This window comes from Oryx dammah, unplaced genomic scaffold (assembly GCF_014754425.2).
Source record: "Oryx dammah isolate SB20612 unplaced genomic scaffold, SCBI_Odam_1.1 HiC_scaffold_2, whole genome shotgun sequence".
In the NCBI taxonomy this organism is placed as follows: Eukaryota; Metazoa; Chordata; class Mammalia; order Artiodactyla; family Bovidae; genus Oryx; species Oryx dammah.
This window is the reverse complement of record NW_024070186.1, coordinates 173,906,146-174,028,041: the sequence shown is the minus strand read 5'-3', so window position 1 is coordinate 174,028,041 and position 121,896 is coordinate 173,906,146. Positions and strand designations below refer to the sequence as shown.

At 44.2% G+C, this 121,896-nt stretch overlaps 3 protein-coding genes across 5 annotated transcripts in view; all 3 read left to right on the top strand.

Annotated features, from left to right (window-relative positions):
- The first annotated feature begins 799 nt into the window (after positions 1–799).
- On the top strand, positions 800–55,963 carry TMC7 (transmembrane channel like 7). Its single transcript, XM_040257083.1, has 16 exons — positions 800–1,109; positions 18,586–18,829; positions 19,671–19,819; positions 23,953–24,120; positions 27,738–27,820; positions 33,926–34,071; positions 37,312–37,459; positions 38,699–38,872; positions 39,974–40,131; positions 42,307–42,424; positions 42,727–42,824; positions 44,459–44,645; positions 46,842–46,972; positions 50,229–50,384; positions 52,990–53,068; positions 53,902–55,963. Exons 1-16 carry the CDS (start codon positions 929–931, stop codon positions 53,974–53,976), a joined length of 2,295 nt encoding a protein of 764 aa, XP_040113017.1. The 5' UTR covers positions 800–928; the 3' UTR covers positions 53,977–55,963.
- Positions 55,964–67,160: 11,197 nt separating this feature from the next.
- On the top strand, positions 67,161–80,922 carry COQ7 (coenzyme Q7, hydroxylase). 3 transcript variants are annotated; one of them, XM_040257060.1, is made up of 6 exons: positions 67,161–67,317; positions 74,278–74,456; positions 75,587–75,701; positions 76,530–76,669; positions 77,329–77,397; positions 80,699–80,922. In XM_040257060.1, exons 1-6 carry the CDS (start codon positions 67,245–67,247, stop codon positions 80,774–80,776), a joined length of 654 nt encoding a protein of 217 aa, XP_040112994.1. In that variant the 5' UTR covers positions 67,161–67,244; the 3' UTR covers positions 80,777–80,922. The 3 variants fall into 3 exon arrangements, with proteins under 3 accessions (XP_040112994.1, XP_040113004.1, XP_040112996.1); XM_040257070.1 differs by lacking the exon at positions 67,161–67,317 and adding an exon at positions 67,443–67,605; XM_040257062.1 differs by lacking the exon at positions 67,161–67,317 and adding an exon at positions 67,461–67,767.
- A 34,441-nt stretch (positions 80,923–115,363) lies between these two features.
- Positions 115,364–121,896, top strand: part of ITPRIPL2 (ITPRIP like 2) — a 6,728-nt gene continuing 195 nt past the window's right edge. Inside the window, exon 1 of the mRNA XM_040257055.1 lies at positions 115,364–121,896. This exon is cut by the window's right edge and continues 195 nt beyond it. Coding sequence (XP_040112989.1) covers positions 115,854–117,452 — 1,599 coding nt within the window. The 5' untranslated portion in view covers positions 115,364–115,853 and the 3' untranslated portion in view covers positions 117,453–121,896.

Sequence of the window (121,896 nt, the reverse complement as noted above, 5' to 3'; positions counted from 1 at the left end):
TTTTAGGATTTGAAATAGCTCAACTGGAATTCCATCACCTCCACTAGCTTTGTTGGAAATGACGCTGCCTAAAGCCCACTTGACTTCACTTTCCAGGATGTCTGGCTCTAGGTGAGTGATCACACCATGGTAGTTATCTGGATCATGAAGATCTTTTTTGTATAGTTCTGTGTATTTTTGCCACCTCTTCTTAATATCTTCTGCTTCTGTTAGGTCCATACCACTTCTGTCCTTTACTGTGCGCATGTTTGCATGAAATATTCTCTTGGTATCTCTAATTTTCTTGAAGTGATCTTTAGTCTTTCCCATTCTATTGTTTTCCTCTATTTCTTCGCATTGATTACTGAGGAAGGCTTTTTAAATCTCTCCTTGCTATTCTTTGGAACTCTGCATATACGATTACATTTCTTTATTTGGCATTTATATTTGGTAATTCGTTTTCATTTTATCTTTTAAACTGTACACGGAGAGAGGCAGAGAGGAAAAATGGATAAGGTTCAAAGACAAACGAGATAAAACTGAAAAATCCTTCCTTGAACCTTTCTCACCCAGCCTCCCAGCTCCCCACTCGAGAGTCATCTTATGTGTTTATAAATATATACAAAGATATTCCTTCTTCTTCTTCGTTGTTGTTCTTGTTGTTGTTTGTACCCAAACAGTTACTTACTAGATACACTCGTTCTGAGTCCTGGTTACTTTTATTACCCTTTTAAAAATCCGGGAGTTAGCCCTTTATCGCGGCCGCTGGATGGAGCCCGTTCCCGGTCCCTCTGGCTCTCCACCCGCGTCTCCCATTCCAGGTCCTGGACGCAGCGGGGCTGCCCCCTCCGTCGGATCCTGGCCGGTACCTCGCGACCCGGCTCGGCGCGGCTCGGGGGGTCCCGCGCGGCGGGCGTGGGAAGGGCGCCGGCGCCCCGCCCCCGCCTCTATGACGTCGGCGCCGGAACCTGGAATCCCGGCTCCGGGAGGGAAGGCCGGGCGGCGGCGGAGGCTGCTGCCGGAGCGGGTCTCTGGAGGTCTCTCGAGGGCGCGGGGCGCAGTCATGAGCGAGTCCGGTATCAGTGCGCTCCCGCCCGGCAGGCCCAGCAGGCAGCCCTTCATCCACCAAGGTAGGGCGGCGGGGACTGGGCTCCAGGAGGCGGGAGGGCACGCGGGCACCCGGGCGCGCGGTGCTGGGAGCTCGGCGCGGCCCGAGCCCCCTTCCCACCTCCTGGCTTGCGGGAAAGCGGATCTTTCTTATTCCTGCTCTCGCTCCTCCAACCCATCCTCACTCCATTTAGAGACCTCTCTACCAAAAGGAGCACTGGAGTGGGAGTCCCGATCGCTGTGAGTTTGTCTTCCCAGAGCTGGTCGAGGAGTCCCCGGCTAGCCTCAAAATCATCCTATACGTTAAATGAAAAGATGAGAGCCCAGCTAGTCCTCACATTGTAATAAGAGGTGACTGCCTCCCAAACACATGAGGATTTACCATTAGATGGGCTTAGAACTGAATTCTGCCTGGGCTGTTGATCGCTGTGTGATCTTTGGTAAGTGACTTACCCTCTCTGAACCTCAGCTTCTTCAGTAAAATGGGAATAAACTGTTGGTAGGATTAGTTGAGAGAAAAATGTGTGAAGTGCCTAGCGCAGTGCCTGATACAAGAAAGACACTATCAATGGTAGCCAGGCAAGTATTATATGCTTTTCCCTTTTCCCTTGGGTAAAAGTTAAGGTGTATAGCTCTGTGAATTTTTACATAAATGTGCAGAACTGCTACTCAGTCAAGACAGGGACGTTTTCAGCACCGAGCAGGCTTCCTTCCAGCATTTGTATTTTATATTTGCCCTTAACAAAATGCAAGACCCCACTGTGAAGTTTTATCTACAGCGTTTTTTTCTCTTTTAGTTTGAGAACAGAGATTTTGTCACAAGGATTTACAGTAAAATATACATGTAGATTTGGGCATTGGACCCTTCTAATTGGATTGATCTCAACATTTAGAAGATAAAAAAGAGAAAAACACGTCGAGAGATCCAAACTCTGGGAGCTTACGCAGGGATCAGAATAAAGAAGTCAGCCTGGGATTGATGTTAATAATTTTCTAATGCATTATAACGACTTCCCTGTAGCTCAAATGGTTAAGAATCTGCTTGAAATGAAGGAGATCAATGTTCGATCCCTGGGTTGGGAAGATCCTTTGGAGAAGGGAACAGTAATCCACTCCAATATTCTTGCCTGGAGAATCCCTGGACAGAGAAGCCTGGCGGGCTACAGTCCATGGGGTCGCAAAGAGTCGGACACAACTGAGGCATATATTTATAACATAATGCATTAATAGTGTTGTTAGCCATGAAATTAAAAGACGCTTACTCCTTGGAAGAAAAATTATGACCAACCTAGACAGCATATTCAAAAGCAGAGACATTACTTTGCCAACAAACGTCCATCTAGTCAAGGCTATGGTTTTTCCAATGGTCAGGTATGGATGTGAGATTTGGACTGTGAAGAAAGCTGAGCACCGAAGAATTGATGCTTTTGAACTGTGGTGTTGGAGAAGACTCTTGAAAGTCCCTTGGACTGCAAGGAGATCCAACCAGTCCATTCTGAAGGAGATCAGCCCTTGGATTTCTTTGGAAGGAATGATGCTAAAGCTGAAACTCCAGTACTTTGGCCACCTCATGCGAAGAGTTGACTCATTGGAAAAGACTCTGATGCTGGGAAGGATTGGGGGCAGGAGGAGAAGGGGACGACAGAGGATGAGATGGCTGAATGACATCACTGACTCAATGGACGTGAGTCTGAGTGAACTCTGGGAGTTAGTGATGGACAGGGAGGCCTGGCATGTTGTGATTCATGGGTTCGCAAGGAGTCGGACATGACTGAGCGACTGAACTGAACTGAACTGATCAGCTCAATTTCAGCATTTCAGTAACAGCTATTCAAGTACTTTCCACGTGATTTTTTTGTTGCTCTTATTTTGTCACAATTCATCACATTTAAGATGCCAACACTGGTTTCCCATACAGAAGGCATGAGATTCATCTTTTTTAGATCTTTGCTGGGTGTTCACGGGGATCTTTAAGCATCTTTTCATGAGTATTATAACTAGCACCTCTAATTAAAAGGTCCCTCTCTCTGCCTGCAATGCAGGAGACTGTGGTTCGATTCCTGGATTGGGAAGATCCCCTGGAGAAGGGAACAGCTACCCACTCCAGTGTTCTGGCCTGGAGAATCCCATGGACTGTGTAGTCCAAGATTCCCCGGGGGAAGGGAAAGGCTACCTACTCCAGTATTCTGGCCTAGAGAATTCCATGGACTGTATAGTCCAAGGGGTCGCAAAGAGTCAAACAAGACTGAGCAAATTTCACTTTGGCTTCCCTTAGACAGATGATATTTTATGACCTTGTAGGCACAAGCATGAGTGGGGGACTCAGAAAGGACTGTGTTTATAACTTTGTTGCACTTTGTAAAGCATGAGGCACTATATGAGCATCATGGGAGTACAGCTGGAGGGAGGCAGGAGACAAAGGGACATCTGGTTTATAGAAATGGGAAATGTGTATCCTTCTTAATGATAAAACATCACAATGCTTGCCTTATTTTTTTCTCATGGTTTATTACATTGAATATAGTTTCCTGCACTATACAGTAGGATCCTGTTGTTTTATCCATTCTGTATGTAATAGTTTGCATCTGCTAATCCCAAACTCCCAATCCATCCTTCCCCCAACCTCTTTCCCTTTGGCAGCCCCAAGCCTGTTCTCAGTATCCGTGAATCTGTTTCTGTTTCGTAGGTAAGTTCATTTGTGTCGTATTTTAGATTCTACATATAAGTTATACTGTATGGTATTTGTCTTTCTTTTTCTGACTTACCTCACTTAGTCTGATAATCTCTAGGTCCATATGTGTTGCACAAATGGCATTCTTTCTTTCTTTCTTATAGTTGAATAAACAATATACTTGCTCGGCTCAGTGGTAAAGAATTCTCCTGCCAGTGCATGAGACCAGGGTTTGATCCCTGGGTCTCGAAGATCCCCTGGAGAAGGGAATGGCAACTCACTCCAGTATTCCTGCCTGGGAAATCCCATGGACAGAGGAGCCTGTTGGGCTACAGTCCATGGGGTCGCAAAAGAGTTGGATGCGACTTGGTGGCTAAACAGGGCTTCCCTAGTGGCTCGGTCAGTAAAGAATCTGCCTGCAATGCAGGAGACCCAGTTTTGATCCCTGGGTCTGGAAGATCCCCTGGAGAAGGGAATGGCTACCAGTATTCTTGTCTGGAAAATTCCATGGGCAGAGGAGCTTGATGGGCTACTGTCCATGGGGCCGCAGAATCAGACATGACTGAGCAACTAACACTTTCACTTAACTTTCACTTAGTGACTAAACAACAATACTTCCTTTCTTAATTGAAACTTTACAGTGGCTTCCCACTGCTCTGAGAATCAACTTAGGGCCTCCAGCAAGGACCCCAGCCCACCTCTGCAGGCTCTCATCACCTCCAGCCTTACCCTTAGCCCATCTTGCTCCAGTTACGCTGACTGCCTTGTCATTCCTCCAGCATATCAATGTCATTCCTGCCTCAGGACCTTTACTTCTGCTGCTCTTTGCTTGGAGTACATTTCTTTTTGATTTTCATATGGCGCCTCTTTCTGCTTCCTGTCAGGTCTCTGCTCACTTGTCACATCAGAGAGACAGACCTCTGGAGTTTTGTTGTCTGCAGAAGTGGCCCCATCTTTCTTACCCTGACCTTGCTTATGCCTTCAAAAGCACTTAGTACCATCTGAAGTCATCTGGTTTGAACATTTCCTCATTTATTTAGCTCTTTTCCTTTCTAGACTGGGTGACATGAAAAGCAGAGGCTTTTTCTTGTTCCTCTGGGATGTAGAACAGCGTCTGGCACATGGTACCTGCTAAACATTCATTGAATAAATGAATGATGGACTGTACCTGATTTCTCTGAGGCAGCAGTGAGTGGTAGCATGAAGCAAGATTTTAATTCTCTGCCCAGGAATTGAACCTGGGTAGCAGACGGAGGAGCCTGGTAGGCTGCAGTCCATGGGATCGCTGAGGGTTGGACACGACTAAGCGACTTCACCTTCACTTTTCACTTTCATGCATTGGAGAAGGAAATGGCAGCCCACTCCAGTGTTCTTGCCTGGAGAATCCCAGGGATGGGGGAGTCTGGTGGGCTGCCATCTAATGGGGTCACACAGAGTCAGACACAGCTGAAGTGACTTAGCAGCGGTAGCAGCAGCAGCCTGGATGAACACCAGGAATCCTAGCCGCCACCAGACCTGCAAGGGCTAGAGGCTAAAAGCTGTTTTTCCCTGGATCTTTGCCCTCAAGGGAAATTCTTTTCTCACAGAGGCAAAAACTGTAAATGCAGGTACAATGTTTAATATTAGAGATACAGCACAACTACAAGAGGGAGAAAAGAGAGAGAAATGGTTTAGTTAAGATGGAAGAAAAGCACAGATGCACACCCATAGATAAAGGGTTTGAACATCCCCCCTAGTGAGGAGGAATGCAGAAAAGAGGTGGTTAAGTCATTTATATAGACCTCCCCTATGTGCAACTTTTTTCCAAGATGGATTTCAGCCCAGAGGCCTATGTGACACCCTTAGCATCACATTTTATGGGGTGATGTCTCCTCCTTTTTGACTCCCAATGTCTTCCTTGCCCCAGGGATGGGAAATATATGACCCTTTAAAGGGTTTAATCTCACTCTGTCCCTGCCATAAAAATGACTAATGTCTGGTTATTAACCCTATTCCAGTTGCTGCTTTCTATATCAAGGTATAGATCTCGGAATATAGACAGGAGTCCGGTCATAAATAGGTAGTCCTGGAGCCTGATGTCTCTTGCTTTGGGAGGTATAAACAGGGGGCTGGAGCTCATCTTCTCATGCCAGGAGGCTGAACAGGAGGCCAGTTGTAAATGCCTAGCCTAGGGGCCATCTCCTGCCTCATACCTGCTGCCACAATGGGAGCTGTAGTGTAGTTGGTTTCGAGTCTAGACTCTGGACTCCCAGATGACCATCCTCTTTTTCCCATTAACTGGTTTTGTCCTTGAGAAAGGGACGTAAGTGCTTGGTGCCTCAGTTTCCTTATGGATTAAATAATGATAAAACCTACTTCAGGGGTCATTTCAAGGATTCAGATAATTTACATAAATAAGTGCTTATATCAGTTATCTACACTGTGTAACAAATTATCCCCACGTTTAGAAGCTTAGAACAATAATAATCACGTATCTCCCAGTTTCTGTGGGTCAGGAATTGGGAAATGACCTGTCTCAGCTTTCCTGGCCCAAGTCTCTTGTGAAGTTGCATTCGTGGGGTCGGCCAACGTAGCCATGCAGTCATCCGAACGCTTGCCTGGAGCTGGCGGATCCCTTCCAAGGTGACTTGCTCACATGGATGGGCAGACACTGGCTGTTGAGAGGAAGCCTCAGTTCCTCTCCATGTGGACCTCACAGAGGGCTGTCTAAGTGTCCTCGAGACACAGTGGCTGGCTTCTTCCAGAGCAGATGATCCAAGAGAGAGCAAGGCGGAAGCTGTGGTGTCTTGTATGAGCTGGTCTTAGAAATCACTCTGTTACTTGTTTTGTTCCCATGGGTCAGCCCTGTTCAGTGTGAGTGGGGCCTGTTTAAAGGCATGAATATTGGGAGGAGAATATTGTACTCCTCCTGGGGGGAGGGAGTGCATCCTGGGGACTACTGCTGTGGACCATGTAAGCATTAACTGTTGCTATGATGTCTCTCTTCCCCTGTGTTCAGTCGCTCAGTTGTGTGACTCTTTGCAGCCCCATGGATTGTAACCTGCCAGGCTCCTCTGTCCGTGGCATTTCCCAGGCAAGAATACTGGTCTGGGTTGCCATTTCCTCCTCCAGAGGATCTTCCCAGCTCAGGGATCAAACCCACATCTCCTGCATTGCAGGTAGATTCTTTACCACTAGGGTCACCTGAGAAGTCCCTTTGTGTTGATGACAAACATCCCCAGAGTCTTCACATTTTGCATCCTTGCTGGTAGTCAGTTGTATGTATAGTGCTTTGTTTGGGCGTCCCTTATTTTAGAGGACACTATGATTCTGGGATAATCGAAACGAAAAAGGATGGTTGGCCTGGAGAGTCTTAGGCAATGTTATGAAATTCCCTCTGTTCCATGAAGTTTAGACAGTGTCCCATAAAGTCTATCTCAAAAGCTTTTCCCAAATATTTTAGACCCTCTAAAATTATAATAACCCGTAAAGGCTCCTTCCCCCTTCCTCTGGCATGACTCAGAATTACCCTGACTACATGGGCCCAGAAACAGTGTTCCAGCCCTTCAGAACTTCATACCAGCCCGTAAATGAGGTGTGCAGTATGTCTAAGGTAACTACATGCTTGTTCCAGTCAGGAGTCCTGCAGCTAGCATGCACGCAGTGCCTTTTTTAGAGGAGGATCGAGGTATAATTCACATAACAAAATCACCCATTTTGAAGTGTGCAATTCAGCACCTTGTAGTGCATTCAAAATATGAAACAAGCATCACCTCTAATTCGAAAATATCTTCATACCTTGGTCTGCTAGTGTCACTGAAAGGATTTAATGCAATAAGCTTGTCAAATGGGGTTGAATGGTAGCTCTTGGTTTGATTATTAGCATGTTATCATTATGCTTATTAGGGCCTTTTCTAGCCCAGTATTGTAAGGTTTGATGGCTGCAGGTGTTCTAGCATTACCTGATAGACACTTATGTAGTTTAACAGCTATTTTGTGGGCTAATTTAGTCTGACGGATTGTATGAAATTTGAAGACAAGTAACCATTTGACCTGTACCGTTTTTTTTCTGGTTTTATGTTTTTACTGTATCTGCTAGGTCCATTCATCCAGGTCACTCCTCAAAGGTGTCCTGGGTGGGAGGACTCTTGTTCAGGTCTGGACACAGACTGAAGTGGTTCTCCAGTGAGCCAGCCATCTGACCTGAGTGATTTTTTTCCCTCTCTGTCTAAAAAGAGGCCGGGAGCTCCGTCTGCCCAGCAGCTCAGGCCCAGATTAGGCCCAAAGGCCCTCAGTGGCTTTTTTTTTGGTTTGTTTTTTTCAGGAAGTAAAGAATTTAAGATATAAAAGGGGGAAATGACTTTTCAGTGCTGTAAACTTTGTTGCAGTCTGGCTGCTTTTAAAAGGAGCATTGTTTGGCTGTAGGACCACCCAGTCCTTCTGTGGGGTTGCCCCCACCCTCCTCCAGTCAGGCCAGACACTGACTCTGAGCCAAAAGCATGTACCAGGCATGGGCCCAATGATGAAAGAAGCAGGCTAGGGACGTGCTTTCATGAAGCTTCTAATCTAACAGGGGAGGCAGAGGGAAATAGGGTCAGAGACAGCTAAGCATAGCTGCTGAGAAGGAGATAAACAGGTGATGGTATAGAGAGGAGAGCAGCTGCCTGCTGGCTCTCCAGGAGGGACCAGTGAGCTGAGGCCCAGGGATGCGGAGGAGCCAGTGCAGCTGAGTGGGAAGATCAGGTGGCAAGAGCATTCAAGAGGGGCGGTGAGGGGAGCAGAGGGCAGAGGTGGGGAGGACCTGTGTGCATCTGAGGAGGCCTCGGGCTGGAGCTTGGAGAGGAGACGGGATGAGCGCAACAAGCTGGAGCTGGTTCCTGAAGGTCTGACAGACTCCTTCATTTTTTTAATTTTTATTTTTTTAATTTATTTATTTTTGGTGGATTCATGTCAATGTATGGCAAAAGCAATACAGAATTGTAAAGTAAAATGACAGACTCCTTTAGCAGGTGAATTTGGGACTCGCATGTATAACTTTCTGGAATTCCTTACAGCCACTCAATGTAGGTGGTATTCAGTTTCAGTTGAGTCGCTCAATCGTGTCCGACTCTTTGCAACCCCATGGACTTCAGCACGCCAGGCCTTCCTGTCCATCACCAACTCCCAGAGCTTGCTCAAACATCCATCAAGCTGGTCATGCCATTGAGTCAGTGATGCCATCGAGTAGGTGGTATTACTTGCCCATTTTACTTCCCTGGAAACTGAGCCCTGAGAAGTTACTTGGCAAGCTACTGAAGCAGAAGGAAGTTAGTGTTGCAAATCTAGAGCAACTGTATCTGTGTATCTGTGACAAGTTTTTTTAGCAACTGTTATGTGCCAACCCCACAATAATCACCAGGGGTATAAGGGTGAGTAAGACATGCTGAGGTCTTTGCCCTCATGGTTCAGATCTTAAGTCAGCCTTGGACAAAGCTCTTGTCTTCTCTGAACTTTCTGTATTGCAAAATGAGAGCAAAATGTAAGAAAAGCCCATCCTGAGGGTCACAGGAGATAACTATGTAAAGGGTTTGACATAATCATGGCACATAGTAAATGCTCAGTAAAGGCGAATATGGTTATTATCACTTCCAGGAATGTTGGAAATCATTTTTGGAGAGGTCCTAGTCAAGGAAGATAAATTCCATCTAGGGAATCCTTAGCAAGACCTCCTTCCCCCACTGCAGACTACATTAAATTCATCAGTAAATAACCAGAGTCCTGGCTTCAAGTACATAGCACAGTATGCTGGGCACTGCTTTCAGCTCGGGGTCTGCAAACTACTGTTGTTGTGTTGTTTAGTTGCTAAGTCATTTCTGACTCTTTGCGACCGCATGAACTGTAGCCTGTCGACGTCCTCTGTCCATGGGATTTCCCAGGCAAGAACACTGGAGTAGGTTGCCATTTCCATCTCTAGAGGGTCTTTCTGACCCAGGAATTGAACCTGAGTCTCCTATAACCCATGGGCCTAGTCTGAACCACCACCTGTTTTTATGAAGTTTCATTAGAAGACAGTCATGCACACTCATTTATGGATTATGGCTGCTGCAGGGGCAGGTTCAATAGTTGTGGCAGAGACTGCGTGGTGAATAGTATTTATTATCTGGTTTTTCACAGAAAAGGTTTGCTGTCCTCTTTTCTAAGCACTTGACATACAGTAGCCATTTAATCCTTAAGATGGCTATGTGAGATGGGAACTGCTGCCCCTATTTTACAGGTGGGAAAACTGAAGCATAGCATGGTCAAGAAACTTGCCAGGTCACACAGGTAGCAAGTGGAGCTGGGGTTAGAATCCAGGCAGCAGGCTGTGGAGCCAGTGCACTTAACCACCGGCTGGTCTTGTCACCTCCTTAGACAGACAGGATCACAGTCACTGCTCTGTGGACAGCCCACTGGGTGCTCTACCGGCTTGGAGACCAGGAGACCTGGGTTCTGGGGCCTGCATGACTCTGATTGCCCTGAACAGTTAGTCACTGCTCCTGAAGGCTGTTTGCTTGTCTGGTCATAAAGCCTTGGACCCAGTCATTCCCCCAGGTGCCCCACCCAGGTGCCCAGTGGTGTGACTCACGCAGGTCCTCCCTGCCCTGCGGTTCTCAAGTCTGGCAGACGGAGGAAGCTCTCAAGGCCCTGGCTCCTCCTCTCTCAGACTAGACACTGGGCTCCTAGGAACGAGGCCCCTTTGTGTTGTCCAATATGGTAGCTACTAGCTATGAAGTGAAGTGAAGTGAAAGTCACTCAGTCATGTTCGACTCTTTGCAACCCCGTGGACTGTACAGTTGATGAAATTCTCCAGGCCAGAATACTGGAGTGGGTTGGCCTTTCCCTTCTCCAGGGGATCTTCCCAGCCCAGGGATTGAACCCAGGTCTTCCACATTGAGGGTGGATTCTTTACCAGCTGAGCCACAAGGGAAGCCCAGATACTAGCTATACGTGGCTGTAAAGTGTAAATCGAATACAGTCTGATAAAAATTCATTTTCTTAGTCTTACCAGCCACATTTCAGTTACACAGTGGCCACTCATGGTTACCATATCAAACGGTACAATTATAGAACATTTCCATCACTGCAGGACGATGTGATCTGATACGTGATGTTCTGCCATGGGGTACAGCCAGACTGGCCTGTGTAGCTCAAGGACAAAAATAGCCACAGGGCTGCCCAGAGAGATCCTGTTAAATCTGAGGCAGATGATGTCATTCTTCTGCTCAGAATCCCCCTCAGTTCCCACCTTAACTCAAGTATTGTAACACCATTCCCCATAGGCCCTATGTGGCCAAGCTTGTTTTTCCCCAACCTGCTACCCCATTCCTCTGTTTTTGCTGACCTTCCTTCAGCTACCTTGGCCTCCTTTCTTGTTCCTTGAAGTTACTAGCCACAGTCCTGCCCCAGGGCCTTTGTAAACTTTTTTTCTTTTTTTAACGTTTATATATTTATTTGGCTGTGCTGGGTACTCTTGCCTGGAAAATCCCATGGACAGAGGAGCCTGGTGGGCTGCAGTCCATGGGGTTGCTAAGAGTGGGACACGACTGAGCGACTTCACTTTCAATTTTCACTTTCATGCATTGGACAAGGAAATGGCAACCCACTCCGGTATTCTTGCCTGGAGAATCCCAGGGACGGGGGAGCCTGGTGGGCTGCCGTCTATGGGGTCGCACAGAGTCGGACACAACTGAAGTGACTTAGCAGCAGCAGCAGCTGGGTCTTAGTTGCAGCATACAGGATCTTCATTGCAGCACACAGACTTGGTTGCCCAATGGCATGTGAGATCTTAGTTCCCCAACCAGGATCGAACTCATGTCCACTTGCATTGAAAGGCGGATTCCTAACCACTGGACCAGCAGGGGAGTTCCAGGGCCTTTGTACTTGCTCTTCTCTATCTCTACCTTGCCCATCTTTATTTTTCTCCATGCATCTATCACCATTTGAAATGCACTTAATAAATTTTATTGTCTGTTTCCTCCAGGGGCAGGGAGAGTTTTTAAAGTCATCTTCAAGTGTGCGTCCTAGTCCTCGAACAGTGCATGGCACATAGCAATTGCTCAGTAAATCTTTTTGAGTGAGTGAGTGAGTGACTGAATGGATGGATGGGTGGGTGGGTGGGTGGCCTTGCCAGAAGTAGGGCCATGATGAGTCCCTGGCCTTGGAGGTTTTTGAGCACTTGGTGGAGATGTCATAGCTGCTTTGATCAGACCCCCTGGACCGTGAGCCCCTGCATTAAGAACCTTTGGCAGCTGGCCAGTTGTTGGGCAGATTATCCAGATGCCTAGCTCCAGTTAGCATCCAAAATAAAAACAATGTCACACACATAGACATGAGTGGAAATAAGTCTAAGAAACCGTGAAATTGTTGTCTGCATTGTCTTATTGGTAACATCAAACCGAGAGTATATGCACGTGTCTAATAGGCTGGCTTATGTAAAGTACCTGAAATAGAAAAGGATGTAATATATGGTCAGGGGCTCCCCAGGTGGGTCAGTGGTAAAGAATCTGCCTGCCCAGTGCAGGAGACGCAGGTTTGATCACTGGCTAACCCACTCCAGTATTCTTGCCTGGGAAATCTCATGGACAGAGAAGCCAGGTGGGTTACAGTCCACAGGGTTGCAAAGAGTCAGACATGACTTAGTGATTAAACAGCAGCAGCCAGCGGTGTGTGGTCAACATCTCAATACTTTTTGCTAGCTTTTTCATCTCTAACAAAAATAATATTAAATCCTTAAATTCCTTAGATCTTTTTCTCAATTTTGGTGCCCCTGTGTTGGTGGTGTGCTAAATATTTACTTTGATCTGCTGGTGGGTGAGCCAGTGTTGCCTGTATCCTCAGCACCAAATTCATTTATTCACAATTGATGCTTGTGTTCATTAATTTAACAGATTTTTATTAAGCATCCACTGTGAGTCAGGCTCTGTGCTAGAACCTGGGGAGTCAGTGGTGAAGGAGAGAAATGAGGTCCCTTTGCTCCTGGAGGTCACAGTCTAATGGTGGAGGGGAAGGGTCAGAGACGATGTAGGTCAACCCTTAGGGAGGAGGACGGATGTAGTAGGCTGGACACTTAGGAGACACGTGCCGGTTGGAGGAGGGAGGGAAAGCTCTTCCAGGCAGGAAGGAAACAAGTCAGCAAACCTTCATCGTCTCCAGAGCCCCGGGCCCCAGCCCAGGGTCCCACCCAGAGAGGGACCCCATACAAGGTATCAAACAGAGCTGATTCCCACAGCAACTGGCAGGTTGCCTGGACCAGATGACCCAAAAGGTCCCTTCTTCCCCAGAGTTCCCATGATTCTTTGAGGGAAGGAAAACCCTGCAGGGAAGCCAGCACCCGTCCGGTTGGGCTAGGTTTTTGGCAAGCTCGTGAGGGAGGTGGTGGTGGTTTTAGTGCCATTTGGCCTGGGCCCACATTCTGGGCATGTTTGTGCCCTTTGGTAGGAGTTGGTGTCCTATGAAAAGAGCTGCCAGGGAAGTTGGGACCTGAAGATGCTCTCTAGATGTGCCTGCCTCTGCCCATTCATTCATTCATTCTTCAGATGGAGGGCTTTCTGTGAGCACGACACTGCTCTAAGCTTCAAAGAGACTAACTTGTTCTTAAGGACAGCATTGTTATGCCTGCCCCTGCCTCCACATCGCCTGTAATTATCTGACCGTCCTCCCACCTAAGTAACCACCTACTTGCTGAAATCTGGCTCCAGCAGCCAACAGATTCTAGACCTTCCTAGATGGGGGCACCCAGTATCTGAGACATGCCCCCGCCTCCCAGGCAAATGGTCATCAAGGAGCCCACACACCACAGGCTTAAACAATCAACTCAAGAGAACATCTGACATGAATGAGACATTCTTGTCCTCTCAAACGAGAAATCCAAGGCTAGGAGAAGTGATGCTACCTGCGTTTCTAAGAAGCGGTAGAACCAGGAGTCTGTCTTGGCAGCAAAGCCTTGGGCAAGCTGCCATCTCTCTGGGCCTCAGGTCCCTGAAGAAAGCCAGGGCACCTCCCCCAGGCTGGCATAAGAAATTCAGTGACATCATGCTGTACAAAGTGTGTGGTCCTGGATGCATAGGATTGGAAGCGGATCAGCTACAAAAATGATACCTGTGTCCAAAGGTTGTGAAACTTTTTTTTTTTACTTGAAGATAGAGAACGTCCAGGGATGTCTGAAAAGAAAAAAGCATTCCTCTTCAATGATGGCCGTTTTGGATTTTTTGGCGGGGGAGGGTCACATTGTGGCATGTGGGATCTTAGTTACCTATCCAGGGATCAAACTTGTGTCCCCCGCAGTAGAAGCTCGGAGTCCTACTCCAAGGACCACCAGGGAACCAGTGGCCATTTGGAAAATAGAATTTTCCACAAGAGACTGTTGTTGGGAAATGTGAACAGGATGTATCCTTCCTGCAGTGTGGATGAAAGAATAATCCAATAGTTAATTTGTATGGCATTGTAGTGTCTATGAAGTATTTTCAAATTATAGTAAAGCTTATAGCTTTGCCACGTGATAAGTTCCTAGTTTCAGCACTTCCAGCTGTGTGAGTGGCAAAACACCTAGCCTTCTGAGCCTCAGTTTCTTCATCTGTAAAATAGGACAATTCTGTTCAAAGAGTAGCTCAGAGAATTGAGTGTGGTGATGCATGTTGTATACTTCAAATAGTTCAAATATTCCGAGCCAGTATTATTTATGCTGTTGGTAAATGTGTCCTCATGATCACGTTGATGAGATCATGGTATTATATCCCCTGTTCCTGAGATGACTCAGAGATGGTCTTTGTCTCCACTGGGGTGCCAGCTTCCAGCTCCAGCCCTGGCTCCCTGACCTCGTGGTCACTGAATATTCAGTGACTATGCCCCTCCAGATGCAAAGACCTTTGTTCTGGTTAATAACAGCCCTTTGTTGCTGGCCAGAGGGAGAAGCAGCCTCCAGCTGGGCTTGGACTCCATAGCTGTCAGCCCACTCCCACCGCGCCCTTCATGTTTGCTTAGGGATCACATTACCAATGGAAGTTTATGGAAGTCTGTCATATCCTCAGGGAGCACGGGGGCCTGGGAGCGAAAGGTTGAGTGGGATTCGCAGGCTTATACTTGGCGACTGGCAGGGCTCCAGACTCGTGTCTGTGACATCATCAGTGGGTCAGCTGCTCTACTCTGTGAACATGCCCATCAGAGAGGTGACGATTGCAGCTCTACACCGTCAGACTCCAGCTTGGATCAAGGCCTTGGCCGGTCCCCGCCCCCCCCAGTACCCTGTTATCTATAAGTACAATTATGGAGCCTGCTGCATGCCGGGCTGTGCTCAGTGTTTCTATCTGCATGATCGCCTTTGACTCTCCTAAGCTGGCGCTCCTGTGATGGGTCTCGTCCTTAGCCTCAAAGCCTACAGAGTGCCCCTTTGAAATGCGGTCAGATCACAACATGCTTTGGCCCAGAACCCTGGGTGACTGCCCATCTGCCACATCGAAAGGTCATAGTCCAGCCCACAGAGTCTGACCTGGTCTGGCCCGGCCGCCTCTGACCCCTGCTTTCTACTCTTTCTGTCCCAGCTCCCTATTGTTGCTTAATAGATTGCGCCACATGTGATAGCTTAAGCTATTGTAATCTTTCTGCTGATCCTGTGCATCCGGAACTGAACAGGCTACAGAGGAGACAGTTTGCTCAGCTGTGTGTCATGTCTGCTGGGCCTGAGCATCCAGTGGCCTTTTCATGCCCATGGCGGGGATGACCTGGAGGGCTGGGGACCCCGGCTCACTGGGTTCATAAGCCAGGACCTTGGTTCTCACTGTCGTCCAGTTCCTTGGCTGTCTTCCTTGGAGGCTTGCGATTTCTTTCTCTCCACGTGGTTGTGCCCGCAGCACAGGTGAAATTCTTACACAGCAGCCCCAGGCTCCCAACAGCACAAGTGAAAATGTTAGCTGCTCAGTCATGTCCAATTCTTTGTGACCCCATGGTCTATAGCTCACCAGGCTTCTCTGTCCTTGGGATTCTCCAGGCAAGAATACTGGAGTGGGTAGCCATTCCCTTCTCCAGGGGATCTTCCTGATCCAAGGATCGAACAGGCATTGCAGGCAGATTCTTTACCATCTGAGCCAGCAGAGAAAGGTAGAAAGAAGCCTCCAGGCCTTTTAAGGCTTGAGTCTGGAACTGGCAGAGTGTCACCTCTGTTGCAACTTTTGGTGAAACCAAGTCACAGATCCAGCCCAGATTCAAGGGGAGGGGACCCCAGAGGGCTGGTGTGGCTCTTTGGGGGCCACCAACGAAAGACCCTGGAGAAGTTATGAGGCTCCCATTCATTCACTCTTCCCCAGCTACCCAGGCCTCTGTCCTCTTCTTCAAACACATCGCGCACACCCCTGCCTCAGGGCTTTTGCACTTGTTTCCCTCTCCCAGAATTCCCTTCACCCAATATCCACAGGGTATACATACCACCCCTCCATTTAGCCTCAGCTTAAATGCTACCTTAGTAGAGAAGCCATAGCTGACTTGATCTTATCAAAAACAATGTACCCTGCCTGTTACCTCTGTGCCCTTACCCGACTCTTTTTTTTTTTTCCACTCATGACGTCCTGGCATGGGCTTTCCAGCTGGCACTAGTGGTAAAGAACCTGCCTGCCAATGTAGGAAGCACAAGAGACGCAGGTTCTATCCCTGAGTCAGGAAGATCCCCTGGAGGAGGAAATGACTACCCACTCCAATATTCTTGCCTGGTAAATCCCATGGACAGAGGAGCCTAGTGGGCTGTACAGTCCATGGGGTTGCAAAGAGTCAGACACAGCTGAGTGACTGAGCATGCACACACTTCCTAGCATATTTATTGCCTGTGTCTTGTCTGATCTTGCTATGCCCCTCCTTAGAAAGTAAGTGCTGTGTGCGTCAGATGTTTCCTTTGTTCGCTTCAGTATCCCTTGCTCCACATCTGACACATGATAGGTATACTTGGTGAATGAATTCATTTTTGAGGTGAGGCAACTGAAGCAGAGTTGACTCATTGGAGAACACTCTGATGCTCGGGGGGATTGGGGGCAGGAGGAGAAGGGGACGACAGAGGATGAGATGACTGGATGGCCTCACTGACTCGATGGACATGAGTCTGAGTGAACTCCGGGAGTTGGTGATGGACAGGGAGGCCTGGCGTGCTGTGATTCATGGGGTCACAAAGAGTCAGACACGACTGAGCAACTGAACTGAACTGAAGCTCAGAGAGTTTTAAGTAACTTTCCCAGAGACGCAGCTGGTAATTGACAGAGCCTGGATTCAAATCCAAGGAAGTTTTGCTGCCTGTCGGGGGAATTGCTTATTATTACAGCTGCCTCCTGCCTCCTCCTTCCATGTCCTGTCTCCATTCAGGATGGTCTTCTCCAGTTAGGATCAGATCAGGCATAAAATCCACCCTGATGGTGGTGTTCATTCCTCACCTCCAAAAGGAAAGCTCTCCCTCCGTGGACTGCTGTACAGGGCGCAGTGAAACTTGGCCTCCAGCCATGACCTGATGGAGCAGCATGAATAGAGAGTCTTGAGTAGGCAGACCTGGCTCTGTTTGCAGCCCCGCTCCCCACCAACACACTTTCTAAGCATAAGCAAACTACAGATGTCATCCTCTCATCCGTCCATCAGTGAGTGTTTGTTGAACTGCTCTGAGCCAAGTATTTTATTGAACTACTACGCTGGGTCCTGGGTCGTAATGGTGAGGAAATCATCACGGTTCCTGCCCTCTAAGAACTTAGAGTCCACAGGGCAAGATGGACGTGCCCACATAGCCATACAAATAAATACAAGGTTATAGATTGTGGTAAGTGCTGTCAAGGGCTTGCTGTGTATGGGAAAATATGTAACAGTAGAAGTACAGTGAGACAGGGATGGTTTCCTCGAGGAAGAGACTTTCAAGTAGGAGCTAAGAGGTGGAGCAGATTCCGTCCAGGCAGAGGGAACAGCATGTGCAAAGGCCCTGAGGAGGAGGGATCAGGCCCATTTTAGTGTATGAAGGATCCTAAGAAATGTAGTTTGGAAGGCAGAGGGGCCTGAGGAGCTGGACATGCAGGCAGGAGTCAGATCGTGCAGGGCTTTGAGGGCTTGGGCAAGGGGTTGGGGATCTATGAGTGACTTTGTTTTCTCATCTGTAAAATGGGGATGATAATAGTACCTGCCTCCCTATGTGTGAGGGATCGGTGGTCAGTTGAGCAACTGTAGGCTGTAGGCTGGACTGGAGCAATCATCCCCTTGCTGCCTGGTCTCCACCTCCAGCAGGTTAGCTCCGGCTTGTTCACAACGCAGCAGTTGGTCCAGAGAGCAGCTGAAGCCGGCAAGGCCTCCTGAGGCTGGACTTAGAACTGACACAGCATCACTTTTTTTGCATTCTGTTGGTCCAGGCAGATCATAAGGCCAGTCCACATCCCATGAGTGCGTGTGAATCTCTTAACACAGTGCCTGGTGCATAGGAAATGCTCCATAAACCCTATTATTATTATTGTTGTCGTTGACGATGATGTTCTTATCACTATGCATCCCATTTGACAAATGAAAAACAGGTTGGGTTACTCCAAACCTCACGCCTAGCAAGTGGCTGCAGCCAAACACTAGAACGCAAGTATCATGTAATGTAAAGCATGTTTGCAAACGCGTCTGCTTAAAATGAACCCTTTTGCAGACAATTTTGTTGTCCTGAGCGTGAGTACCATCCTGGTAAATAAAATAATTAAGAAGTCTTTTGGTCAGCTACCTAGGCTCCTGACTGTCTATGAGGTTTAGTTAGGGTCTCTGAGATCCGAGTGTCCTACGTAAGTTTTGGTTTTCGGCTCCCAGGTTCACTGGGGAGAATGATGGTTTTCTTCTTTCTTACCCAGAGAGCCTCTCTTTGGACTCCAGTTGCTTTTCTTCTCCACCTGTGAATTTCCTTCAAGAATTGCCAAGTTATCGCTCCATTGCTCGTAAGAGGACCACCATCCTTTCCCGGGACAAACAAACTGGCACTTTGCTGAAGCCAACAGACTCTTACAATTTCCAGCTGGAGGGAGAAATCACGGAAGACCTTGATAACCAATCCATCCGAAAATATGCACTGAACATTTCTGAGAAGCGGAGACTAAGGTTTGTCCAGTTGCCATCTGGAGGGCATATGATGTATGTTTTGGAAAGGGGGGCTTTTTAGGCATAATGCATTTCCTGACGAGTTCACATAATTAAGTTTATTACCTGGGATAAGCTAAGCTGCTATGACAAAGATACCCACACACATAAAATCTAAATGTACTAGAAATTTATTTCTTGCTCACATAAATGGGCTGAGGTTAAGGGGAGACTTTGCAGTCACTCAGGGACCCAGGTTCTTTCTGTCTTACAGCTCTACAGCCTCCAAAGCCGCATTGCTTTCTGTTCCCCCTAACCCCCAGCCCCTGCCAACCATTATTCTACTCTCTATCTCTGTAGATTTGCCATTCTGGATATTTCATGTAGATGGAATCATATAATACAGGACCTTTTGTGTCTGACTTCTTTCACTTAACTGCATGTTGTTAAGGTTCCTCAAAGTTGTAGCATGTATCAGCACTTCCTTTTTATGACTGAATAATATTCTGTTGTGTGGCTATATCAGTTTGCTTATTCATTTATCCTTTGATAGAGATTTGGGTTGTTGGCATCTTTTGGCTACTGTGATCAGTGCTGCACTGAATATTTCTGTACAAGTTTTTGTTTGAGACCTTGTTTTCAATTCTTCTGGAGTATCTACCTGGGAGTGGAATTGCTGGGTCATATGGCGGCTCTTGGTTTAACTTTTTAGGGAGCTGCCAAACTTGTGCCCTGTGGTCGCACTCTTTTGCATTCCCACCAGCAGTGTAGGAGGGCTCCAGGTTTTCCACATCCTCTCGGTTGGGGCTTTATCTGATGGTGAAGCTGGGGACTCTGCCATTGTCCTGCTTTATTAATGCAGGGACATTCAGGAGACCCAAATGAAGTACCTGTCTGAGTGGGACCAGTGGAAACGGTATAGCAGCAAGTCTTGGAAGAGATTCATAGAGAAGGCTCGCGAGATGACGACCCACCTGGAGCTGTGGCGGGACGACATTCGCAGCATAGAAGGTACCGCAGCCCACGCTGCCCGTGCTCCTCTGCAGAAGTAGCCTGCCCTTAGAGAAAGTACAGCTTTGTTCTCACCCACCTCCAGCTGAAATGTCATCTTTCCTTCCATGGGGAATGTGAGCAGCACACCACAGTTAGGGTTAATAGAGCCTGTGTCTTCATCACCGGGAAAATCACCAGGTGTCTTCCCGTCCCTTCTCCGTGTTGCAGTTGTCCGGGAATAGCACGTGTGCTCGTCTTGACTTTGAAATTACAGCAGTGATTAGATCTCCCACTAGGTCTTGTTTTTGAATACTAATGAAGATGTTCATGTATTAATCTATCGCCAATTTAGTTTGTAATATTGTGATATCATATGGACAAATAACCATTTGTATTTTGTGCATTTAAGAGTACTATTGCAAGATGGGGTTCAGTAGGACTTATCCGATTGCAGAGGCAACCATGGCCCTGAACACACTTACTTCCCCATAATGGTGAGAATTGGGATGAAGTACAGACAGACCAGGCTTTGCCAGTAGCTCAGTTGGTGAAGAATCTGCCTGCAGTGCAGGAGACCCAGGTTTGATCCCTGGGTCAAGAAGATCCCTGGAGAAGGAAATGGCAACACACTCCAGTATTCTTTCCTGGAGAATCCCCTGGACAGAGGAGCCTGGCGGGCTGCAGTCCATGGAGTCACAAAGAGTTGGACATGACTGAGCAACTAAGCACAGCGCAGCACAGGCAGGCCTAGGAGTCATTGCAGATTTGGTTCCAGACTACCTCAATAAAGTGAATGTGATAATAAAGTGAGTCACACAATTTGTCGGTTTCCCAGTGCATATAAAGGTTGTGATTACACTCTACTGTAGTCTGTTATGGTATAATAGCACTGTATCTAAAAAATAATTTATATACCTTAATTAACAAGTACTGTCAGCATTTATCATCTGTGTGTCCCAGGTTAAGATACTTGCCCTAGTTCATTCTCTAAGATAACGCAAATCCAGAATTTGAGCCCAGGCAATGAAGCTTCAGAGCCCAAGGTTTTAGCCACCATGCCCAGCTTCCTCTCCTGTTAAGAGGCCACCTTTCTGGAGATTTTCATCATATATAATGGTGAAATGAAGTGAACATGAAAGTTGCTCAGTCGTGTCCAACTCTTTGCAACCCCATGAACTATACAGTCCATGGAATTCTCCAGGCCAGAATACTGGAGTAGGTAGCCTTTCCCTTCTCCAGGGGATCTGCCCAACCCAGGGATCGAACCCAGGTCTCCCGCATTGCAGGCGGATTCTTTACCAGCTGAACCACAAGGAAAGCCCAAGAATACTGGAATGGGTAGCCTATCCCTTCTCCAGGGGATCTTCCCTACCCAGGAATTGAACCAGGGTCTCCTGCATTGCGGGCAGATTCTTTACCAGCTGAGCTATGAATGGTGAAATATTGAAAGCTTTTCTCTTAAGATTGAGAATGAGGAACAGGTTGATAATTATCACAGATTCTATTCATCATCATCTCAGAAGTCCTTGCCAATATACAATGATTGGGGGAAAAATTAAAAAGGCACAATGACCAGAAAGGAGGAAATAAGTTGTCTCTTTTTTTTTCCCAGATGACATGGTTTATTTGTAGAAAACAAAAAAGACAAATTATTAGCACTGATGTGAATTTAGCAACATTGCTAGTTGTAACAGCTGTTATATAAAACTAATTGTATTTCTATATACCAGCATGTGTACTTGGTCACTAAGTCATGTGCGACTCTTTGTGACCCCATGGATTGTAGTCCATCAGGCTCTTCTGTCCATGGGATTCTCCAGGCAAGAATACTGGAGTGGGTTGCCATTTCCTCCTCCAGAGGATCTTCCCAACCCATTGGCAGGTGGATTCTTTACCACTGAGCCACCAGGGCTTCCCTATATACAGCAACAAACATTTAAAAAATAAGTTACACAATAGTATCATTATACCTAGGAATACATCTGAAGAACTATGTGAAATAATTGTGCACAGAAAACTGCCGGGGTCCAGCCCCGGTGGATCCAGGGAATTCGAAGCGTGGATGGAGTCGGCAAGGAAAGACTTATTTATTTATTAATATAAGATTAGATTAGGAAGAAATAGTGTGGTAGGAAGATTAAGTGGAGAGAAGAGGCTGATTAACTTGGGTTACGTAGAAAACCAATAAAGCTCCAGACAAGGAGCTTGCACCATCTACATTAGGCTGCCGGCGCCCGTTTGAATATCGGAGAGTGCCCTGCCTTGGGCTCTCTCTCTTACAGATCTTAGAAGCCGGGACAAGTAAGTAGACACAGTGAGCCTCCACGTTCCAAGGGATCAGCCTGAAAAGGAGAGGGAGGGAGCAAGAGAAAGAATCGACACGGGGGAGGCCAGGCTTGTGCAAAAACCCCCTCCAACTTTATTATTTAAAAGGTGTTTATATACCCTAAATTTTACATAATGGAAGATACAGAGTCACGCAGGGGCAGCAGTCCTGACCCTTTCTGTATATCTTTTTTGTATACAAAAGGTCTCAGGTGATTTACATTATCTTCTGGCCAGGAGGCTTGCTAACACTTTTTTGGCTCTCTTTCTTAATGAATGTTAATCTCGTTTCCCCTGAAGTGTTTTTCTTTAATCTGCATCTCCTTAAAGCATTAAAGTTACATCTCCATAGAACAGAGGTGCAGTGGGTTATAACAAAGAAGGTGCTTAACTCAAAGATCTAATAAAAGATTGCTAATACCAGGTCTACTACTTGTTTTTGTATATACCAACTATATCTAAAAATAGAGGATATGAAAATTTGGCAGCAAGTATTGGCTCAACAAAAACTTTTAATCAGTCCTGTTCTAATGCTGTTGACTCCTCGGAAGCCCCTACATTCCTAGGATGTTTTAAGCTTCCTGTGCCTCCTGCGGTCAGGAGGCCTCAAACAATCACATGCGCAGCTGTAGGAGTCCTGCAGGCAGGCTAGAAAGCCATCAGAGGGGTTTTTAGATTGAAACACTCTTTCAAATGCAGAAGACTAAAGCCCTGAATTGACTTTTTCCAGAGAATGTCAGAAGAGTGGAAAAGCAGGCAGATTCTTATTTTTGGGGGGTGTGGATGCTCAGGAAATTCCAGGGGGAAAACCTGAGGTCTGATTAGCCTTGCCATCAGAGCTCTGCCGCATGACCTTGTCACGGGTGGAATTCCTCACGCTGGCTCCCGGCATCAAACTATAAAATGTTGTTGAGAGAAATTAACCTATATATATACCATGTTCATGCCTCAAAGGCTCAATATTATAAAGATGTCACTTGTTCTCAAACTGACCTATGTATTCCATGTAATCTCAGTCAGAATCTCAGCACATTTTGCACACATATGTATGTGTGCAAAACAAATATGCTGATTTTTAATATTTATATAGAAATGCAGAGAACCAAGGATGCCTGAGGAAGAAGAGAGCTTTAAGACTTAGAGCACCATATATCAAATATTATTTTAAGTCTGCAGTGACTAGACAGTCTGGTGTTGGTCCTAGGATAGACAAACAGACCAACTGAACAGAAGAGAGAATTTAGAAACAGGTCCATGAATATATTTGTTGTTATTTAGTCACTAATTCATGTCTGACTCTTTTGCGACCCCATTACTGTAGCCCACCAGGCTCCTCTGTCCATAGATTTCCCAGGCAAGATTACTGGAGTGGGTTACTATTTCCTTCTCCAGGGGATCTTCCCAAACCAGGGATCGAACCCATGTCATCTGCTTGACAGGTAGATTCTTTATCACTGAGCCGCTTGGGAAGCCTTCATAAGTATATAGTCAATTACAGAAGTACTGCTGCAGTTCACTAGGGAAAAGTTCACCTTTTCAATAAATGGTGCTGAATTAATTAGATATTCTTATGAGAAAATGTAAATATTGACCCCTCCCTCACACCATTTCAAATTATTAATTTATAATTGATTATAGATTTACATGTGAAAGTTTAAATCACTAGGAAATAGAGCCTTGAAGCCAACAATGGAGAATATAAAATGATTCTTCCTCCCCCCACCAAGATCCTCCAATTTCAGTTCAGTCCTCTGTGGCTGACTGAACCTGCAGTGGATACTGGGTCAATACTCCTGGTCAGTGATTTCTGAATTTCTTTTTTCCAGGGAAATTTGGCACTGGGATTCAGTCCTACTTCTCCTTCTTACGATTTCTGGTGTTGCTGAATTTGGTGATATTTCTGATCATCTTTTTGGTGGTTTTGCTCCCAGTCTTGCTCACCAGATACAAGATCACCAACAGCAGCTTTATTCTCATTCCATCTCAAGACGTGGGTGAGTATAAGAGGCCTGGCTTGCTATGAAGAGTGTTCTTTTCATTGTGTACCTAGTTACAGTGCTTCTTTCTCTGCTGCTGCTGCTGCTAAGTCGCTTCCATAGACTGCAGCACACTAGGCTCCCCTGTCCCTGGGATTCTCCAGGCAAGAACACTGGAGTGGGTTGCCATTTTCTCCTCCAATGCATGAAAGTGAAAAGTGAAAGTAAAGTCGCTCAGTCGTGCCTGACTCTTAGTGACCCCATGGACTGCAGCCTACCAGGCTCCTCCGTCCATGGGATTTTCCAGGCAAGAGTACTGGAGTGGGGTGCCATTGCCTTCTCCGGCTTCTTTCTCTAGCAGTCTTTATAATCTAAGTCTTGGGTGACTGTATTAGGATAGGCTAGGCTGTTTGCGGAAACAAATGACCCTATAGCATAGTGTCTAATAACCACAAAGTTTCTTTCTTATTCACACTGTGTGTCCATCATGGTTTGGTGGTGCCTTTGTTCCACATTGTCTTCTCTCTGGAGCCCAAGCTGATGGACTGGCAGTCACGATGTCCAGAGGAAAAAAAGTCGTGGCAAACATGTGCTGGCTCCTAATGCTTCTGCCTGGAGATGACACACATCCTTTTTACTGCATCTTATTAGCCAGTGCAAGTCACTTGCCACTCCTGGATTCAGCAAGGCATTTGTGAGAAGCAGTGAAGGGTGGAAAGTGGAATATTTAGTAAACATAATACAGTCTACTTCAGTGACTTTATTTCAGGCTTTTATTTCAAGGCTTTTGTCTCCCAGAATGGTGATGCTCAGGCTGCCATTCATTAAACACTAGTAATTTGCCAGACTCTGTGGCAATAATGGGGCTGTGTTTTCTTACTGAATGCTCGACATGTTTTGCTTCCATCACATGACTCCTTCCCCAGAAGAACTCTCTCTAAAGTCACTTCTGTGGCCTTCAGCATTCCTCTTCATCACATTTGTTTTTGTTTTAATTCTATGACACTTAAAAATCGAATGAGAATAACGTGGAAATCCTGACTCTGAGTGCCTACTGTATGCCCCATGCTGAATTCTCATTTCCTAATATGTCCATTTTGCAGATAAATATCACCTGCTGCTGTGGGAAGACCCTGGGTTCAGTTTCAAGGCCCACCTCTGCTAGTTGGTTACACTGTCTAAGCCTCATTTTCCTTATTTGTAGAAAGTGATGATATAAATAGTGAGACAGTTGTTTCATTATTCAGATAATACTACACTATTTAATACTTGGGTCATTAAAAATGTTTACTATTTAGATTATAAATAATTTAAAACAATATAAAGTATATTATTTAATATGGAAAAATTTTTAAGTAGAAGTAATGATTATTTATGCCATACTCATAATTTTTAAATGAGTATTAAATAAGATAATACAGTGCTTTGCCCATGGAAAGTGCTTAGTAAATGGCAGCTGTTATTTATTTATTTAGTAGTATTTCTTTCTAGAAGAACTGAAAACCATTCTGTCTCACTGGGCACCACTGCCTGTTCAGTGGTCCCTTCAGCTGTGAGCAGGGCCTTGGGCAGAGGGAGGCCATCCTCTTGGAGGAAATGGAGCTGAACTCTGAGCGTGGATGCCAGGAGTCTCTGCTTTCTCATTATTTCCTTTGACTACATCCTCCTCCCATGCATGCCTTTTTTTTTTTTTACTTACCTACTAGACTTTGTGCCTTCAGGAAAGAATCAGAAATCCCTCTCTTCCTTTTCTTGCCTTCCTTCCCTTTTTCATTCTTTCAGTGTTTATTGAGTGCCTGCTGTGTGCCAGCCCCTAATTCAGGTCCTAGCAGGAGCTACCACACCTGAGTCCATGTAGTGCCCTCTAGCAAAGGAGGGGGGTTAGGAAGGGATCGCATGAACAGGCATATGAAGGATGAATTTGCCTGTGGGGAGAGGAAAGGATAGGGTACTGAGAGGCTGGACACCAGGACACGGGGGGTCCCCTGAGCCCTCTGTGAAGATAGGTGAGCCCAGCAGGACAAGGGGAAGGCTGCCACTGGAGAACTTGGGGAAGCATCTTCATGCAGACAAACAGCAGCTGCAACGGTTCAGAGATGAGAATAACTCAGCATATTGGAGCCATGAGAAGCCTAGTGTGACTGGTGGGCACACTTCCTGGGAAGGGCCAGATAGGCAGTATTTCAGGATTGGTAGGCCATACGGTCTCTGTTGCAGCTACTCAGTGCTGCCATGATGGCACAAAAATGACCATGGATAGATGTCCTGAATGAGCTCGGCTGTGTTCTGATAACACAGTACTGACAAAAAGAGGCAGCTGGCGAAATTTGGCCCTCGGGCCACAGTTTGCTGATGTCTAGGCTTGAGGACAGGGTGACAGCAGAGAAGCAGCCGTCTCATTCCATCTTCCTGACTCTGCTCCCAAACAGAGTGACTATCTCCCTCCTCTTTACCTCTAATACTGTGTTCATAAAGCATTTGAGCACCTTACATATACCTGACTCCTACTTGCCTTTTCTCCCACTAGATGGTAAGCTTTTCAAAGGCAGTAACTTCTACTTACCCATCATTTTATCTCCAACATCTACCTGATGCATAGTAACTAAGAAGTGTTTGTTGAATGAATAAATAAGCACTCACATTAGAATTATAAAATAGAAAAGCTGGGATTGGCCTTGGAGAAACTGGTTCAACTCTCTTATTTTAACAAAGGGGAAACTAAGGCCCAGAGAGGGGGTAGTAGATTGGATTATTTTCCCCAGTTTTTCACTCTCCTGTAATTGTGACTTGCAGAGCCTCCCACTATGGGCCGAGAATACTTTCTGACCCCATTGATATTGCACGTGGCTATGTGACTTGTTTTGTCCAGTGGCATTTTAGGTTGAAATGGATTTATGTGGTTGGCCTGCCTTATAAGAAGAGTCATGAAAAGAGCACCCCCCAGATAGCCACTGCATCTCCAGTCTGTCCCCTGAGTGGAGTCATTCAGAGAAGTCCTCCATGTAACTGGGAGCCTGGTATCCATCCTGGCTTATCCTGAATGAGCTTCATGTTCTCAAACTGCAGACCATGAAAGAGAAATAAATTTTTGGAGGTTAAGTCATTGAGACTTGGGGCTATGTTATTGCACAACAATAGCTGACTGATACAAAACAAGTGAATTAGTTGATCAAGCACAATGTAGTGTCCCTAAAATTGGTGTTCAAAAAATTTCTTGATCAGTTTTACATAGGTAAATATGTGTTTTTTTAAGAGTGAAACAGCTTGTTAATTTAGAGATCTTTTAAAATTGGATATGGTTAAAATGCAATAATAATTATATCAGCCACATCTTCTAAAACATGTGCCAACATGAACTCCAAAACATAAAATACCAATATAGTCAGAAAACTTGTACTGTAGTAGACCCTTATGCAAAATGTATAGAGAAACGTATATCCCTAGATACTTCGAATAGTGAAAGGGGAAAATGGTACTGTACTTGGTGCACTGGGGTTTGCGCTGCAAATAGATTCATAAACACAGCTATACATAACTGTATATGACTACATATACATGCATATATACACAAATTATGATAAGGTTCTAAAGACTGAGGCTGTTTCCACTGATGTTCTTGTTTTTGTTTTTTACAGATATTCAATGCACAGTGTATCCAATAAGTAGTTCTGGACTCATTTACTTTTACAGTTATATCATAGACTTACTTTCTGGCACTGTAAGTATTTAACATAATTCTGGATTTGGATCCTCAGTACTGAAATAGGTTTCTGAATGTCTGCAGTGAGAGTCAAACATGAGTGTTGATACAAGTATTGGTTACAAAAACAGTATTTGTAGTGACCTTATCGGCAAGGATGAAGTTCATCCACCCCTGCTCAGATATACAGGAAAAGTGCTTTGTCACTTTCAGCCCTTGGCTTTTGCCTAATGCCTGCCGTCTTCTTATTGACCTGTGACAAAATCTGAGATCCCCCATAGACAGAAGCTTCAGTGAATATAAACCCAGATAGAATGTGTTTAACTTCTCTGACATTGAAAAACCTTAACATTTTGTAGTCCTAGACCACCTGGATGAAAGCTATGACTCTTGTCCCCAGAAATTACACACACAAGCATGTGTGGCGCACACATGCACATCATACACGCACACGCACACACAACTGTGCACACACAGACACGTCCCATGAAATCTCTTAAAAGACTATTGTGATGTGTGCTTAGTCGCTCAGTTGTGTCTGACTCTTTGTGACCCATGGATTGTAGCCCGCCAGGCTTCTCTGTCTATGGGGATTCTCCAGGCAAGAGTACTGGAGTGTCTTGCCATCCCCTCCTCCAGGGAATCTTCCCAACCCAGGGATCAAACCCAGGTCTCCTGCATTACAGGCAGATTCTTTACCAGCTGAACTACTAGGGAAGCCCTGAAAGACTATGAATCCCATGTTAACTCTGACGCTTTGAAATGGAATTAATGTCATCCTTCCTATGATAGTTCCAAAGGTTTTCTTTTCTTTTTATTCTTGACTCTAAAAAATGATTTTTTGTGTGTGCTTTCATTTTTTTAATCCCACTTTTTTTTCAGCAAATAAGAGTGCCCATGAAAAGGGACTGTCTCTGCCTTCTGGACTAGGGTTACTCAGCCTTGGACCTGATACTCCTGTATTACAGGCCTGTCCTGTGCCCTGGGGGGCATTACAGCATCCTGCCTTCCCTCCATTCAGTGCCGGTAGCAGCCCCACAGCTGTGACAACCAAACATGTCTCCAGACATTCCCAGATGTTTCCTGGGGCACGGAATTGCCCCAGGTTGAGAACCGCTCCTTTACGTGTTTTTAAAAACTGTTGTTTAGTCACTAAGTGGACAATATATAATGGTCGTTATCTTTTGCGACCCCATGGAAAACACAACTGTATTAAAATATCTTTCTGAAGGTTACTGGTATTAAAATGCCATGTCATCGAACATTTCTAAATTAACAAATAGAAAGCTTCAAATTTGCCCACTGCGTTCAATTTTGAAAAAGTGGTTCTTACATCTCTGCTTTCATGTTCTCCTTAGAACAACTGAGAGGAATTGTCAGGTGGGTGTTAAAATGTCCACTGTGCAAATTGGAACACTCAAACTTGCAAACTATACAAGGAGAGAGGCAAGTCAGTGACTCACCCGAGGTAAATGCTGGTGAGATCACATCCCAGAACTGCGGTTAGCCCCATTTGGTTTGGTCATATCCCACAAGTGAAGTTTCTCCTTGTGGAGCTCCGCACACCATGATCATCTTCATCATAGAAAAGATTTTATAGGAGGCTTAGATGCACTTGATCATAAATGTTCAGTAAATTACACATGTTAAAAAAATAGCCCTGCCCCAAAGAATGAAGTTTCTATAGTGATGAGAATGTTCTGAATCTATGCTGTGAAATTCGTCAGCCACTAACTCTTAAGTACTTGAGTTATGTGGCTACTGTGACCAAGAAATTTAATTTTAATTTTATTGTTCATTTCAGTTTCAATTTATTTATTTTCAATAGGTGTTTTAAAAACCATTCGACATACATTACAGAATGGCCACCACGTACATTCCCTGTGATGTCACGGTTCTCAACTATGCAAGCAAGTTGCAGACTTACACATAGTTTTCATGTGTTTTTAACACTTCTGTTCATGTTTATGGAATGAGCAGAGCACCCACTCACGCTACAGGATTTTCTATGTAGTAAGCAAATGCTACTTGAACATATTTCTTACAAGTGTTTTTTTAACATTTCTATATGTGTTACAAAACGACAGTCACATCCACTTGTGGAAATACTGGGATTCATTTCTCCATGTGTGTTGCAAGTCTGTAGCAGTCTTACAAACTTCTCTCACACTGACTTTTAAGAACTTTTCTACACGCATTACAGAACTGACGTCCCATGCATTGACTAAAATAAAAGTATTCTGAACATATTGAGCGTGTAGCACTTAGACAACCATCTTTTGTCCTGTGGTTTTAAAATCTTCACTAATGTAGTAGAGTATGCCCGTCACATTTAGTCACTAAAAAACACAGTTTTCAACACAGCAAGTAAGTAGCATTCTTACATCTTTTGTGTGTGTTTTTTAAAAATTGAGATCTGATTGACATATAGTGTTAAATACACTTGAGAATGTACAACCTTTTGATACATTTATGTATTTTAATATGATGACTACAGTAGTTTTGGCTAATAACCTTTATCATGTCACATGTAAATTTGAATTTAAATAGGCCCAGGAGGGAGCTGGCCACAGAGATTAAGCCGTGGCTTGTCTTTGCTGAAAACAATTGAGCCAAGCTCATGATCACACCAGAGAAATTGTTTTCTGGGCCCAGTGGACCTTTGTCCTGTTATGCTACTTGATTGAGGACAGTCCTGATACCAACCCAGGGCAATAAAGACAGGCTTTGTGTGGTTGGGCAAGTTTTATCGCCTGTGTGCCCCAGTTATAAAAAAAAAATATGGAGTCTTGTGTTTCTACATCTTTTATTTTCCTATTAAAAATTTACTTAATGATTCAGTATAAGAATAGTTAAGAAGAAATAGTTAAGAAAACCATAAGAATGGTTTTCATAAGAAATATAAGACTTAATGAGTGAAAAATAAAATTCCTTCTTCCCAGAGACCACTAATCCCTTCACACCATGGTTCATCGCTTTCTCCACCTTTCTTATGCACTTATATGGGCTTCTTAATATTCTACAATATGGATTTTTCATGATCTAGCCAGTCCCTGATTGATGACCATTCAGATTGTTCCCATTTTCCCCTTTCTAAACAATACTGTAGTGAACATCTAGTTGCTATATATACTATTTCTCTTCTCTGTATATTTCCTTCTTCACTCTCCTAGAATGTTCTATCCTTGCTATTCAAGGAGGAGTCTGAGGTGAACTCATTTATTCCCACCGTAAGAGTCATGAACTTTTCTCTGCTCTATTTCCTCATAGGGTTCCTTTGGGCTTGGAGGGGGGCGGGTGGTGGTGTTTTATTTTTCTCTGATAACAGCTTTATTGAGGTACAAGTCACATATTGTACAATTCACCCATTTAAAGTGTACAATTCAGTGGTTTTTGGTATATTCATAGAGTTATGCAGCCATTACCACAATCAATTTTAGAATATTTTTAGCACCTCAAAAAGAAACCTGTACCCATTATCACCTACCAATTCCGCTAATCAGTGCTAAGCAAACATTAATCTACTTTCTGTCTCTATGAAGTGCTTATTCAGGACATTTCTTGTAAGTGGAATCGTATAATACAAGATCTTTTGTCTCTAACTTCTTGGCATATTTTTAAAGTTCACGCACGTTGGAGCTTCTGTCGGTCTTTGATTCCTTGTTGTGGCCAAGTAAGAGTACATCATGTGGAAATACTGCATTTTGTTTATACAGTCATAATGGACATCAGGATGGTTTTCACCTTTTGTCTATTATGAATAATGATGCTAAAAATATTCATGTTCAAATTTTGTGTGCACATATCTTTTCACTTCTTTGAGGAGTGGAAATCACCGGGTCAGATGTTTAACTTTTTGAGGGACTACCAAACTTTTCCACAGTGGCTGTATGCTTCCCATCCTCACTAGCACTGAATAAGTCTGATGTGTCTCCTATATCCTTGCCAGCACTCGCTGTTACCTGGCCTTTTGATTATAGTCACCCTAGTTTGTGTGTGGTGGAATTTCTTTGTGGTTTGATTTGCATTTCTCTAATGAATAATGTTGATCATCTTTTCATGTGCTTATTGGTCTTTTGTGTATCTTCTTAGAATAAATGTCTGTTTGGGTTCTTTTTTTAGTTTTAATTGGATTATCTATGTTTTTATTGTTGAGTTATGAGTTTTTTTACTAACTAACTAATGAATAATGTTGATCATCTTTTCATGTGCTTATTGGTCTTTTGTGTATCTTCTTAGGATAAATGTCTGTTTGGGTTCTTTTTTTAGTTTTAATTGGATTATCTATGTTTTTATTGTTGAGTTATAAGAGTTTTTTTTTCAATATTCTAGATGTGCTGTTCTCAGTCACTCAGTCGTGGCTGACTCTTTGCCACTCCATGGACTGTAGCCCTCCAGGCTCCTCTGTCCATAGAATTTTCCAGGCAAGAATACTGGAGTGGGTTGCCCTTTCCTTCTCCAAATATTATAGATACAAATACTTTATCATGTATATGATTTATAAATATTTTCTCTCCTTCTCTGGATTGTCTTCTCACTTTCTTGATAGTGTCCTTAGAAGCACAAAAGTTTTTTTATTTTTTATGAAGTCCAGTTTCTTTTCTCTGTTATTGCTTGGGCTTTTGGTGTCGTATCTAATAATCCGTTGCCAGATTCAAAATCATGCAGATTTAACTCTCTATCCTCTTCTAAGAGTTTTATAGCTTTAGTTTTTACATTTAGGCCTTTGGTCTATTTTAGGTTAAAATTTATAGATAGGGTAAGGTAGGGGCTCCGCTCTATTTTATTTTTTGCATGTGGCTATCCAGAGAGGAGCCTGGCAGATCGCAAAGAGTTGGACACAACTGAGCAACCGAGCGTGCGTGCATACCCTATTGTCTCAGCAGTGTCTCTTTTTCCCCTTATCAAAAATCAGCTGACCACGGGTGTATGGGTTTCATTTTTGGACTCAGTTCTATTCCGTTTACCTATACATCTATTCTTACCCTAGTATCACATTGTTTTGGTTAGTGTTGTTTTGTTGTAAATTTTGAAATTGGGATAGGTTAGTCTTACAACTCTATTTTTCTTATTCAAGATTATTTTGGCTATTCTGAGACCCCTGCAATTCTATATGAATTTTAGGATTATCTTAGCAGTTTCTCATAGAAGTCAGCTGAGATTCCAATAGCGATGTGTTGATTCTGTAGACCAGTTTGGGGAGTGTTGCCATGGATCTCATGATCCATGAACAAGGGATGTTTTCCCATTTACTTAGTTCTTGTTTAATTTTTAAAACAATATTTTATGGTTTTAAGAATATAAGGTTTATACTTGATTTGTTAAATCTGTTCTTAAGGATGTTATTTTTTTCGCTGTTATTGCACATGGGATTATTTCCTTAATTTCATTTTTGGATTGTACCCCTATATATTTTTAATGCTCAGACTTTATCTGTGCTTTATTTCCCAAACCCTAATTGAGCAGCTATATACTTCTGGAATTTTTTTTAATTGGTCTAAATTTTAAAATTAATTTTAAAAAATTGAAATATTAGTTGATTTACAGTGTTGTTAATTACTGTTGTGCAGCAAAGTGATTCAGTTATATGTGTATTTGTATATATGTATATATATATATATATCTTTTTTATCGCATTGTATGGCATGTGAGATCTTAGTTCCCTGACCAGGGATTGAACCCATGCCTCCTGTGTTGACAGTGCGGAGTTTTAAGAACTGGACCACCAGGGAAGTCCAGTACATTATTTTTTTTATAATATCCTCCTACTGTACAGCACAGAGCTTGTTTATCCATTATTTATATAAAAGCTTACATATGCTAACTCCCAACGTCCTCATCTTTGACTACCAGTTTGTTCTCTATATTCATGATTCTATTTGTGTCATATTTTAAGACTCCCACATATAAGTGATATCATGTGGTATTTGACTTTCTGACTTCACTTAGTTTGATAATCTCTAGTTGTATCCATGTTGCTACAGATCTGGAATTTGTCCAGTCTCTGGGAATTCAGGGATGAACAATGACACTGGAATGTGAATTCCTTGAGGTGGAGACTGGTTTCCTGGTTTCCTGCAATCAGTTCACCAACCTGACCTCATGCCCTTGGCTTTATTTCAGGGTTTCCTGGAGGATACCTACCTCTTTTATGGACATTACACCATTGATGGCGTGAAATTTCAGAATTTCACCTATGATCTGCCTCTGGCTTATTTGTTAAGCACAATTGCCTACCTGGCTCTGAGCCTTGTTTGGATAGTGAAAAGGTACAGTTTATTTTGTCATTGTGTTCTTTTTGAATTACTCTTGATGGTTGGAGTCTCTTGGAGATCTGTGGACTCTGGGAGCCATTGCCCAAAGGATGAGAAGAATCCAAGGGTGGGCTTTATGGGAAAAAAGATTTGTGAATGTGCTGGAGGCTGTGGAGACCTGGAAGAAATGGAGGCAGCATTTGGGAGCTGGAGTAGCAGCTTGGAATTTTCAGTCAATCACTATTGAATACATTCCCCCAGCATTATCTTTGATCTGGTGTGTATGCTAACAGGTCTCTATTGGGTTGCAAGTAGCAGAATCCCAACTCTGACTAACTGGGATAAAGGGGTAGTGAGTGGCTGAGAGAACCAAGGAAGAGAGGAAACTCCAGATTACAAGAAGGACAAGGATGGATTCAAAACAATTCAAAGCACGGGCTCCTGCATCTCTGATTCTGTTGGTGGCAGCTTCCTTGTGTGGAGTCCCAGGGTCACAAGCTCAGAAATCCTCTGAAGGAACTCATTGGCTCTGCTTCATTCAGGCACCCAATCCTGACCCTTCAGTTGTGGCCAATGGGTTAGGGTCATATGTGATTGTGGCATTTCCCATGGTGGACAGATATTTTAGTGGGAGATGTCAATTTCAAGAAAAATGAGGAATATTAATTATTTTAAGTTACTTTAACAAACAACTGTCCCCGGAAGTACAGTGGCCCAACACGATGAAAGTTACACGTAAACTTCTTTACGTGACGTTCTTAGTGGGCGCAGGTTAGTGTAGAAGACTCCTTCTCAGTCCTGCCAGAGCTCAGGCTGACTGAAGCTTAGCCATCGTCTGCACGGGTGGCTTTCCTGTTCCTCTGGAGGGCTGGGAGGGAAAACGACCTTGGAGGAGAATCACAGGGAAGGCGTTTCTGGGCTCAGCCTGAGAGTGATGGACTTCACTCACATTCCATCAGTATAGCTTAGTCACATGATCACAGCTCACTGCAGGGAAGGCTGAGAAATGTTGTCCTTGCCTGGCAGCCACTTCCCAACACTTGTGCTATGCTATGGAAGGAGAGCCACACATTCCTGATGGGCAGCTTACTGTCTCCAACGCAAGTGGGAAGCTTGGATGAACACCTCTCCTACCCACTTCATTGTCCCTATAAAGCCAGGCAGTGCTATACGCCATGGGGCTGTGAAGCTCCTTATTACAGATGTAAAAGAGACCAGGCTGGTAAAGTCTGAGTTTGTCCCCCATGGAGACCAGGCTTCGCCACCACAGAGAAAACCCCAGAGCCCAGCTAGGTACTTGTGTCCTGAGTCAGAATCTATGGGATGAAAATGAACTGATGTGTGTCTATCCCCCACCAGACAGTGCACTGACAGGAAAGAGCAGTCATTCCGCTCATCGTGAGGGCGGAAAGATGCTTGGTAAAGAAATGTTGGTTGACTGGGGCTCTGGCTTTGCTGTTTGTGCTCGTGGTAGGGGCAGACCCAAGTTTTATGGACCTTCTGTGTAGACAATATGGAGGGAACCTCTGTAAGACAAAGGGCATGGGAATATCTTTTGCATGTTATAAAAAATAAAAACAAGACCTCATGAACGTGTTGCTAGAGGTGCTTCTGGGGCCTTGGAAGGGGCCCTGAAGAAGAAGCTTTATTAGCTGAACAGTGAATCCACCTGCGGGTCTTAATTGAGCTCTTTCACCTAATGGCCTTGATTGTTTCATGGTAAGGCCTGCAGAGAGGGTGCCTGTGATGTAATGGGGAGCGGCCTCCCCAGTGAGGAGGAAGTGCTATAGGGTAGCAAAGAGAGTGGACTTGGGGTCCAGAGACCAAGGATCAAATGTCACTCCACCTCTTTGGACCTCATTTTCTTCGTCTGTGAAATGCACAGACCTAGAAGGGTTGTTGGGAGGATTAACTGAAACAGGGCAGGTAAAGAACTTAGCACTGGGCTTGGCACCTTGTAGACATTTATTAAATTAAAATCATTATCACCATCATCATCACCACTCAACTAGCCCCAGTTCTGCCTCTAGCCCTCTGGACCTAGGAAATAATTTTTCCCTTCTCTAGATCTTAGTTTTCTCATCTGTAAAATATAGGTTTGGTCTAAATCAGACCATTCAACTGGAGTGGGACCTCAGAATCACCATGGAGCTTTATAAGTAGCATAATTCTGGATGCACCCTCCCCCACCATGAGACATACTGAATTAAAAATCTCAGGATATGGAATCACCTGGTAGTCTACATTTTGGAAAAGCAGCCCAGCTGGTTCTGACATAAATGCCTTGCTATGAACTTCTGGCAGAATGACTGATTGCTATAATTCCTTCCACTTCTACTTGTGTTCACAACTCAGTAGCGAATCCTAAAAATACCCTGGTTTGTCTACAGAGTGTGTGGCATTTGATGTTTTTATCGCTATGTCAAGGGCCAGAGTATGTTTTCCAGAAAAGCATTTGCATGAGTATTGATTATGAACTTGTGCAACAGAGTTGTGTCTAACTTAAGCAGGTGCTCACTAAATATTTGGTTATTTTTCTGTTTAAGTCATTTTTTCATGTATTTATTCATCAGATGGATAGTGGCTATATTTATATCCAGGCCCTCTGGATATAAACGTAGCAGGACAGCCAGGGTACTTGTCATCAAGGAATTTAAAATTTAGTCAGGATGAGGACTTACAAACACAGTGAACACGTTACATAACATGATTGTAGGTTAGGTTATTGCTGTCAGGGAAAGTAACGAGACTGACTTGAAGTCGGAAACCACAACTTTAGATGAGATGGTGGGGGAATCTATGGAAGAAAGGGATATTTGAGTGAAACCCCAGGGAATAAGAAGACAGCCATAGGAAGAGGGGAGGGCAGAGAGAACTGCAAATGCAAAGGCCCTGAGGCTGCAGGAGAGGTTTGGGTGTTTATGGAAAAGAAAAAAGCTATTGTCATTATAGCAGAGTGACTCTCTGGGAGGAAAGATGGTGCCATGCAGGATCCTGTAGGACTCAAGGGTGTGTTGAGTTCGGATTATATTCCATCTGTGGAAAAAGGTCATTGAATGGATAAAGGGACCGATTTTCAACACTGAGATGCCTGGTTGTCTGCTCCATGTTTAGAATGGTCCAGAGCTGGGCCGTGCATGTCAAAATCGGTGGAAGGTGCAGTCACGTGTATAGCCTTGTAATTTTAGACAAAGCCAATCCACAGGCCTGTGTTTTGTTGTTGTCATAAAATGGATAATCATGTTTTGGGGTCAGGTCGGTGGAAGGGTTCAAAATCAACCTGATCCGGAGTGAGGAGCACTTCCAGAGTTACTGCAACAAGATCTTTGCCGGCTGGGACTTCTGCATCACCAACCGCAGCATGGCGGACCTGAAGCACAGCAGCCTGCGCTATGAGCTCCGGGTGAGTGCTGCTCGGCTTTCTCTTGGCGGGAGCTGGGTTTGCAGCCTGCAGAGGAGCGAGTGAGGGCCGGGCTGTCCTGCTTAGGTACCTTCCCCTGTGAGGTTTTCAAGAGCTTTTTGAAGAACTACTTCCTGAGGTTGATCACTTTAGCTCCAAGCATAAAGCTGGTGAACTGGAGCTGGGCAAAGAGGTGGTATCTTCCCTTCTCAGAATTTTTTTTTTTTTTAATTTAGGAAACTTATTTTAATCCTAGTTGAAGAAAACTGATTCTTTTTTAAAAAATGTTGTTGGAGTATAGTTGATTTACAAAGTTGTGTTAGTTTCAGATGTACAGCAATATGATTCAGTTATTACATATACATATGTTCCTTCTCTTTTAGATTATTTTCTAATATAGATTATCACAGAATACTGAGTAGAGTTCCATGTGTTATACAGTAGGTCCTTGTTGGTTTGCACTGTTATTTTTCTGCTTGATGAGAACTTGTCATAAACCAGGAGAAACAGAACGTAAAACAGGACAAATAGAAATATGAATGCTGTGATGATAAGGTGGATGCAGAGAATATGAAAATACAGAAGTTCCAAATTAATCAGGATAAAAGGAGTAACAAACATCATCTTTGTCAAACTTGCCCCAAAAGGAGGAGAGACAGATGATATCAAAAGATTAACAACGTGAGATGGAAGGAATCAAACCAGGTGTATTCTTTGTTTAAAGAAATAATGCCTGCTGTGCTGTTTAGTCACTCAATTGTGTCTGACTCCATGTGACCCCATGACCTGAAGCCCACCAGGCTTCTCTGTCCATGGGGATATTCCAGACAAGAATACTGGGGTGAGTTGCCATGCTCTCCTCTAGGGGATCCTCCTGACTCAAGAATTGAACCAAGGTTTCCTGCATTGCAAGTGAATTCTTTACCAGCTGAGCTACCAGGGAAGCTCCACAATGCCTACTGCATAATTACTATATTAGATAATGTCCTGAATGGGTTATAGTTCAGTTTTCACATATATTGCAAAATCTAATTGCAATCTTAATAGGAGGTTCTGCCTTCACTTAAGCTTTTAGTAGACTTGGAAACTGGTTGGGCTTGGTCTGAGAGGGTATCCTGGGGGAGATGAGTATTTAAGGAAACTGTAGAGATCGAGAGGGAGGGTATGCCGATGAGTCACAGTTTCCACCCCTAAATATCCCTTCATCCCAGTGCTCACAAATGAGTTTTCTTTGGTTCTCAGGCAGATCTGGAGGAGGAAAGAATACGGCAAAAAATAGCAGAAAGGACCCCAGAAGAAACGATACGAATTTACTCTTTGAGACTATTTTTGAACTGTATTGTGCTGGCCGTTTTAGCAGCATGCTTTTATGCAATCTACAAAGCAACTATATTCTCTCAAGAACACATGAAAAAAGTAAGTGCTCCGTGCAAGTCAATTTAACTTTTACTCCGGTAGGGCGTGATGTATGCTAAGTGTATTGCAAACGTGCAAGGGAGATAACTATCATCATTCTGTTTTACATACGGGAATATACATTTGGCTGATATGACAAAAAACCTAAAATCAGACTGACCAATTTTTTATTTTCAATAGGGAAAAAAAGCATCCAAAATTGTGTGTTTGGGATACCTACTCCTCCTGGGATTTACAGTATTCAAGTCTAGGCTGGACTGCCTGGATTTAAGCCCCAACTGTACTACTTTAGTAAGTAGGTAAAGGGGCCTCAGTTTACCTAAAATAACAGTGGTTTTAAAAATCCTAGTTGGTCTAGTGGCTCTGCTTCATGAAATCAGCCGTCAGGGCCCCAGGTTCCTTCCATCTTGTAGCCCTGCCTTCCTTAGGACGTGGCCTTCTCCTGTATGGCACAGGGTAGCCCACCAGCCAGTGGGGAGGAAGTGAAGGAGATCGGGGGCAGCACATGGAGGTTGCATTGAAAACTTCTACTTATGTCCCGTTGGCCACGATTTAGTCAGATAGACAGCCATTTACCTAGGGAGATAGATTGTGTATCAGTGGGTAATTTACAGCATGTTCAAGGCTGTAGTGCTAATTGACCTGGAATAGCCATTCTCTCCTTTCGTAATAATAGAATTTTGGTGACATATATGGCTATCTGAGATAAAAATAAAATTACAGCCTTGAAAATGCTGTAAATCACCCATTGATCCAGAATGCATGGGTTTTTTAATATTTCACCTTAATAAATCCAGTAGAGCTTGTTTTTCTTTCAGTATGGTACTAGATCATGGTTCCTCTGTTTGAACACCCAAGGAAGAAGATTGCTTAGTTTTTAGGTGCCATGTTGAATGAAAAAATGTTTTGTTTCATTTGCTAAATGTATTTGGGTGTTTTTCCCTCTTAACAGTTTAATGAGATATAATTAACATTCAACAACTGTGTAAGTTTAAGGTGTTGAGCATAATGATTTGACACATGTATGGTTGTGTTCTCTTAAGGTCAATTCATTTGTGATGCAATTTATTATACTCCTGACCAGTTTTGTTATCTTCATAGGAAATTGACAAGATGGTTTTTGGAGAGAACCTCTTGATTCTGTACCTGCCTTCCATTGTGATCACGCTGGCTAATTTTATCACTCCGATAATCTTTGCCAAGATCATCCACTATGAGGATTATTCCCCAGGCTTTGAGATCCGGCTGACAATCCTTAGGTAATACCTAGGCATGCCAAACAGGTCACCACTTGTCACCTCCCCTGCCCACAGCAGACAGTGCTAATCAACTGTGGTACCTTTTTCCCTGCTGGGTCAAAAATCCTCTTCAGCCTTCAGATAGTCTCCACAAATGACTCAGAGTTTTCACATGCAGAGAAATCTCTTTGACTTAAGCGTCTACTCAGCTGTAGTGTATTTTTGGTTCATCTATTAGCACACTGACAGCTGAGGGCATAGGGTGGGTCCTTGGAGGAATGTTGCTCTGAAAATGTTAGAATGACCAGCAGGAGAGTTAGGAAGTGGGAGAGAAGGGAAGGCAGTTTAATAAAGGGTATGCTGTTTGGGAAGTTATAACTGGGGCTCGCTTCTGCAGTACAGCTCAGGGAGTTTGCATGGAAAATATCTTTAGGGTTTTCCTACTCAGTAGAATGTTTGTCCTTCAACAAATGTTCACCCTCCCCTGCCTAAGGGTGGCTGAGTCCCAAGGGCATTAACTCCCCCACAACTTCTATCCCACGGCCCCAGCGCGTGGGCCGTGAGAAGAGAGTTACACTAGAAACCTGCTGTAGGAACCTGAGACTTTTGCTGGAGTGAATGCTGAGAAAAAAGTGGCCCAGACACCAACTGTGTGTGCTCCTGTTGCCCTTTGGTAATTTGTTGTAATATCTCTTCTCATACTAAAAAATATTCGGTTTTGTTTAAAAAAATAATAAATGCCCAGTGTAAAGCTGGACCCAGGGAGTTAACACACATGAGTTTAGGAGGACCAGGTGGGAACTGTGTGAAACTGGAACGTTCTCTTTCTGCTTCTCAAATGCCTCAGATGGTATTTGCATTTTAAAAGAAAACTTTTTATCTTGGAAATTTTCAAATAGGGCAGTATCATGACCCCCTATGTGTGTCCATCACTTAGTTCCAACTGTTTACCAACATTTTGCTAGTCTTCTCTCATGCGGTTCCCCCACTCTGCTGGAATATTTTAAGCGAATCTCAGGCAACATGTTTCACCTGTAAAAGCTTCAGTGTATCTCTAAAGTGACAAGGACTTTTCTTTTTAAACAGAGCCGTCATCACGCCTCATAGAATTGTCAGGTCCCTGATGGAGCTGCAGAGGACTTTCTGTGATTGGTTGGTCTTGGTTTATTCAAATCAAGATCCAGAGAAAGGCCCCCTGCTGTGTTGGGTTGTTAATGTTTCTTAAATCCCTTTTGTCCTTTCAAAAATCCCCCTGCCCTTGTGTTATGCCATTGGTTTGTGAGAGAAGCTGGGGCATTTGTCTTATATAATGTTCTTTCTTTGGGGTTTAGATCATTGTTGCTGTATGTGTCTTTCGTTTTTCTATATCCGCTCATCATAATGACTGTGGATTCAGACTTTTTAATTAGATTCCAAATGAGTTTTGAGTTATGGAAGCATCCCTGGCAATGCTGGGTACTCACACCTCCCAGGAGGACAGAATATCAGATGGATGGTATAGGTTTGCTCCCCAACTCACACGCTTTTTAATGTTTCTATTTCATTTAATTTTTTAAAAATTATAAACCAAACAATAAGTGAACCATCTTTAAAGAAAACGAGCCCTCTGCCCTCCTGTCTTGATTCCACTTCTCCCCAGCAGCCCTTATCTTCATGGTTCCTGTTGTTCATGCCCACATTCACACGTTTTGTTTTCTTTTAAAAATAGGATTGTGTCTACCTGAGACTCTGCAGTATACTTTTTTCCCCACTTCTCAATATATCCTAAGCCATCTCTCCAAACGGACACTTAGAAAATTCGGTTAGTTCTTTTCAGGAGTTGTTCTGAGCAGGCTACATCATCATGGACTCAGGACTTGCCAGCTTTCTGATTTTTTTTTTTCTTTTGCATTTAAAAAAATGTGATTTTATATACACACACACACATATATATATATATAAAAAAAAACATGAAAGTTACCATCTTAGCCACTTGTAAATGTGTAATTCAGTGACACAAAGTACATGCTCAGTGTTGTGCCATCATCACTACCATCATTTCCAGAACTTGCTTATCATCTGAAACTGAAGCCCGGTGCCCATTTGTGGGTTTGCTGTTAAGAAAGGCAACTTCTCTGCACCCAGCCCTGTTCCGAGGGGCCAGCTTGCCCAAGCCCTTCTCATCCCATGGTCCCCACCTTCCCCTCTTCCCTGCAGGTGTGTCTTCATGCGGCTGGCCACCATCTGTGTGCTGGTGTTCACCCTGGGCTCCAAGATTACATCCTGTGACAACTACTTGTGTGAGCTCTGTGGCTACAACCAGAAACTCTACCCGGTGAGGCTGGGGGGAGGGGCGTCCTTCGAGGTGGGTCATTTGTGGGGGGCGGTCAGTAGCATTAAGGTCGAGAGAACAGCCCATGGAGCCAAGGGTGTGAATCCAGGTGATCCTCTTTCTTGCTCTGTAGCTGAGTCTGAAACACCAGGAACTCCTAAGGGTTTGAAAACCCTAGTCGTGCTGGAGCTCAGGGGAGTGTTGGCTGGTGGCCTCCAGGGGCACAGGATCGGGGGCTGGAAATGACCTCGGTAGAACCTGGCTTTTTCTGCTCCAAGTCAGGCTTGTTTCTCTCTTGGTTTCAGTGCTGGGAGACCCAAGTTGGGCAGGAAATGTACAAGCTGATGATCTTTGACCTCATCATCATCCTGGCTGTGACACTTTTTGTGGATTTTCCTAGAAAGTAAGTGTGAGGGGCACCCCTCCTATCTCCCCCCACCCCTCTTCCCCCACAACAGGCTCCCATCACAGCTGCTCTTCACAAAGTGCTGGATGATTCCACATCCTGGAAACCACTTGACAACCACTGGCGCCTTTCAGACAGCTCTAGGCAGTCACCCTGAGTCCATTATGCGCCCCATTGAAAGGCAGCACAAAGAGCAGAAATGAGGCTGCTTTCCGGTGGACGCCCTCAGGGTGACTTCTTGCCATGTCACAGCCGCGGGCCCTGTTAGTGGAGATTCTCCAGGCTGCAGTGGACACTGCATTTCCTAATCTGTGTTCAAGCCCAGCACTGCCCGTTTTCCTCATCACGTGACTTGGGGCAAGTTACTTTAAGTTCTGTGCCTGTTTTCCTACCTGTGAAATGGGAATACTGGCAGTATCCATCTCATACCCCTTTCGTGAAGATTAAATGACAAAACGCAGATAAAAGTACTAAGAACACTCCATGCCACAAAACTCTACAAAACATTAACTGTCACCATCAGGATTATCATTACTATGCCTTCATTAAAAAAAATTTTTTTTTTCTCAGCATCTTCTTGAGCCTTTAGTGAAACTGTTCACTTAATCACATGTACAAATGCTCCTGGCCTATGCCAGAAGTTCAATAAACCCATAAATGTAAACATTGAAAAAGAAATTGTCCTTTTAAAAAAATTACACAAATATGATATGAATGTTTATATTATAATTTTTAATATTTAAATAAATATAGAAATTCTGAGAGTAGTGTTACCTTACCCCTAATTCCCCAGACCCATCCCACCCCTCAGAGGTGGCCGATGTTAACACCTGCGGGTAGATCCAGCCATCCTTAAAAAGAAGACAAAAGCATATTTGCATAAATACACATGTAAGTAAACACACAGTCTTGCTGAAAGTGTCCTTTTCTCGCCCACAAATGGGATCATGTTACATCTATGTGCGTCAACAGCTTGCTTTTCCCCCACACAAGCAACATACCATGACTTTCCATGTCAGGACACATATATTTTCCTCATATGTTTTAAAGACTGTGTAATAGTCTGCTGTACACATTGCTTCTAATTTGATGATGAAGCCCCTGCTGATGGGCACTTAGGTTGTTACCCAGTATTTTTGCTAATATGTGGTAATGGTACAGTGAATAGCTGTGTGTATTTATCTCAGGCCCCTGGTCCTAGGGTTTCTGTAGGAAGTTTCTAGGATTCCAGAGGTGGCATACAGGGCGATAGGTTCCTCGTAAGCCATTATCTGTGTGGATGAACAATAGCGCTGTACTTTTTGAATTGAGTGGCACGCCAGCACACAGAGACTGCCCAGGTCATTTACTGTCAATACAGTGCAGTGCAGTAGGCTGTGTTATAATCCTCCTACATTTCAGATGAGAAAAATGAGCCTTGTCTAATGTTACTTGGCTGGTAAACTATAGATCTGAGACTTGTACCCTAGTCTTAATGACTCCAGAGTTCACTGTACTTTGCATCTTCTAGACATGTGACTAACAGTTTGCATGAGAAGTATGCATGGAAACAGCCCTAATTGTGTGCATGTGCTTCTCTGCCTTGGCCGATGCTGGTAGTCCAGGTGGTAAGCTGTCCTGTTTGTTTGCAGGATCCTGGTGACCTACTGTTCCTCCTGGAAGCTTTTTCAGTGCTGGGGAGAGCAGGAGTTTGCCATCCCTGATAATGTTCTGGGGATTGTTTACGGGCAAACCATTTGCTGGATCGGAGCCTTTTTCTCACCCCTTCTTCCTGCAATTGCAACCTTAAAGTTCATTATCATCTTTTACGTGAAAGAGGTAAGGAGAGGTGGGGTTGAGGGGTCGATAACCCGGACCATTCTTGATCTTGCAGGACATTCAGCACACACATGCCTGGAGCCCACCCAGATCCCATCAGATGTATCAGAATTGTGTCCCTTATTTGATATATATATATTTTTTATTGTGGAAAAAAGAACTTTGAATGGATTTTCACATTTTTATCATTTTGAGAGTTGAAGAATGGTCTTGCTCCTATGGTTTAAATGTTTTTGTATATAGCTAAGAGTTGAGTTGGCAAAGTAATATCTCTGCTTTTCAATATGCTATCTAGGTTGGTCATAACTTTCCTTCCAAGGAGTAAGCGTCTACAGTGGTTCATTTGGTGATATTTAAGAAAAGGTTTATTATTTAAAATTATTTAATTTTCTGCTTGACTTTTGGAGCTGGTGCATTTATTTTCAGTTCTCAATTATTTATGTAGCTCCTCAAACAGCTCACAGATTGTAGGCATTATACCTGAACTAAGGACTCAGTGGGTGAAGTGGCCCTACAGATGACTAATTTATCTTGGCTTGTTAATCAAACTTTTTAAAATTATAGATGTAATATATGCTCACTGTTAAACATTTAAACAGTGCAGGTATGTATTCCATCCTTCTTCTAGAGGTACCCTCTGTTAATAAGCCCAACATAATTGAGCACCTAGTATACCAGGCCCTAGGAATTAAAAAATGGAAGTAATAGTAGTAGTATTAATAAGTACAACAGTACTAACAGGTGATGATAATACTGTGTCCTCCCACTCTGCTGAACCACGATATAGATGATCACGTAATACTTTAAAGTAGGTACTGTAGTAACCATATTTTATAAATTAGGAAGCTGAAGTTCAGAGAGGTTAAGTAACTGATCCAAGATCACACAGCTTATCAGTGACTCCTGAGATGTGAACCCAGTTTACCTCACTCCAGAGCCTATGCTCTTAATCCAGTAGGCCGGGCCTTTCACTGGGTCAGACTTTCTACCCAGCTGTTTTGGTCTTTGAAGAATGTTCCAGTGCTTTCCTTTGAAAACTCAGTTGGCTGAAGTCACCACGGGAGGAGTGGATGCCAGGAAGCTCGTAGGAACTTTTTCTTCTTCCAGAAAGTATCAGTTAGGCAGTGGCTTCCCAGCGTGTAGCAAAGTAAAGACAGCGCAGGGGTAAGAGAATGGGTCACAGGCACTGGACTGCGTTCTGACACCCCAGCTTGACGGGCCAGCTGCCCCCAGACACCCTGACCAGACGCCAGGGTCCCTCGGCTCACAAGATGCTCTGACTGCCGCCGTCACAGGAGCTTGATGCTCCTGAGACAGTAGCTTTCTGCAATACTCAGGAGGAAGTATATGCCTCTTTCTCTCCCCCTCCCCACCTAATCTCCCCTTCAAGTCTTTCCCTCATTGGAAATATTTATTTTTAATATATAGGAAAGGAACTTAAGCACTGGGGGTCCAGTGCAGAGGGTGACGTTTCAGTCCCCAGTCAGAGAGCCTGAAATCCCACATATCATAGCCAAAAAAACCAAAAACATAAAAACAGAAACAGTACTGGAACAAATTCAGTAAAGACTTAATATATAGGAAAAATCCATGTTCACGTAAAAATGCAAGCAAAGTATCTCCTATTCTGGTATGTGTATATTTAATACATATTTAAACCCCTAAGGAGAATACTTTTTGAATCCTTTCAAATCGTCATGCTGTATACTGTAAATATATCACGTTGTATACTCTACCTTATAATTTTATTTGTCAATTATACCTCAGTAAAGCTGAGAAAAGAAATTTATGGTAAAATGTTTAAAAATACATTAAAAAAAAAAAACAAGTGAGATCATACAGTACAAAGTTTTGACATCACGACTTTTCATTTGACAGTGCCTTATACGATGTAAAGCGCTCTTGTTTTTTCTAAGGGCTAGGTGGTTTTCCATTGTATGGGTCACTTTGACCTTTAAGGAACCACAGTGATAGCTGCTTTGGTTGCTTTCAGTTATTCCCTGTTATCAACAACTGTAGCAGTAAATACCATATACATGTGTTTTGGCGATTTTTTTCATTTTGGTCTATATTGCTGATTACCCTCTAGAAAGGTTATAGCCAATTTATATTCCCACTGTAATGCATGACTGTGCTCATTTATCCTCAGAAAAGCAGTGCTCTTCATTTTTCCTCTTTCTTCCTTTCTCTCCTTAGATAAGTCTTCTTTATACCTGCAGACCCTCTCCGAGGCAGTTCAGAGCATCCAATTCTAATTTCTTTTTCCTGTTGGTGTTGCTGATTGGACTGTGCTTGGCAATTATACCTCTGACAATCAGCATGGCACGGTAAATATGACTTTCTTTCTAGAACATTCCCTCCTTGACTTGCCCCTCTTTTGGGTTAAAGCCTTCTTTGCATTCTTTATTGGCACCAGCAGAGGTCAGTAAGTCACTCCTGGCCGTCAGGTCCACCTTTGTTTTGGAATCACACTCTGGACGCTAAAATATCTTGGTTCACTTCTGAACTTGGACTTGGAGGTTTCCCATTGGTTTTGAGAGTGTTGTTTGGGTCTGTTCCACCCGATCCCTTTTCCTAGGACCTCTCTTCTGGTTGCCTTTGGGGTTGTTTGCTTCTGATTGTAAAGATAATGCGTGGTCACTGAGAAGATTTGGAGTGTCTTCTATGTACCAGGCACTGTTCTAGGTGCTGGGGGTATAAAGACAACTCAGACATGGCACACGGAGTGTATCATCTAGAGCGGAATTTGGAAAGGGGAAATGCTCAGTCCTGAGGATGAGAAATTGAGGGTTCCAGACCCAGTGATGCCACTTCTTCTGTTATAACCATTTATACCAGACCCTGGAAAGAGAGTAAACGACTTAGCCTTTGCAAGCTATATGGTTCCTATAGCACTTATTGGGCTCAACTGATTACGTATCATCTATGTTGCAACCTATGCAGCCTACGTTTCATCTATGTATATAAGCCAGCAGGCAAGACTATGTTCCAGTAAAACTTTATAAAAAATAGACTGTGGACCAGGTTTGGTCTGTGGGCTGTAGTTGCCACTCCTTGTCTTAGTCTCATGGAATTTCGTTTCTTTATTTTATATATCTTATTTTGTCCCATTTCTTCTTCTTCTTTTTTTTTCTTATACTGGAGTGGATTGCCATTTCCTACTCCTCCAGGGGATCTTCCCAGCCCAGGGATCAAACCCACGTATCTTGCACCTCCTGCCTTGGCACGTGGATTCTTTACCACTGCGCCACATTTCTTCATCTTTAATTGAAAACCCTAGAGCTTTGAATTCCTCTCTCAGGTTTTATTATTTTTAAACTGAGTCTGTGTCAGTTCAGTTCAGTTGCTCAGTCGTGTCCGACTCCTTGTGACCCCATGGACTGCAGCACGGATTCCCTGTCCATCACCAACTCCCAGAGCTTGCTCAAACTCACGTCCATCGAGTTGGTGATGCCATCCAACCATCTCATCCTCTGTTGTCCCCTTCTCCTCCTGCCTTCAATCTTTCCCAGCATCAGGGTCTTTTCCAATGAGTCAGTTCTTCGCATCAGGTGACCGAAGTCTATAAATGTTTCTTGTAATGGTAGTATGTTATACATTGAAAAATTCAAGTAGTACAGAAAAGAGTATAAATTAAAGAGATTTATTATGAAAAATGTATTTTTTAATGCATATGGAATAATACTGTTTGGCAACTTAATTTGTTTCACTTTTATATTATGTCCTTTTCCAGGCCAGCACATACAGAACTCTTGTTCTTTTAATTTTTTAACTTTGACTTTTTAAAATAAGAAATGCATTCACATGGCATAGAATTGGAAAAGTATAGACGAGTATGTGGTGGAAATTCATCCTCCAATTTTGTTTCCGGCTACTTAGTTTCTATCTAAGACAGTCATATCTATATGTGTGTGTGTCCCTCTCGGTGGTTCTTTATTCCATTGTATGAACGAATCATAAATTGCTCATCTGTTTTCTTAAACAACATTTAGGTTGTTTCCAGGAATCTATTTTTATCCCTAAAATAGGGCTACAGTAGAAAATTTCCTACACAGAACTTTGTGATGTGACTATAGGCAATTCTTGAAAGCCTTAATTTTTTTTTTCCCATTGTAAGTCTATTTTTCCCTTTTTATTTAAACAATTTTCAAATCTATAGAAAAGTTGAAAAAAATAGCAGCAGCAACAGCTTATATACCCTTTACCTGGATGTCCCAATTTTTGCATCCTGCTACATTTGTCTTCTCTTCTCTCGATGCATATCTTTTGTGTGTGTGCAGATGAACCACACCATGGCTGTAGGCATCATAACATTTCATTCCTAAATAGCTAAACCTTCACTTCCTAAAAGTAAGGACATTCTTCCTATATATCCACAAAAACATTATCACACCTAAGAAAATTAATGCCAATACCATATTCCTGCCATTGCTGAGTTTCTCCAGTTGTCCCCAAATAGTCTTTTAGAGCTTTATTTTGTAAATGAGGCTCTTTTTCGGGTTTTACTCATTACTTTTGGTTACCATGTTTCCTTAGTCTTTTTTAACCTTTAATTCTTCAAAAAGTCGAGGCGAGTTTCCTCACCTCTAAATTAACAGGCTGAAGAGTAGTCTCCCCACATTCTAGAGCTGTCTGTTTTCTCAGTGTCATTTATCTTGATCTTTTTTTAAAATTTCTGATGCTCAATTTATTGCTGTTCTAGACTATCACCAGAGTATCTATCTTCAAGTAACAGGTTCTTTTTTTTTTTTAACTGAAGTATAGTTGATTTTCAATGTTGTGTTAGTTTCAGGTGTACAGCAAAGTGATTTAGTTATATAAATATATTCTTTTTCAGATTCTTTTCTTTTATAGGTTATTATAAAATACTGAATATAGTTCTCTGTGCTCTACAGTAGGTCCTTGTTGATTATCTGTTTTATATGTATGTAGTGGGTATATGTTAATCCCAAACTTCTAATTTATCCCTACCCATTCTTCACCTTCTCCTTTGGTAACCATAAGTTTGTTTTCTATGTCTGTGGGTCTATTTCTGTTTTGTAAAAAAGTTCATTAATTTTTTTTTAGATGACACATACCATTTCTCTGTTTGGCTTACTCCACTTAATATGATAATCTTTAGGTCCATCTATTTGCAGCAAATCGTATTATTTCATTCTTTTTTCTGGCTGAGTAATACTCCATTGTGTGTGTATGTGTGTGTGTGTGTGTACCACATCTTCCTATTCATTCATCTCTTGATGGATACTTGGGTTGCTTCCATGCAGTGAACATTGGGGTTCGTGTATCTATTCAAATTAGAGTTTTCTCTGGAAATATGCCCAGGAGTAAAACTGCAGGATCATATATGGTAACTGTTTTTTAACTTGACCTTCTGTCTTCAATTTCTTGTAAACTGGAAATCAAGTCTAGGGACTTGAGACTTCAGGGTAAAGCATTTTTGACTGGGATATTCCAGAAAGCCCGTAAGGTGAGGCAGTTCCTTGTGGGCCACTGTTAATGCAGCTTTGTGGGTGTGCAGAGGAGGGCTGCCCAGCCTGTGCTGCAGGCCTGGCCTGAGCCCCGTGCTTTGTGTCCTGGCAGCATCCCTTCCTCCAAAGCCTGTGGGCCGTTCACCAACTTCAACACCACCTGGGAAGTGGTCCCCAAGACAGTGAGCACCTTCCCCAACTCGCTGCAGGCGCTGGTTTATGGCATCACTTCGGAAGCCTTCGCAGTGCCTTTTTTCATGATCATCTGGTAAGTGAGAACTACCTGGGCTCTGCAGGTGTTTTCCATTGAGACTGTTGGGCTGCTCTCCACTGGGAAATGGAGCTCACCTGAGACACTGGTGTGATACTGAACCTCTCTGGGCTGTACTTTACCTAATCCCTAAAATGTTGTAATAATAGTAATTCTTTCAGGATATCATTGAACAGGTTCAGTGTTCAATGAACACTTATGATCTCTTATATTTGGAGATCCCAAATATAAGGCACTTAGCCAGATGGCTGACTTATAAAATATAACCCAATAAACACTGCATATTATTAGTATTACTGCATATTATTAGTATCACAAAATTAGTTGCTCTTCAGAAAAGGAATTGATAACTGGGCTGAGAGAAGAGTACCAGTGTAGGAGCATGCCCTTGAATCCTGGCTGTACCATTTACAAGCTGTGTTGGCCTCAGGTCATCACATTTCCTCTCTGAGTCTTGATTTCCTCACCTGGAAAATGGGAATAAAAATGGCGCATACCTTGTAGGGCTGTGAGAAGAAGGACACATGGTTACACATGTGAAGTGTTTAGCAGAGGACCTGGCCCTTAGTGAAGGCTCAGTAAATGACAAGGGTTGGGTGCAGAGGCAATGGGGGCTTTCGTGCAGTGATTCATTTTGCATGTTAAAGTAATTCTAATCACAAATGTGTGTTGAGGGCTTACTTTGTACTAGGCATGTTCTAATTACTGTCCATTCTCATTATTCATAAATTCCATATTTTTTATGTATTATAAAAATGCTTACTAGCTAAAATACTTTTGTAACCAAAAAAATCAATACCAGTGATGCTTTTTTGTGGTTATTTATGGAGTGCGTTACTCATGCATTGAGTAACAAACACTGAGTTGCTTCGATATATAGTGTCTCAGTGCATGTATTATTCCACTGCTGTAGTGGAATATCATAGACTGGGTCGCTAAATATTATTTCTCATGGTTCTGGAGCCTGGAAGTCTGGGATCAAGATGCCAATATGGTCAGGTGAAGATCCTCTTCCAGCTTACAGACTTTTTGTATTCTGTAATGGCAGAAGGGGCTAGGGAACTCTCTGATGTCTTTTTAATAGGGGCACTAATCCCATTTATGAAGGCTTCATCCTCATGACCTAATCACCTCCCACAGGCCTACTTTCTAATACCATCACCTTGGGATTAGGACTTATATGAACTTTGGCAGGACACAGGATTCAAACCACAGCTCAGACTGTAACTAAGTATCCTAAATTTTTATGATCTGTTTATAGTGCCGTGTTTCTTGCATTTCATGCTTTTGGTGGTGGGTGATTTCGCTGTTCATGCAGACATGAAGTGTTGTCTAGGGTTTTCTAAGTGTACGAAGTCTGGGATGTGTTTTATGCAGAGACTGCTTGTTAGATAAGCGTCATTCGGGCACACATCATGGTGCCATTGGCTGTGAGTTCAGTGATATTAAATAAGGTGTCTTTAAATAGAAAGTTATTATGTATTAATAGCTTTCTTTCTCAAGAAACAGAAAAGAAAGTATTGATCAGCTGACAAAAATGTTGTGACCAGAGGCGCAAAGGAACCTGTTCTGTATTTCCTTTGGGACCATTGTTTCAGAATTCACTGGTTCAGTGTTCCTGGAAACTATAGTACCGCAAGTCTCTGAGCTGAGTGTAGCTTACCTGTACTAACTCCTGCAGTCACCATTTATCCTATGACGTAGATATTACTACAGTAAAATCCCACGATGATGCAAGAAAAGGGTTAAAAAAATTTATTTGTTAAAGGTAAGATACCTTTGATATTAATACAATGATGTGAGAGTTGTAGCCCATTAGCCTGGACCCCGCGGATCCTGGAATCCAGCCATCCTTGTTGGTTCACTCCAGCTGTGGTTTGGCTGCCGCCATCTGGTGGTGGTTGCCTGATCTGGCTTCCATATCTTTGGGGATCATTCTCGACTTTGGCCATGGGGACTTCCAGAAGAGAAGACTGACATCCCTGATTCCAGTGGCCCTCATTTCCTCAGCCTTCTCTGGGGAGATTGAACAGGCAGCCACCTCCCCTTCGTGGATGATGTTGCCTGCTGTTTACCTGGGCACTTGCCCTGCACTTCACTTGTCTGTCTTCTCAAAGATAATAACTTCAACCACCCACAATTGAGGTCTGGGGCTGTGCAGAAAACAGGAGCAATTGCCAGTTGCTTTTATTCAGAATTGTATTGTGTTAGGCTTGTTATCACTGGCTTTTACTGTTATCCCTTTTACAGATGATGGGGCTGAGGCCAGAGAGGCTCCACAGCGATCATCCAGTCACTTTATTCTGTGTTGAGCTGAGCTTCTGGCCTGTCTCCTCCTCTCTCCCCTCTCGTGTGCACCAGCGGAGATTCAAGAGCTTTAGTATTAACTTGGAAAGCAAGGCAGGGATCGGTCTCTGCTGCCATTGCCAGATAAAACCTCTCTGGCTCTTTCTGATGCTCTCTGCTTGGGAGAGGTGTGGGTTTTCTTTTTTTCTTCTGTTCAAACAAAAGTACAACTGTTCCAGGCCAAGTGGGGCGGGTCGTTTTGCAGTGGCCTTCAGATGGTACAAACTCCCTAGTGACCTCTCGCCTTATGTCGCAGCCTCATTATGTTTTACTTCATCGCCCTAGCCGGAGCGCACAAGCGGGTGGTCGTCCAGCTCCGAGAGCAGCTGAACCTGGTAAGAAAGCTCTGATCCCGGGGGTCAGGGCCGGGGACATTTATGGCAGGACACGGAAAGGAGACATGGGGAGCTTCTCCCGGGGAGAGAGAGGGACGCTTCCATCACCACTCCCCCAGAACTCTGCCTTCAGGCCTGGACTCCTGAAGCTCTGTGTTCAGGTCCTGGAGTCATCCGTGCCTTCAACACGTGCATCCTCATACTGTGCTGGGATGCAGAGGGGAAGAAGGGAGACAGGACTGCTCGGTGGCTAAAGGAAAAAGATACATTCTGATTGCAATCACTGCTGTAAAGATGGTATAGATGAGCTAGTTAGAAAGGCCTGGTGGACTATCGGCTGCTGAGATAGCAGCCATCTCAGCTGGAAGTGACGATACAGCCGAGACCTGAATGATGAGAAGGAGCCAGATATGGGAAGTCTTGGGTATGAGAGTAACAGGCAGAGACAACAGTGAGGTCTGGGCCCAGGAGGAAGGGCAGTCTGCACAGAGGATGCAAAATGATGGGAAAGGCAAGGCGAGCTTGAGTCACAGCACCACCTGAGGGTGCTGGTGAGAAGTCTGGGTTTAATTCTGAGTGTGATAAGAAGCCACTGGAGGGTATTGTCCAAGTCTGATGTTTATTTTTAAAAGAACATTTTTACAAGGCTGCTTTGTGGACCGGGGACTGGGGTGGGGGGCCGCCCGAAGGACAAGAGTGAGACAGTTTGGAGGTCACTGGAGGCCCAGTAGTTTGGATCCTTGGCCTTGAATCTGATAGGTAATTTCTTGGGTTGAAATAATATTTGTTTCCAAATATATTGACTGTGCTGTTGAACCTATCTCTGTTTTTAGGAAAGTCGTGACAAGCGTTATCTAATCCAGAAACTCACAGAAGCCCAGAGGGATCTGAGGAACCGGCTAGACTGACGGGGAGATGCTGCCGCCTGTGGCTTACAGGCTGGCCTGGTGACCTGCTAGCCTATGATATCCGTCGGGGATTTTAACGGAAATTTTACAATATATTTTTCTGGAGTTTGGGCCTTTCCTGAAAGTGGCTCCGTACATGCAGCTCCAGTGGCTGTGTTTACATTACCAGATCCCTGTTTAGGGAATTAGTAACTTAGAAAAGCAGGTTCAAAACCACGTCTTTTGCCTGTAACCCAGCAGCTCAGGGGCAACTTGACCAAAACACTGACTCTGAAGCTTTTCAACCGAAATTAGGAGAGACCACTCATGTTTTTACAAGCTTTCTTGTATCGTCTTTTAAAGTTAACTGTGAAGGTCATCAGTCCATGAGCCTGGGTTTGTTCTTTTGAACCAGGTTCTGGGAGTTTAGGCTGAGAGGTGTTCCCTTAAGAAGCAGTGACTCTTGTGAATGGTTCTGTAGACTTAAAATGCAGAAACCCTGGAATCATGTTTGAAACAGATGGTGGAGCATGGAGAGGATGGTTATGTAATTTCAGTTACGTGGTAGTATGTAATATGAGAGTAATACTGTATGACAGAGAAAAGCCCTTCCTGCCATGTGAATAAGGAAGGCCCCGAGGGCCTTGGATTGAGCCCCTGATCGGGGAGCAGCCGCAGCTTGGCAGGCTGGATTTCGTTGCTACAGCCTCATTACTCAGGGGAAGCTGCTTTAAGGGCCTGGATAGTCACAACCTTCCATTCCCTTCTAGTCCTGGGTTTGGAGACTTGGTAGAGGGTTCTGTGCCATCAAGATTAAGAGGCAGAGTGTGTCTCACTCTGCCAAAGGCCACGTCCTTTCCTGCATTGAGATCTCTGAATGGCACTTCACGGTTCGGAGCCAGGCTGGAAGGGGCTGTTGAGTATTTGAGTGTTGGGGGCACGTGGGCTGCAGCATCAGGCCAGCCTTTGGCAGTGTACCCAACTAGACTGAATGCTGGAGCTTTTAAATGTAGGTATTCATAGTTTTAAGGGCTCTTGTTTTTCTTGTGCTTAAAATTTTTAATTTCATTTTACAAAACATGTAGATATCTCTTAAGACTTCTGTTACCATAAAAACCTTATGCAATAAATACCTCAGCATAAGCTTACCTGAAATTGATAGCTTTAAACCTTTTCACATAAGCCTTGATTACAGTTTAATGAGTTTTCATTCCAATACCTTCAGAATCTTTTCCAAAGTACTGTAGTGTTGTAATGGGCTGTCTGTGCCCTCCTTCTCGTGTTTTCCTTCCTTTCACTGGCTCATTAAACCTTTCCTTGGGATAGCCTGCCATTTAAAGGTGGGTGCAGCTTTTAGAAAGCTGCTGTTACGAAGACTATTTCCCACCCCCAGGACTCTCTCATTACTCAAAAATGATGGATTCCTTGTTCTTAGAAACAAAGCAAGCTCACCATAGTTAACACAAGGCTATCTACTTGAACCTTTGCCAGACTTTTTTTTTTTTTTTTGCTCTTCTACAGTTAGTATTAACACAGGGTATTTTTAAAAACTATGAAACTGATGAGCTTTTCAAGCTTTTCATACCTTTTTAAGGTTTATGAATATTTAAGTCTAATAACTAGTATGGAATTTTGAACAAATGAAAGTTCATTCCATCCTCACTTTAAAAATTCTAAATTATTGGCATTTTTGCCTAAAGAATTTATATGTAGCACATTCTTGCCTTCAGCATGCTTCTGAGAACAGTCAAGTATTCTGTGCAGTGTGTGTGCGTGTGTGTGCGTGTGTGTGTGTTGGAAGCTCTGTTTTCTTTCCCTGTTATACTGAAATATGCTAATATATTCATCTTAGGTAAATGCTGCTAATTTGCATACTTCTTGAATATTTTAATATATTTTGATAATTTTAATACCTGCAGGAGATATCTGTATAATTGCTAAAGTGCAGCTCTCTCTAACAAATGTGCATTAAAACTACTGATTAAACTTTATCTTGAAAGTTTTAAAATGTGATTGCGTGTGATGGGAGGGGTCTTGTCAGCAATCTAATGACCATAGACAACTATAACAGTTTGTAAGGCTGCTGCTGGAAATTGAAAGAGGAGAGCGAAAAAGTTGACTTAAAGCTCAACATTCAGAAAACAAAGATCATAGCATCTGGTCCCATCACCTCATGGGAAATAGATGGGGAAACAGTGGAAACAGTGTCAGACTTTATTTTTGGGGGGCTCCAAAATCACTGCAAGTGGTGACTGTAGCCATGAAATTAAAAGACGCTTACTCCTCGGAAGGAAAGTTATGACCAACCTAGACAGTGTATTAAGTAGCAGAGACATTACTTTGCCAACAAAGGTCCATCTAGTCAAGGCTATGGTATTTCCAGTGGTCATGTATGGATGTGAGAGTTGGACTATGAAGAAAGCTGAGCACCAAAGAATTGATGCTTTTGAACTGTGGTGTTGGAGAAGACTCTTGAGAGTCCCTTGGACTGCAAGGAGATCCAACCAATCCATTCTAAAGGAGATCAGTCCTGGGTGTTCTTTGGAAGGACTGATGCTGAAGCTGAAACTCCAGTACTTTGGCCACCACATGTGAAGAGTTGACTCATTGGAAAAGACTCTGATGCTTGGAGGGATTGGGGGCAGGAGGAGAAGGGGACAACAGAGGATGAGATGGCTGGATGGCATCACCGACTCGATGGACATGAGTCTGAGTGAACTCCGGGAGTTGGTGATGGACAGGGAAGCCTGGCATGCTACGATTCACAGGGTCACAAAGTGTCAGACACGACTGAGCAACTGAACTGAACTGAACTGAAGCCTTTTCATTATGAAATTTTGTCTTTTCAATACAAAAATACTTGTTTATTATAGCAATTTGAAAGCTATAGAGAAAAAAGAAGTGAATCATGTACAAGCAACATTTATGGACATCCACTGTTAATCTTGGCAAAATGCCTCGTAAGGTAGAAAGAACAGAGTGAGGGATGGAGGACAACAAGAACAAAAGGAAGATAAATAAAAATCCTCATTTCTTTTTCATAAGTGTTTTTTCACTTTATCCAGAGTTCTTTATAAGCATTTCAGTGGGCTACATAACATCATACGGATGGATCACAACTTTTTTTTTAACATTCCCTTGCAGCTCAACATTCATTTTGTTTCCAAATGTCCCTGATAACAAATAATGAAGACACAGAAATCTTTGTCAACATTTTTTCCTTTTTTTTTTTGAGACAGAGACCTGGAAATGGGATTATAGCCAAGGTTTAGAACATTGCAAGGCTTTTGAGAGCAAGGTTTACATTCAGGAGCTTTACGTGAGAATGGTACACACCTTCACTTTCACCAAGTATTAGGAATTAAAAAGCCGGACTATCCTGGTGGTCCAGTGGTTAAGTCTGCCTGCCAATGCAGGGGATTCAGGTTCAATCCCTATTCTGGGAGGATCCCACATGAGCAACTAAGCCCATGCACCACAGTTACTGAGCCTGTGCTCCACAACAGAAGCCACTGCAGCCGGAGAATAGCCCCCTCTTGCTGCAACTAGAGAAAGCGCATGAGCAGCAACGAAGACCCAGTCCAGTCAGAAGTAGTTATATAACAATTACAATGTTAAATCATTGCAGTGTTGTTACGGAAATTACAATGGAGGAAGTTTTGTTCAGGCTTCAGAAGCAGGAGAGCAGGCCTCTGACCTGCTTCTGACCTGCCTGGACACTGCCCAGATTCTGTGCCTGCCTGCAAGCATAGCAAGTCAGGCAGCACTTTAGATAAAAAAAGGAGTGGGTCTTGGAATTCTTGAGTCACCGGAGGTCTGGCCAACCCCTCAGGGTCTAACAAAATCCTATGGCTCATAGGGTGAAACAAACAGTATTGTAAAAAGGTGAAAAAGTAAAACCAGAGCTGCATTTTTGCATGCAAACAGATAATGATACCTATTTGCGGCCTGGGATTATAAACAGGAGCCACTGAAACTGCAGTCTGAAGCCTCACCCTTGGGATGGATGCACAGCCTGGTATCATTTCCCAATCGAGACTCCAGATTGCTGTTAACATGAAACTTCCCAGCACTGTTCAAGTCTGGATGTAGGCTGGCCCAATTTGATGATGTATGCTCTGTTACTTCTCTCTATTGTTTCTATTTTTTTTCTTTTAATGACTGTATATTGAAATTAAGTCAAATAATCTATTAAAAATTGAAATTGTTTATGTGTGTAACAAGTGGTTTCTTATGTAAATGAATCCTTCAAAACTAAGATGAAAGTAAAACTTTCAGCAAAACATAAGTTGGTGCTGTGAGCAGGATTCATGAAACAAAATGCCACTCAAGAAAGAGGTTAAACTAATCAAGTGTTTATTTCGGGATGGGAAGATTTGCCTTATTACTCGTTAGCTACTGAATGGAGCATCTGCTCTGGATTGTGTGAGAAATAGGACCTAAAATTAAAGCGAGCTGAACCTTTAGTAGTTACTGAACATTTGTGCCTCGTGATAACTGAGACAGGACAAGAATATACCACGCTGGTAGGAGAGGCTGAATCCTTCTCTCTGCCTACCATAAGGTGCATGAAGCGAAATTAAAATTAGTGAAGAGAAATTAAAATTGGAGAAAGAGTTATGTAATTTGCAAGGACGATTATCCATGTTACAATGTCAAAATTACATGTTAGCTGACCAAGTCTCCACTTTAAAGTCAGTAGCCAAAAAAGTCACTGTAAAGTTTGCACAAGCTAAATATTGAAATTGGTACAGCCAGGTTAACAAAAAGAGTTTATCTGGCAATAGCGAAAATAGCAGTAGCCTGGGACCTCAGTGCTTGAGATGGAAGATTAATCCCTCCAAAATTCAGGGACCTGCCCAGACTCTAAACTTTTGGGGAATACAATGAGCTAAAGGACATAAAGAGATTTTACCTAAGGCTAAACAAAAGGTAATGGAATTTAAACTTCTAAGACAAAAAGAAGGCACAAAAATGCATATGGATATTTGGCTTCTGGTGACAGCGTATTCCACATTTGGTCCAGATACTGAGTCCACTTTACAGAGTAACCTGATGTGGAGAAACTTTTAAGGAAAGAAAATGCAAATGAGGTAAGAGCTTTTAGGTAAACTCTATTAGGAATAATTATGCTCGGGCAATGTGTACCTAAAATAGTTTCTCCAGATTTGGTAACTTGAATTTCTAGGCTTGTGCTAAATCACGTTAAATGATGGAAGTTTATTAAATAATTAGGCCATTTCCAAATAAAATAAGATGCTAAAATAATTACTAAACACTGCTTTCTATTTATAGAAAATAGGTTTAGAACTATTAGTGAATACGTTTGGTACCATCCTGAGATGTTCTCTATAAGAAAGCAAGTATTTTTAGAAATTATCACTGGTATTTAGGTTCACCAATGTACAGAATGCTAATCTAAAGAAGAGTTCATGGTTGCTTAAGGAAAGTAGAATGGTGTTTTTAGTAAAGTATGAGGAATGGAATTGCAGTTAAGGGAAAGGAAAGGTCTGACTTACAGGTATCTGTTTCTGAATAGGAAAATAAAGTTATGGATACAGAAAATATTCAAAGGTAAATATAGAACAGATCACTTAAAGGGTAAATAAACTTAAAAGTCTATTATCAAAGGCACTTCAGCATCCCAGGGAAACTTCTACCATGCATAAAACTCTTTCCTCAGGGTCCACTTTCCACAAAGCTTTCTTATCATAAAAATCTGTATATCCGGGTAAAATGTTATCAGTCATAATTCTAGTTATTGTATTAAAGAGTTGCATGTCACAGCAGTGACCAAGTTACTTTGTCAACTGCAGTATAATCAGATTTTAAAGTTTCCTTCTTAAGCCATTTTGTCATATGGATAGCTCATGCTTCCACTCTGATGCCTTTGTGAAAAAAAGATACTATCACCTGGTCAAGATTTACAGAAAGGACCTAAGAGTACGTTAAAATTAACTAGATAACCAATTTTGTTATTAACAGTAAGCTTTTATCCGACTAGGAATTGGCTTTCTCTCTCTGTTAAGATAACAAAGTTTTCTTGGAATGTGGCTTCTGATAACAGAGTATGTGAATGTCTTTGCCTTTAAGTGATTTATATTTGTTTTTAAAGGGTTTTGTTACTTTGGTAAAGTAAATAAATATTATTTCACAGTCATCTGTGAAGATTGTGGCACACATAAATAAAACTCGTTCTGCTTCTACAAAAAATTAACCCCTCATTGTCAGACTTTTGCTATCCTGATGTCCTTAGGACAAAGCACAGTCTACTTCTCAATCAAGGAATGTAAAATAGCTATAAATCAAACAGTCTAGGCTAAGGGAAATCCAAGATGGCCACTTGGCTTTTCCCAGTCCCCTTACAAACCTCATTTTTTATTTGATGGGATAAAGTCTTCCCTGGCTGCAGGGTTAATATCCTTACACACACAAACACATACAGACAAATTTTATGTTTCACTGAATATTAAATTCTGGTTTTGTTCATTGAGATGTTGACCAAGACTAACATATATGCAGAGTATTTCATGAGAAACACTGGGCTGGATGAAGCACAAGCTGGAATCAAGATTGCCGAGAGAAATATCAATAACCTCAGATACGCAGATGACACCACCCTTATGGCAGAAAGTGAAGAGGAACTAAAAAGCCTCTTGATGAAAGTGAAAGAGGAGAGTGAAAAAGTTGGCTTAAAGCTCAACATTCAGAAAACTAAGATCATGGCATCCGGTCCCATCACTTCATGGGAAATAGATGGGGTAACAGTAGAAACAGTGGCAGATTTTATTTTAGGGGGCTCCAAAATCACTGCAGATGATGACTGTAGCCATGAAATTAAAAGACGCTTACTCCTTGGAAGAAAAGTTATGACCAACCTAGACAGCGTATTAAAAAGCAGAGATGTTACTTTGCCAACAAAGGTCCATCTAGTCAAAGCTATGGTTTTTCCAGTAGTCATGTATGGATGTGAGAGTTGGACTATAAAGAAAGCTGAGTGCCAAAGAATTGATGCTTTTGAACTGTGGTGTTGGAGAAGACTCTTGAGAGTCTCTTGGACTGCAAAGAGATCCAACCAGTCCATCCTAAAGGAAATCAGTCCTGAATATTCATTGGAAGGACTGATACTGAAGCTCAAACTCCAATACTTGGCCACCTGATGCGAAGAGGTGACTCCTTTGAAAAGACTCTGATGCTGGGAAAGATTGAGGGTGGGAGGAGAAGGGGATGACAGAGGATGAGATGATGGATGGCATCACTGACTTAATGGGCATGAGTTTGAGTAAACTCTGGGAGTTGGTGATGGACAGGGAGGCCTGGCATGCTGCAGTCCATGGGGTCACAAAGAGTCAGACATGAGTCAGCAACTGAACTGAACTGAACTGAACTTCCCAGATAGTTCCTTGCTATTATGTTTATTGCTATAAGTTAACTAAATTATTCTAAAGCTTATTTCAGTAATCTATGTTTGGATAGAGATTAGATACCCCATTTAGTTACAACCAGGGATCATAAAATTACATGTATCTATCAATGAACTGTATGGTAATTGGAGTTTATGGCAAAAACAACAAAACAAAACAGTAACCTTGGGTTTCTGGAATAGGAAATTTCCACAGGATGGAAAGAATTAGAGTAATCAATTTGCTGAATTATATGCAGTGTGTGTGTGTGTGTTAGTCACTCATTAATGCCCAACTCTTTGCAACCCCATGGACTGTAGCCCACCAGGCTCCTCTGCCCATAGAATTCTCCAGGCAAGAATACTGGAGTGGATTGCCATTTCCTTCTCCATATATGCAATATAATTGGCTCTAAAACAAGAAAATTTAACTGAATGCCATATATATACAGATTCTTGGTTGGAAACCAATAGATTGGCCACTTGGCGTCCCCTGTGGATAAAGAATAACTGGCAAATTCACTCCAAAGAGTTATGGGGAAAGGAATTATGTTCTGACATTTGGGAAACTGTTCAAACTACTAATGTTTCAATCTTTCATGTAGAAGCTCACAGTGTTTTAAATCCTGTGGAATAATGGTATAACTATTATGTATTCGCTGAGTCGCTCAGTTGTGCCCAACTCTTTGCGACCCCATGGACTATAGCCCACCAGGCTCCTCTGTTCATGGAAGTTTCCAGGCAAGAATAATGGAGTGGCTTGCCATTTTTTACTCCAGGGTATCTTCCCGACCCAGGGATCAGACGCATGTCTCTTATGACTGCTGCATTGGCAGGTGGGTTCTTTATCACTGTGCCACCTATTAGAAATGAACAAACACAAATCCAAGCAGAAGTCGATCCAGACTCCTGTGACATAAAATGTTTGACTTTGTGGGTACACGATAAAGTTAGCCACCTGGGAGGAAAAGCAAAGTACAAGTGGGCTCGGGATTGAGCTATTTCCTTAACTATGGATGTCATTAAAATTGTTATTTTAGTGTCCAACTTGTCAACATATTAAGCATAGAAGCTTGCCATGTCTGACACTTTGTGACCCCATGGACTATACAGTCCATGTAATTCTCCAGGCCAGAATACTGGAGTGGTAGCCTTTCCCTTCTCCAGGGGATCTTCCCAACCCAGGGATCGAACCCAGGTCTCCCGCATTGCAGGCAGATTCTTTACCAGCTGAACCGCAAGGGAAACCCAGAAATACTGGCGTGGGTAGCCTATCCCTTCTCCAGCAGATCTTCCCAATCCAGGAGTCAGCCAGGGTCTCCTGCATTGCAGGTGGATTCTTTACCAACTGAGCTATCAAGGAAGCCCAGAAGCTTGCCACAGCTAGTCAAAGGACAATTGGCATGTGGCAAGCTGCCTAGGAAAATATGGCAAGTTGATTATATTCATCCATTTAATTTGAAACAAAGGATGCCAATATGTGTGTACTGCTGTGGACACCTATTCTGGATACTTAGTGGCCATTCCCTTCAGGAAAGCCAATCAGACTAATACTATTAAAACATTGGAGATAACTAATATTATGATGTTCCACTTCAAAGTCCGAGTGACAATGGGTCACATTTTAAAGCTAAGTTAATACAAGACTTTACCCCAGAACATAACGTACAATGGACCTTTCACATTCTTTATCTCAAGCTGTTTGATTGAGAGAATGAATGGTCTGCTTAAACAGCAATTAACAACTTGGAGAGGACTCTCTTAAAAACTAGAGAACTAACTTAAATACAGTCCTCAGTATTTCAAATAACAGACCTACAAGAGAATCAGAAACTCCTTTGATGAGAATAACTATACCAGATTTACAAATTCATAACATCAACTTCTACCTTCAAACAATTGAATATTGAGAAATTAGCCCAGGAGCACTAGCTCCTTTCAGAGCTCCTCCTGAGGCTGCTGGACTGAATTTGTACTCTGTATCTGAACCCAGACTTACTAATAGATTGATATGTACTGTTTCAACTGGTATTGGAATTAAAATGCCTCCTGGACACTTTGGATTAATCAAAGAACACTCCAGTTTAGCATTAAAAGGGATCTGTGTTTGTGGGGGAGTGATAGACCGAGACTACCAAGGAGAAATCAACTAATTCTACAAAATGAAGGAAATGATAATTATTTATTAATAAACATGATTGAATTGCCAAATTGCTGATTCATCCATGTGTAATTGACAAAGTACAAAAAGGAGAACCTCCCACCTAATTAACGGATAGAGGTGATGGAGGGTTTGGATCCACAAATGAAATACATGCAGTTGGAGCTAAAGTCTGGGTGAAGGAGGCTAAGGGTCCTCCCATACCTGCTGATGTCACTGTGCAGGGGAAGGATGATACCATATTAGCGATGATCCCCAGACAGGAAAAACGGAAATACGTGCCATTAACCCACTGTCATTCTTGCGCATAGATTTTTCTTGGAAGTTTGACCATAATGTGGATTGTCATCCATGCCTCAACCCCTGGCCATTGTGCCGAGATAACATAGAGGAAATCATCAGAGAGCCTTCAGCTAGAGAAACATGAACCAGATCTGAGCTTAAGATAATTTCACCTGCCCTGCAAACAAGTTCTGGCCTTTCTTAACTTTGGCTTTCTATGGATAAAATTTATCTGTCTGCTAGATTATACCAGCTTCGTGTGTTACCCATTGTATTTGGGGAAGAGTATTGATTACCACATTTTACTAGAAATTATTTGGACTTTAATAATCATACCCACTTACTGACATGACTGTGGAAAGGCTATCAAAGGACTGCTGTGTGGACCAGCATCTGGCATTTGGGAATCCTGCTTATTGGAGAACTCTATTAACTATTGTGAAAGGACTATCTTCCCTAAATCCTGTAGTATGTTTTTCAGAGTGCCCCTCAGTTTGTATGTAGTATAACCAATTATGTAGAAACAGTTTCCTTGTATCAGTTAGGAACTCCTTTTTCCAGATGCCTAACACATGTTAATCATTTATATTGGAAGGGGACCACCTATTACTTTCCCCCATGAGAACTCAGGTATTGTGGACTTGAAGGTTATTCCCTATTCTGATTTTGCAAGGAACCAAAGAGTTACAAGGGCTTCCCTTGCGGCTCAGCTGGCAAAGGATCCGCCTGCAATGTGGGAGACCTGGGTTCGATCCCTGGGTTGGGAAGATCTCCTGGAGAAGGGGAAAGCTACCCACTCCAGTATTCTGGCCCAGAGAATTCCATGGACTGTATATATAGTCCATGAGGTTTCAGCCATGAAATTAAAAGATGCTTGCTCCTTGGAAGAAAAGTTATGACCAACCTAGACAGCATATTAAAAAGCAGAGACATTACTTTGCCAACAAAGGTCCATCTAGTCAAAGCTATGGTTTTTCCAGTAGTCATGTATGGATGTGAGAGTTGGACTATAAAGAAAGCTGAGCGCCAAAGAATTGACACTTTTGAACTGTGGTGTTAGAGAAGACTCTTGAGAGTTCCCTGGACTGCAAGGAGATCCAACAAGTGCATCCTAAAGGAAATCAGTCCTGAATATTCATTGGAAGGACTGATACTGAAGCTCAAACTCCAATACTTTGGCCACCTGATGCGAAGAGCTGACTCCTTTGAAAAGACCCTGATGCTGGGAAAGATTGAAGGCAGGAGGAGAAGGGGATGACAGAGGATGAGATGGTTGGATGGCATCATCAACTCAATGGACATAAGTTTGAGTAAACTCCAGGAACTGGCGATGGACAGGGAGGCCTGGCATGCTGCAGTTCATGGGATCACAAAGAGTTGGACACGACTGAGTCACTGAACTGAACTGAAAGAGTTACAAAATTTCATAGATACAGGTAATCAGACCTTGATAGAACATTTGGTTGTTACTACTATTGCTACCAATAAGTTAATGGATGGAGGAGTTGATGTACCAAAATATACTTCTCATTCATGGTGGAACTTTTTCTTTACTAAGTCCCCTACTGCTCAAAAAGTGTTTCTTGCATTGCTTAACCCATTACTAGTTTCTCTGATCACTTTATTTCTATTGACTATCTGGAATTGTTGTGTGACTTATAGAATGAAGAAGCCTACTTGTGTTATCTTGCCTTATTCCCATGCACTTCAGCCTAAACAATCCCGAGCCCAACTTTTAGGGAAAGTAAAATGAAGGAAGTCTTGTTCAGGCTTCAGAAGCAGGAGAGCAGGCCTCTGATCTGCTTTGGACCAGCCTTGACACTACCCAGACTCCATGTGTGCAAGCACAGCAAGTCAGGCAGCACTTTAGATAAGAAAAGGAGTGGATCTTAGAATTCTTGAGCCCCTGGAGATCTGGCCAACCCTGCAGGGCCAATGAAATCCTATGGCTCACAAGGTGAAACAAACAGCATTGTTAAAAAGGTAAAAGTAAAAACAGAGCTGCATTTCTGCATGCAAACTGTTAATGATACCAGTCTGCAGTCTAGGATTATAAGCAAGATCCCCTGAAACTGCAATATGAAGTCTCACCCTTGGGGTGGATACACAGCCCAGGACCCTTTCCCAGTAGAGACTCCAGATTGCTGTTAACAAGCGACTTCCAGCCTGTTCAAGTCTAGATGTAGGTTGGCCCAGTTTGGTGGTATATGTGTTGTTAATTCTCTCTATTGTTTCTATTTCTCTTCTTTTAATTACTGTATGTTGAAATTGTCAATCATCCATAAAAATTTGAAATTGTTTATGTATGTAATACCATGTGGTTTCTTGTGTTAATGAGTCCTTCCAACCTGAGAGGAAAGTAAAATTTTCAGCAAAAAAAGTGTGTTAAATTTTAAAACAATTAGCAACATTATTTTACAATAGCATTCTATCTTAAATATTTTATAGTGATGGATAAAAGATATATAATCCAAGAATGTAAAGTAGAAAATGAAAGTCACCTTCTCACAACTTCAACTCTGAAGTTACCATTATTAAACATGCCTCCACACATACACAGCCTCCCGACCAGCGATTTGTTACAATTAATGAGTCTACCCTGACAGACTGGATACAGACTCAAAAGTATGAAATATGTTGCTAAATCTACTCATCCCAACCTTCCCCTCAAGAAACCAATTTGCACCAATTTCCTGGTGACTCCGATGGTAAAGAATCTGTCTGCAGTGCAGGAGACCCAAATTGGATCCCTGGGTGGGGAAGATCCCCTGGAGAAGTGAATCGCTATCCACTCCAATATTCCTGCCTGGAGAATTCTATGGACAGAGGAGCCTGGCACACTATAGCCCATGCGGGTCACAAAGTGTCCTGCACGACTGAGGGACTAACACACGCTCTCACTAACAGTAAAGGAGAAATAAGGATAGCAATAATAAATGTTCTTTGTAGAAAATCTAAAAATACAGAAAAGGAGTAGGAAGAAATTTAGTTTGTCAACCCCAATACCTAGAGTCAACACTATTTGCACGTGGTGAATTGAATTTCACACTGTAATTTCTACTATTTTAAAGAGGCTACAGATAGAAATTTCCTGTATTGGCAAAGCACAAATTACAATGGCTATGCTGGTAAACAATTCCCTCATGGTCCTTTTCTTCAGGAATTGAGGTGAGTAATCTTTTACCTGTTTGGATTTTTGAAAGAGCGGGTTAGCATTCTCATCTCCATGGCAACTCTTTACGTAGTGATTGATAGCGAACGCATCCACTAGAGTCTTTTCATTTGACATTTCCAACCAATCGAGTGGAAGCGAGGGATTAGGGGCGTTTCCACCGGTGCGAGAGCCAACCGCATCTGCCTTACGTCTGCCGTGCGTCATCAGCCTGCGCCAAGGGCACGGTTGGCCCCCTCCGTTCAAGGAGTAGTAGTGCTGCTTCCGCGGCAATGAGTTGTGCCCGGGCGGCGGCGGCTTGCTGCCTGTGGCGGCTGCGCACAGGCGCCCTGCAGCCCCTCTCAGGTAAAGGGGAAGCCTGAGCGCGACTGCGCGCGGGGCTGAGGAGCCCAGAAATTTTATCCTTAGGCGTAGGTCGGAGAGGTCACGGGGGGTAGACGTTCATACGTCACAGGGCTGCGACGGAGGGCGACTGCGCGGCTGGAAAGGCGGCGCCAGGCCTGTAGTCTGCTGCGGAGCCCGCCGGAAGGAAAGGGGGTGGGTTTTCCTCAGTGACGGTCTGGCGAGCCCATTAGGCGTCCGTGGTTTTGAGGGATGACGCAACTTCGCGCCTGTATTGTGACGTCACGGCAGGCGTGGTAGGCATTCCGGACTGAGGAGAGTTGGCAACCTTGAAAGTTTAGTGTCCTGGGGCGGGGGTGAGTGTCCTCGTAGCTTTCGCTTATGGCCTTGTAGGTGGCCCTACCGACCGGCAGCGTGGGTTTCCTCCCATAAGCCCGCCCCACTCCGGAGCCTGTTAGAAGCGCAGATTGTCAGATCTCTCCCTTAACCTACCGGATCTTAAGCCCTTGGAATGACTCGTGTGTATTTGCAAGTTAGAGAAGCACCGGAATGTTGGAAGGAGCATCGAATTGGAGTAGGGAGACTTGGGCTTGGATTTTTTGTTGTTGTTATTAGAATCTAATTAGGTTTTTTTTTTTTTTTTTTTTAGTTTATTTTGCTTTACAATACTGTATTGGTTTTGCCATACATTGACATGAATCAGCCACGGGTGTACATGAGTTCCCAATCCTGAAGCCCCTGGGCTTGGATTCTGACTCGTCTTTTCCTCACTTATCCGAGCTGCCTCTGAAAATTGTGAGGTCATTTTCTCAAATACCACCTTCAGAATTTTTGCTTTATAACAATACCACTGATATTTTACCACTGATGTTACTAGAGTTTTTTTTTTTTTTAATTTCCCTAGACCGTATTCCTTTTTAAAATCAGAACATTGAAAACTAGATCTCTAGGTAAACGCAAAACCAGTATCTCTTGTCCCAAGGAAAAAAATCATATAAGTACGCTGAAAACAAGTTATTGTATTAGATACTGTTGTCTACCAAGGTTTGAACTCAAGACCATCTTTTTTTCTCGTAAGAAAGGAAAATTAACAAATGTTAGGAAAATTTTAAGATATGTCAGCTGTAAACTGAGACAGTCTCTTTGATAAAATCAAAAGAGTGGCAAGAATCATCAGTTAAGTTGCTCAGTCGTGTGTGCGACTCTGCGACCTCATGGACTGCAGCACACCAGGCTTTCCCTGTCCATCACCAACTCCGGCAGCTTCCTCAGACTCATGTCCATTGAGTCAGTGATGCCATCCAACCATCTCATCCTTTTTTGTCCCCTTCTCCTCCTGCCTTCAATTTTTCCCAGCGTCAGGGTCTTTTCTAGTGAGTTCTTCCAATCACATGGCCAAAGTATTGTGGAGTTTGAACTTCAGCATCTGTCCTTCCAGTGAATATTCAGGACTGATTTCTTTTAGAATGGACTGGTTGAATCTCCTTGCAATCCAAGGGACTCTCAAGAGTCTTCTCCAACACCACAGTTCAAAAGCATCAATTCTTAAGCGCTCAGCTTTCTTTATGGTCCAACTCTCACATCCATACATGACTACTGGAAAAACCATAGCTTTGACTAGACAGACCTTTGTTGGCAGGGTAACTTCTCTGCTTTTAATATGCTGTCTAGGTTGGTTATAGCTTTCCTTCCAAGGAGCAACTGTCTTTTAATTTCATGGCTGCAGTCACCATGATTTTGGAGCCCAAGAAAATAAAGTCTCTCAGTGTTTCTATTGTTTCCACATCTGTTTGCCATGAAGTGATGGGACCAGAAACCATGATCTTAGTTTTCTGAATGTTGAGTTTTAAGCCAGCTTTTTCACTCTTCTCTTTCACTTTCATCAAGAGGCTCTTTAGTTCTTCGCTTTCTGCCATAAGGGTGGTGTCATCTGTATATCTGAGTTTATTGATATTTCTCCTGGCAATCTTGATTTCAACTTGTGCTTCATCCATCCTGGCATTTCACATGATGTACTCTGCATCTAAGTTAAATGAGCAGAGTGACAATATACAGCCTTGACGTACTCCTTTCCCAATTTGGAACCAGTCTGTTGTTCCATGTCCAGTTCTAACTGTTGCTTCTTGACCTGCATACAGGTTTATGTGTGTATGGAAGAGAATCATAGCAACTTAAGATCTTTTCATATATAACTTGAAATCTCATAGGTGCCATCACTGGTATATGTTTCACATTTTAGAAAATCACAGATATGATGCACTTAAGAGCTTTTAGCACTGGGCCTCAATTTTATTATTTCTCAGTTTTAAAGTGTGTGACAATGTAGGCAAAACTCAGGATCGTTGAAGATGAATTTTAATGCTCCTTCATTTTTCATTTGTAGTTACTTTGCATCCTATATCTTTTTATCTTCATGATAACTCAGTAAGAAAGGTTTTATTATTGTGTTTCCCCAAAAAAGGGAATAACCAGATTGTTCCCAATTTTATATGTAAGAAATGGCAATTCGGAATTGTCAAAAGTCTGTGTTAGAGACAAGATAGGTATTTTCTGATTCTAGTTCTGTGCCCTGTCTATGGTCCATCTCATACTTTTCTTTTCCATTATGATTTATTACTAGATATAGTTTCCTGTGCTATATAGTAGGACCTTGTTTATCTATTCTTTTTAAAAACATTTTTGATGTGGACCATTTTTTACATCTTTATTGAATTTGTTGCAATATTGTTTCTGTCTTATGTTTTGGTTTTTGGCCTCGAGGAATGTGAGATCTTAAATCCCTGACCAGAGTTCAAACCCACACACCTGCACCGGAAGGCAGAGTTTTAACCACTGGACCACCAGGGAAGTCCCTTATCTATTTTATGTATAGTAGTTTGTATCTCTTAATTCCAAATTCCTAATTTATCCTTCCCCCACTCCATTTCCCCTTTTGGTAACCAAAGGTTTGTTTTCTATGTCTGTGAGTCTGTTTCTTAAATAAGTTCTTTTGTAAACTTCTTAGTTCTCATTTTAGAGTCCACACATAAGTGGTATCACCTGGTATTTGTGCTTCTCTGCCTTCATTTAGTATTGTAATCTCTAGATCCATGCATGTTGCTGCAAATGGCATTATTTCACTCTTCCTGAGTGAGCAGTGTTGCCGTGTGTGTGTGTGTGTGTGTGTGTGTGTGTGTGTGTGTAGATAGACCACATCTTCTTTGTCCATTCATCTGTCAATGGATATTTAGTTTGCTTCCATCTCTTGGCTGTTGTGAATAGTCTGCTGAGAACATTGGGGTGCGTGTGTCTTTTCCAGTTACAGTTTTGTCCAGGTATATGCCCAGAAGTGGTATTACTGGATCATATGCAACTCTGTTTTTAGTTTTTTGAGGAACCAGCCATAGTGGCTGCACCAGTTTACATTCTTACCAACAATGTACAAGGGTTCCCTTTTTTCCATACCCTCTCCAGCATTTGTTATTTGTAGACTTTTTAATGATGGCCATTCTGACTGACTGGTGTGAGGTAGTACCTCATTGTAGTTTTGATATGCATTTTTCTAATTAGCAGTGTTGAGCATCTTTTCATGTGTCTATTGCCTATTTGTTTATCTTCTTCGGAGAAATGTCTGTTTTGTTCTGCCTGTATTTTTTAGTGGGTTGTTTGGTTTTTTTGTTTTTGTGTGTTTTTTTGAGTTGTATGAGTTGTTGGTATAATTTGGAAATTAAGCCCTTGTTGGCTGCATTGTTTGCAAATATTTTCTGTCTGCAGATTCTCTTTGCATTTTCCTTTGCTGTGCAAAAAGCTTATAAGTTTGATTAGGTCCTATTTGTTTTTGCTTTTATTTCTGTTGCCTTGGGAGACTGATCTAAGAAAACATTGGTACTGTTTATGTTAGAGAATGTTTTGCCTGTTTTCTCTTTTAGAAATTTTGTGGTGTCAATGCTTATTTATTTAAAACTTTACACTTTGAGTTATTTTTGTGTATGCTATGAGAGCATGTTCTAACTTGATTTACATGTGGCTGTCCAGCTTTCCCAGCACCACTTGCTGAAGAGACTTTTTCTCATTGTATAGTTGCCTCCTTTATCAAAGATTAACTGGCTAGGTGTGTGGGTTTCTTTCTGGGCTCTATTCTGTTCACCTGATCCATTTGTCTCTTTTTGTGCCGGTGCCACGTTTTTTGATTACTGTAGCTTTGGAGTATTGTCTGAAATCCGGGAGGATTATTCTTCCAGCTTTGTTCTTTTTTTCTCAGGCTTGCTTTGGTAATTCTAAGTCTTTATGGTTCCATACAAATTTCATGATTATTTTTTCTAGTTCTGTGAAAAATGTCACGGGTAATTTGATAGAGATCACATTAAATCTGTAGATTACTTTGGATAGTATGGCCATTTAAACAATATCTTTGCAATCTAAAAAGCATCCATCCAATACTTTTTAAAGCCACCTTGCAGAGGTTGTGACAAGATAGGGATGGCAAATACCTCACCCTCCACACATACCTCAAAAAAACATTTATTAGGTGCCTGAATCTGGAAAAGTGTTGCAGTGCTAGGGAAAAGTCAAATATGTTTTTAATAGAATTATAACTCTACCCGTCAAAAGTCAGCTGTGTGTTTGAACTCATGCACTTAACCCCTTGCTTTTTCTCAGTAAATGATTTCTTAAAAATTAATATTGAGGAATTTCCCAATGGTTCAATGGTTAGAACTTTGCACTTTCACTGCTGAGGGCCCAGTGCAATGGTTCAGTCACTGGTCTGGGAATTAAGATCCCACAAGCCACTCAACTTGGCCAAAAAAAAGAAAGGAGTATTGCGTTGTTTTAAAAGTTCTTTCTTATTAACACATTTTTTGGTGGGAGTAACAAAATGAGAGAACAAGCAGACAAGGTTACTTTAAGAAATAGAGTCATCTCATTGTTTATTCATGGCTGCACTGCCTTTCTGTTGCTTTGCACCGGCCTCCTCTAACTGCAGCAAGGGGGGCTGCTCTTCCTTGCAGTTCGAGGGCTTCTCATTGCAGTGGCTTCTTGTGTTGTGGAACACAAGCCGGAGGCGGGTGGGGCTTCCGTCGTTGTGACTTGTAGGCTCTAAAGCGCAGGCTCAGTAGTTGTGGCTCACAGGCTTAATTGCCCTGTCGTGTGTGGGGTTTTCCAGAGCCAGAGATCGAACTCATGTCCCCTGCATTGGCAGACAGACACTTAACCACTGGACTGCCAGGGAAAGTCCCATCTCATCATTTTTAACTTTAACTTTTAGACCACATCTTTCTACAAGGAGGCCAGACCTTGGACTTGGAGGAAGAACTTAGACAGGTTACCTTGACTTTGTCAAGTGTCTCAAATTGTTCTTCACATGGAAACATGGTCATGGAGGGACTTCCCTGGCAGTCCTGCAGTTAAGACTCTGCCCATCCACTGCAGGGGGCGCAGTTACCCTAGTAGGGGAACTAAGATCCTGCATGCAGTGTGGCCGAAACAAAACAAAAGGCCATGGACCACAGTGACCTGCTGTCCGACGCCATAGATCTGAGTGGTACCTTAACACCTGGCAGAACTTGGAATCCAGCCAGTTAAGTCAGGCATGCTCAGCAAGACGGAGCAGGTTCTGTGGAAGAACGGATCAAAGCTGGGACACCATGCTTCTGACCCCCATACCCACTGCTCCTTTGTCTAGAGTGAAGCATTTAAAATCCCCAGCCTGAAAAGTTCAAACGCACATCTCAGATTTCATCAAGCCTACCCCATCACTTTGTGTCCAAAGCACTCAAGCCTTTTTTAATGTAAAAAAAAAAAGGCTAGAGATGTATCAGAATGAAAGTTTCTACACATTTTGTGGGTATTCCTTAGCCTAAATGAAATGTATCTATTAAACAGATGGTAGCCATACATAAGAGCCCTGAAACACATCTCAAGATGATATCAATACAGTCAGAGTTCACATTACCAACTCAATGGTCTAAGTCTTTACTTCCATAGCTGCAAAATGAGTTAACACCTTATACATCTAAACATGTTATAAAACTCTTCTCTTAGGGGAGAGAACTTTGGGAATGCTCTAATATAAGCCTCAGAGATTATAGTCAAGGTGTTAACTATTTGGAGATTTTTTTAAAAGACAAAATCTAATCTATCCTGAAGAATTTATGTTCTGAAAGCAAGAGGAATTCAGTTGAATTAAGTACCAGAATGAGATGAAATGTAAGCGCTAGGCTAGATTCTCAAAGTCAGATGCTCACTGGCACAGATACTTTTAATAAGAGAAATTAAATCTACAGTTCTTAACCTTGGCTGCAGAGAACATTTGTGCACAGAACTTTTCAAAAGCATCATCTCCCAGGGATCAACTGGGGAGGAGCATTCATGATTCTGAGAGCCCCCTAGGGGTTGTGTGCAGCCAGAGTTGGAAAAGAAAGAGGTGTATCAACTGGGGAAACATGCCCATCCAGAGACAGCTGCCGTGTTAGCTGCCTGGTGAGAAGACGCCATCAGCATTTCTAGATCGTCATATACTTCAAGTGAAGCCAGGCTCCAGATCTTTAGTTAAATCTTCTATGTTTTAAATACTGGTAATTAATTTACTTAAAAAAAAAAAAACCTACATACTGCTGTATTTAAAATGGATAACTCACAAGGACCCACTGTATAGCACATGGAATTCTGCTCAGTGTTATGTGGCAGCCTGGATGGGAGTGGCGTTTGGGGGAGAATGGGTACATGTGTATGTATTGCTAAGTCCCTTTGCTGTTCACCTGAAACTATCCCATTTTTTGATAATCGGTTATACCCCAATACAAAACAAGGAGTTTAAAAAACAAAGCCACAAATCACTGGAGGTTAAACAGAGTCCACTTGTAGGCATCCCCAACCTATGGGGAGCTTATTTGTGACCTTTGCTGTAAGATGCCTCTTTCTTCTATGAAAGGAATCCTCTCAATTTTACCTGAGAGTAATGGAGAATAAAATCTTGCATTGCAGCTTATGGAAGAAGAATCAGTGTCAGATTTTGCAGTTCGGGAATGACCTTAGACAATATCAATAGGGAAGCTGTGGATCGAATAATCCGGGTGGATCACGCGGGTGAATATGGAGCGAACCGCATCTATGCAGGGCAGATGGCCGTCCTGGGTCGGACAAGCGTCGGGCCGGTCATTCAGGTGGGCATCTCTTGATCTCTCAGTGATGAATCACATTGGGTCATGCATTGTCAAGGGAGGTACTGTTGTCCCCAAGAGAGGAAAAATTGGTTGTGGGGTGGGGGTGGAGGAGTAAAAAGCATATTATTCTTTTTTATACAGCGCAGACAGACATAAACAGATTTACAGTACATAAACAAATATACAGTCTAGCTGTAGTATTAAAATTTCATGGCGGGGAGCAATAAAAAAGGATTAAGAGTCATTGCATTGACTCAAAGCACCAGTTGTAAGACCCTGTGGGCCCACCGCTAGTGGAGCCCAGTGGAGATATTCTTTATTTTATACTGAAAGGCAGATTGGACAGGCCTGGGCTTCATAGTCACACAGACTGAAGTTCACATTCCAGCTCTCTCCCACCTCCTACCTGTGTGAGCTTGAGGAAGTCATATGATGTGTTCCGTGTCTGCAAAATGAGCTGACAAAACGTCATTCAGTTTTGGTGAAGAATAAATGAGCTGGTGTAGAGCAGCAAATACCATGCCTGGCATGTAGCAGACACTTAGCACAAGTTAAATGGCCTGCTCTGAGTACTTGGGCAAATTACTTAACCTCTCTGTGCCTCATTCCTTCATCTGTATAGTGAGGATAATAGTAGTTTGTCCTTCACAAAGCTATTGACAGTACCTGGCTATGGGACATACTCTTAAGTGTTAGCTCTTAGGATCATTCTTCCTTTTTCTTTTGATGTAAATGATACATTTCTGGCTGTCCGAAAGGAAATCATATAAAGGGTAATATTCTGCCCTCTTAATTTTGAAATGGGCTACACATCTCATGTCTTTGGGGGTGTCGACCGTTGTCCTCGAATAGATGCACTGTGGATCTGAGCAACTTCTGCCGGCTCTGCGGTTCGGAGTCTGCTTGTTTGGAATGGAGATAACAGACACTTCTCTTGGTTTGCTGTCTCTCTTCTCCGTAATCTGATGTTTGGGGCTTTTCCTTCGGTGATTCAAGGGGGCTGGGGGAAGTAGCAGTTCTCATCATTCTCCCCATTGTGCTTCCTTTACCCACATGAGCACAGCATGTGGCTTCCTTATTATGTAGTGGGTGGTCTCTCTGAAATGTCTTTGTTTTTATGTTTCTTACAGAAAATGTGGGATCAAGAAAAGGACCACTTGAAAAAGTTCAATGAGTTGATGGTTGCATTCAGGGTGCGGCCGACCATTCTGATGCCCTTTTGGAACGTGGTGGGGTTTGCACTGGGTACGTGTCTATCTCGGAGAGCCTGCATGAGCTTAGGGATCTGGGATGATTGAATCACTAAATAACTCCTCTATAATTCTTGCTGTGTCCCCTTACAACCTTTTCATTTACTTAATATTTTTCTAAAGTTAAATTGTTTTTTTTTGCTTAAATTTATTTAAGATAGAACCTTAAAATCAGTAGTTTTATCAATAGAAGATACATTGAAAATACAACAGAGAGGCAAAAGGCTAGAGTAATTTGACAGTGGTCAGATGAAGTTCCCTGATGAAGGTTCTAAACTTAGGATCTGTTCACTCGTAAAAAGAGAGTCGAAATTCCCTGGCAGTTCAGTGGTTAGGACTCAGCGCTTTCATTGCTGAGGGCCCCTAGTTGGGGAACGAAGATCCCACAAGCCCTGAGGCACAGCCAAAAGAAAAAGACAAAAATAAAAAGGGAGAGTCAGTGATAGAGAAGAACCAAAGAACCCCAGTGAAGACTCACTCCTGCCATAATCAGTAGGTTAGAAAAAGCACTGAAAGAAGAACATTCTTACTGTGATTCAGGGTTTGACACTGTCATCTGGTACCATGGTTTTCAAGGATGGCAGGTTGCTCCTGAGGACACTTGGCAACATCTAGAGACAGTTTTGGTTGTTGCAACTGGGGATGCCACTGGTACCTAATAGGTAAAGGTCAGGGATCTGGCTAAACATCCTACCATGTTCAGGACACTTCCCCACAACAAGGAATTACCCAGCCCCAGGGTGCCAGGTGACAAACCCTGACCTGGTCTCCATCCCCAGTGGTGTCCACCCCATCCTTTACCTTCTGGATCTGACCATTCCAGGTGCCGGAACTGCCCTGCTTGGGAAGGAGGGTGCCATGGCCTGCACGGTGGCTGTGGAAGAGTCCATCGCACACCACTACAACAACCAGATCAGGACGCTGATGGAGAAGGAGCCTGAAAAATACGAGGAGCTTCTGCAGGTATCTGACCACGCTCTGGAAGGGACTGCGGGGGGAAAGGGCAGATAGGCAGTTTGGTAAGAGGAACAAAGCAGTGTTAGGACTAGCACTGCCTTAGAAACCGAGGGCAGCACCTCGCCGGAAGGGCGTGCACGCGGAGGCAGCTGAGCTATGGGCCACGTCACGCGCTCGGGCAGAGCTGGGACTGAAACCCACGTTTCCTGAGCCCGCGCCTGTATTCTCTCTGCGTCTGGGTCATCGTTGGATCCTGAGCAAAGGCCACGAGCACAGATCCGTCAGATTAAATAAACGAATATCCTCAGAATAATAAGCAAATATCCTCAGAAATTTTCTACAGAAAATAAGGGAACTGTTTAATTTTTTTCTAAGTCTAAGTCAGTGGCCACCCACCTGTCTCTGTAAATGAGGTTTTCTGGAACACGGCTGCACTCACTTATCTGTGTGTCCGTGGCTATTGTCCCCTCTAGGGTAGCAGAGCTGAGTCATCAGGACAGGGACCTTATAGCCCAAGAAACCTGAAGTGCTGCCTCTGGCCCTTTGCAGGAAAAGTCTGCCTACCTGGGTCTTAGACAGCAATATGAGGCTTTGGCCACCAAAGTAAGTTTGAACAGTGGGGAGTTGGAAGGCTGACTTGTTTCAATTTCTTTTTATTTAATCAGGTGATCAGGAAATTTCGGGATGAAGAGCTTGAGCACCATGACATAGGCCTTGAACATGATGCAGAACTGGTGGGGACCCATCTTTACTGTTTGCTTGTAGTGGTACTTTATTTGGAAGGTTGAGGGACAGGAACATTTTCTGTTTCCAGAGAGTTATAAAACCACCGTCAGAGAAAAAGAACCCATATTGGTCAGTTCAGTTCAGTCACTCAGTTGTGTCCCATTCTTTGCAACCTCGTGGACTGCAGCACGCCAGGCCTCCCTGTCCATCACCAACTCCCAGAGCTTGCTCAACTCAGGTCCATTGATGTCCAGCCCGTGATGGCATGCAATCATCTCACCCTCTGTCGTCCACGTCTCCTCTCACCTTCAGTCATCATCAAGCATCAGGGTCTTTTCCAAAGAGTCATTCTTCACATCAGGTGGCCAAAGTATTGGAGTTTCAGCTTCAGCATCAGTCCTCCCAATGAATATTCAGGACTGATTTCCTTTAGGATTGACTGGTTGGATCTCTTTGCAGTCCAAGGGACTCTCAAGAGTCTTCTCCAACACCACAGTTCAAAAGCATCAGTTCTTCAATGCTCAGCTTTCTTTATAGTCCAACTCTCACATCTGTACATGACTACTGGAAAAACCATAGCTTTGACCAGATAGACCTTTGTTGGCAAAGTAATGTTTCTGCTTTTTAATATGCTACTTAGGTTGGTCATAGCTTTTCTTCCAAGGAGCAAGCATCTTTTAATTTCACGGCTACACTCCCCATCTGCAATAATTTTGGAGCCCCCCAAAATAAACTCTGTCACTGTTTCCATTGTTTCCCCATTATTTGCCATGACAGGATAGGACCGGATGCCGTGATTTTAGTTTTCTGGATGTTGAGTTTTAAGCCAGCTTTTTCATTCTCCTCTTTGACTTTCATCAAGAGACTGTTTAGTTGTTCTTCACTTTCTGCCATAAGGGTGGTGTCATCTGCATATCTGAGGTTATTGATATTTCTCCCGGTAATCTTGATTGCAGCTTGTGTTTCTTCCAGCCCAGCGTTTTTCATGATGTACTCTGCATAGAAGTTAAATAAGCAGGGTGAGAATATACAGCCTTGACGTACTCCTTTTCCTATTTGGAACCAGTCTGTTGTTCCATGTCCAGTTCTAACGGTTGCTTCCTGACCTGCATACAGATTTCTTAGGAGGCAGGTTAGGTGGTCTGGTAGTCCCATCTCTTGGAGAATTTTCCAGTTTGTTTTGATCCACACAGCCAAAGGCTTTGGCATAGTCAGTAAAGCAGAAGTAGATGTTTTTCTGGAACTCTCTTGCTTTTTCCATGATCCAGCGGATGTTGGCAATTTGATCTTTGGTTCCTCTGCCTTTTCTTAATCCACCTTGAACATCTGGAAGTTCTCGATTCATGTACTGTTGAAGCCTGGCTTGGTGAATTTTGAATATCACTTTGCTAGTATGTGAGATAAGTGCAATTGTGTGGTAGTTTGAGCATTCTTTGGCATTGTGTTTCTTTGGGATTAGAATGAAAACTGACCTCTTCCAGTCCTGTGGCCACTGCTGAGTTATCCAAATTTGCTGGCATGTTGAGTACAGCACTTTAAAAGCATCATTTTTAAGGATTTGAAATAGCTCAACTGGAATTCCATCACCTCCACTAGCTTTGTTCATAGTGATGCATCCTAAGGCCACTTGATTCACATTCCAGGATGTCTGGCTCTAGGTGAGTGATCATATCATCGTGGTTATCTGTGTCATTGAGATCTTTTTTGTATAGTACTTCTTGCCACCTCTTCTTAATATCTTCTGCATCTGTTAGATCCATAACATTTCTGTCCTTTATTGTGGCCATCTTTGCATGAAATATTCCCTTGGTATCTCTAATTTTCTTGAAGAGATCTCTAGTCTTTCCCATTGTATTGTTTTCCTTTATTTCTTTTCATTGATCACTGAGAAAGCCTTTCTTATCTCTCCTTGCTGTTCTTTGGAATTCTGCATTCAGATGGGGATATCTTTCCTTTTCTCCTTTGCCTTTCACTTCTCTTCTTTTCTCAGCTATTTATGAGGCATCCTCAGACAAGTGTTTTGCCTTTTTGCATTTCTTTTTCTTGGGGATGGTCTTGATCACTGCCTCCTGTACAATGTCACAAACCTCCATCCATAATTCTTCAGGCACTCTGTCTTATCAGATCTAATCCCTTGAATCTGTTTGTCACTTCCACTGTGTAATCATAAGAGATTTGATTTAGGTCATACCTGAATGGTCTAGTAGTTTTCCCTACTTTCTTCAATTTAAGGCTGAATTTTGCAATAAGGAGTTCATGATCCAAGCCACAGTAAGCTCCCAGTCTTGTTTTTGCTGACTGCGTAGAGCTTCTCCATCTTTGGCTGCAAAGAATATAATCAGTCTGATTTCGGTGTTGACCATCTGGTGATGTCCATGTGTAGAGTTGTCTCTTGTGTTGTTGGAAGGGGTGTTTGCTATGACCAGTGTGTTCTCTTGGCAAAACTCTGTTAGCCTTTGCCCTGCTTCATTTTGTACTCCAAGGCCAAATTTGCCTGTTACTCCAGGTATCTTGGCTTCCTACTTTTGCATTCCAATCCCCTGTGATGAAGTGGACATCTTTTTTTGGTGTTAGTTCTACAAGGTCTTGTAGGTCTTCATAGAACCGTTCAACTTCAGATTCTTCTGCATTAGTGATTGGGGCATAGACTTGGGTTACTATGATATTGAATGGTTTGCCTTGGAAATGAACAGAGATCATTCTGTCATTTTTGTGATTGCACCCAAGTACTATATTTCAGACTCTTTTGTTGACTGTGAGGGCTACTCCATTTCTTCTAAGGGATTCTTTCCCACAGTAATAGATATAATGGTCATCTGAGTTAAATTCGCCCATTCCAGTCCATTTTAGTTCACTGATTCCTAAATGCCATCTCCTGTTTGACTGCCTCCCATTTACCTTGATTAATGGACCTAGCTTTCCAGGTTCCTATGCAATATTGTTGTTTACAGCATTCGACTTTAGTTCCATCACCAGTTGCATTCACAACTGGGCATTAATAGAACTTCTTGACAGAAAGCAAGCAAATGCCTTGCTCCCAGCTGGGAATCATTTCTTGCTTCCTTATCCTTTTCCCCAGCACATTCGCTCTTTCCGATGAGAAGCTGGTTGGGTCAGATGTTTTGGCTGTAGCAAAGGCATTCTTATCTTTTGAAAAGGATTTTTTTCCCCCCTGTTAAAATAACTCATTTCTTAGATCTTATTACTTATCCAGAGAAGTCCCAACCCTGCCATGCTAGACTTGTACCTTGCAATGGAAGGTGAATATAGAATGGATTTCTTTGCTTACTGTTGTTTTTTTTTAAATAGGCTCCAGCATATACCGTTCTGAAGAGCGTTATCCAGGCTGGATGCAGAGTGGCGATATATTTATCAGAAAGACTTTAAAGTATGCCCACTTTTCCTTGTGTGTAAGGATAATAGTAATTTTAACAGGTGACAGTGGTAGAGAAGGAAATGTACAGTTATTGTTCTGTGACTTTGTTAATAAATTATGAGAGGTTTTTTCATTAATAAAATTCTCCAGTGTTGGTTGTTCTCTGTGCTGCTTTACGGCCAAAAGGCTGACAGTTTACCAGATGTGTTCAGATGACAGGAAATGAAGCTGGTTCTCATTTGGTCTATACATTTTTTCCTAAAGCAACAAGTATGAATCATTAAGAAAGTAACATATCTTCGAGAGAAAGAAAAAAATGGGTTTACCGGTATCACAAAGTAATTTAAAACAGTGATGATTAAAATTGACAAAGCAAGACTATGCAGCCCATCAGGTAAGCAGAAGACTGACACTGTTTTTCTTGTGAAATGTGGGTTGAGAGCAGGTTACTCCCATCAGAGAATATACTAAATTGTGGATTATTTGTGAAGTTGAATTATAATCATTTCCTTTAGGTCTGTTCCCTAAAGAATGGACCAAAATGAACTATAATTTTCATCCTTTGTTGAAATCTTTTATGATTTACAAATTTTAAAATAATTTGTGGGAAAAAACCTAGATCAGTGGTTCTCTTCTGTGGCTGCACATTAGGGTTCCTGAAGAGCCTTTTGGAATTTTTCAGGTTGTGAACCAAAACTTCTGACTTCATTAGCGGGGAGCCCAGGATCACAGTGGTTTCAGAAGCTCCCAGGTGATTCTAGGCTGAGTCAGGGCTGGGCACCCCTGTGCTAGATTGTCAGCTTCTGTGGTGAAGAGTCATGTCCCTGAGTCTTTGCCTCCTGCCTAGCGCCCTGTGTTTCATCACCGCCTGGCTTCAGGGCGTCCTGTTTTGAAGGACAGCAACACTGGGATAGTTTGGATTAGTCTTCTATAACTTCTCTTTTTCCTAAACCGAACATGCATTTAATCTTACGTGAGCAAGTGAATCAGTCTTCTGGTACTAATTGCAATAAATTAAACGTGGGAGAGAAGGGTTGAAGACAACTGAATTCTAAATTCTTGCACTATGTTACAAACAGATGTCTGTTGAAAGGCCAAGTTTCTACTCAGTTGTTGCCTGTCTCCATATATTATAAATATACATTATATTTCCTGTAAAGACAATGAGTTTACTGAGGGCTAAACATCTTTTCTAGTTCCTAGTCCACAGTAGGTGCCCATTAAAAGGGAGGGGAGGAAAGGAGAAAAGAAAAGGAGGGAGGGACAAAATGTATTTAAGTAGCTACCAAACTGCTAGGAAAACGGCCTCCGTGGGTGCTCTTCATCACCTCTGGATCTCAGTGCCAGAGGTGCCCAGGGCGCCATCCCTGGCCCTGTTCTGTCCATCGTTTTCTTCTTGGTATCTCATCCTGCCTTGAGGCTGACTCCGTCACAATTATATCTCCAGCCTGGATTTCTCATTTTCAAATAGCCGTCTGCCTACAAGATCCTCCACTTGGAAGTCAAGAAAGCCCCAAGTTCCACACACCCCAAGCTGAGCTCCCTGCCCTCCCACCCCTAGTCTTGCTTCCCCAGTGGCCTCCTCATCACAGGGAATGGCACCTTCTTTCTGGTCCTCAGGCCAAAAGCTCTACGGTCCCCTTTGACACCTGCCTCTGTTACACTCCCATCAACCAGGACATCCTTTGGGCTCTACCAGATCCTCTTCACTGTCTGAACTGCTGTCACTCAAGCCTCTCTCCCCCTTCCCCCCATCTCTCACCTAGGCTATTTTAGAAGCCTTCTAACTATTCTTCCTGCCTTCCTTACCTTTGCCCTCCCATGATCCATTCTCAACCCAGCAGCCAGAGAGTACTTTGAACTGTCAGTCAGATCCCAATACTATTGCTCAGCTCAGAACCTCGCTGTGGCTTTCCCCAGTTATCACAGGTTAAAGGTCGTGGTCCCTAAGATGGCTTATGAGACCTACGTAATCTCGCCTCTGTGACAGCTTCCCTTTCCTCACTCTTCTAGTCACAGTGGCTCCCTTCCTATTCCTTGAAATGCTGAGGCATATTTCTGTCTTGTGGCCTTTGCAATGGCTATTCTCTCGGCCCGAAATCCTTTCCCCCGGATATCTCCATGGCCAAATCCCTCACTGACTCCTAAGGTTTTGTTCAAATGTCAGTTTTGAAAGGACACCCACTCTGAACACCTCTTTCCAAAAGATTGCAGAGCCCACCCCACTACATAACCTCATGCTTCTTGCTCTGTTCTGCACTTTCCCCTCATAGCACTACTACCTTCTAGCATATTATATAAGGTACTTACTTCCTGTGTTTCTTGTCTGTTTTCTCCCTGCAAGAATATAAACTCTATAGGGTAGAAATCTTTGTTTTAATCACGAACACATAACTAGTTGATGGGATTGGATGAAGAAATTGTTCTCCCTTATTAGAAGTCATTTTCAGATAACTGGTAAATCAGAACTACTCCTGTTTGCATCCCAGCAAAATTCAGTGGAGATTTATTGAAAAGATTCTACCAAGCTGTACTGGGCCCCTGGCCCTGGTCTGTACAAATTGTTTTGCTGTAAAACTCAAAATCTTTTAGCCAGCAGATGGGGAGAGGGTGGGGATAGGGAGATGATACCAGGAAACCAAAGGAAGGCCCTTCTCTGTGTTTCTTGCTGATGATTTAAAAAAACAGACTGGAGTTTGCATGTGAATCCACATGCAAAAGAATGAATTTAGATCTGTACTTAACAGCACATAAAAAAATTAAAACACACTGCTAAATTTCTAAAGCTCTTAGAAGAAAACATAAGAGTAAATCTGTGTGACTTTGGATTAGGCAACAGTTATCTAGATATGACACCAAAAGCACAAGCAATGAAAGAAAAAAATAGATAAACTGAACTTCATCAAAATAAAAACTTTTGTTCTTGGAAGAACACTATCATGAAAGTGAGAAGACAGCCAACAGAACAGGAGAAAATATTTGCAAATCGTGTATCTGATAAGGGATTTGTATCTAGAATATGAAGAACTCTTACGACTCTAAGAACAAATTAATTAAAAATAGGCAAACATGTCTCCAAAGAAGATATGCAAATGGCCAATTAGCATTTGGGAAAAAGAAATGCCCCACATCATTCGTCACTACAGAAAACCACAACGAGATACCCCTTCACACCCACTAGGATGGCTACAGTCAAAAACATGGAGAATAAAAAGTGTTGGTGAGGATGTGGAGAAATTGTAACCCTCTTACACTGCTGGTGGGACTGTAAAATGGTGCAGTCCCTTTGGAAAACAGTCTGACATTTCCTCAGATAGTTAATATATAGAATTACCATGCTACAGTAACTCCTCTCCTAGGTATAAACTTAAAAGAAGTTGTATTCAAATAAGTAATTGGGTATGAATATTCATAGTGTTAATAACATTGTATTCATAGTATTAATAACATTGTTTGTGATGGCCAGAAAGTAGAAACAACCCAAGTGTCCATCAGCTGATGAATGGATAAACTAAATGCGGTGTATCTATACAATGGAATGTTGCTGCTGCTGCTGCTAAGTTGCTTCAGTCGTGTCCGACTCTGTGTGACCCCGTAGACAGCAGCCCACCAGGCTCCCCTGTCCCTGGGATTCTCCAGGCAAGAACACTGGAGTGGGTTGCCATTTCCTTCTCCAGTGCACGAAAGTGAAAAGTGAAAGTGAAGTCGCTCAGTCGTGTCCGACTCCCAGCGACCCCATGGACTGCAGCCCACCAGGCTCCTCCGTCCATGGGATTTTCCAGGCAAGAGTACTGGAGTGGGGTGCCATCGCCTTCTCTGATGGAATGTTAATCACCTGTAAAAAGGAAGGAAGTGCTGATGCATGTTGCAGCACTGAGGAACTTTACAAACTTGATGTTTGGTTACAAGGTTTCAGTACGGGACGACGAAAACGTCTGGAGAGCGATGTGGCAATAGCTGCACAACAATATGAAAGTGCTTAACACCACTGAACTCTGCACATGGAAATGGTTAAGATGGTAAATGGTTACATATATTCTACAGCAACAATTTTTGAGCCCACTTATATGAAATGTGCAGAACAGGCAAATCCAGAGACAAAGCATAGCCTGCTAGTTGCCTAGGACGGCAAGAGAAGGAATGGGGAGTTATTGCTAATGAATTTCGGGTTTCTTTTGGGGGTGCTGAATGTTCTAGAATTAGATGGTGGAGATGGTTGCATAACCTATGAACATGCTAAAAACCACTGAAATGTAGGCTTTAAAAAATGAATTTTATGGTATGTATCAGCAATTAAAAAAATACAGGATTTGTAGATTTATGCTTTAAGTGTGTGTTAGTTGCTCAGTCGTGTCCTATTCTTTGTGACCCCATGGACTGTAGCCCACCAGGCTCCTCTGTGCATGGAATTCTCCAGGCAAAAATACTGGAGTGGGTAGCCATTCCCTTCTCCAGGGGATTTTCCTGACCCAGGGATCAAATCCAAGTCTTCTGTTTTGCAGACAAATTCTTTACATCTGAGTCACATAGCAATTTTATGCTGTATTTGAAAGCAAATTTCGGTCCAGGCAATTGAATGGGAAATGATTTATTTAATGTACAAGCTTTCAAGCCAGCAGAGCATGTGGAAGTCTTGATCTTCTGAGATGCTGATGCTGTTTCTTGCCTTCCTGTATCAAAATGAATTTTATTAGTATTGCGGTCAGTAGTCTTAGTCCTATGAAGGCATTTTGTACAATCCTTATTGGAAGCCCAGATTTGCTACTGTTTGTTTAGCATCCCCTTCAGAATTGATGGCTGATGTTTTGTGCTTTCTGAGAGCTTCTTGAATATAAGGCTAGAGGGCTTTTCTGAATCCCCCTTTGATTGTTTTAATTCCATTACAGCTTGTCCTCTGTATTAACAAGGTAATCTTGTCTTTCTCTTACTTTACTGCTCTGACCTTTCAGGGGAAATGTGATTTTAGATTTGGACACCATCCAAAGATGATGCCAGGATGACGAAGGATATTATTCTCGCAAGCAGTCCAGTTCCAAAGATGTGATCTGAGCTATAGCTATTTGCATGTTTTTGATTCCTTCTCTACTCAGAAGTGGTCCACAGACCAGTAGCAGTGGTAACCTGGGAACATGTTAGAAATGCAGAATTTGGGGAATCCTCCCAGGACCTACCTAATGAGAATCTGCATTTTAACAAGATTTGGTGGTTTTAAAGTATGTCTGCAGATTCCTTAATATTTCTCTGTTTTGTTGGTGGTGGTTGTTTTAGTCGCTAAGTTGTGTCCAACTCTTTGTGACCCCTTGGACTGTATCCCATCAGGCTCCTCTGTCCATGGGATTTTCCAGGCAAGAACACTGGAGTGGGTTGCCATTTCCCTCTCCAGGGGATCTTCCTGACCCAGGGATTGAACCCTCGGCCCCTACATTGGCAGGTGGATTCTTTACCACTGAGCCACCTGGGAAGTCCAAGTGTTCATTTGAAAAGTGAAAGTGAAAGTCACTCAATCCTGTCTGACTCTTTGCGACCCCAAGGACTATATACAGTCCGTGGACTTCTCCAGGCCAGACTACTGGAGTGGGTTGCCATTCCTTTCTCCAGATCTTCCCAACCCAGAGATCAAACCCAGGTCTCCCGCATTGCAGGCAGATTCTTTACCAGCTGAGCCACCAGGGAAGCCCAAGAATACTGGACTGGGTAGCCTATCCCTTCACGAGCCGATCTTCCCAACCTAGGAATCAAACCAGGGTCTCCTGTGTTACAGGAGGATTCTTTACCAGCTGAGCCACCAGGGAAGCCCATTTCTCTGTTTGGTGGAGCCTAATTCTCCTTGTCTTGAGTATGGGCTGTCCTTAGTGACTTTTTTTATAACACATATTGTGGCAGAAATGGTGGAGTGTGACCTGCAAGGTTGCCAAGTCATAAAAGACCTTGCAGACTCCACGTCTCTCTCTAGGATCTCTCTCCCCCTTTCCAGGAAGCCAGCTGCCTGTGAGAACAGTTAACCTGTGGAGTTACGTGGCCAAGAACTGAGGCCCCCTGCCAACAGTCATGTTGTGAAACATCTGTAAAGGGAATCCTCAGGCTCAGTCAAGCCAACATCCTGACTGCAACCTCATGAGAGGCTGAGAGCCAGAACCGCTGGGCTGAGTCACTCCCGACTCTCAGCGACTATAAAGGATAATACGTGCTCAGTCATGTCTAAATCTCTGCAACCACATGGACTATATAGCCCACCAGTCTCATCTGTCCATGGAGCTCTCCAGGCAAGAATCCTGGAGTGGGTAGCCATTTTCTTCTCCAGGTGATTTTCCTGACCCGGGGAGAGACACCACGTGTTCTGCATTGCAGGCAGATTCTTTATAGTCTGAGCCACCAGGGAAGTGCTCCATTACCTAAAAGTAACCACTGTTAATAGTTCACTGCCTTCATTTCCAGACTCAAAAAATTCTCTATCCATGTTTATACAGCTTGAGGTTTGTCTTGTTCCTCAAACGGAATAATAAACTGTGCATCCTGATCTGATGTGTACATTTTCGACTTCGTGAGGGATATTGGCCACCTTTCCAATCTGTGGATCCAGCCAGTGGGTCCACCTCATCCCTCCAGCTGGCTGATAGTTCTCAGCAGGGCCACCGCCACCACGCCCCCGCAGCCTGCAGTATGCTCCGCATCCCTGCTCAAAAGAGGAGGAAACGCTCAGTGCAGGGGAGGCTGGAACTTAACCACTTGGCTCTCTTCTGTCCTCTTCTTTCCCCAGGCCTCTTAGGTGCCCCTCTTCCGCCAGCGGGGGGCATCTGGGTTATTAACAGAATTGGGGGACTTCTCATGCTTCGGGCACCACCCTTGAACACAAGTCTCTCTGGAATTTCCGGAGGAGGGACCCCTTTGGGGTCCTTAACCCTTCTGGAGACCCCAGACTTCTTTGCCAATATGATAAAACCTCTGGACCCTCACCTCTCGGCCTCCTTTAGGCCTGTCAATCCGGGTGATTTGAGAAGAAAACGTGACCTTTCCCCATAGCGAGGAACAAAAAAAACCTTCCCTCAAAAATCGTTCTTTCCGGCTCTACGGGAACACAAAGCACTTTTCTACTGAATATGTTTCCAAAGGTTTAAAAGGCTCCTTTTGCCTTCGAGGACTTGCTCCCTCCCACTCCAGTTCCCGAAATGGCAGCCCTGCAGGGCTGTTCCTGAGCCGCGGGTCCTTTGATCCGGATCGCGGAGGACGATCCGCTGGGCGCGCCAAGGGCGAGCAAGGGCGCGCGCCTCCTGCCGCCGCCAGAGGGCGCTCTCGCCCCGGCGATCCGAGTCGGCCAGCCGCCGCCAGCCCGCCCGGCCCTGCCTGAAGTCTCGGGGACACGCCCGGCGGGCAAGGCCAGATCATTGCCACAGTTCAATTCAGTCGCTCAGTCGTGTCCAACTGTTTGCGACCCCAAGGACTGCAGCACACCAGGCCTCCCTGTCCATCACCAACTCCCGGAGCTTACCCAAATCCAGGTCCATCGAGTCGGTGATGCCATCCAGCCACCTCATCCTCTGTCGTCCCCTTCTCCTCCTGCCCCCAATCTTTCCCAGGTCACTGGTACGGATGGTGATAATCCGGCCTCGTGAACTCGCTGTCGGACGGGAGTGGCTCGTCTCTTTCACACACTGCGAGGTGTGGGCTGACGCACCTGGCCGCTGCGGTCTGCGAGGGCCCACAGACGAGCGTCCTTAACCAGGAGGATACAATTTCTTTTTCAGAAGAGAGAGAGAGGAAGACACAGGGGCGGTCGATTATCCTCTGTCTAGGGGAAACGCACGATGAAACCGGCTTCAAGCGCCAAGCACTGCCCTAGGGGGTCTCATGACTGTTTATTCGTTAGTTCGTGCTGCTCGCTGGACACAAACCTCCCTTCGGTCCACACGCTCAGCGCTTTCCCTGATGAAGGCTGTTTGCCCTTCTAAATCCGCATCTGCATCTCGTAGGTGAAGTCATCCCTCAGGGCCTCTCCCATCCCAGCCGCTCAACTTCTTGCACTCCAGCGTTAATGCTCCCTACCATCTCTCCAAGCTGGCACAAGCTCCCCAAAGTCAAGGGCTACCCCAACACCTGGAGTTTAGCTTGTCCTCAGTCAATGTTTTTGATAAGCTAATCTAAACTTTAAAAAGCATATGGAATGGAACAAAAGTAATTACAAGTAATGAAAAATGAGCCTCCTGATCTCAATATGCACACACCTAGAAACTTCTGGATGAAAGTGTGAAACAGGGAGGGAGGGCTAACCTTGTGAGTGAGTGCCCTTCGGTCAGTATTCTTGTCCATCTGCACCCCAAAACCTGGCAAACATTTAATGCATGACTATGTCTCTACTCTTTCGAAATGCTTTTTATTCATTCCTGCTATTTGTCTTTTTTTTTTTTTTTTTTTGAGGAGTCCTTTTCATGATACATTTATACATTTTTCCTTTTTTTGGTTCAACTCCAATATTTCCAAGGTTGTACAGAATTTCTTTCTTCTTAATCCTGGATTTTTTAACTGGGCATGTGCATCAGAATAAATTCTTGAGATTAAAAAAAAAAAAATCTACAGATGTTCCTGCTCTGCCCAGAAGCAGAAAACTGGGCTGAAGCAGAAACTTCTGGGCTGGGCCTAAGTGTGTGTGCTCATTCATGTCTGACAGTGACCCTGTGGACTAGAGCTGACCAGGCTCCTCTGTCCATGGGATTTTCTAGACAAGAATACCAGAGTGGGTTGCCACTTTCTACTCCAAGGGCCTCAGGGAGAAATATAATTTAAAAATTCATACAAGGGCTCTGATACGCAGCCGTGGTTAAGGATCAGTGGTTTGATTCCACAAGGACTTTATTTTAAACCTGCCTCCGAAGGGGGCTTTCCCTCCTTTTTCCATCCTACTTTTCTGGACTGCTTCAGGATTTCCACTCTGTCCCACTTCTCCTGCACTGCCTTCTGCTAAGATGTGACTTGTAATTGCAGTATTCTCCAGCCCATTCAGTGCCGTGACAGTTGGAAACATATTCCAGATCAAGTTGTCTTCATCAGGTGGGAACAATGCTGAACAGCCGTACTCCCTGTTCTGCTGGGTGAGTGGCCTTTGTGTGGTATTTTCCATGCCTAACTTCCAGCTGGCTTTATTGAAACAGTCTGAAAAAATTGCATGGAGATACCACCTGTTACACTGACTTCCTGACGCTCTCTGTATGTGTGTTTAAATAAGAAAACATGGGCATTAAAAAGAATAATTATCTCAGTTATCTGGATACTTTAAGGTAGCATATTATTTTAAGTGCTGTGGAATATCCTAAATTTAGGATATGAAATTCATACTCCTTTTTTACATTATTTAGAAGAGACACAAGACATCTCACATTTGCTTTAGTAGGAAGTTGTTTGTTCTGCTATATGGAAAATCCATAGGGTGTTTTGTTCAGGTATGGTTTGATCCAGGAGCTCAAACCAAGTACTTGCCTTCTCTCTCTCCTCTCTCTGCTTCCACAGTGTTGACGTTAAACTCAGAGTGGCCCCTGGAGTCTTCTTCAAGTATGAGCACATTGTTATCACACAGCACTTTCATACACCACCTCCTAACACTCTTCAGTCCAAAAGAAGGATGAGAGCCTGTTCCTCTAGTTTCTGCAGAAAAGGAGAAATTTTTGTTTTCCCAGAATCTAAAACATAGCCCTCCCCCACCTCTAGCTTCATTTCTCTCCAATCAGATCACATTCCCGGCCCTCAACCTGGCCTGGGGGGTGACTGATCTCATTGGCCATGCCTGGTTACACAGTTGCTCCTGAAGCAAGTGGAGTGGGGACAATTCCAGCCAAGCCATGTGAGTCACGAGTGGGTAAGGTGGTTCCCCCAAAGGAAACCAGAGTCCCCTCACCAGAAGGGAGAACAGATATTGGGCAGATAAAAAGGCCTGATGTCCCCTGAGCCCAGGAAGTTGTGATGGAGACAGGTCTTGAGTGGATGCAAGTGGGGCAGAGGGTTCCAGATGCGGTGGAAGGCTGAGACCCAGGGGACATTACTATAGCCTCCCCTTGACGGTGAACGAGGACCTCAGTCGGGGCTCTGGGGTGCCAGGCGGCCGAGAAAGATGGTCTGTACCACCCGGGTCTGAAATCTGGCTCTACCACTTACCAGGTGTTACCTAACCTCTCTGGGCCTTAATTTCCCCCTTGTAAAAGATGGCACTGGGGGTATCATGGATAAATACGAAAACAATATGCTAAGTGGAAGGAACCAGTCTCAAAGGCCACAGAATATGTGATCCATTTACATGAAATGCCCAGAATAGGTGTATCTATAGAGACAGAAGGTAGATTCGTGATTGCTTGGGGCTGGGGGAAGTGGGGGTAATGAAAAGATTCTAAAATTGATCGTGGTGATGGTTGTACAACTGTGAGTATACCAAAAGTCAGTGAATTGTACATCTTTTATCTGTGAATTGTATGGTATGTGAATAAAAGCAACCATGGAGGTTTTTTAAAGATAATACGTGTCACGTGTTTTGAGCAGGTCCAGACACACCTGCTCTACCAGCACGATCAGACCCAGAGGTCATGGCAACTCTGAGAGTCCCAGGTCCCTGGTACATCACCATCCTGAATTCCCTCCGTCTGGTCCTCACTTTTCTGAACAGTCCCATCATTCAGTACCTTCCGTCACTCCACTGATGTGTGTGCCTCTCTCTCCTGGCAGGATACTGACAGCATGGAAAGAAGGGCAGGACTTGTTGGCTGATCAGAAAGGATTCGTGATGGTCAATTTTATGTGCCCACTTGACTGGGTCTCGGGGTGCCAGACATTTGGTCAGATGTGATTCTGGGTGTGTCTATGAGGGGGGCTTTCTGTTGAGATTAGTTCTTGGATGAGTGAAGCAGGTGCCCGCCCTCCTGTGTGTGGGCTTCATCCGATCAGCTGAAGGCCTGATTAGAACAACAGGCTGACCCTCCCGAATGAAGGAGGAAACTCCTGCCTGGCTGCTGAGCTGGGACAGCAACCTTCTGCCTTCGGACTCAGATGGAAACACTGGCCCTTCTTGGGTCTGGAGTCACCAGACTTGACAGAGAACCACGCCATTGGCTCTCCCAGGTCTCTGACTTGCTAGCTGCAGACCCTGGCCCTTGTCAGCCTCCCCAGTCACATGAGTCTCTTCCTTTCTCGCTATGTGTCCTCTTGGTTCTGCTTCTCTGGAGAACCCTGACTAACACAGAAACGAAAAGAAAGGTGAGTCAGTGGGGAGTTTCAGGCATGGGAGATCAGTCATCATGGATGACTAGGAAAACAATCAGAATATAAGACAAAAATAAGGAAATCAAATCAAGGAAGAGATTGGTTTGTGAAGTTTTCTTTCATTCACAAATACTAATTCAGCGTCTGCCCTGTGCCAGATAAAGTGCCAGTTGTTGGAGATTAAAAGCTCCACCAGTTGCCAAAACCAGGGGCCAAATCCGTCCTTGCCTCTGTCTTCAGCCTCGAGCCTCAACATGGAATGAATCTCAAGATCTATAATTTAACCTCCTCGAATTGCTCTCGGCTCCCTTTCCTTGGCAGGTGGAGAGGCCTCTCATTGTAATCACCATCCCCTGGTGGTTCTCGATGGTAAAGAACCTGCCTGCCAATGCGCAAACCACAGGAGACACAGGTTGAATCCCTGGGTCAGGGCGGTTCCCTGGAGAAGGGCATGGCACCCTGATCCAGTATTCTTGCCTGGAGGATTATATGGACAGAGGAGCCTGGCATGCTACAATCCATGGGGTCACAAAGAGTTGGACATGACAAGCTTTTAATCTCCAACTAACACTTTCAGCTTCATTTTCACCCATCTTTTAAAAATCCATGACATTTAATAATGATTTCATTTATAGTTCAGGAGGACCATGGAAATATTTGAGGTATTTGAAGAGTTACTGTATATGAAATTAGAAAATAGAAAGTTATTGGTATTGATCAAGGTGTACCGACATAAAGTATTTTTGCAGTCCTGAGCAAGTCAAGGTGATAAGGGTGTTAAATACTAACAGTGTTAAGTGTTTGTTGGGGAGGATGAGATAGTGTTCAAGGGTAAATTATCTACATTTTCCAATATAATGCCATTAAGCAAAGCAGGGCCTAAAGTATAGAAAAAATGGAAAGGGGAGAGAGAGCCTCTTCAGACAGGGAGAAAAAGACACCCATCCTGGAAGCAGCTAAGGCTGAGTCCTGCCTCCTAAGGGTCACTCCCTACCTCATGTTTTATTCCCATTTGAGGGAAGGGGATCTTAAGAAAGCCACTCGAAGAAGGGGCAGCTTGGGCCATGACTGCCTCCTTGCAGGTCCATACAGCATCATGTTTACCCACCCCTAGGAGCCTGGGGGTGCATTCAGACTGTTAAATCATCTTGGGTCAAAGGGTGGGGGTCGTCCATTCTCCAGTGGCAGGAAGTCTTGTCTTCCTCTTCTCCATTTCCTTCTTTGTGTTCTAAACAGAGATAAGGGAGGGAATTAATCACTCTAAAAAGGAGACTCTGCCTTTGGTATTGATTCCTAAGCAGACTTGAGCAAAGCTGGAGATTATCCGGAAGTTTTATCAGGTTTTTAAAAATGCAAAACCATTTCATTTTCTCTGCACTGCCTTCACCTCTTCCCAAGGAGTGGCCACCATTATCTCTTACCTGATGTCACTGTCTCTGTTGGGCTCAACGCAAAGGATGTTGTCTCCCTCTACAGGGCAACTGGATGTGCCCAGACCATATGCTGAGGTCAGTGAAATATAAACAGAAGTTCTTAGGTGAGACTTTCAGACAGCTCCTTAGGAATGGAGCAGACAGCTGGACCTGGTCCTTTTTGCACGATCCTAACTCTTGCTTCCAGCCTGGAATATGGATATGATGGCTTACTCCAGAAGTTATTGTGAACTATGAGGCATTGTTGGGGATGAAAGCCCTGGCTAAGGATGACAACCCAAAAAGATAGAAGACTTCTAGATCCCCAGTGACCACAATACTGCCACGACCATTTCTGGACAGCCCACCTTCTGACCTGAAACTCTTATCATGTTTAAGCCATTGTTACTTTTGGTGTCTCTTGAGAGTCCCTTGGACTGCAAGGAGATCCAACCAGTCCATTCTAAAGGAGATCAGCCCTGGGATTTCTTTCGAAGGAATGATGCTAAAGCTGAAACTCCAGTACTTTGGCCACCTCATGCGAAGAGTTGACTCATTGGAAAAGACTCTGAAGCTGGGAGGGACTGGGGCCAGGAGGAGAAGGGGACGACAGAGAATGAGATGGCTGGATGGCATCACTGACTCGATGGACGTGAGTCTGAGTGAACTCCGGGAGTTGGTGATGGACAGGGAGGCCTGGCGTGCTGCGATTCATGGGGTCCCAAAGAGTCGGACACGACTGAGCAACTGAGCTGAACTGAACTGAATAGCAGCCAAAAGTTTTCAACCCTAACTGACACTTTTAGTGAATGGCTTCAAGTCTTAGGGTAGACCCCCTTTTTCCAGGAGGCTTTCTCTGATTGCCAACCCTCCACCTGAATTCTCTTCTATGGGTTCCTGTAATGCTCTATCTGCCCTATGTCAAAGCCCTTGCCATAGCCTTGTCTCCAAGCCCCACCAGGCTTTAGCTTCCCAAGACCAGGGACCTTGTCTCTCCTGTTATCACTGTAGTCCTAGCTCTAGCACAGCATGGGACCCATTGTGGGTGCTTGATACATATCTGTGGATGAATGGATGAATCAGGCACTCATTGTGGACTAAGACAGTCTCTTTTCTCAGGAAGTTCACAGTTAAGATTTCTGCTTTAGATGGAATAGATGTGAAGAAATTAGTTCAAGATCAAGAAGGCAGAATTGATAAAAGTTCACCTGCCCCAGCATAGCAATTTAGTCATTCATTGACTCCTAGAGTTACCTTTATCTGGAGGCTAATCATGGTGTTTGGTGCTTGGCCGGCATGGGAGATCAGCAAGCTAAGCATGGGATGAAGGAAGGTTCTATAGATCTTGGATCACCCGTCTTCACACGGCTTCTTCACAAGAGTCTAGTTTCCTGCAACATGTCTTAGATGCTGGAAGCCCCAATCCCTCTCCTAGAAATCTACTCTGAAGATACAGTTCCCCTGGAGCAAAATGACTTTGCAAAAGGAGGTTTGTGTCATCATACTTGTGTTAGCAAAAAATGTAACCTACCTCCAGACCAGAAGGTAGAACTTCATCCATTGATCAGAAGAGGATCAACTAAACAAACCATGATTTAACTGCCAGGGATTGCTCTGCAGCAATTAAAAAGAATGAGATGGCTGTTTATTGTAATATGGAAACATATCCAAAGAAACACAGTAGTGGAGCAAAACCAAGACGCAGAACAGTGTGTATCAATGTTGCCCATCCTTCACCAGCCTGACGAGCTTGAGCTGGAATTCACATCTGTAGGTCAAAGGTTTCCACAAACTATGGCCAAAAAGCCAGCTCTAGCTTTTTCTTTTTAATATATGTATTTTACTGAACTATAGTTGACTTACAATGTTTCAAGTGCACAGCAAGGTAATTCAGTTATACAAATACACATATATTATTGTTGAAATTATTTTCTATCATAATTTATTACAAGATTAGAATGTAGTTCCCTATGCTATACAGTGAACCATTGTTCCTTGTTGCATATCTATTTTAAATTAGAAATCTAGCGTTCTGTTCATACTGTCAAACAAATAGAATCAAAATGTCATAATTTTTTTAGTTAGGCAAAAATTCATGTTTTCTAAAATATATTCAGTTCAGTTCAGTTCACTTCAGTCGCTCAGTCGTGTCTGACTCTTTGCAACCCCATGAATCACAGCACGCCAGGCCTCCCTGTCTATCACCAACTCCCAGAGTTCACTCACACTCACATCCATTGAGTCAGTGATGCCATCCAGCCATCTCATCCTCTGTCGTCCCCTTCTCCTCCTGACCCCAATCCCTCCCAGTATCAGAGTCTTTTCCAATGAGTCAACCCTTTGCATGAGGTGGCCAAAGTATTGGACTTTCAGCTTTAGCATCATTCCTTCGAAAGAAATCCCAGGGCTGATCTCCTTCAGAATGGACTGGTTGGATCTCCTTGCAGTCCAAGGGACTCTCAAGAGTCTTCTCCAGTACCACAGTTCAAAAGCATCAATTCTTTGGTGCTCAGCCTTCTTCACAGTCCAACTCTCACATCCACTGGAAAAACCATAGCCTTGACTAGACGGATCTTAGTCAGCAAAGTAATGTCTCTGCTTTTGAATATGCTATCTAGGTTGGTCATAACTTTTCTTCCAAGGAGTAAGCGTCTTTTAATTTCATGGCTGCAGTCACCATCTGCAGTGATTTTGGAGCCCCCCAAAATAAAGTCTGATACTGTTTCCACTGTTTCCCCATCTATTTCCCATGAAGTGATGGGACTGGATGCCATGATCTTCATTTTCTGAATGTTGAGCTTTAAGCCAACTTTTTCACTCTCCTCTTTCACTTTCATCAAGAGGCTTTCTATTTCCTCTTCACTTTCTGCCATAAGGGTAGTGTCATCTGCATATCTGAGGTTATTGATATTTCTCCCGGCAATCTGGATTCCAGCTTGTGTTTCTTCTAGTCCATTGTTTCTCATGATGTACTCTGCATAGAAGTTAAATAAGCAGGGTGACAATATACAGCCTTGACATCCTCCTTTTCCTATTTGGGACCAGTCTGTTGTTCCATGTCCAGTTCTAACTGTTGCTTCCTGACCTGCATACAGATTTCTCAAGAGGCAGGTCAGGTGGTCTGGTATTCCCTTCTCTCTCAGAATTTTCCACAGTTGATTGTGATCCACACAGTCAAAGGCTTTGGCATAGTCAATAAAGCAGAAATAGATGTTTTTCTGGAACTCTCTTGCTTTTTCCATGATCCAGCAGATGTTGGCAATTTGATCTCTGGTTCCTCTGCCTTTTCTAAAACCAGCTTGAACATCTGGAAGTTCACGGTTCATGTACTGCTGAAGCCTGGCTTGGAGAATTTTGAGCATTACTTTACTAGCATGTGAGATGAGTGCAGTTGTGCGGTAGTTTGAGCATTCTTTGGCATTGCCTTTCTTTGGGATTGGAATGAAAACTGACCATTTCCAGTCCTGTGGCCACTGCTGAGTTTTCCAAATTTGCTGGCATATTGAGTGCAGCACTTTCACAGCATCATCTTTCAGGATTTGAAATAGCTCAACTGGAATTCCATCACCTCCACTAGCTTTGTTCGTAGTGATGCTTTCTAAGGCCCACTTGACTTCACATTCCAGGATGTCTGGCTCTAGGTGAGTGATCACACCATCGTGATTATCTGGGTCATGAAGATCTTTTTTCTACAGTTCTTCTGTGTATTCTTGCCACCTCTTCTTAATATCTTCTGCATCTGTTAGGTCCAGACCATTTCTGTCCTTTATTGAGCCCATCTTTGCATGAAATATTCCCTTGGTATCTCTAATTTTCTTGAAGAGATCTCTAGTCCTTCCTATTCTTTTCTTGTTCTCTATTTCTTTGCACTGATCGCTAAAGAAGGCTTTCTTATTTCTCTCCTCTTGCTGTTCTTTGGAACTCTGCACTCAGATGCTTATATCTTTCCTTTTCTCCTTTGTTTTTCGCCTCTCTTCTTTTCACAGGTATTTGTAAGGCCTCCCCAGACAGCCATTTTGCTTTATTGTATTTCTTTTCCATGGGCATGGTCTTGATCCCTGTCTCTTGTATAATGTCACGAACCTCATTCCACAGTTCATCAGGCACTCTATCTATCAGATCTCTAGGCCCTTAAATCTATTTCTCACTTCCACTACACTCCCACTTAAAAGCATTTAACTTTGTTTATCGTTTTTTTTATTCATCTCTCTTTGTTTGTTCTTTAGTTCTTGTAGGTCTTTGGTAAGCATTTCTTGCATCTTCTCAGTCTTTGCCTCCATTCTTTTCCCAAGATCCTGGATCATCTTCACTATCATTATTCTGAACTCCTTTTCTGGAAGATTGCCTATCATCACATTTGGGGGTTTTATCTTGTCCTTTCATCTGGGATATAACTTTCTGCTTTTCCTCATGATTAACTTTCTATAATCTGGTTTTTGTTTTAGCCGCTGTGAGACTATGCTTCTCTTTGCTCCTTCTGTCTGCCCTCTGATGGCTGAGACAAAGAGGCTTGTGTAAGGTTCTTGATGGGACTGACTCCATGCGTGCATGCTAAGTCGCTTCAGTCATGTCCGACTCTTTGCCACCCTATGGACTGTAGCCCACCAGGCTCCTCTGTCCATGGGATTCTCCAGGTGCATGCTAAGTCGCTTCGGTCATGTCCAACTCTTCGCCACCCTACGGACTGTAATCCACCAGGCTCCTCTGTCCATGGCGTTCTCCAGGCAAGAATACTGGAGTGGGTTGCCATGCCTTTCTCTAGGGGTCTTCCCAACCCAGGGATCGAACCTGAGTCTACTGCATCTCCTACGTTGCAGACAGATTCTTCACCACTGAGCCACTGGGGAAGGCCTATGGGAGTGACTAGGGAAAACTGGGTCTTGCTCTGGTGGGCAGGTTCTTGTTCAGTAAAGCTTTAATCCAATTATCTGCTGATGAGTGGAGTTGCTCTCCCTCCCCTGGTAGTTACTTGGCCTGAGGCGACCCAGCCCTAGGGTCTACAGGCTCTATCTAGGGTTAATGGTGAACTCCAAGACGGTTTACGCCAAGTGCCTGTGTCTGTGATGAGCCCCTGCCAACCTCTGCCTCGGCAGGAAGCCCTCCACCACTAGCAGGGAGTTTTAATTCGGTCTTCTGTAAGGTCACTGCTCTTCTTCTCTGGGTCTTGGTGTATGCAAAATTTTGTTTGTTCCCTCCAAGACAGGAGTCCCTGTTTCTCCCAGTCCTCTGGAAGTCCTACAGTCAAATTCCCCTGGCCCTCAAGGCCAGATTCCCTGGAGAATCCCAGTCCCTCTGTCAAATGCCCAGGCTAGGAAGCCCAATGTGGGGTTCAGAACCCTCACAACAGTGTGAGAACTCCTTTGGTATTATTCTTCAGTCTGCAGGTCACCCACCTGGTGGGTATAGGATTTGATTTTATTATGATTGCACCCCTCCTACCATCTTGCTGCACCTTCTTCTTTGTCTTTGGACGTGGGGTACCTTCTTCTGGTGGGTTCCAGCATTCTCCTGTCGATGGTTGTTCAATAGCTAGCTGCAAATTTTGTGCTCTTGCAGGAGATGAGCCCACCTCCTTCTATGCCACCATCTTGAACCAGAGTAGCTGTTGTTATAAATAAAGTTTTATTGGATCACAGTCCAGTCACAACTTTTGCTTCAGTTCAGTTCAGTCGCTCAGTCGTGTCCAACTCTTTGCAACCCCATGGAGGTCTCCCTGTCCGTCACCAACTCCAGGAGTCTACTCAAACTCACGTCCATTGAGTTGGTCCATTGTCAGCTCAATGGACCATCTCATCCTCTGTCGTCCCCTTCTCCTACCTTCAATCTTTCCCAGCATCGGGGTCTTTTCCAATGAGTCAGTTCTTCACATCAGGTGGCCAAAATATTGGAGTTTCAGCTTCAACATCAGTTCTTCCAATGAATAATCAGGACTGATTTCCTTTAGGATGGACTGGTTGGATCTCCTTGCAGTCCAAGGGACTCTCAAGAGCCTTCTCCAACACTGCAGTTCAAAAGCATCAATTCTTCAGTGCTCAGCTTTCTTTATAGTCCAACTCTCACATCCATACATGACTACTGGAAAAACCAAACTTTGACTAGACGGACTTTTGTTAGCAAGGTAATATCTCTGCTTTTTAATATGCAGTCTAGGTTGGTCATAACTTTTCTTCCAAGGAGCAAGCATCTTTTAATTTCATGGCTGCAGTTACCATCTTCAGTGATTTTGGAGCCCCCAAAATAAAGTCTGTCATTATTTCCCTTGCTTCCCCATCTATTTGCCATGAAGTGATAGACCAGATACCATGATCTTAGTTTTCTGAATGTTGAATTTTAAGCCAACTTTCCCACTCTCCTCTTTCACTTTCATCAAGAGGCCTTTTAGTTCCTCCTCACTTTCTGCCATAAGGGTGGTGTTATCTGCATATCTGAGGTTATTGATATTTCCTGGCAATCTTGATTCTAGCTTGTGCTTCATCAAGCCCAGCATTTCTTGTGATATACTCTACATATAAGTTAAACATGACTGCTTTCTTGGTACCATGGAAAATGAATAGTTGGACCCTCAAAACCCAAAATATTTAACTCTCTGGCTGGCCCTTTACAGAAAACATTTGCTGAGCCCTGATGTAGACCTTACTCTCCTTATCTTTAAAATGGGTCAACAAAACCATGACCCTCTTCATAGAGATTGTAAGGATTATGAAACACAATGAACATAAAAATGACTTAGCATTTATAGAAAACATTCAATAAATATAGTGCTTATTATGATTTTCTCACGGATCTTATCCTCCTTTTCCTCTAGCAGAAACAAAGTTTCATGCAAATCTAAGTAAACTACTTTAGATATTCAAGAGTGACTTATTAGATTTATAAATGTGTGTACGTGTGTTGTGTGTGTGTTTGGGGGGTGGATGGCATTGAGTTGAGTTATGGGAAACCAATAGATTTTAAACTCCAACCCATGTGCCAAGTACCCTTCATGTGTTTCTTCACTTAATCCTACTACCCAGGGAAACTGAAGATCAGAAAACAAGAGACACAGAGTTGATGAGACCCAATGAGAAAGTCACTGAGTGGGGACTGAAACCCGGCACGGTTTTCCTCCAGAATGCCTGTGCTTCCCGCTATGGGAGCGCCTGCCTGTGTCCACTACAAGCAAGCTCTTATAGCACCGCATATCTCCCCTGTGGTCTGCCAGGACGCCCTGGTCAGTGCCTGTTGCCCTGCCTACTTATCTGTGGCAACATTTTCCCTCAAGAGTGTCTGAGTCAATAAATTCCAGGATCTTCTCTACAATGTCAGCCCAGGATGGCTGAGACCTGTGTTTTGTCCACTGGGTGCATCTGAGACACTTACAGAAGAGCATGGCACATAGTAGGTGCTCAACAAGTCTGTTCTGAGTGAATGGATGGTAAGTGAATCATCAGTAACCCACCTGCAAGTGAACAAAAGCCACACAGAAGCATGAGGACTGTCTTGTAAAATGACTTTGGACACGCAAGGATGCCAGGCTCTTGGTCCCCCTCTGTGCTGTGACAAGCTGGACCCAGTTTGGATTTAGGACTTGATTCATGGGACTGAACCACCCACTTCACATCTGGCATGGTCCGGATGGCTCGCCCTAGAGGAAGGGGGTGAGTATTGTTCAAGACCTCCTACAGGCTACGGGTGTTGGTGGGCTGTGTCACGCAGGAGCAGAAATGAACACATCAAATTGAGCCCTGGGTGGCTTGGCCGAAGAAAAGCGAGGTAGAGTATGTGCTCAGCACAGCCCTGACATGAAGGCCGGGCTGATAATCCATCCCTTTGATGCCCGCAGTGTGTCATGGGCCACTTTCAGCTGCAGAAGAAAGCCTGACCTTTGGAGAGGCTATAAAAAGACGGCCTAATTCGCTGCTGCTTTCCTCCCCAGCCGCCTTTAACAAAGGAGGAAAGTGAAGGGCCTCTGTTTCTGTGGAAGGAGCACAAAAGCAGTTTGGCATTTTGTGAAGCTGATGGCCAGAGCGCACTGCCACAAACATGCTGCTGCCCAGGCTCAGGGCAGCCCGGTGTGGTCGGGGAGGCCCTGGCAGCAGGGGTCAGGGGGGCATCCTTTCACGCCCACCCCCAGCACCAGCAGACAGAGCCGAGGAGGCATTTGGGAAGGCTGCTCCCAAGGTCACTGGCTCAGAAATCACATGTACACCTATGGTGTATTCACAGGGTCAGACGAAGACCGCCAGACCCTCCAACGAGAGTGTCCCAAGCTGCAATTGACCAAAACGTCCCAGAGGATGAGTTGCTGCAGGTTTCACAGAAAATGGGCTGTGTGTTCATTCTCCCCATCCTTTCCCATGTGGGGATGCAACGGGGCAGGTTCCAGCATTAGCAGGGACGATGAAATCCATGTACTGACAAAGATACCTTTGGACTAGTTTCTCAAATTCCTGGAATATACAGTACTGTATTGACGCATATGCTCAGTCAGTAAGTTGTGTCCGACTCTTTGCAAACCCATGGACTGTGGCCGTCTGGGGTTCCTCTGTCCATGGGATTTCCCAGGCAAGAATACTAGAGTTGGTTGCCATTTCCTCCTCCATGGGATCTTCCCACCCAGGGATCGAACCTGTGTTTCCTGGGTCTCCTGCATTGCAGGCGGATTCTTTACCACCGAGCCACCTGAGAAGCCTGTACAATCTGTCTGTACACCTAGCTTATTTCTTCCAAGGCTGGATCCTACCACTTGCGTTCTCTGGTTGAGCACTGTAAGGGGTTGTTTCTTGGGGCCATGTTGAAGGGGACAGCAGATTACCAGCTTCCATCTCATATGCACCAAGATGGGGGCACGTGCTCCAGACTCAAGCATAGATGGGCAGGTTACCTGCAAAATTCACATAAATTAAAAGCACTCCAACTGTATTCCAGACCTGAACAGTTTCCATCCATTTCCATACATCCTAACTTCATTTCCAAGTACATTCTCCTGAACTGTCTTAGAGGTACAAATGGCCAAATTCTAAGCCTTGTGGGGTTCAGTTTAGGGATGGGTCTTTGCTGTTCAACTCTTATAAGAAAACTAAATGGTAGAGATTTGGATGACCGTTGGAGGGGTTAAGATATCACCAAAAAGTGACCAGTATTCAAAACCGGACATCTTTTCCAGGTCAGAAGGTTCCACCAGACTGGCTCATCATTAAGTCAGTAGTTACAGCACCCTTGATGTCTTTTCTGAAAGGCCCTGTACCCTTGGCAGTTCTGGGCTCCTCTCTGCTTTGTTTCTTTTTGGTGTCTTTTTTTCCTCATCCAACAGAGATGCAAATCCACAGTGACCCTCCCTTGGGGGTCAAAACACGCAGGTCCTCTAGGCTTTCGAGGTGCATCACAGAGCCATGCTTTCCATCCTTGTGGGAAAGATGTCCCAAGTGAAGTTTACGGAGCGGGGGTGACCCTGGGGCATCGCGGCCAGGTTGCAGTCTGCTCCTGTCGGTAGGAGTGCCTTGACAACCGTGTCCTGAGCAGATGATCACAGGACATCTGTTTGGGGCCGGGTACCAAGCAGTCCTTGGGCTCAGTAAGGACTTCTTGTATCTTGCTGCAGGCTTTTATTCTCCCCAGCCCTTCAGATTTCACAGGCTTGTAAAGTGAATTCAACAAATATTTATTCAGTGAGTGATTCTTGTGCCAGGCACTGGGGAGATAACGGGGCATGAAGCAGATAAAAGCCCTGCCCACATTTGAGAGGCCTGGGATGGCCGAGTTTTCACTTTGTTGTTAGCACTTCAAGAAAGAAACCCCTTCCTGTGAACATCATTGCTATCCACTTCTCCTCAGAAGAAAATGACTACTTAAACCTGTAACAGAGTGGAAGGACGTACTCTTAAAGGACAGACTTTTAAAATAACTATATTAGAACCATAGCATATGAAAATTTAAACTGTTGGGATTCAGCTATGACCAAAAAAATCAATCAGCTAATGTAAGAAAGAAACTGAAACATGTATAATATCATATGTGAAATGAATCGCCAATCCAGGTTCGATGCAGAATACAGGATGTTAGGTGCTGGTGCATGGCAAAACCAATACAATATTGTAAAGTAATTAGCCTCCAATTAAAATAAATAAATTTATATTAAAAATAAATAAATAAAAACAATAATTAAAACAGAAAAAATAAAAGAAATGGAAAGTTTTATTTGAGCCAAATTGAGGATTATAACCTGGGAACAGCCTCTCAGAAACCTCCAAGAATTGTTCTCTTGGTTGGAGGTCAAGCATGGTTATAAAAGTTTTTGAGACAGAGGGATGTACCGTCAATGATAACAAGTTTCACAATTTAGCAGTACAGTAGTGGGTCTTGGGTCCTCATGGCGCCCTAGAGGATCAAGAAGGGAAATTATCTCCTCAGGAGTTGTCCTTTGATGTTGGGAGAATACTACTCTTTAGAACTGAGTAGGTGTTTCTGCCAATGGGGAGGTTTGTTTGATGAATAACGCAGATATACAATGCACAGTGCAGGCAGAGAGCAGGGCAAAGGGCAGAGAAAACTTTATGTTTAAATTTTTCTTGTCTTGCAGTACAATATGAATTTTAGTTCACAGCTACGTAAAAATGTTTCAGGGTGTGGCAGAAAGTCCTTTAAATAGCATGGACTGTCCTGTTCATCACTTTACTTCAAGCTGAATGCCCAAAGATACATATGATTGCCACGACTTGGCCCATAAACTCAAACCAACCACTTCATCAGGTGCTCAACCACTAAAATTTGGTTTTTAATGCTGGAGAAAACTCTGGCTCTGATGGCCAACAGGGGACAGAGTATCAGTTTCCGCAACAGCAATCTCCCAACAGATTTTCAAATATTCCTTTTCTCTCTCAACATTATATTAAAAACATCTTCAAATATACAGAGAAATTGAAAGAACTGTACAAAGAACACTGATATACCCACTTCTTCTGTTCTACCATTACTGTTTAGCTTGACAGCTTTCTCACATTTGTATATTCCTCCATCCCTCTCTCCATCTATCTTATTTTTTTCAGCATTTTGGAAAAAAAAATTGGAGGCTGTACCGCACAGCATGAGGGACCTTAGTTCCCCAATCAGGAACCAAAGCTGTGCCCCCTGCATTGGAGGCTCGGAGTCTCAACCACTGGCCTGCCAGGGAGGTCCCTGTCTTATTTTTGTTACATTTCAAAGGCAATTGCTGAGGCAGCACACGTCAGCATGTGTATCACTTACTAGAATCTGACTTGTATGTATGTGATTTCTTGGAGGCAAAATTTAGATACAGCGAAATGCCCAAACTTGAAGAGGATCACTTAATGAATTTGGATGCAAGTGTGATCCGAGCCCCTATGCCGATCTACTTTGAACTAAATTTGACTTTCTTTTGGCATGTGCTGATTTTCAAATGTCCCTACCCTGTGAGTCGAGACTCCTCTGTGAATTGAGCTTCATGAAAAATTCCCTTCATATGTCTTATTTTGCTCTGTTGCCCTAGACCCAGGAAAAACATGCCCATTTGAAAACAAGAGGCAGTTTGCATATGGGGGGTGGGAGGGTGGGCAAAAATACCAGCTCAGGAAGCGTGGGTTTGAATCCCATCTCTACCACTTTTTTCACCTTGGGCAAAGTATGTATACTATGGCTAGGCCTCAGTTTCCCCAGGGACTGTGGGTAAAAATAGACCATCTCTCATCAGGTTGTTCTCTGTGGTGGAGGCTGAATGGGGTTAAATCATGCAAAGTCCTAATGAGAACATCCCTTGCTGAAGGGTGAGCTCTCAGGACAGGCTGACCCTCATCACCACCCTGCGAGCAGGCAGCAGGGACGAGAGGCCTGCAGCCAACTCATTAACTTTATAAACAATTGACTTTGTGCCTTTTGAACTCAGTCATTTATGTTCCACTCAGCTCCGAGTCTCCTTGGCCTCCTTGGCCCTCCAGCCAGAAATGTAATGACTGTCAAAATTCTTTCTATGACATCACCAGGCAATGTCTGGGGAAGTCTGTGTTCATAAAATGACTCAAACTAGAGGAACTGTGGCAGGTGGGGGTAGGTTGCTTGCTCTCTAATTGGGTGGGATTTATAGTGTAAATCCCAGGGCCTTGAGTTTAATATTGCACCATTTTATTGGCACCAAATTGTATTACAGACTCAGTAGCTCTCTCCTAGCCCTTCATCTCTGCAAGACAGAAGCTTCCCTTTGATGGATGTTGGTTTCATTACTCACGACTCTTATATCAACAGAGGCTTTGAAAATGGAGATCAGGAAAGAGCATTTTCTGGTGAAAAGCTCTTTATCAGTATGGAATTCCTTTGCTGCACTTCTGAAATAGATTGACTTGTTTTCAGTGTCAGTACTGAGCAGGGCACTGGACAGATGCAGTACCTGCTCACAAAAAAAACCTCAGGATATATTTAGAAATATAAACATTTAATGAGTAATCACACAAATAGTGAATCACAATTAGGATGGAGCCCACTGATCAGATACTGTTGCTTGCCTACTATGGCAAAGTCTGATGACTGTCTTGGAGCATTTATTCTCTTTCTTTTCCATAATAATGAAACATTTATTTTTAGCAAGATGCTTGCTATCTATGATAACGACAACATTTCCCAGCCTCCTCTGCTGCTATATGTGGCCATGTACAATTCTAGGACTAATCTATTTTTTAAAAAATATTTATTTATTTGGCTGCACCAGGTCTTAGTTACCGCATGCAAGATCTAGTTCCCTGACCAGGGATTGAACCTAGGTCCCCTGCATTAGAAGCTCAGAGTCTTAGCCACTGGACCACCAGCGAATTTCCTGGGACCAATTTCAATGTGCGGAGGGGTTCCCCGCCCCTACACTTGCAGGAAATTTTCAGACACCAGTTGGATCTCCTACAGTTCAATTCAGTTCTGACATCTGCCTGGAGATAGTGTTGAATCCCACAGGTTAAGGACTCCATTTCCCCCTGCCTCTCCCCCATCAGATACCAGTTGCCAAGTCCAAGTTCGGAGAAGGCGACGGCACCCCACTCCAGTACTCTTGCCTGGAAAATCCCATGGATGGAGGAGCCTGGGTAGGCTGCGGTCCATGGGCTCACAAAGAATTGGACACGACTGAGCGACTTCACTTTCCCTTTTCACTTTCATGCATTGGAGAAGGAAATGGCAACCCACTCCAGTGTTCTTGCCTGGAGAATCCCAGGGATGGGGGAGCCTGATGGGCTGCCGTCTATGGGGTCACACAGAGTCGGACACGACTGAAGGGACTTAGCAGCAGCAAGTCCAAGTTATCACCTGTGCTTCTGACTGACTGGCTATAGATCGGATCTTCCAACAACTCCCAACCCCATTTTGGGTTTGGTCAGCTTCCTAGAGCAATTCACGGAACTCAGAGAAAGCTTTTGCTCACCAGAAGCGCCTTATTTAAAAGGCTGTAACTCTGGGACAGCCAGATGGAAGGGACGCACAGGGCAGGGTGTGTGGGCCGGAGCTCCCATGCCCTCTCCCAGCACACCACGCTCTCTGCTCCTCCATGTGTTCCTCAGCTGGAAACTCTAAACCCCATCCTTCTGAGTTTTTATGGAGACCTGATTACATAGGCCCTGGTGCTGGGAAAGATTGAAGGCGGGAGAAGAAGGGGACGACAGAGGATGAGATGGTTGGATGGCATCACCAACTCAATGGACATGAGTTTGAGTAAGCCCTGGGAGTTGGTGATGGACAGGGAGGCCTGGCGTGCTGCAGTCCATGGGGTTGCAAAGAGTCAGACACGACTGAGCAACTGAACTGAACTGAACTATTACATAGGCACAGTTGATTGAATCATTGGCCGCTAGTGGTTGAGCTCAATCTCCGGCCCCCTCCTCTCCGTGGAGGTCAGGTGGGTGGAACGGAACATTCCAACACTCTAACCAGGTGGTTGGTTCTGGCAACCAGCCCCCATACTCAGGTGCTTCTAAAAGTCACCTCGCTAACAACACAGGACACCTTTGCCTCTTCCATCACTTAGTATATTCCAAGGATTTTAGGAGCTCTGTGCCAGGAACAGAGATGAAGCCCAAATATATATTTCTTATTCTAAGTCACAATATCACACATGCGTCTAAGTCCTGGCCAAGGTAATGTGCAGAAGCAGCATGTGCAATTTTATGTCATGCTCTTAAAAGGAAGAGCATGCCCTCTCTTTGTCCTTCTGCTCCCCTGTGGGCTGGAATGCAGGCAGGGGTTCGCAGAGCAGTCAGGGTAGCACCTGGGTGTGGTGGGTCAGTGAGATGGAGGCAATCCGGCTCCCAACCCCATGACTGTTTCAGGAGAGACAAACTGCTATTTTGCTTCAGGCACGGTCATTTCAGGTTTTTCTGCAACAACAGCAGAACTTACATTCTAATATATTGATTGATCTATCACCCAGTCCTCTTCTTCCTTATTAAGAGAGCCCCAAATTTATTCAAGTATCAACTCTTATTAACACAGATGACTATACCCCTAACTCAGAGGTAAATCCTTGTTAATATAAACCAATCAGGGCAATGGGCCTGGACAAGATGCAGTTCTTGGCCTGGACAAGATGCAATTCTAGGCCATGAAAATTGCCGAAAGTTCTGCTGGGGGATTTCTGTGAAATTTTCCTTGTTCTAAAATAGAGATCCAATGGAGACGGCCACCTCTATAAAGTACCAGGCAGGGTGTTTAGGTCCGTCTTTTGATGGATGCTATTGTGTCTGGGTATGATGCTTGGATCTGTGGCAGTTATTTTGTAACCAGGAGGAGAGCTAGTCTATAGCTGGAAGGAATTCGATGGCATGATTGAGTCAGTAAATTACGTGAGCCTAGAGCCATTCCACCTTCAGACTTCCAGTTTGTGAGGTTGTAACATGTCTTTGCCAACCCGCGGGGACCCTGGCCGCTCCATTAACCAGTGGGGAAGTGTGGCCAGTTAGTGCCCTGTGGGCACACTCTCACAGAAGAGGGGCGGGAGATGGGAAGGAGCCATCCCTTCAATTGTCTGACTTTTTCCTCCCAAGGAGATCCAACCAGTCCATCAGTCCTGATTATTCATTGGAAGGACTGATGCTGAAGCTGAAACGCCAATACTTTGGCCACCTGATGAGAAGAACTGACTCATTTGAAAAGACCCTGATGCTGGGAAAGATTGAAGGCAGGAGGAAAAGGGGATGACAGAGGATGAGATGGTTGGATGGCATCACCGACTCAACGGACATGAGTTTGAGTAAACTCTGGGAGTTGGCTGTGGACAGGGACGCCTGGTGTGCTGCAGTCCACAGGGTCACAAAGAGTCAGACACGACTGAGCGACTGGACTGAACTGAAGACATTGTGAAGGGGCTCTGTGCAGCCTCGTTGGTGGCTGAGGGGCCTGTTGTGTTTGCAGCAATGCTGTGACCAGCTCTGTATGCCTCGTACTGTGTGTTCCCCTTCCTTCCCTGCTTCACTCCCCCTCTGCCCTCACTCTTGCTTCCTAGGTTTTGCCCTCCCAGTAACACATTCATATGCAAGCTATACTCTTAGATTCTGTTTTTCAGAGAACCAGGCTAAAAATCTTCTCCACCTCTGAGTCTGGGTTGCAGGGGAGAGACACACTCATATGATCTCAGAGCCCAGTGGGGATGGGAAGTATTTCACAAGTGGGGAGTATTATCAGACTCTTGGGAACTGAGGCAGCTGCTCCTAAAACAGGAAGGGGGCCTGGAATTTTATCTGTTCTGCTCTAATGCCCCCGTATCAACTCTGATACCCACCATCCTCGGGTCAGCTGCTTGCTCTCCTGACTTCTTACCTTCCTCTGAACTGCAATGGTTTCTGTTTCCTTAAGGCCTCTGCCTGTTCCATCCTTGTGCTTATACACGAAGTAAAGTGAAGTGAATGTCGCTCAGTTGTGTCCAACTTTTTGCTACCCCATGGACTATACGGTCCATGGAATTCTCCAGGCCAGAATACTGGAGTGGGTAGACTTTCCCTTCTCCAGGGGATCTTCCCAACCCAGGGATCAAACCCAGGTCTCCCATATTGCAGGCGGATTCTTCACCAGCTGAGCCACCGGGAAGCCCACTTATACGTGGCTTCAGCTTAATTCTGAACTCTGCTTCCCCACGGCTTCTGCGTCCCATTCAGACTCCCCAAGAGAGAAGATAGGTTTGGGTCCCTGGGTCACCATCAAGTACTGGGGGACACTGTTGGCAAAGCTGGTGTCAGGCCCCCATGTTACAGGCTGCCCTGGCCCAGTCACTTGAGAGTAAGTGTTCAGACACATTTGCATCAACTTGATTTTGCTGTGATGTTCACCCAAGTGATTGATGGGTGTGTCTCTCTGAAAAGACGACAGACTCGTGTGGGTATTCTGAGCTGCATGCCATGAGCTGTGTAGTAGTACACAGAAGAACCCACAGGAGAGCTTTAGAAAAACAACAACAGATCGTTTATCGCAGATACTCTGAGAATCACTGGAAAAGTTGCAGGAAAGGGCTCTGAGCTCAACTTCCAGAAAAGGTTTCCAAGCCACACAGCAGAACCTGGTCAGCACTTGGCAACTGAAGACAAACATAAATTAACCTGCCTTCCCAGAATGTGCCCTTTCTGTGCTACACAGACACACCCGAGAGATATTGCAGGTTCAGTTCCAGCCCACTGCAATAAAGCAAATATCACAATAAAATGAGTCACAAAACTATTTTTGCTTTCCCAGTGCACATAAAAGTTATGTTCACACTATACTGTAGCCTATTAAGTATGCGATGACATTATGTCTAAATAAACAATGTACACACTGTAACTTAAAAATACTTTATTGCTGATCATCATCCTAGCCTTCAGTGAGTCAAAGGAGTAACATCAAAGTTAACTGATCTCAGACCACCATAACAAATATAATAGTAATAATACAGCTTGAGATATTATGATAATTACCAACATGTGACAGAGATACCAAGTGAGGAAATGCTGTTAAAAAAACAGCGCCGATAAACTTGCTCACAGGGTGATCACAAACATTCAATTTATTAAAATATATATATATATATATATATCAATGAGGCAAAGTAAAGCAAAGTGCCATAAAACATGTGCCTGTAAAACATTTTACAATGTGAAAGGGAGTGAAGCAGAGGGGTTCAGAGTCCAGCTCCAGAGTCAGCCTTGCCAGTGGTGTGACTTTCTCATCCTGTCTCTGCCTCGTTTTACCCATATGTGAAATGGCATTGATAGCTGGGCTGGTTCTGAGCTTCTCTGCAGAAACCACAGGGCAAGAGCCGAGTCCAGGAGGCACATGGTATTTATCAAAGGGCTCTGGGCACTCGTACCTCAAGCATCTTTGCATAGACATCCTTTCCACAAGCATTTTCACTGCAAAAGTAATTGGTCATGAGGCGATTTTGCTGTAAAAGATAAAATAACTGGTTGACAGTTGGGTTTGACTGTTGGCTTTCAACGGGTTGACAGTTTGGTTTCATTTCTCCATTAACATAGGAGTGTCCTTCTTCCATCCCATCAATCTCAGCCCTCATGATCTGTACAGTCACGAGCAGGCGTGGCGGTCTTAAAATAGAGGATGATGACAACTATGTATATGGACTTGATAGAAAATATGGTGATAAAATTTACTGCAAGGGTGAAGAGAGTAAGTCAGAGCACATACTGTATGGCTCAGTTGGTAAAGACTTGGCCTGCAATGTAGGAGACCCAGGTTCGATCCCTGGGTTGGGGTGATCCCCTGGAGAAGGAAATGGCAACCCACTCTAATAATCTTGTCTGGGAAATCCCATGGACAGAGAAGCCTGGCGGGCTACAATCCATGGGGGTCTCAAGAGTCGAACACGACTTAGAACATGATAACAGGTCAGTCTGCAGATCCTTTGGTGATTTGAAGGTACAGAGTTGAACCCACACCTTCTGCAGAACTTTGGAACATCTATCAGGGGACATGTCACAACCTGCCAAGAACAAACAGCTTTCCCAACACGACACAAAGCTCAGGTACAAACATGCATCCTAGTATCTGGAAGCTGATGCCTCTCTTAAAGACAAAAGAAATTTTAGAGAAAAAGCAAAGCTGAACAGGCAGGTGAGACAAAAGCAAAAGAAAGCTTTAAAATACTAAGAACAAAAGACTTGGAGGACAAGTGCTTCAGCTCAGTTCAGTCACTCTTTGCGTCCGACTCTACAACCCCATGGACTGCAGCACGCCAGGCCTCCCTGTCCATCACCAACTCCCGGAGCTTATTCAAACTCATGTCCATTGAATCAGTGATGCCATCCAACCATCTCATCCTCTGTCATCCCTTCCTCCTCCTGCCTTCAATCTTTCCCAGCATCAGGGTCTTTTCAAATGAGTCAGTTCTTCACATCAGGTGGCCAAAGTTTCAGCTTCAGCGTCAGTTCTTCCAATGAATATTCGAATTGATTCCCTTTAGGATTGACTGGGTTGATCTCCTTGCTGTCCAAGGGACTCTCAAGAGTCTTCTTCAACACCACAATTCAAAAGCATCAATTCTTGGGTGCTCAGCTTTCTTTATAGTCCAACTCTCACATCCATACATGACTACTGGAAAAACCATAGCTTTGACTAGATGGATCTTTGTTGGCAAAGTAATGTGTCTACTTTTTAATATGCTATCTAGGTTGGTCATAACTTTTCTTCCAAGGAGCAAGCGTTGTTTAATTTCATGGCTGCAGTCACCATCTGCAGTGATTTTAGGTACAATCTATAAAATAGAATCATTATCTGTGAAGTATTAACCATAAATTAACACACATTTTAAATGTATTCAAATACATTGGTATTTTGCCATAAAGTCTTTTAAATTTTATTTATTTCTCATGTTTCATTATTTCCTTTTTAATGCCCCCTTTTTATTTTTCACTGATTTATCTTTTACAGCAACATTGCCTGAAGGCCAATTAATTATGCAATGAAAATGTCTGCAGCAGAAACACCAGATATTATCAAACACACTGTCCTTTCCCATCTACCAAAGCCTGATTGGGTGTCACCCTCCTCCCAGCTCCAGGCGCCTTCCCTGGGCCCTCCCTGGGAAGTGAGTCACTGCCATTCTTTCTTCACAGGACACATCTCTGGGGAATCAGAAATGTTGGGAGGGCTGTGTATATATATTTGCTGAGCATTAAAAAAAAAAAAAAAAACAAGAGAAGCCTTTGTCAAATATTAACCATTAAGGATTTTTAATAATGGTCAAAAGTTGATGAAACAGTGGCAGTTTTTTGAATCTACCCACACCATGTGGCACTTTAGTCCTGAAGTAGAGTCCCTACTCTTTTACTGCACGTCCCCCTCTGCCTGGCACATTGTATGTTGGGTAATAAATTAAGGAACAAATGAATTTGTACTTGATCTGAAACATACAGTAGATTTTTCCAAGGGCAAATTTCCGAAGGCTGTACCTTGAACTCTCTGGAGGAAATGAGCTATGGAAACTGATTATAGGCAGAAAAGATGATAGTAATGGTAATATCCTACAACGCAGGAGACGAGGGAGACATGGGTTCAATCTCTGTATGTGGGAAGATGCCCTGGAGGAGGAAATAGCAACCGACTCCAGTATTCTTGCCAGTTAAATCCCATGGACCGTGGAGCCTGTCAGGCTACAGTCTATAGGGTCACAAGGAGTCAGACACGACCAAGTGACTTAACACACACACACACACAGTAATACAGTACATCATTTACTGAGGGTGGCTCCCCCAGAAGGCTTGTCCACATCCTAACCCTGAAACCTGTGAGTATGAACTTAATTTAGGGACAAAGGGGCTTCAGCATGTGAATTTTGAGGAGACACATTTCAGTCTATGGCACCACCCCAGTTCAGGTTAATCACTGCATTCTCTTCTGTGTGTGCACAGTCGCTCAGTGGTGTCTGACTCTAGCAACCTCATAGACTGTAGCCCACCAGCCTCCTCTGTCCATGGAAGTTTCCAGGCAAGAATACTGGAGTGGGTTGCCATTTCCTCCTCCAGGGGGTCTTCCGGTCCAAGAGATCGAACCTGCATCTCTGGCATTTCCTTGGCAGGTGGATTCTTTACCACTGCATTCTCTTACTTGGTCACTTCTAGCATAGGACTCAGGGTTATCCCTAGGCATGACATTTGCTGCAACTTTCAGGCAACCAAAACCTTCTTTTCCCTTGCATTGAGGAAAAGGTCAGGTTAGAGCAGCCAGGGGCCTCTCCAGACAGATTGGCAGAGAGTGCAGCCCACTTAGAAGAAAGCAGAGCTAAGGAGTGGTTTGAGTAAACCTAGATCCAGCCATACTGAAGTATTCTAGGATCTTAAAGAACTTGGACTGCAAGGAGATCCAACCAGTCCATTCTGAAGGAGATCAGCCCTGGGATTTCTTTCGAAGGAATGATGCTGAAGCTGAAACTCCAGTACTTTGGCCACCTCATGCGAAGAGTTGACTCACTGGAAAAGACTCTGATGCTGGGAGGGATTGGGGGCAGGAGGAGAAGGGGACAACAGAGGATGAGATGGCTGGATGGCATCACTGACTCGATGGACGTGAGTCTGAGTGAACTCCGGGAGTTGGTGATGGACAGGGAGGCCTGGTGTGCTGCGATTCATGGGGTCCCAAAGAGTCGGACACGACTGAGCGACTGAACTAAGGACATCTCAATTAACCTGACAATAAATGGGCAATAAATACTTTTAAAGCTGCCTGTCTGTCACTTGCAACTCAAAGACTCCTGACTTAATAGACTTTGATCTCATGGTTAATGTTAATAGGAGGTGGAGACAGGTATCTGAGTACAGTTCTGCTTAGCTCTGAGAGGCTTTCCTGGGAGTAATCTTGGGGCTTAAGTCAGGAGCCGTCCTCTGAGTCCTGATTCCCAGAAGACTTTTGAGTTCTGACATTTTTAATATATTTACCCTTGCTCTCCTTTACTGGTGGTGGGAACAAAGAAGGTGCAATGAGTGTAAATAAGTTGTTTAAAAAATTATAAGTTCAGATAATTAAATAAATGCTGATAACTTCAGGGAGTGCTCCCTGTTATGAAACAAAACAAGGATTCCTGGACTGGGGGCCCAGCGTAGGCCCTGACAAAGGACCCTTCTCAGGAAAGGACGGCCTCTCGGGTCCTGCTTCCCTGGAGCCAGGCGCTGATGTTCAAAGCACAGCTCTGCTAAAAGCTGTGTGACCCTGGGCAGGGGCTAAACCTTGTCTGTGCCCTAGTTTCCTGATCTGAAAAATGCGGAAAATAATAGTGCCCTTTTCATAGGAAGACGTGAGGAGCCAGCGTGTGTGACCCGTGCAAAGGCTGTGATCGTCCCTCCAAGGCTGGCTCCTCCTCAATTTCGGGTCTCAGGAACCCACCGTCACCCCCTACAGAGAGCCTCCAGCTTCCGCGGGGCAGCCCCCACCTTGTCACAACCTCACACAGTTTTATTCCTTTTCACAGCATTTTTCTGCTGTGGGACGCCTCCTTCTTTTATGCTTCCCTCTTTTAAAAAGGCCGTTAAACTTTAGGAAGGGCATCATTAGTCCGGTCTATTTCGCTAACTGCTGTTTCACCAGCCCCTGGTCTGCCGGGCACACAGTAGGTATGCAGTAGGTATCGGTTTGAATAAAGGACGGCGGCACACTGGCAGCGGCCGCTTCCGCTCCAGGACCTGCCACGCCACCAATACCCCGCCGCCGCGGCTGGCTGGGGTGAGGGGGGCGGTTTCGGGGGAGGGCGGGGGGTCGACGGGCTCCTCTGCGCAGTCTCCCCCTCCTTCCTTTCAACGTCTCAGCGCAACTCTGTGTGAACACAACTCCAGAAAGCTCCCTGGACAGGCCACCGCCCCGCAATCAGAGCCTTTCTATCTGCCTTCGGGGAGGGAGGACCGGGGAGGCCAGCTGCCCGCGCGTCCTGAAGTCCCTCCCGCCGCCCCGCGTCGCTTGAAGGCGGAGGCCCTGGAGGGGGCCGACCCCGCCCGCCGGCTCGGCGCGCGGCTTCCAGACTCCGGCATTTCCTCCCCGCTAGCTGGCGCGGTCTCGCCTCCCCTCGGAAGAGGAAACTCCTGGGGCCGAGTAACGGGAACAAGCGCGGAGGGGAGCGGCGAGGGACCTCCGGGTGGGTGCCCCGCAGCTCCGGGAGGGCAGCCCCGGGTAGGCGGCGAGCGCGGCGGGACCAGAAGCTGGCCGCGGGCGGCGTGCTGGGGCGCGGGGCGGGGAGGGCCGCCGGGCCGGACGCCGTGCGCAGTCGGCACAGGGCGCGGCCGGGAGCCGGGGCGGGCGGGGCCGGCCGCTGCTGGAAGGAGCGCTTGAGCTGGGAGAGGAGGCCGAGCTGGAGGGCGGCTTTCCCCCGCCCGGCGACGGGGGAGCCGCCGCGGAAGCGAAGGAGACCGGGACAGTGGGGCTGCCCGGGCGCTGCGCGCATGCTGGGCCGGGGGCGCCGCCGGGGCTCGCGCCCTGGGCTGTTCCGCCGTCGCTGCCCCCGGCGCCCGGCATGTCGGTGCACTACACTCTCAATTTGCGCGTCTTCTGGCCCCTGGTGACCGGCCTGTGCACCGCCCTCGTGTGCCTCTACCATGTCCTGCGGGGAAACGCGGGCGCCCGAACCGAGCCCCCCGACGGCGCGGATGGCGGCTTCCCGCTGCTCAAGGTGGCGGTCCTCCTCCTCCTTGGATACATCCTCCTGCGCTGTCGCCACGCTGTCCGGCAGCGCTTTCTGCCCGGGCCTCCCCGCATGGGGGGCCACTCTGCCTTCTCGGCTAAACAGTTCCCCGAGCCCAGCCTAGACATCTTGCTGGAGAGTTACTACGAACACGAGGTGCGCCTGTCGCCGCACGTGCTGGGCCACAGCAAGGCACACGTGAGCCGCATCGTGGGCGAGTTGGTGCGGGCTGGCCGTGCCCGAGGATCCCCAGGCCCCATCCCCGGGGGAGCGCTGGCCTTGGCCTTCCGCGGAGACTTCATCCAAGTAGGGAGCGCCTACGAGCAGCATAAAATCCGCCGGCCCGACGGCTTCGACGTGCTCGTGCCGCTGCGCCTCCCTCCCCTGGTGGCGCTGGAGCCGCGGAGCCTGGGCGCAGAGCCCGAGCTGGCTCCAGCCTTTCACGGCTGCTTCGTGTGTGCACTCAAGGCGCCGCCAGGGGCTTCCGGCGGCCACTGGCTCCGGGACTGCAAACCCTTCTCCGACGGCTTCTGCGTGGATGTCCGCGGGCGGCGCCTCCTTTCGGCCACGCTGGTACTGCGCTGGTTCCAGGCGCACCTGCAGCGCTCCCTGGCCACCGTGCGCTACAGCCTGGAGGGGCGTTGTCGGGTCAGCCTGACCCCGGGCGGTCTGGAGCAGCCGCCCACCCTACACATCTTGCCCTGCCGCACCGATTACGGCTGCTGCCGCCTTTCCATGGCCGTGCGACTCATCCCTGCCGTCCATTTGGGCGACAGCGTCTTTCTGGTGGCGCCACCACCGCCACCCTCACCTGCCGGGCCCCTGTCGGAGCTCCCGGGAGGCCTGCGTGCCGATGCCCTGTGGGGGGTGAACACAGCGCGCCAGGAGCAGAAGCTGCTGAGTTGGCTGCAGGAAAGGGCCCCTCCAGGTGCCTGCTACCTCAAGTGCCTGCAGTTGCTTAAAGCTCTGCGAGACCTGGGCGCCCGCGGGCTGGACCCGACGGCCGCCGCGCAGTGGGGACGCATCCTCTCCTCGTACGTGCTCAAGTCGGCGCTGCTGGCGGTGCTGCAGCGCGAGGGGGGTCCGGCACCAGGCTGGGACGAGGCGCACCTGGGCGACCGCTTGGAGGAGCTAGTGCAGTTCCTCAGGGACTGCCTGCTGCGACGCCGGACGCTCTTCCACTGCGTCCTGGGCCCTGGAGGGGCGGCCACCGAGGTGGGCCCGCTACCCAAGGTACTGCGTGAAGCTGCCCCAGTTGACCTCCTGGCGGCTTTCGACCGGCAGGTTCGGGAACTCACAGCGGCGCGGTTGCTGTCCACGTGGCGAAGGCTGCCCCAGCTTCTCCGCGCCTATGGCGGTCCCCGCTACCTTGTCAGGTGCCCGCCACCCCGGAGTCAGCGCACCCAAGGGTTCCCTGAAGATGAACCATAAACCCTGTTAGAGCCCCCACCTGGCCCAGTGCTCCTGCAGCCCCACTCCACAGGTGGGGAGGGGATGGCAGTGAAGCCTGTTTAAAGCAAGGAAGATGACCTGCAGAAGGGGTTGGAATATTCAGAACGTGGCATCTGGCAGCTTAAACATCACCCCGGCTCCACCATCCAGATAATCATGGCATCTTCACACCCACCAGAGTGTCCTGGACGAGCTATGGAAAGACAGCCACCATTGGCAACTGAGAGTTGGTCCAAATGTTGGTTTGTGGGGAATGATCCTGTAGAAGGATTTAGCTTTTAGGGAGGTTCAGTAAAGCAAGAACTAGCTGCAGAAAAAGTTCCCTCTGCCAGTTGTTTAGAAGATCTCTCTTGCCCAATTTAAAGAAGCTAATGTTTTGTTTTGTTTTGTTTTGTTTTTGACATAACTACTTGGTAGGTCCTGGTTTCCTGGCTGTCTTTTTAAAAATCTGAACCTTTCTCTACAACTGAAACTGTAATTCTATTGCAGGGGCTCATGTTCTGAGGTAGAGTTTCCACTGTTCAGATAAATATTAAGGTATTTTTAAAGGGTCCCATCAAGGGTGTTTGACAGGATTGTGAAGAATTAAGTCACAGGTGTTGAGCGGCAGTCAAGAACTGGTTAGTGAAACTTTCAGAGCAAACAGCACTATATTGATCAGTTCTTTCATTTGGGGGTAATTGCTAGTGCCATGTGTGGCATCTGAAAGGGAGGCCAGTTATATTTGCTATGAAGGGAGGTGCAGTCTTGAAGAGCAGGCTTGCTCAACACCGCTGCAGGCAGGCGCCGGGATGAGCACTCATCAGCCCCTGCTGTGAGCCATCCTCAGGGCAGAGTGACAATGCTTCAGACAGCACTGGTGAGGGCAGAAAACATGTTGAGTCTCGAAAAAGATGAAGCTCACTCTGCCTAGCAAGGTGTCTCGCCAGGGCTTGCTGCTGGCTAGGGAGAGAAACCTTTTTTGTTTGTTCATTTTTGTTTTCAATTCTTTTTAGCAAACTCCTTTTCTTTCTGAGTTTAATGAGATGGTGAAGAGGCAGTGCCTGCTCTCAACCAATCTCAGTGATCCTTCGTGGTTGGGACATTTTGCTCTGATTGCCCAAGCAGCCTTTTAGTGGCCTGAAGGCCACCTTTGAGAAGCAGTTGGTTCAGCACAGGTCTTGCGGTGCATTTCACTTAGAGTTCGGCATCTCTGGGCTCTGTGCTTAAAGATCAGTTATTTCCCAGTCCGTCGACAGGACGAAGACAGCAGCGGAAGGCAAGCTAGGGGGAGATGGAGGGAGACAGCCCTTGTCAGCTGGATGCTCTTTCTTTTCTTTGGGCATAAACATCACCAGGCTGAGTGTATTTTGCAGCTTATCCATTCTGAAATCCCTCTGTCCTCCCAATTTTCTAATAGCTCTCAATTGCATCAGTCAACATAAAATTCACTTGAAGTTTAGAATGGGCCATCATCTGCTGAGTAGAAAATATAACCAGTCCCAGTGATACACTTTAGGTTTTTTAACTTTTTTTTTTTTAACAGAGATTTTTAAAGGTAAAACTTGGAAGACAGAAGTAGTCACATGAATTGGGCCATTGTTTAATTTCTGAGCTATTTGGAGGGAACTTTTAAAACTTTTTAGGGGCCCTACTTGGCCACTGTGGGAAAATAGTTGTGAATAGCTGACTTATAGGGAATCCTTCTCATCAGAACTGCAGAGATTTCTTAGTCCTTTGCAACCTTGGACTGCAAGAGAAACAGTTGCAAATGTGCTGTCCCTTTGGGGTTGCGTTGGGGACATTTCCCCTCGATACCACAAAGTCATTCCTAGTTTTTGAGGTCAGTGTTAGGTCGTAAGGTACTGCATTTAGCAAAGGAATCAGTCTACCAACTTCCTGCAAAGATATAAACTGCACAGTGTTTTTTTTTAAATTACTTTTTAAATAAATTTCAAGAGTAAGTAGATCTTTATATAAATATATATTTATAATGTTTCCATACTCAGCTACAATTTCCCCTGTAGTTGGAATAGGGGAAAGCGAGGCTATTGGGAGGGGGGGATTATAAAGCTTTAAAAGCTAAATTTTCCAAATATTTCTAGTTAAGTTGATAGGTTCCTTTTTTGAATAGCATTTTGATGTTTGAATCTAGTAACATACTTACTGTTCTTGTAGTTTCTTTGTTTTTTTTTTTTTTTTTAGGTTAATTACCCAAAGCCTCATCCATCCTCAAGATTTTTAAATTTTATTTTTTTTAATTAATGGGGCATTGTGTTTGTGAATTTTTAAACTATTAATGTTTTATTTAAATGCCATGCTGAGCAATTCTTCTCTGTACATGGTAACCAAAACCTTGGAGATTTCGATCAATTTTGATCAATGTTTAGTAATCCAAAACATGTACTGTGTACAAATGAAATAATATGGCATATTAGCCAGGTTCGTGATGGTTGCCCATGGCACTTAAATTAAGCTCAATTTTGTATTTTATTAGGGCTCCATCATGTCCTTGATCTGAAATATATACATTTTTGGTGTATACTTGGTACTGGAGATTCATATACGCAAATATTCTCATTCCAGAAGGCTCAAAATTGTTCATGCTCTGAGAAAAAAGATTAACTGTCCAGCCAGTGTCTGAAGAAAATGTTTTGGGGAGATGATTCAGCCTTTTTGCCGTAAGACACACTTCGGTAACTCCCACTGACCAGTCTTGGGAGCCATGTCGAAATGCTTGTGGGCTGAGAGACCGGATTTTTTTTTTTTTTCAAAATGAAACTGAAGCTGAAAGAAGGGAAAATATGAGCGAACAAAGAGAAATCTGAAGATTTCAGGAAGGAGGACTTAAGATGGATGTGAAAGGAAGAGCTGGGCAGAAGATTTCACTCCATGGGGTGAAATCACATGAGGGTGTGAGAGAGGTTTGGGTTAGGAAACTCGTTGTTTAGATATGTGCTATTTCAAAGCAGGGGTCGCAAACTCAGCAGCCTGCAGAAGCAAGACAGGCAGGTAAATAGGGGAGGGGTGGGTTGGGGGGTACTCTGCCCATCTTCAGGGGCATATTGCTCAGTTCTATGCAGGGAAGAGGGTAGAGTGGGGCTGGAAATTAAAAAAAAAAAAAAGGATTGTTTTTGAAAAAGGAAGCTTTCTGATTTTTAAACAACATAGTAAAAAAAAATCCAAAACACATGTGGGCCAAAAATACATTTGGATGAGCCTGGGGGCTACCAGTTTGCGACCCCTGCCTTACACAGTTAACCCCTCAAGTATGAATAAGGTTATATTTATTGTTATGGGTATGATGTAATATGTGGTTGGGGGTGATATTTCAAGTCTACTTTCTCTCTCAGAACTAAGCTTTATTGTAGAAACAAATCCCCCAAATTAGTACGGCCACAGGTAACACTTAACTTTCAATTCCCAGGAGGATTCTCCATCCTAGAGCTGAAAGAGTCAGACTGGACGTCAGGCCCCTGGGGGCCAGCTCTTAGCATTTCCTTCGTGGTGAGTTGGGCCTGAATTCCTTGGCTCTATCAGAGTCTGCAGATGAGTAATCAGGAAGGATTGTAGAATAACTTGTTTCTTCTTTATTTGTGTGTTATTCTTATTTTTAAATTAGATTTTGTTTTTCAGTAGTTTCCTAGCCTTTGGGATGATAGTTGGTGGCCGTGAACACCAGAGAAAAATGCCGGGGCCTCCCTACCAAGCTTCTCAGGCTTGTTACCAGCCCCACTGTTAAGAGCACTGTTTTGATCAGATGTTTCTCTTTCTGACTCAACGGCTCCCACCAAAACTGACATCCTAGCTGGAAGAATTAAACTAATAGCCTTCCAAAGTGTTTCCTTTAGCCTCAAGAAATAAGTCACTTTTTCTATAAAATGTGGTTTTTGATCTTGATGATGATTTAATTTATCATATATATACACAGGGAGGAAGATTATTATTATCCCTCCCCAGTGGTGGAAAAAATAAACCTCATGGACATTTCCATCATCCCTTGGGAGGAAAAAAAGTTCAGTGTTATCATTGTGGCATTTGTTAATTTTTAAAAAAAAAACTGCTTGTCTGTTTCTTAGACACTACTGTTTATTCTTTTTATACTTTCATAGCACATGATTTGGTGGGAATAGAGCAAGTATAAGTTGGGAGAGGATGAAGATATATGTGATCATCTGTACAGAGAGAATGGACTAAAACGCGCAGCTAAAATACACGTAATCTCGTTTTTTAAGTATCAGATATTCAGGAATATTGTGAGCACCGTTTACTTTTATTTTTAAAGTGCCTTGATTCAGTCACTTGACTTTAAAACATTCCTATTATTTTACTGTTATTTTTAGTGTGGATTTTGACCCTAAACTGTGTATTATGATGCTGTCTATCGGCTGCGGTCACAGCATATGTTTTGTTCCAATAACAGAGACCAAAAAGGTGATCAAAT

Coding starts and splice junctions, on each gene's coding strand:
- TMC7 (XM_040257083.1), top strand. CDS start 929: ATGACGTCGGCGCCGGAACCTGGAATCCCGGCTCCGGGAGGGAAGGCC. Junction 1,110..18,585: donor GCAGCCCTTCATCCACCAAG/GTAGGGCGGCGG, acceptor TTTCTTACCCAG/AGAGCCTCTCTTTGGACTCC. Junction 27,821..33,925: donor TAGACTTACTTTCTGGCACT/GTAAGTATTTAA, acceptor GCTTTATTTCAG/GGTTTCCTGGAGGATACCTA.
- COQ7 (XM_040257060.1), top strand. CDS start 67,245: ATGAGTTGTGCCCGGGCGGCGGCGGCTTGCTGCCTGTGGCGGCTGCGC. Junction 67,318..74,277: donor CGCCCTGCAGCCCCTCTCAG/GTAAAGGGGAAG, acceptor CTTGCATTGCAG/CTTATGGAAGAAGAATCAGT. Junction 74,457..75,586: donor GCGTCGGGCCGGTCATTCAG/GTGGGCATCTCT, acceptor TGTTTCTTACAG/AAAATGTGGGATCAAGAAAA.